At 36.9% G+C, this 129,938-nt stretch overlaps 3 protein-coding genes and 3 long non-coding RNA genes across 6 annotated transcripts; 5 read left to right on the top strand and 1 right to left on the bottom strand.

The window, feature by feature from the left end:
• Positions 1 to 32,971: 32,971 nt before the first annotated feature.
• On the top strand, positions 32,972 to 34,671 carry LOC110896736. Its single transcript, XR_002568126.2, has 3 exons — positions 32,972 to 33,295; positions 33,519 to 33,595; positions 34,479 to 34,671. It is a non-coding gene; the product is annotated as an uncharacterized LOC110896736 (long non-coding RNA).
• Positions 34,672 to 46,763: 12,092 nt separating this feature from the next.
• Positions 46,764 to 47,963, top strand: LOC110892930 (uncharacterized mitochondrial protein AtMg00810-like). Its single transcript, XM_022140062.1, has one exon. The coding sequence runs from the start codon at positions 46,764 to 46,766 to the stop codon at positions 47,961 to 47,963; it is 1,200 nt and encodes a 399-aa protein (XP_021995754.1).
• A 5,594-nt stretch (positions 47,964 to 53,557) lies between these two features.
• LOC118484716 lies at positions 53,558 to 54,888 on the bottom strand. Its single transcript, XM_035980580.1, has 3 exons — positions 54,643 to 54,888; positions 54,233 to 54,568; positions 53,558 to 54,158 (listed from the first exon to the last, which is right to left on the bottom strand). Exons 1-3 carry the CDS (start codon positions 54,815 to 54,817, stop codon positions 53,707 to 53,709), a joined length of 963 nt encoding a protein of 320 aa, XP_035836473.1. The 5' UTR covers positions 54,818 to 54,888; the 3' UTR covers positions 53,558 to 53,706.
• A 5,748-nt stretch (positions 54,889 to 60,636) lies between these two features.
• Positions 60,637 to 61,506, top strand: LOC110892929. The gene has a single exon (XM_022140061.1). It carries the CDS (start codon positions 60,637 to 60,639, stop codon positions 61,504 to 61,506), a length of 870 nt encoding a protein of 289 aa, XP_021995753.1.
• Positions 61,507 to 77,702: 16,196 nt separating this feature from the next.
• Positions 77,703 to 79,329, top strand: LOC118484715. Its single transcript, XR_004874141.1, has 2 exons — positions 77,703 to 78,709; positions 79,148 to 79,329. It is a non-coding gene; the product is annotated as an uncharacterized LOC118484715 (long non-coding RNA).
• Positions 79,330 to 83,519: 4,190 nt separating this feature from the next.
• LOC118484714 lies at positions 83,520 to 85,146 on the top strand. The gene is made up of 2 exons (XR_004874140.1): positions 83,520 to 84,526; positions 84,965 to 85,146. It is a non-coding gene; the product is annotated as an uncharacterized LOC118484714 (long non-coding RNA).
• The last annotated feature ends 44,792 nt before the right edge of the window (positions 85,147 to 129,938 follow it).

Genomic DNA, 129,938 nt, shown 5'->3' with positions numbered 1-129,938 from the left:
AATTCAACCACAACGAAGAGTGAATCCCAATGTTCAAGAAGTGGTTAAAAATGAAGTAATCAAGCTGCTTGACGCTGGACTAATCTACCCTATCTCCGATAGTCCGTGGATAAGTCCCGTCCAAGTAGTCCCAAAGAAAGGAGGTATGACGGTAATAACTAATGAGAAAAATGAATTAATACCAACGAGAACCGTCACAGGATGGAGAGTTTGTATAGATTATAGGCGATTAAATGAAGCGACAAGGAAAGACCACTTTCCTTTACCCTTCATTGATCAAATATTAGAACGACTATCCGGTCATAAATTTTATTGTTTCTTAGATGGTTTTTCAGGTTACTTTCAAATACCGATAGCACCAGAAGACCAAGAGAAAACAACTTTCACATGTCCCTACGGAACTTTCGCATATCGACGCATGCCATTCGGTCTACGTAATGCGCCTGCAACATTCCAACGTTGTATGGTGGCCATTTTCCATGATATGATAGAAAAGACAATGGAAGTCTTCATGGACGACTTTTCCATCTTTGGAGATTCATATGACCAATGCCTTGATAATCTTGAACGAATGCTATCCCGATGTGAGGAAACTAACCTCGCCCTTAACTGGGAAAAATGCCATTTCATGGTAACAGAGGGAATAGTACTCGGTCACAAAATCTCAAGCGAAGGAATGGAAGTTGATCGAGCAAAAATAGAAACTATTTCTCGATTACCTCCACCATCCTCCGTAAGAGCAATCAGAAGTTTCTTAGGGCATGCGGGATTTTATAGAAGGTTTATCAAGGACTTTTCAAAAATTTCAAGACCTCTAACAAAATTACTTGAAAAAGATGCACCCTTCATCTTTGACAAGGAATGCAATCAAGCATTTCTAACCCTCAAAGAAATGCTAGTCAATGCACCCATCATGATAGCACCCGATTGGAAATTTCCTTTCGAAATCATGTGTGATGCAAGTGACTTTGCTGTTGGAGCAGTCTTGGGACAAAGAAAAGAAAAGCATTTTCACCCAATCTATTATGCTAGTAAAACGCTTAATGATGCACAAGAAAATTATACAACTACAGAAAAAGAATTACTAGCAGTGGTGTTTGCTTTTGATAAATTCCGTTCTTACCTTGTTCTTTCTAAAACTGTAGTCTATACAGACCATGCAGCCATCAGGTACCTTTTCAAGAAACAAGACGCAAAACCCCGTTTGATCAGATGGATTCTACTCCTCCAAGAATTCGACATCGAAATCAAGGACAAAAGAGGAGCAGAAAACACTGCTGCAGATCATCTCTCACGCCTAGAAGACCCAGCTTTGGAAACGACCAGGGAGGAGCAAATCACTGAGAAATTTCTGACAGAATCCTTGGAGATGATGGAGTGTAGACAAGAGCCATGGTATGCCGACTATGCTAATTACCTAGCTAGCGGTATAGTCACCAAAGGATGGCCACATCATCAAAGAAAGAAATTCTTTGCTGATGTAAAGCATTACTTTTGGGAAGACCCCTATCATTTCAAAATGTGTGCCGACCAGCTCATCCAAAGGTGTGTCCATGGTAATGAAGCACGAAGAATTCTCCGTCATTGTCATGAAGGTCCATACGGAGGACATCATGGTGCCGCAAGTACCGCACGAAAGGTATTTGATTCAGGGTTTTATTGGCCAACCATTTACAAGGATGCACAAAACCTTGTAAAGACATGTGATGCCTGCCAAAGATCAGGTAATATTTCTACCAAAAACGAAATGCCTCAAAATGGCATTCTCGTTTGTGAAATCTTTGATGTGTGGGGACTCGATTTTATGGGACCTTTCCCGCCGTCAAAAGGAAACAAATATATACTTGTGGCAGTCGATTACTTGTCTAAATGGGCGGAGGCCGAGGCTCTCCCAACAAATGTTGGAAGAGTAGTGGTAAAATTTCTGAAAAAATTGTTTTCTCGCTTCGGGACACCAAAAGCTTTGATAAGTGATAGAGGTACCCATTTTTGCAATCATCAACTCGAAAAAATATTAACAAGGTATGGGGTCTATCACCGGGTCTCAACAGCATATCACCCTCAGACAAATGGGCAAGCCGAAGTGACTAATCGAGGTTTAAAACGAATACTTGAAAAAACCGTAGGATTAAATAAAAAGGAATGGGCCGACAAATTAGATGATGCTTTATGGGCCTTTCGAACCGCTTATAAAACCACTATAGGCACAACCCCATATAAGCTCGTCTATGGAAAAAGTTGTCACTTGCCAGTAGAAATAGCTCACAAAGCCTACTGGGCAATAAAAAATGTGAACTTAGATTTAGAAACTGCCGGTAAGAATCGATTTTGTCAAATAAATGAATTAGACGAATTAAGGAATTATGCATATTCTAACTCCGAAATTTATAAGGAAAGAATGAAAAATTTACATGATAAATATATTAAATTTAATGAATTTCGGGTAGGAGATCAGGTTCCATTGTTTAATTCACGATTGCGATTATTTCCTGGTAAGCTAAAATCTAGATGGTCAGGACCTTTTTCCGTCACCCATGTTTTTCCGCACGGTGCAGTAGAAATTAAAACTCGAAATGGGATACCATTTAAAGTCAATGGCCAACGGCTAAAACTCTACCAAGGATCCATTGAGGATGAGGAAGAGGAGATCTCACTTCAAACAGTTAACGAATAAACTCGTACCCGACATGTTGCGCACAGGAAAGTGTACGTCAAAAACCGGTAAGTCTTCTAACCATTTTCGGAAAAAGGGGCATGCACACGAGCACAAAAAAAAATTTCAAAAAACATTGCTCGGCACGGGGCCGTGTCGAGGCAACTGCCGGGATAAAACCCTCTTTTCATAACAGTTACCTCATTCCACACGCCCCGTATTGCCAAAAACGCTTTGGTTCCAGGCGATTTTCCGCAGATTTCCGACGTCACTACCACGTTTAACAACATCAAGGTATGATTCTTTCATCTTTAGTAGTTAGATTAGTTACTTGCATGTAGTTAAAACACCAAAAATTTGGGAAAAATCTAGGGTTCTTCGTGTTCATCCGGATCGAACTTCAAATTTTTGATGCAATCTGTTAGTAGTAGTTTAGATTAGTGTAGTAGAAAGTAAATAAACATGTATTGTTGATAGATTCGTTCGATTTCCCACAAAAACCCCAAACCCTTGTTTTTGAACCGAAAAAGACAAAACTGGAAGGGTAAATGGTTTGTTTTGGGAAAAACGACACTTAGGGTTTCATTTTCGGGGGAAACCGCTGCTATTGGGCTAAAAATTTTCAGGTTTTCGAAACCGGGACGAAAAATGAACTTTTTGGGTTACAGACGCCTGGACACGGGGTCGTGTCCGCTGAACACGGGGCCGTGTCCAGCCCACTGTTTGCAGTTTCGCTCCAAATATCCTATGTTCGTACTAACTTTTGGTGTATTCTTTCAGATGTCAAAGTTCACAAGGTTCAACGCAAGCGAACTCGACGCTAGGGCACGATATGAGACACTCCAAACAAGACCCGAGGAGTATCCTAGGCGAGCATGCATGGACCTGTTAACCATGGTGAACCAGCTAGACCGATTCAACAACATCGTGACAGGACCACTAGCAGTTGCATTGAACACTCGGCTTCGGTCGGTGCATCAATGCACCATGGAGTTCTACAGTACTTTCAATTTCACCTCGAGGTGCGACCCGTTTGACAATGAAGGGGTTGCATTTCGGTGTGGCGGGACAAGGTATTCGATCTCCATGGCACAGTTTGGAGCTATAATAGGACTGTACGGGGAAGAGGAATCGGGGAATGAGGATAATACCGGGGGATTACGAGACTTGGATGTAAATGAACGTCAAGCCGCATGGGCTCAGATCGGTGAAGGAATCTACAACCCTAGTAGCACCAAGAGTACCAAACTGAGGGACCCGCTTTATCGCTACATTCACAGGCTCCTCACCTACTCGCTAAACCAGCGTCACGACAGTAGTGGCATTGTAGGGTTGAAAGATTTGGTTGTCCTTCACTGCATCCACAACCAGAAGCCTCTCGATGTTCCATATCTCTTGTTACGAAACATGCACCTCAATCGCCTTGCTCACGCTCCAACGCCTATCTTCTTCGGGGGATGGGTGTACCGTCTTTTCAAGCATTTCACGAGAATTCCAAGGTCCTTTGAAAGGAGTCCATGGTCGGGACGAGTTGACTACCACATTTTCCGAGCCATGAACTTACTTTATGAGGCGGAAGACGGGACGGTCTGCTTCCAAAGGACACAAGGCTATGCATGGAACCCACAAGAGGCCCTAGTTCTCCACGCACCACCTCCCCACTACCAGTACCAACCCCATGGTGATCAGGGTCAATCCTTCTCACAAGGAGGCGGTTTTCCTAACTTTCAAAGCTTACATGATCTTTTGCAGGAAAACCTCATGTGTACCAGGAACACCTACAACCTCGCCAACAACACATACCACCGGGTTGGAGCTATTGAGCGCAACATCAACGATATACGAGATGATATCGGTAGCATCCGGGAGTACATGGCGGGGCATGGGGATGGAGGTGATGATAGCGGTGAAGACATGGACGTTTGAAGAGATAAGGGGCGGGTTGATGATGAGCCCACAGGTTTAAGTACCCTTTTCTACCGAACAATTTATGGCCTGCGTGCCACTTGTTGAACAATTTACTTTCCTTGACTACTTTTTATTTCTGTTTTATTTTTCTACTTTATGTTTGGAGACAATTAACTGTGGTAATGTAGGATGTTTTATGTTTGCTTGGTGTGGTATTAAGTAATGAAACAGGTACAATGCAAGGGTTAGAGTGCTAAACCTTAGCACTTACAGGCCCAAAATGGAGAAACCGGGAGACGAAACCTGTTTTTCAGGCTCACAGACTGTCCACACGGGGACGTGTCTAGCCGACACGCCCCCGTGTTCATCTCCCAGACCTGCTGTTTGGTTACTGACCTGCAATTATTTGCCAGACACGGGGCCGTGTCTAACCCACACGCCCCCATGTTCATGTTCTGTAAGTTTTCAACACTGGCAGTTCGCCACGGGGTCGTGTCCAGTGGACACGGGGCCGTGTCCAGACTGCCAGTAACATAATTCTTTGCTTTTTAACACCACATCACACATCCAATCAACCTAAAAATTTATTTTTGGGACACATTGAGGACAATGTGTAATTTAAGTGTGGGGGGGGGGGAGCTAACACTTTGAAATTTTGCAAGTCCTAACAACAAGCCTTACACAAAACTCTATTGGAACCGCTAAACACCCCAAATTTTTTCAAAAATCCTTTCATTTTTACTTGTCTAAAGTTTAAGTTGGGAATCACAAGATTAATAAGGTTATATTTTTAAAAAATTTTACAACCGAAAGCGTCGTGATAACAAGAACCAACATAAGAAAATTATGAAACGGCATAACAAGTCTAGTTAAAATTTAATTATATATACTTGATCACATTAAAAACCCATTCCCACAAAAGTGAGTTTTTGAGCCTTTATTGAGCATACAAATTTACATCTTTAGACTAAATGCTCATTTTTCGTTTCTTGTGTGAATAGCCACTTGGTTCTTACAACTCTAGAACTTGCCACGACGATTCATTCCCGGTCCTTACCAACTTAAACCCAAGTAAGTAAATGATGGAGGCATTAGGACTAACCATTTTTCTTTCTACGCTATTATTTTTTTTTTTCAATTTTTTTACCACCTACCCCCAAAAAAAAAAAAACATTCCCCCTAGTTAACCCCTTTGAGCCTAAACCTTTCATTTCATTACCCTAAAAACCTTTTTACCCACCAAAACCTTTTTATTTTTCACCCCTTATTTTAGTAACAAAGCTCGGTTTTTCGCAAGCTCGTTCTTTTATGTGACTAAAAAAAAAAGCTTGTTTGGAGAAATACTTCAAAATAAAAAGTCACTAAAAAAAAAGATTTCGAAAACCGACGCTTTTTACGCTTTTCGCCCTTTTACTAACCACTAACCCAACCACCCACCTTTAACCCAAGCCTAACCCTTCACCCAAAAAGTCCTCTTGATATTTACAAAGGTATAAAGTTAAAAAGGAGGAGGATTGATTGCTTGGCAAGCCTATGGAAGGCGTGAGTTCCATGCCGCTCTCGAGTGATTCACTAAAAATACACCTACGGCCGAGTGTTGAGTGATTTATCCCGTGAGGTATGTGAACTTGTATATAAATAAAATTTTAAAAAAGGCATGTTATGCCCAAATAAGTAATTTATCCTATGAGACGTTCTCAATAAATCATAACGAATAGGATTGTGAATAAATAAAAATAAAACCTAAAAAGATCTTTGGATTCCCGACACTCTATGACAAACCAAAAACATTCTCTTCTACCTATTCCATTTGGGAGTGTAAGCCACATTTAAAGAGTTTTGCTTGAGGACAAGCAAAAGTTCAAGTGTGGGGGTATTTGATGTGTGTAAAATGCAACATATAAATCTCATCAATTAAGGCATAAAACTAACCCTTTTTAAGTACTAATGTTGGAAAAAGAGTGTTTTTGTCTTCCTTTTGTATTTTCAGGATGAAATGAGCTCAAATTCACAAAAGAAGCAAAAAGACAACTAATTCTAGCATAAATACAAGGAAAGGAATAAAAGAAGACTGCCCGGACCCTCAACGGCATCCTCCAAAGCAAAGAAGAGAAAACAGAAGCCTGAACACGCCCCGTGCTCAGCCAGCACGGGGCCGTGCCCAAGAAGCAGCATAAAAGACAAACTGGTAGAAGCTTCCATTGCCCACCACGGGGCCGTGTCCAGCGAGCACGGGGGCGTGGTGAAAGTACAGCAGGCGCATTAATTGTAATTGCGAATTACAATTAATGAGGAGAGAGAGTGTCAGACGGGCACGGGGGCGTGTCCAGCGGACACGGGGCCGTGCCCAGCCTTCTGTTCAGCCTATAAATAGGGGTGCTTGGTTTCATTCCATCTCATCCCTTGGCACACCACCTCTCTCACACTTCATCCACCACCCACCACCACCATAACACCATCATCCACCACCATCATCCATTGTCCATCATAGAGTGTGTGAGTCGTCTCGGGATCCAAGATTGATCGTAAGAGTTCTTGACAATCAAGGCCATGTTTGCCTAAGTCTCTTACATCACTTGGTGAAGACAAGTGTTTAGTATAATACTTTTTATTTTTAATCTTTTGCACTTTTTATTTGGTTTTGTATTAATGACTTTAATAACTAGTTGCTTATGTTGAAGGTGATCTTTCCTTATCGTTTATCCGTGGTGTCTTGGCATTATTTTACTGTCTATATAAAATAAAAGATTTTCACCATTCATATCTCCACGGTCTATATGGAGGTATGTTGGCTACCTGGTCAGGGGTTAAGGGAACGGTTTGGTAAGGGTCTTGCCCTTGTTCAGCGTTTAGAGGTCCTGCTTGGGACCTGGGTCAAATTTAGTAGGATCTCCTTCAATGCCCATAGGTATTGGATGGCGGGGATCCAAACTCCTTGACCCCCTCATAAGTTAACTACTATTAATACTATAACCCGGCTATTTAGGACTGTATCCCTGCTGACTCAGACTACTTAGTCGAGGGTAACGTCACCGCCAAAAGCGGGGCCTACCATAATTTGCATTAATAACTTAATTCATTATCTTCCAATAATCCGACCCTTTAGGATTGTATCCTTGCTGACTCAAACTACTGGGTTGAGGGTAACGTCGCCTTCAAAAGAGGGGCCTACTACAATAACTAAGATAATCTCTTAAACAAGTGCAAAAGTGCGAAAATAATCAAAGGTTATACTAATACACGAGTCGGATCCAAGTGATTCATCTTGTCTATCTGCTTTTATTTTTATTTTATTTTTCAGCATTTAGTTAGATTTTATTTTCTTAGTTTAAAAACATTTTTCTCACTTTTTGATTTGATTAAACGTTGAGGATAAACCGGTATTAAAAGCTCTTGTGTCCTTGGACGACCTCGGTATCTTACCAACACTATACTACGTCCACGATGGGTGCACTTGCCCATATGTGTGTTTAGTGTTAGTGAATATCGTGTTTTATAAATTTAAAACTTGGCTAAAGGTGTAAAAAGGGCTTAATTATATATCTAAATTATATACACACCAACACACATCATCTATACATACTCTACATCCTGTGACGGTTCTCCTTGATATTAATTCATTCTTTTCATTAGTTACTACCGTCATACCTCCTTTCTTTGGAACTAGTTGGACGAGACTTACCCAAGGACTATCGGAGATAGGATAAATAAGTCTGGCGTCAAATAATTTGATGACTTCGTTTTTAACCACTTCTTGTACATTTGGATTTACTCTACGTTGTGGTTGTTTTACCGATTTGTAGTCATCATTCATTAAAATTTTGTGCGTGCACATGGAAGGACTTATTCCTTTAATATCTACAAGCTTCCAAGTGATCGCATTTTTGTGTTTTTTCAAAAGTATAATTAATTTTTCTTTTTCTACACTACTTAATTTAGAAGAAATAATTACAGGTGATTTACCATCTTTATCTTGAAAAGCATATTCCAAACCTTTCGGAAGTTCTTTGAGCTCAAGAGGTGGGTCTTTAGGAGACTTCTTATTTGGTTGCTCATTTTGATCAAGAACTTTAAAAGTTTGTTCTATGGCGACCTCTTCTTCAACAAAGTGGTCAATCTTTTCACTTGTATCAGGTGGTTCATCTTCATCTTCAATTAGGGGGTCACTATTGCCAAAAGGTATTTCATTGAACGCTCAAGATCTATGCTCCTTTTGAATGCCCCTAATTGAAGAGGTAGATTGTTGTACTTCCGGTTTTTCAAAGCTTCGTGAGTTTTTACAAAAGGTCGTCCCAACACTAGAGGAGCGTCATCGAGAATGACAAAGTCGGTTGGGATTACCATTTGATTTGTTTGAACCAAGACATCCTCAACTACACCGATTGATTTTATTACTTTCCGATTGGATAGAAAAAATGGGTATTTGAAGTGGAGAAAAATCACTAATGCTTAATTTTTCGAAATGTAATTAGGCATTACGTTAACGCAAACATCTTTATCAATCGTGACATTACTAATAAAGGAATTTTGAAAAAAACATGGAACAGGTGTAATGTTGATTTCGAATGGATCTTCTTTTATTAGCGAAGTTTGATCGTTAGTTAACTTAATACTTACTGTTTCGTTAATTTTAGCGTTAGTGTTTAACTCTTTTAAAAACTTAGCATGAGTGGGTACTAAACAATGATTTTCAAAAGAAGGTGACAAGAGATTAATTTCTTCAAAATTAGACTCTTCTTGGATCTTAACGTTGACGGACTCACCTTTTTCGTTGTTTAACTCATGTGTTGGTTTTTCACTTATTTGTTCTTCCATTTTTACCTTTTCAACTATCTCTTTTTTATTTAATTCATCTCTTGCGCGGGACTCCTCTTCCCTTGCGCGAGATTCTTTTATGTAGCGCTCGATAGTTTTAAGGTGTTCTATTATCCTATTGGTCACTTCGGTCATAGAGTAAGGATCGGGATTTTCAAAGCTTGAATCCGGTTGTTCGATCCTTGGTTCCTCATAGTACTTATATGAAGTAGATGGTTCATACCATTGTTCTTCACTGTAAGTGTATGATGGATAAGGGTCGTAATTTTGTTCTTCATAATACTCATATGAGGTGGGTTGGTCACGCCATGGTTCCTCATAATAAGCATATGAAGGTGGTGGCTCATATCTTGGTTCCTCAAAGTATGAGTATGAAGGCTCATACCTTGGTTCATCAAAATATGAGTATGAGGGAGAAGGTTCATACCTTTGGTCTTCATAGGATGTGTATGAAGTCGATGGCTCGTACCTGGGCTCCTCATAGTAGGTGTATGAAGTGGATGGTTGAAATAAGTTACAATATTGTACCGAGTGCGGGTTACCACAATTAGTGCAATAGTCTTCCCTATAATCATCCCCATCATAGGTGTAGTTGTAGCCTCCTGAGTATTGATCCATGAGAATCACTCAACAGACCACAACAGAGTCTCGAGACCAGAAAACAAAAACAAAAACAGAAACAGAGGCTGGACACGGCCCCGTGTTCAGTGGACACGGCCCGTGTTCAGGGTCTGTATCTGGGCGTTTTAATTAAAAGTTACTGGTTTTGTGCAGCACGGGGGCGTGTTCAGTGAGCACGACCCCATGTTCAGACTTTGTATCTGGGTGTTTTATGAAAAATATGCAGCACGGCCCCGTGTTCAGTGAACACGACCCCGTGTTCAGGCTACTGTAAATGCAAAACTAAACTAAAATGCAGAAAAATGTGCACGCGTTTTGAAAAGGTTTTGAAAAACTGATTAGGCCGTCGATTTTAAGCTTTCTTAAAATCCTTGTGTCCCCGGCAACGGCGCCAAAAACTTGATGTGCGTGAAGTGTAATATATTTTAGGTGTATATTTTAAGCCCTTTTACACTTTTTTTAGCCAAGTTTTAAATTTATAAAACACGATATTTACTAACACTAAACACACATATGGGCAAGTGCACCCATCGTGGACGTAGTATAGTGTTGGTAAGATACCGAGGTCGTCCAAGGACACAAGAGCTTTTAGTACCGATTTATCCTCAACGTCTAACCAAATCAAAAAATTAGAAAAAAAAGTTTTTAAACTAGAAAAATAAAACTAACTAAAATGCTGAAAAATAAAATGAAAATAAAAATAGATAGACAAGATGAATCACTTGGATCCGACTCGTGTGTAGTGTAACCTTTGATTATTTCCTTACTTTTTCACTTTTCAAGAGATTATCTTAGTTATTGTAGTAGGCCCCTCTTTTGAAGGTGACGTTACCCTCAACCCAGTAGTTTGAGTAAGCAAGGATACAATCCTAAAGGGTCGGATTATTGAAAGATAATTAATTAAGTTATTAATGCATAATGTGGTAGGCCCCTCTTTTGAAAGTGACGTTACCCTCGGCTAAGTAGTCTGAGTCAGCAGGGATACAGTCCTAAGTAGCCGGGTTAAAGTTTTAATAGTAGTGTTGGTGCATCCATCTGTCGACTTCGTCTTGTATCGAGTCTTGAATCGATCTAGATAGATTAGGGCTCGGAATCCAAGAAAATGACATTGTAAGTGATTCCGCTTGAAATGACCTTATGTCATTTCAAGCGAAATCTCATTCATTACTGATTCCGCTCGAAAGTGTTAGTCATGATTTCGCTTGAGATTGTTCATTGTAATTCCGCTTGAAACGTGTTCAAGCGGAATATGGTCGCCTATATATAGGTCAGTTTGGAGCGAAATCAGTAGCAGAGTCTTCCGTTTTGCTACGAAGTGCTGCCAAAGTGTCGTCAGGGTGTAAAACGCATTTTTTATCAATAAACTCGACAGTTTAAAGTGAATACGGCTGAAATAACACTAATACATTAGTTTCCGCCTCTTGTATTGGTGAATTACTCTTCTGATCGACTCGTTCGGGTCTGAAAACGATCCTACAAGTGGTATTAGAGCTCAGGAGGAAGAGTTCTTGCCATTTCAGCTGTATTTTCAGTTTTCTACATCTTCTTCTTCAAAATTGAAAATTTTTCACGATAAAATTGGCTCAAATTTTCACATGTCACGCGCAATCATGTTTTAACAAATCCTGGAAAGTTTTAGAATTAAAAACAATCTAAAACTTGATATTTTTGCTATTCCGCTTGAAATCTGGTTCGAAATGATGACGTCATTGTGATTTCGCTTGAGATTCATCCTGATTTCGCTTGAGAAAATAGAGTGATTTCGCTTGAAACCAAGGTTCCGCTTGAGATTGTGACCGATTCCGCTTGAATCAACTAGATTCCGCTTCAAAGGTTGATTCTGCTTGAACTTTCTTGGTGATTCCGCTTCAGTTGGTTATTCCGCTTCAAAGCTTCAAAGGAGATTTCGCTTGAAACAGAGTTGTTCTTGATTCCGCTTGAATTTAGTATCTCGCTTGAAAAAGGATATTTCGCTTGAAATTAAAAATTGTGGACCTTTGAAAATTGAATCATGGAGAACGAGTTTTATAATGCCTTTGCTGGTCCAATGAACATTACTCAGAGTACACTGCTTGTAAATGAAACGGGGACTTCACAAAAACCGCCTAAGCTTTTGGATATTGATGATTATAATGGTTGGTCCGAACGTTTTGGTAACTGGGTTGAAGCTTATCATTTGGATGCTTGGGAACATACTGAAGTTCCATATGAAAGGCCAACTAAGAATGGTAATCAAATAATGCCAATCAGAGAAATGAGTGCTGATGAGAAAAAGAAGTATAGAGATGAGAAATTGATGGTGAGTCTGTTACAGCAAGCGATTAAGGAGGACATCTTGGTTTTGCTTCAGCATGATGGAAGTGCATATTCGATCTGGAATGAATTGGAAGCAAAATTTCTGGGAAGTGATGATATGCTCAAGAACAAGATGTCACTTATGAAGAAAGAATTTGATCTATTTCGTGGTTTGAAATCAGAAAACACCAAGCAAATTATTGAAAGATATTGTAACTTGGTAAAAAATATGTCGAAATTAGGCATAAAAAAGGATACAGATGTGCTGATTGAGAAACTTGCGGATGCGTTACCACATGATATTTGGGGAACGTATCTGATGATGTTGAGAAATAATCGAAAAGAATATAAAAAGTTAACACTGGGTGAGTTCATTAAACATCTTGAAGCTCAAGAGATGGAGCAAAGAAAGATTGCTAGGATGAAGAACTATGATGGAGAACAAGACATCGGATTGTATTTCAAAAGTGGTGTTAGTGATAAGACCAATTTTTCTCCAAATGTTGAAACTGCTTTTAATGCAAAAGGTTCTTCTGAAAGTTCATCTCAGGGATCAAGCAGCAAATCAGGATTTTCTTCATTTCCAACATTTGATCCACATTTTTCTACAACAAAGAGTGGCAAAGTTCTTCAATGCAACATTGCATTAAATCTTGAAAATGATCAGAATTATACTGAGGAAGTTGCTAAAAGTCACATGTCTTTGTTGGTGACTGTGCTTGAATCCTATGGAGGTTTAGTTGCAGGGAGGATCGGGAATCCAATGCTCACGAAAGAGGATTACGATCAAATTGATGCTGAGGAGATGGAATTGATGGATATAAAATGGTGCATGGCTAATGTGTTGAGACGAGCTGAAAAGTTTAAACAATTTGCAGGCAGAGATGATTTTCGCGAGGCACTTGTTTCAACTTTAGGTTTTGATAAGTCTAAAGTTACTTGTTTTCGTTGTAGGGAAAGGGGGCATTTCAAAAGGGAGTGCACAAATCGCGAAGCAAGTGGAGCTCAAAATCCTTTCGGAAACAACGACTACTATAAAAAGGCGATTTATCATCAAGTTACACAACAGCCACATCATCAACAATAGGCACAAACTGCACATGGTAGAAAAGAAATGAAGATTCAAAAAGAGCATGTCTGGTTAATCAGGGCAAGGATAGTGATTTCAGTTGGGATAAATACATTCCAAAGGATTGTAAAGTGTGCTTGGCAGATCAAGAAGATGAAAAATTGCCAGAAGGTTTCAGTTGGGACAATTATTGCCCAGACAAAGAATTCATGGTCAAAGAGATGTTAAACGCTAAAGCTTTTGTTGCTAATGCATCTGATGAATATTGGGCAGAAAAATACAGAAAAATTAGGGAAGCTGAAGAAGAGAAATGGAAGAAATATGAAGAAGAAGAAGAACAGGAACAAGCTGAAGCTGAGAAAAAGAAAAGGACTAAAGAAGAAGTTCCAGAATTTAAAATCAAAATAGATGCTGAGGCAGTCAAAGTTTCTGAGAAGTGCATGAATTGTGATTCTCTGATCAAACAAAACAACGAGTTGCTCCACAACATAAAAAGGTTAAAGAATCATATGATACCTTGAACAGAGAAATGAACAAGTACAACGAGTCAAGTAGTGAACAAGCTGTAGCAATGAATACACTCAAAGGAGCATACATAAGACAACTTGACAATGTCAACTACTACACAGAGAAGTGTGTTGAGCTTGAATTGAAGTTGGCAACACAAAGAATTGAAACTGAAAGAGTTAACAATTTATTGAAAAGTTATTCATGTTCTACTTTTGTTGTTGACAGGTCAATTGTGGAAAGATTAAAGACATTTGAAGAAGAGAAGACTTCGGAAGAAAAGAAGTCCGAGATAAAAGAAGATGATGAAGTAGAAATTTCTGGTAAGAAACCAAGTGTTGTCTACAATAGATGTCCGCCCCCGGTCGAAAATGGATATTCTCCTTGAAATCCAAATTCCGAAAGAGTCAAAAAGGCAACTAACTTACAGTGGGAGTCAGGGTCGTCAGATAATTTGCCAGAAAATATTGATGTTACGTTCACATCATCCAACACTGATCATGAGTCAAAGTTGATAAAAAGTGTGGTCGATCAGGTGTTGGATAAAGATGACATAGAGGAGTCAAAAACGGAGGTCAAATCCGAGTCAAAGTCTGAGTCCAACACATCAAAATCAACAATAAAAAAGGACAAACGGGTTTATGATAAGGAGTTTTTGTTATCAAAATCTAATTTGAATGATGAACCGGTCAAAGTAGCATATACTTTGAAAGATTCTGACAAATTATATTCTGATGAAATTTTTCCAATAAGAAGTGTTAAAATCGAAATGATTAAAAAGGTTTTCAAAATCACATAAATTAATACTTCTGAAATAAAAGATTTAAATCTTTCTGGAAAACCTAAACAATACACTTCAAGAGATCAACAAAGAATAAACAAGAAAATGGGTTACAATTATGGTTCTAGTTTTTAAAAGAAACCAAACCATAATGGTAATTTCAAAAAGAAAGGTCTTGGATTTAATCAACCGAAAAATTATAAAAATGAAAAAGTTTATAAACCAAAAACTATGTTTGTTTCAGGAAAAACGACAGAGGCTGAAAAAGAGCAAGCGTTCAGAAAGCAGACAAACAAAGAATTCCTTGCAAAGAAGCAAGAGGACATGAAGAAAAGTGTCGTTCAGAAGAAGACAGAGATGAGAACCTGTTTACAATGTAAAACAGTCGGTCATATTGCCAGAAATTGTCCAAAGGCAATACAGATAAAACAGGGAGTCTCTGATAAACTGAAAGAAAAAGTTGTTGAAAAAACTGAACTTTCAACTAGAAAATTTACAGGCTTTGAAAATTCAACTTTTTAGGTTGGTGAATGTTCAAAGAATGTGGTGAAAAGAAAAGAAAATCTGAAAAACCAAAAATGGGTGGTTAAGGGTTCAGGAAACAGTTCTGGTGATGAATCTGATTTCACAAAATCAGAGGAGCCACGTGTTGAAGAAAAGGTTGAGAAATCAGTTCCGACTGTGGATGATGTAAATTTTCCACCTCTACGGGCTGAAAATTTTAAAAAGAAAGTTGGGAAAGTTGAAATTTCAAATCAATTTTATTCTGAAAAGAATAAGTTTGATGTTGAGAAAACTTTCAACGGAAATGTGAAACACATTTTTGGAAAAATAGTCAATGGTAAGGCCAAAGGAGTGAAAGAATTCTATGCTTCCAAAATGAATGTTCACAAGTCTGTTGAAAGTAATGGTGAAGAAGATGTTGTTACACCCAAGGACGGTCAGGCTTGGGTGGATATATTTTTCAAAGAGTAAAAACCTGAATTGCCGGAGCTCCCAAGTTGGTAATCGCGGAGCATGAATCGGCATCATTCTTAAAATGTTTTTGAAAAATTTAAAATTTCGGCAAGTTATACTGCTGGAATTGCCGGAGCTCCCAAGTTGGTAATTGCGGAGCATGAATCGGCATCATTCTTGAAAATGTTTTTGAAAAATTTAAAATTTCGGCAAGTCATACTGCTGGAATTGTCGGAACTCCCAGGTTGGTAAGTGTGGAGTAGGAATCGGCATCTTGAGAATTCAACCAACAAGTGGTAATTGGTTGAAAAGCATTGTTGCAAGTGATTGGTTTTTGATCTTATAAGTGGTTAATCAAGGTCATTAATTTGAACTTGATTTAACTATCATTAAAAAGATTGGTAAAACAATGTGATGATTTGATCCCCATTTACTACAAGTGGTAAAATCAACAAAACTTATTTTCCGGAAAAACCATTTTGATTAAAACAAACTTAAGTGTTTTGAAATCATAATGGGAAAATAGTTTGTTGTGAGGGGGAGTTCTGATTGTTTATGCCAAGTGGATGGAGAATTGAGGTGATTCACATCATGTTGTCATGTTCTTGTACAGTTTGTTTTTAAATTTTTTTAAATGTGTTTGAATTTTAGAGGGAGTAAAATCTTAAAAATTTCAGAAAAATCCAAAAACATTAGAAAATTTAAAAAGCCAAAAACATGATAAAATGAAAAAATGAGTTTTTGTTGCATAATAGAGGAAATGATAATACATCAGTGGACTATCACAACACGCTAAAGAAATGTAAAGTAAAAATGTGATAAACAATCTCACTGCGGATGTGCCAGTAGGTTTTTGCACATTTAGTAGATTGTGACGAGATATAAACCTAAATTCAAACTTTCTTATATCGTGGGAACATTTCTTGGATATATGGGTAACCCCCGAAATCTTGTTTGAAAGGTCTCTCTTTGTGAGATACTAGGTCTTTATACTTAGTGATATCTGGGGTATTATCCCGAGACTTCTGCTGATTGGAAATTCTGACCTAGTCCCCGTATAATACTTTGCAAATTGCTTGAAAAATAGCGCAGCCCTCAGCAAACATGATTAAACACTAAAATTGATAATCATTGCTGTTGAAGAAAAGATCCTCTAAAGGGGACACACCTAAAGTCGAACCGTCATCTCTCTGCTGAACGGAAGTTCTGACCTGAGCTCTCACGGTTTCGCATCTAACCCCTTTACAGATATCATCTGTGGTATATTCACCTGTAAGACTGAATATTGGGATCTGGATACGGGAGTATATTCAAGTGGTGGGACACGCGAATAAGTTTAAGTCCCAAAGACATTAATCTCGTATCTCGGAACAGTTGAAATTTGTGTGAAAATTTAAGAGGATTAGTATACTGACAATCTAGGTGAATTGTTTAGAACTTAAAATGAAATCAAGCTTAACGGTGTTAGTGATTTGTCTCAAAAAACTGATATGATCCTCTTGCACAAACTCACAATAAAATATTGTCTGTAAATATTTCTTTATTGCATTTTTTTAGTTCAAAAATCCAAAAAGATTTTCGGAGTGTTTTAGCATAAATTTCTGAAAAATCCAAAAAGATTTTCGACAACTGATGTTGAAAAGCTGATTTTTGAAATTCCAAGTCTAGGCTTGATGAACAGGTTTGGATAAAGAATGTGTGAAAATGATTGTATTTTACAAATGATTTTTAAAGAATAAATCATTTGTGAATATTTCCTGCAAATGTTTTCTAAGTTTTAAATCTTTAAACTTTGAGAAACATATGTGTTTGGTAGAGCTTGTGCAGGAAATTGACAGGTTCTGATACCTGAAGATGGTGATTTCCAGACTACGATCCCAGCAAATTGAGAGGGGGAGTCTGAAGACATCAAGAGGGAGTGAAAAATGTAGAAAGCCAGATCGAGATTCTGTAGATAGAAGAAAGAAGATAGAGATTGAGTAAGGATGCTTACAATGGAGAATACTTCGAAAAGAAGCACGAAGACTGATAAAGACTGAAGATTTGACAACCGAAGACTCGACACTGAAGACTCCGTCAACATCCGAGGGGGAGTTTGTTGGTGCATCCGTCTGTCGACTTCGTCTTGTATCGAGTCTTGAATAGATCTAGATAGATTAAGGCTCGGAATCCAAGAAAATGACATTGTAAGTGATTGCGCTTGAAATGACCTTATGTCATTTCAAGCGAAATCTCATTCATTACTGATTCCGCTCGAAAGTGTTAGTCCTGATTTTGCTTGAGATTGTTCATTGTAATTCCGCTTGAAACGTGTTCAAGCGGAATATGGTCGCCTATATATAGGTCAGTTTGGAGCGAAATCAGTAGCAGAGTCTTCCGGTTTGCAACGAAGTGCTGCCGAAGTGTCGTCAGGGTGTAAAACGCATTTTTTATCAATAAACTCGATAGTTTAAAGTGAATACGGCTGAAATAACACTAATACATTAGTTTTCGCCTCTTGTATTGGTGAATTACTCTTCTGATCGACTCGTTCGAGTCTGAAAACGATCCTACAAGTAGCTTGCTTATGAGGGGATCAAAGAGTTTGGACCCCTGCCATCCAATACCGGTGGGTATTGAAGGAGGTCCTACTAAATTTGACCCAGGTCCTTTGCAGGATCTATACACTGAACAATGGCAAGACTCTTACCAAAATGTTCCCTTAACCCCTTGACCAGGTAGCCAACATATCTCCATATAGACCGTGGAGATATAAATGGTGAAAATCTTTTATTTTATGTAGACAGTAAAATAATGCCAAGACACCACGGACAAACGATAAGGAAGAATCACCTTCAACATAAGAAACTAGTTATTAAAGTCATTAATACATAACCAAATACAAAGTGCGAAAAGATTAAAAATAAAAAGTATTACACTAAACACTTCTCTTCACCAAGTGATGTAAGAGACTTAGGCAAACATGGCCTTTGATTGTCAAGAACTCTTACGATCAATCTTGGATCCCGAGACGACTCACACACTCTATGATGGACAATGGATGATGGTGTTGTGATGGTGGTGTGTGGTGGGTGAAGTGTGAGAAAGGTGGTGTGCCAAGGGATGAGTTGCAAGTGATCCAAGCACCCCTATTTATAGGCAGAACAGAAGCTCGGGCACGGCCCCGTGTCCATCCTTCTCTATTTCTTCATTAATTGCAGTTTGTCTGCATTAGTTAACCACGCCCCCGTGTCCGATGGGCACGACCCCCTGTGCAGAAACGTATCTGTACTATCAAGATTTCCCTAGATCCTGCGAATCTTAGAGTTGACAACGGCCCCGTGTCCGCTGAGCACGGCCCCGTGGTGGGCGATAGAAGCTTCTACAACTTTGTCTTTTCTGCTGACACTTGGGCACGCCCCCGTGCTCATTGAGCACGGGGCGTGTTCAGTCTTTTGTTCTCTTGTTTTGCTTGGGAAGATGCTGTCGGGGAGGCCAGGCATGCCATGTTTGTTCCTTTTCTTGTATTTATGTTAGATTTAGCTGTCTTTTTGCTTCTTTTGTTTATTTGAGCTCATTTAATCCTGAAAATACAAAAGGAAGACAAAAACACACTTTTTCCAACATTAGTACTAAAAAAGGGTTAGTTTTATGCCACAATTGATGTAATTTATATGTTGCATTTTGTGCACATCAATTATACCTAAAAACAGAACTAATATGACACGAATGATTGAATGAAGCATTTCAGAAGCACATACATACCTTCTCATTCATAGAATTACACTTGGAGTTGACGAAGGCATCAGCGTCAAACTTATCGGACTTGAAGATATTGAGATTTTCTTCAAGCTTAGGGCCGGTTTCCTTGGAGCTACTCTTTGCTCTTCGTTTCCTTTGTATATATAATCTATAATTAGTGTGCATCAGCAAACGTTTGTAATACACAGAAATAAAGTCGTGATCATAGCTACTAATACAAATCAAATAACGAAATCACAAAGCACAACATCGTTATATCATGTATGTGATCGAGAATGGACCTGTTATTTTAGGGTTTTGAACGACGATGGCAAGATAAAGCCGTGAAAAACAAAGATTGATGGATGAAATAGTTGCAGAAATTAAGTAGAGGAGTAGTGAAGATAATAGTACAATAACAGCAGGAGGCAGAGATAGCACCAAGAAAACCTACTTGTGACGCCGCCACCGATTACACTCGTTGCAATTGACGATACACCTTCCCCATCTATTTTGGTGAAGCAATCAGCAGAGATCAGACGGTGAAGTAAGCGATGGTCTCTTTCTCCCACATCCTCTCTTTCACGCAACCACACGACCCTGGTCTTTCTACTCGGTTGTCTTCTCCGATTTGCATTCCAAAATAGAGAAAAGAGTTTGTGTAAAAGGCTGAAAAAAGAGTACTATTTGGGAAAATACACAAGACATGTGTAGACAAAAACGGAGAGGTGGTTCGGTGGCCAAAGCCACCGAATTTGTCTTTTAAGATGTAGTAGAATATCAAACTAGTGGTATCCCTCGATCTCGTGCTCTGCGCCTAACACACTTTTTATGTGGCAATAGTACCATGGTGTTCGACTAATATCGATTTGGTTTGTCATGGTACCATTATAGTTGTTGTATTAGCACACACTATAGCTTACTGTACCAAAAATATCACTCTATTGTGAATACGACTATCTTTTCAACGAGTTTTATACCGTCACGTCGAGAAATCCGTAAAACAAGTACGTACTGGTACTTGTATTGTTTGGACGATATCAGTTCGGTTCATCACAGTAAAAAAAACAAAAAAAATCAATAATATTTGACTTGTTCGATTTTGAACTTTTATCGAATCATAGATAAATATAAACACGTTCATGGAGATTTAATTTTCTTCCCCAAATTTGATTAAAACTCATAAATCACATGGATGGGCAATATAGGATTTGAAAAGAAAAAGAGGTTCTTAATCTAGGGTGGGAGTTGGCTACAAAGTCCATTTTTCCTACAAAGTGTAAAAGTCATGAAACACCATAATATCAACCATAAAACACACTCAAAACCCATAAATAACATTGTGAAGATTACTAAAACGTCATATTTGTGGATTTGTGTTGTGTTTTGGATGATAAGGCTTTGATTATCGAATGACTACCTTTATTATGTTTTATGTTGATTATCATGTTGTGTTTTATATTCATAGTTTTACGATGGTGTGCTTGAAGTTTTCATGAACTGTTAGGTTTTAGATATTGTGTTTTAGTGATCTTCGTTCTGTTATTTGTGGGTTTTGAGTGTGTTTTATGGCTGAAATTGTGGTGTTTTATGACTTTGTACACTTTATAGGAAAAATGAACTTTGTAGCCAAACTCCACCCCTTAATCTAATCTCATACTATCTTTCTCTCTCTAAAACACTCGTTATCTCTCTATGTTTCTCTCTGATTTGATTCTTGAATTAATGTATGCGTTTTCATGAGAATTATAGTAATTAAACAACAGGAACTTCGTTGTCATTAGAGTTTGGAAAAGGCCAAACAACTCCAGATTTTAGATCTGAAACCTTCGATTTCACCAGATCTGTTTAATCTATACGATTAGGAAATATAGTTAGTGAAGCATCCACTATCGGTGAATCAAGTTAGGGAAGTGAGAAAACATATCTGAATTTCAGATCTCAAACCTTCGTATTCATCAGATTCTTTAGATTTCATGTCACACCCTGTATTTCCTGGTGGGCCCGGACTTGGGGTAAGTGACGAGTTGATACAGATACACAAGTAACACATCGGAAGTCTTGGGATTTAAAATACTATTACAAATTATAAGTGTCTGAATGTTCAAAATGATATATAGACGGAATTGTATCAAAAGATCCACAGGCGGATCGAAACATCAAAATGACTATGTAAGCATACTACTAGGCTTTAATGCATTGAGTTGCAAATTCCACTTAACCATTTACCGGGCAGCTTCTAATGTATTTACGTATCCTTGCAACCTGTGCTTAGTCTTTTGAAAATACGTTAGTTTTTACTGGTAAACACAAATAACCGACACATTTTGAAAATATTTCAGAATCATTTTAAGTGCACTAGGCACATATATTTTCATAAATAACATGGGATAAAATATGTTTCTTGTATTCATTATTACATGCTTGTCAATACATATGGGGCCCGCTACTAAACATCGATAGCATGATTAACTGACATGCCACTTTAACCCATAAAGGGTATCCCCAATATGGGTAAGAAAAATATTTTATTGTAGCATTAGCATCTGTCAGGTGTATGCCTACAATCCGTGCTTAAGTCGTGGCCATTTGCAATAAAATGAGCCGAGTATATCCAGGACACGGTCGCATTAACCCCCAATGTTTAAGTTATCAAGCAAAACGAATTAAAACGGGTTATGTAGAATTTTTAGACACAATCCGTCATTGATTCCATACCCGACCAAGCGGTAATAATTTACCGTATCCCAAGCCCGTATAGGAAAAATAGGTTAAGAGTATTTACCTGGCTTAAAGTCTTACAATCCAAGACAAATATATAAGCACAGCCGATATAACAAATAACTTAGCAAGGTTACAATCTATTGGACGCCCTAGTCTGGAATGAATGGTATAATAACCAATTAGAATGTTAACGGGTCCTATTCAAGTCATAGACTTTGGACCGGTTAACTATATACAAAGAAAACGGTACGATACACTAGATTAAGCGGCGACTGGATAGAATGTAGTTTAAACCCTCACAAGTACTAAGACTTGTATAATATGGGTAAACAAATATACATTCTGGAATTTATAAGAATTTGAAGGAGTTTAACCTAATTCGGTTAACTTACGTAAACTAAGTTACATAAGTCAACCGTATGCGCATAGGCGATATCGGGTGATCGGATGAGTCATAAATAAGTTCATTATGCCAAAACATTATAATTATGTTACCAAGTCAGTAGGTAATCCATTTCATAAGTTCATTGTAGTTTAAAAACCATTTTATGCTCATAAGGGGATTTCTGTCAAAGTATGGCATAATACATGAACTTGTATAAAAACCTGACAACTGATTATGATCAAGTAGTATAATCACAGAGGGTTATTCTACACATAAATATGATCATAATGCAACTTCAAATCAGTAGCTAAGTTGGCTAATTCGGGTCAGAATCGAAAGGCAAAGCAGAAGTCAAACTGCTTGACTTTCGGTTGCGAACCGAGCTATAAACTTGAAATGACGGGCTAAACATGCTTAGACATGTTCTAATATTATCTGCCAACTGATTTGGTGTCAAAAAGGTATGTTTAAACGTTTACAAGTTCATTTTATAAGTTTTTCGAAAAACTGCCTTTTGACTTTCAATTAAACATAACTTTGACCTGTCATTTGACCAACTTAACGTGATGTCCAGGAGGTGCCCTTTTAAGGGATTATCACCTACCTTATTATGATCACATAGCCATGTTCGATTCGAACAATGGCTGGACCATAATGGTCTTAACCGAAAGTCAAAGCAAAAATTTTGCTTTGACTTTCGGCTAAATACTTAGCCTAAGAAATCAAATAGTTGAGAAGGAACACTTACTAGTGATCCAAGACGAAAGATGAACTCAGTATGGGGGGCTCTATAGATCAGAAGCCACTCCAAGAGTAGTAGAGAATGTTATGAGGAAATGAGCAAGCAATGAAATGAAAACGATGGGCTATTTATACCTGAACTTGAAGCACATGATCATGCCAAGTGTTAGGGGATATTCTAAGATCATCCCAGGTGTATTTGTCAAGAGCTGCATGTAACACCCCGTGTTTTGGAAAGTCAAAGTACAAGTCAAAGTCAAAGTCAAAGTCAAAGGAGGAAAAGATTGCTAATTGCAATCTGTCACTCCTTGCTTAATTACTGATTGTGCTTTTTGACTCGTAATCGAATCTTTTATTTTATCGACTTTAGTTGTATTATGTGGAGTATCTACTAATAATCGAGGTTTAATCTCATGTTTTGTCGCTTTATCGCTAATCGCATCGCAATCACATTCGCAACTCGAATAATGCGTTCTCGATATTGTTTTACATGTGTGTGATATTTATGTGTTACTTGTGCATGTTTACTTTATGTTTGTGGTGGTTAATCGAAACACAATCGCAACTCTATCGTAATCGCAATCTAATCGTAAACGCTAAACGCAAGTTAATTAGGACGATTGCACGTTAGATATAGTATTTGTGTGGTAATTATTAATCTATCGCATCGCATAATCGATACTCGCTTAAATGCATCGCAACGCTCTACACGCAAAACGAAACGCCGAAACTCAACTTGTCGGACCACCTCGATCGAATGTCCAATCGATCGAATGGTCGTCCGATCGGATTGCCATCCGATCGACACGCCATCCGATCGAAGTGCCATCCGATCGGCACGCCATCCGACACTTGCACCACTTTCCTCTTTTGGCAACCTATAAATACCCCCTGCCACATCACCAAAGTGATGTGACAGCTCTCTCTCGTTCAACCAGCGTTCCAAGCCCTCTTTTCTCTAGATTTCTCGCGATTCTTGTAAGTTTTCAACTCAAATATTATACTTCTATGATCTACACGCACTTCTTCACCATTTTCACCTTTGAATCTCAACTTTTAACCGTGAAATCAGCGGATTTGAGGTGTTCTAGGGTGATGTCATCATGGAGTTCTTATGAACTCAGATCTAAAGGATTTCCATATGATTTAACACTATTTTCACCTAGATCTACACATTTTCAAAGTTAAAAGGATTGAAAGATGGTTTTCTAACTTTCTTCCAACTCTTTTACACTCATTGCACTCAAAACCGATAGAATCGGAGCTCGTTCTGATCTTCTACTCGTTCTTAGTGATGGGTTGGTTCAGGATCTGATTTCTATCAAAGAGTCAACCGATTTACAGGTTAAACATGAACAGCCGTTACGAACCAGTAAACTGATCGGATTTGCGTGATTCCTGTTCGATCGGACGACTTGGGACTTGACGAGGTTCTGTTGTTTAGTACGTTGTCATACCGTCTCGAACAAACCGCAAAACTTTTCAAATAATCAAGTTCAAGACGATCCGACTGTTGGGACGGATTGCTGTCCGATTGGATTGCCATCCGGTCGGATTTCCATCCGTTCGGATTGCCATCCGATTGAACGAAAATCCGATCGGTTGACATTTGGGACTTCAACACTTAACACATTCATAATTTTCAAAGATCAACAGTTTCTAACGGATTGCCATCCGATCGGAAGACCATCCAATCGAATGACCATCCTGCTGTGAACTTGTTCTCACTAGAAATGTCTCGCCAATCGGATCGCTATCCAATCGAACGACCGTTTGATCGATCGACCTGAAGGGTAGAGATACTTCTCTATTTTCAAAATGCTACAACGAAAACTTCAAAGCCATCATACACAAACACATCCTTACCAAACAAAATGTCAATATGACCAAATGGCCATCTGATTGGATGACCATCCGAACGGATTGACATCCGATCGGATTGCCATTCGATCGGATTACCGTTCGACGCTTGGTTCACTTGCACCGTTTTACGCGTCGTTCTTTCGCTTATGCTATCGTTAACTGTTCAGGCTAATCTCTCAGCGCTCCCTTCAATCCAAGAGAGTGTTTACTTGTTAAACGCTATCTGTGAGTATACTCGATCCCTTTTGTTTTACACACTTTTGGGTGTTACATATGTTACTTATTCAAATCACCATCGACACACAATGCAAACACTATTTATATGCTGATCGTTATTGCATGTTACGTGTTAATCGATGAATGCTTGTATGTTATGTTTACACAGTGATTGTTGCCTGACACCTTAGCAACGATAGTACTATAGTTTGGACTCAGCACCTGTCGTGGACAGGGGTTGTTAAGGGCTTTATTTCATGTGTCCCAGTGGGGATATGTGTTGCGCATTCTACAACTCGCAGTCACGTCTGTGCATATTTCATTGTCGATAACCTACTAGCCTTCACTTTGCTACATGTTACATGCTGGTTATGCGTAAACGCTTTCGAAATCTATTATACTATTAAACTTGTATGCTCACCTTTACACTATGTGTATTGACCTCTATTTTAACGTATGTGACAGGTGTTTGAATGCTTAGGATGCTTGCTTGCTTTCATGGAATCGGGCTTAGGAGAGTCTAGAAACAAACGAACAATTTTATTTATTTTGAGTTGTTGGAACAATGATTTTCCTAGAGATATCTATGTTTGTAATAATTGATTTACTTGATGGGTTATGGTATGGGACATAATGTTAACTATCCGGTAATTTAGTTGTTATGGAATTTCTCTTGGACAATTTGTTTCGCTCAGTACCGCGCCCCGATGTTTCCGTCATCGGTTGGTGTGTGACACTACACAAGAGCTCAGGTTCGCGAGCAAGGTGGCACAAGGGCAGAAAGCCTTAGCCTCCAAACAAAAATGCCAGCTCTATGCCTTACGGACCGTAAGGGCCTTAGGCTTACGGTTCGTAAGCCCCTTTACCGCCCGCTGTTTTGAATCCCTTACGGACCGTAAGACACAAGGTCTTGCGGTCCGTAACCGCTTCTCAGCAATAACAATATCACATCCTTATGGTCCGTAAGCAATATAAGCTTACGGTCCGTAAGAGTCACTCAGAGGCCAATAAAATGGCATGTTGACATAAATGGTCCATCCACAACATTCTTCCATAAATTTACACATTTCTTCCCTCTCTCCAAACAACGTGGCATAATTGAGAGTTAATCGGACATGTGTCATCATATAATTTGACACAAATTTCCGAGGTGTTGCATCCTCACCCCTTTAAAAGAAATCTCAACCTCGAGATTTTATTCAAAAAGATGGGGGTACTTTTGTCGTATAGTGGACTCAACCTCCCATGTATACTCGGGGCCACGACGGACATCCCATTTAACTTTCACAATAGAAATCATTTTCCTTCGGAGCTTCTTAACGTGTCGATACTCGATCAAAATCGGTTTCTCAACGAACCTCAGGTTTTCATCAATTTGTACATCATGATGTGACATTGCTAGCGACTCACCGGCTAGACACTTCTTTAAATTACAAATGTGGAACACATCGTGAATTCCACTGAGCTCCTCAGACAGTTTAAGCTTAAGTGCTAACGACATTCATCTATGATTTTATTCATTTAGGCTAATTCTTGAAAGGGACCGATTTTGATTTGAATATTCAGATGTTAAAATTAACATAGGTTCGAATACTATGACTGAGGTCAAGGATGACATCAAAAGAGGTGATGATTGACCGTTATCTTCACAATTTGTTTTGCAGTAGGATGAAGACGATGAACCAGATCCATATCAAGGTTTATTTTATGACGAGCATGCTAAAATTCATAGACATCTCATGAACATATTTCATTTGCAAAATAATCCCGATTTGCTTCCTTTTTTGAAATATTTTGACTGATTATTGCTCTATGTAGTTGACATGAATTCAATTTTATTTATTTGTTGATTTGCTTTGTTCAGATTTAAAGGGCTAAGAGACAACTTAATTTGTCTGCTTGATTTTAAAGGTAGTTTTAATCTATCTAGATGTTGTTTGATAACTCACTAATTCCATTATCTTATATTTCATTAGAGGTTATTTATATACTTGCATAATCTAGATAAATGTATTTGTTTCCACAAGTTCTTGGTTTTGCAGATTACATAGAAGAAGTTTTTGTTGCATACGAACAACATAAAGTTGAAATTGCAATAATCGTTTATTTTGTCACTTCTACAAATAAACTAGATGCCACCAGAAAGGTACATCGAGGTTTTCATACTAAATTAGGGCTATTTAAGTTTTGTAGATCCTTTTGTTACCTTAATATTTTTTTGGATGCAGAGAAAAGTTTTAACATCTATTGTTTGTACCAGCATTTATAACCTAGTTGATGAGTTCATGTCTACAATCAAGGCGTTAAGAGAACCATGATGAAAAACTCTTTGTGCAGGTAATAATCCATGTGTCATTTAAAAGTTACAATCATAAAGGCATATTTTCATGAGACCATTTTCATGTCATAAAATTATAACCTCTGACTAGCGGACAGGTATAACAATGTTATTAGATCCTTTTTGTATTTTTCACGTGATTTATCTCAGTTCTTTTGGTTGATAATGGCCGGAACTCGGAATCGACATGTTGACACTGTTGCTTAGAGATTCTCATATTTGACCATGGCATATCGAGGACAAGTCAAAGCTGGTGTTACTATTGCCATTGTAAGTTCAAGTTGACTTTTAGAAGTCATGCCATAAAAAATCAGATCTGAACACTTTTCAAACATGAAGCTTACACTCTTTGTTTATCCTAAGCCCACAAATTAGCGTTTCATTTTTTATATCCTCTACTATAGTAGCTTGCAATTTATTTGATTCTTTTCATGTTTCTTCGGAATTTTAAGTTTTTTAATGATCCAAATCTATACCTTATAATAAAACAAAACAAACTTATGCCATTTGTCCTATTCTTAAAAAGCTTATTGCCACGTGTCATCTGATTGTATGTCTGAATTTTCTTTTGAGCGGCAATGTATTAGAGGTCTTTTGCATCCCGCTTTTCACTTTCATTTGACATACTAATATTTTCCTAAATCTATACACATATATCAGTTTCCATCCTTCTCTCATATCAGTTTTTCTAATCCTACCAGAGATCCGAATTCCATCTTTCTCTATGATCATCTTCCAAAATATGAATGGGTTTCAATATTTAAGGATCATTGGTTGCATAAACCCTAGATCTATAAATTCATACGTATTCAGTCGTTTCTTCACATCGATTCGGTTGTTAATCGATTTATCAATCATCCTCTGTTTCTTCACATCGATTTGGCTGTCAATCGATTTGTCAAGCATTATTTAAGTTACGATTCTTTAATCTGTTTGCATATTTCTCTGGTCGTTGACATCTATGTTGTTATCAATCATTTTTAGGGCTTTTTTTGAAGATGTTTTTGTATCAATCTCTGATTTTGTATCGATTTACACTGAATAACATAAGTAAACATATGAATCTTTTGTGAAGCTTCTGATTTGTATCAATTTTTAGGGCTCTTATATTAGGGCTTTCTTATCTTGACTTATTCTGATGTTGTATCAATTTTTAGGGCTTTTTTTGAATATGTTTTTGTATCAATCTCTGATTTTGTATCGATTTCAATGTTATTAGGATTTTTAGGGTTTTGAAGATATTAGTTGTTTTTGCGATTTCAATGTTATTAGGATTTAGGAATATATTAGGTGTATTTGTTTCCGGTTTTGCATCATTTATCATCATTTTTTGTAAGAAATTTGATTTTGTTTGTTTTGTTTTATAAGAAGTTGTTTGGATGATCTATTATTATATATCACTGTAATAGTAATTTTGTGTAATGTACCTTTTGAGTTTTGTCATATATGATTAAAACTTGAAATACTATTCTTATTATTTATATTTATACTTGCACTCGAATTACATCTTTCAATTGAACAATGATTTTAAATAAATTTCAATTATCTTTTAATGCATTATTATCATTGAATACTTTCCTTCTTAACAAGTCGTTTTCAATATACATTTTGACTCATTTTGAATTCCAAGAACACATATCTAAGAATTAGGAAAGTTGTATTAATTAGAATAGATAATTTAAAATTATATTCCACTTTCTAAATTCTGTTTATTTTCTTCAATTTAAATTACAACATCCTTTCCTTTAGTTATATAAATCAATCAACTTCAGTTATATATTAAAACACAATTCTACGTATTACTAGACACGAATTTCTTAATCAATTTTATATATTAAATTTATATAGTTTCTTTGATTAACTTTTTATCTTCTAATATATAGTTTTCATTCATACATTATATAAAGTGATAGAACTGCTATTCTTGCCTTATACTACTTTAATTGCATTTTTGGTATATTAGAGATGAAAAATCGGTATGCATGTAATTGTGAATATGTTTGTTATTCTTTTTGTAACGATTTTCTTAAATTTGTTTCTTATTGTTTATATTTTTGGATCTCTCCCATAAATCATACTTACGTATAAGTTTTGATTAAGATTCTCATAAAAAAATATGTTTTAACTGGACATGTTTTTAATTTTTATATATATTTTTTGTGGATTTGATGGGAGGACTTGATTCCTTGAATCTCAAAGAGATTTGGAGTTTAGAGCAGCAAACTGATACAAGTCGATAACACATAAGATTAAGAAAGGTATGTTGCATCTTCTTCATTTCTTTTCATGCACTTATATGCTAAGTAGTGAAACTATATATATAATATTGTTAAAATCGATGATACTGAGTGCTTATTTGACCCTATTGATTTGCCGATTTTTAAACGATTTCTCATTGTTATATCATGGGAGAATATGATACTAAGTGCGTATTTGAAGTTATATCATGGGAGAATATGATATACATTTTTTTACAATGCAGACCAACATGGTTACATGGTTGATGGATAGCAAGATATTGCAACAATGAGTACAAGTATCCGAGGCTTGCTAAAGGTATGGGTTCTAATAAGTCCATTTGTATTTTTTAATGTGTTTTTTTTTCAATTCCTTTTTAGAGTTATATTTCACACTTAAAACTATTTACATAAACAAATATGTATGTTTAGAATTTGATTAGTAAACTAAATATTGCTTGGATAAAGAAAAGTGTTTATGGTGAAATAAGTTGTTTTAGTAAGCAGTTTAAGAATGCTTGGTTGATTTAAAATGGCAACGTTACCCTTTAAGTTAAATTAACTGTTATTAGTAATAAGCGGATTTTTGCATCTGCTTATACACAAGTGGAAAAATTTTGACTTCTTTGACCCGTATAATTTTTAGCCAAAATTCTTAAATTTTACCCTTTTGACCCATTAGCTATTTTGATACAAACCAAACTGACCCATTTAAGAGAGCTTCTAACACCTACATCAAAGGGAGGTGGTGGTGCTGGTGAAGGTTTTGATGTTACAAAAAGTGGTGATGCAAGGGTTGGTCTTGTGGGATTCCCCTCTGTTGGAAAATCAACACTTTTACATAAGTTAACTGGCACTTTTTCAGAGGTACATATTTTATATATTTATTATTGGAAATTAAATATGGTTATACTTTAAAATTTGTTGTTGGCCCACCAAAAGTATCAAGAACATCTTACATTATTATTGTTAAGTTTATGGTTATTGTTCAAATTACATTTGACATTCTAAAGGCCTATGGTATTATGTTGTTGCCAGGTTGCTTCATATGAACACGAACAAAGCCATGTTCGCGTTTGTTCATTTAACTTTAACCGAACACAAACACGAACATATAATCGAACACATTTTTTTGTTCGTGTTCGTTTATTTTGAAAATGAGCATGTGCGTGTTCGTTTATGTTCGTTCGTTTAAAACCTAAACGAATAGTTCACGAACATAAACAATTTGAAGTTAGATGTTGGATAACTGGGTAGATGGGTGTATATTTGGATAGCAATTTGAAGTATTGAAGCCCTATTTTGTGTTTATACTGATATACTTGGTAATTTGGGAAAATGAGAATCTGAATTTTTATAATATGGTTAAAGCCTACGAATATGGCAGTTTGATTTGGACCAGAGACGAAAGGGGAATACTATGGGCCCGTTAAATAGGTAACCTGATGTTCTTCTCAACTTTTTTATTGAATGTACTTTTTAAGAATTACATTTGGTTGCTACGTCATCCAAATGTTAATAAAGATTAGAGGTGGCAAGATGGGCATGCTAGGCCAATTTTGTAATACGGGTCAGGTTATGTTAAATCAACCCGAAAACACTATTTAGTCTATCGTTTACAATAATTACTTTGTTTATCATTGCAATAATAATCTAAACTTTTTACACAGTTCTTCTAGGAGGTTCTATGCTTAAGAATGTAGCCTTTGGGAGACTTACAAGTTTAAATCCATTTGTTCCATTTTCTTTTCAGTCATTTTTTTAATTTGACCCGTTTGAGATAAAATAAAACCCAAATTGACCCATTTATAAGTAAAAGGGTAGTGGTTACCACTTTTATTACTAGAGATTAAACTTACAGCTTCGATGTTTGTGGGCTCGCAGATAAGGAAGTGGCTAAAATCACAGGACAATGTAGGAGTGGTGGATGGATCTCGGTTCTTTTTAATATTCATTTTGTTTCGGGGGGGGGGGTGAAATGATCTTATTACGGGATAATGCGCTTATAACGGATGCTTATGAAGTGATTATCAACTTTTTGTTTGTATGCTTTACAATTTAACTGTTGGTGTTCGTTATGGTTATAAATATATAACTTATTGGGTTTGTTTTATATTTTCATTCTTGGTTTTGTACATTATTATTGTTGCGAGCTGGTGTGGAGCTCAATCTTTCAGTAGACAAAATTACCATTTTTACTGTAGACAAAATTACCAATTTAATTGATTTTGTTTATCTTTCAATCTTGGAAAACGTCAACAATCATGATTATTTTAGCAAGCGGGCTATACTTGCACCTAAGAAATGACGTGCATGAGATTCATGACAGTTTCATGTATTTCAATTTGTCGTCGTAATATAATTTATTCGGTTGTCTTTTATCGTGTATAAAGTCATAATATTTAATCTCAGCAGTATTAAATCAATGTTTTATGTGTTTAGTTGGTGTTAAGCCACTCGCGAAACTCGCGGGTTCTTAGACTAGTGAGGTTTTATAATAATACAATCTCAAGTTTCACTAATCATTTTAACTACTCTAGTAAGAGGGGAAAAAACTTGAAAAGAAAACAAATTAACTCATTTTGATTTGTTTTAACCGGTTATTCTTAGCATGCTTTTTTATCCTCATTTCATCTAAATCTTGATTTAACTCTTACTAATTTTACTATTTCATATTGCTCATATATTTCCTTTATTGTTGTAATTTCATCAGAACATCAAGTGATTCTTCTATGCCCAATTGAAAATCAATTGGTGAATGTGAAGAAATACTCGATAATGAAGCACGTGACACCTTTGAAAAACTAGCAGTAGGTCAATTCCAAGGAGAATCAAAACCACCTGTTGTGCACTTTCTTATTTGGGTGAGGTTTTGACTTGGGGCTGCAATAAAGAAGGGTATCTCAGTTATTCAACTTCAAAGTTAGTTTGCAGTTATACCCCATACTTGTGAAATATTTGAAAGAAAGAATTTGTGGGTCTTACTAAGTCAGTGGTCATTTAATGGTGTGTGAATACCACTAATCATGCAGTTTGCCCTTTAGGCTAGTGGGCATGGAGAGCCTCATCCCCAAGGGGATAAGCCGTCACGTCAGCGCCACGTAGGCTCGGCTTGGAGGGGATGGACCTAAGGGGGTGGGGGATGAGCCCCTTTATGTATATATATGTATGTATGTATAGGTTATTGTGAGAGAAAGGAGGACCGGCGTATCCGGCTGTGGGGAGTCGGTCTTGCCGAGCCGAGCCCAGAGGGCGGTGTGGGGGACCAGCGCCGGTCCTAGCCGGGCCTCAGCCGGCCCTCATACCTACTAATCTTATAAGAGGTGCTTATTCGAATACTACCAAGGAAGAGAAGTCAGAAGAGGTGATTATTCGTCCTGATGTCAGCTTATTAGTTTTGAGTAACTAAGCAAATTAGAGCCACAATCAAATTCCAATAATTTACCCTTCATTATGCTTCAACAGGTACACATTTAAATTGACATGCTCACATTGATGTGTGTTGTTTGTGTAACCCATATATTACGCACCTTGAGGTTAAAGCAAATCTAGAAACCCCTGAAATTTAGGGAGAGACACACCTAAAGTAGCACAATAGTACCAAATTCTCCCTTGAATTATAATCTGCAATTTTGTTATCGTTTTAAGAGCAAACCCCTACTCATATTCTTCTTTCGTTCGGTTTCAGGTTACATCATTTCCTTACAAATAGATTTCCGCCGAACACTACCGTTGACAAAATCTCAGACCAATGATTGAATGGAGGTAACAGTTAAGTTAGTCACTCAGTTTGTTTGTTTGATTGAGGTGTTAATTAGTGCGATGAACACATCGCCTAAGAAAATAAGAATAAACCCTTATTAATATTTATCAAAAGAACATTTACAAAAACCTGGAACAATTACATCAGATGGTTTGCTGCAAGGTGAGACGTATAATCTACAATATTATAGTTGTTGTACCTGCTATACATCAAGAATGGTAACAATACCACATCATAAATCAAATAAGTTTAGCTATGTTATTAGTTATTTTAATCAAGAGGTTGTAACAAATAGTTAAGATAATTTGTGCGAAGATAAAGGTTGAGAAGCACATTAAGAATCCATTCTTATTAATATTTGACATTCAAGAGTTAAGGTATTTTTCCTGCTTTATGTTTTTTTTTTTTTTTTTTTTTGTTTCTTACAAATGTTATTTGACTGAATCTTATAGTTATATACTAATAGAAGGTTTTCTTTGGAAGGTTTAGTGGTGAGCGTTAGATTCTGATTACACTTGTAGACATTATCTAGCCTACAAATTGGAAAAACATATTAGCATGTTAATATAACGATATCTTTGAACAAAACAATTGGGCGGGGGGGGGGGGGGGGTGTTGTATGTATGGAAAACAAACTTTTGGACCATCATCTAACTTTCGACGGCTTTTAGATATGCTCGCTTTTATCATTTCTTTTTAAATCTGACCCGCTTAATTTATGTCTATTTTTATGCAACTCTTTAAGGTTGGTGTGTATGGGTTACTTTTAACTCGTCTATTGTTCTTGGTAGGTTACATAATTTAACCTGTTACTTTCCAAGTTACACAATTGCGACACATCCTATTTATGAGTTTCCGTGTTTAAATTATCATATACTTTTTTAGAGTATTCAAATGGGCTGCACTTTTCATGGAACATGAAGAAAAGAAGATGGAGATGCTTTTGGAACTTGGTTTAATAGAGGAGAGTGCACTTTCGTCCTTAATTTATATAAACATGACATGTTGAAGACCTGTTTTAAATTTTAAATTTGGCACTATCTTAACCAATAATTTGCGGCATCTACTTTAATACTAAAGACTTTCTATGCCAGTTAACTTATTATTGATTCTAGTTTGTCATAAAAGCATAATATTCTTTGTCAATACCTCAAACACATATTATTTTTTTAAAATCGCGAAATTCGCGAGTATTAGCACGAGTTAATCAATACTCATTTAAACTTAGTCATAGGCTATAGCTTGTCATGATGTATATTATTGAATTATTTAGCTTTTTAAGAAATCCAATTAATCTACTATAAATACATTTTTAAATAAACATCATAATGTTAAGTTATGACTCATAGTTTGTTGTAACATATAATTCATATTAAATATATGTAAAAAAAATAAATAATAGACAAGAAAGCTTCGGTGGGTTAACATGACAGTATGACACATATTGTTTTGACTAGTTACCAATTTCCTGAATTGCTTATTCTAGTTAAGAATCTATGTGGGTTGACATCATTACTCCCTTTTATAACAAAACTCATACTTTCATGGTGTAGATTAAATTACATTTAAAAAAAATAAAAATTGTGTTACTATTTTGTATCATCACAAAATCCTATCTATATATTTGAATATGGTATATTCAAAAGTTTTCTTTACTATTATGTTTTGTAAAAAAAAATTAATGGCATATTAAAAATTCACAACTATGATAAGAATATTAAACTCACAACATGAGTTACCTATGAATTTTGTAATTTTAGTGTTGCTTCAATTTGTAACTCTACTATATATATAATTTTTAAATTAATGTTGCTTCAATTTTAGTTACCAACTCTCCAAGCTTGTCATCGTCGCACGATTTCACTCATTTAGCATCAGCCGTCATCAATTCGATATCTTTCATCTTATTTCATATAAAGTATAAGTTCATAATCGATCAACATTATCATCGATTTTACGATTTACCATGTTAATGTGTTTTTTTAAATGGTTTATGTTAATTCATTTGTATAATATCGGTATAACGAATCATATTTATAATAAAAAAACAAAAAGTCTGAATTGCAATTGTATTGGGAGGAGTCAAGAGTTGATAGGAACTCAGAACTTGATGTGTTGGATTTTTGGAAAGCCAATGAGTATGAATATCCCGCACTTGAAACTTCAAATTATTTGGATGTTATGATTTGACTTTTAGTTTTAAGTTTGATAAGGATTATGACATTATTATGTATTTATGGATCATTTAAGACTTTTGTAAACCTTAGGCGACTTTTGTTTCATTAAGCAGGTTCCTTAATGGCTAAATATCAAATGTGTCTTAACAAATCATATAATACGCTGGTAATTTTTTCATGTCTTAACATGTCGTTTCATGTAATCTACTTATTATCAGTTCTTTTTGGAAAATCTGACACGATAACATTTCGTGTCGTGTTCGTGTTTACCTGTTTCGGGTTCGTGTGTCTTATCGTGTTCGGGTCTTAACAGATCAGGTTAACCTGATATGCCAGCCCTAAGAGTGAGTCTTTTTTATGAGTTGAGACCTGTAGGTTTTATTGAGAGTTGCAATGCATATTGGTCAAGCATTTCAGGACAGCCAGAGATCTATGTTAATATATTGGCGCTCCGTCTTTAGTGTTTACCTTTATGGTAATTAGTTTGAACGTTGTTATGAGAGGCCTTCTGATGATTGTATCGGTGCGATTGTCATTGGTGTGGATCCTATTTGTGGCAGATTTGATGTTATAATCCGTGAGAGGGACGATATTCCAAAGTGTATCAGCAGGTTGCATTCATTATATATGACTTTATAGTATCCATTGTTTATTCCCTTTGATGATAAAGATAAGATTGGTCACCTAGTTTGCTACTTCGCACTACGAATGGTTCATGGAAAAAGATGATGGTTAACAAGTATTATATGTGAGATTAAATATATTATTAATATAATATTTAATCTTGTAGCCTTTATAATCATTTATATTATATTAGATCAAAATATATTAATAACCTATTAATAATTAGTTGGTAATTGTTGATGGACCATATTACCCTTATTAACTAATTGGGTTTCCTCTTGGGTGTATAAATAAGGGGCTTATTAGAGAGTTAAAGGGTTACACACATTACACAATCAAAAACCCTCATAACATCAATATTTCGTCTCTCTCCCCATAACTGAAACTACCCTACTTTCGGTTTCATCACCATCATTAACTTACACCCTAAGGAGGAACCAGATCATCCTGACAATCATGTCGAACTCAATGGCTGCATCTCTGACTGGATTCTCTGCTGGCCTGTCTGCTGTAACAGGTATTATTCATGTTTTCCATTATGTTTAAACAGAACTGATCCAACATGTGGTATCAGAGCATATGTTGATAAATCAGTTCTGGTTTTGTATCCATTATTCTGGGATCAAAAATTTGGAAAACGGAATTTTGAAAGTTCATAAAAATCACGGCTGTTTCGAGTCTTGTTACCGAAATCTCTGTTTTCGGAAAATAATTGATTGATAAATTGACTCGAAATCTTAATGGGTAACCTAGTATCCGAAATCTGTTAACAAAATCTTAAAATCTAGATTTCGGAACCCAGAATTAGGATTTTATTTTTTAGGGTTCATCATGTTGTTCTAAGAAAACTCGAAAAATTCATTAAGTTTTGGAATATAATCCGGATTAATGGGTGTTTTACTGTCTTTGATCTAAATTCTATCTATTAAAAATTTCGAAAACTGTTAAAGAGATAATCAGTTATTATTACGAAATCTTTTGATAATTTAGATCAGCAATAAAACAGGAAACACTATCCCACAATCCCTAAAATTTCGAGTTTTCAGTTATCATCACAAAACAGCTGTTAACAGGGATTCGAGATCATCAGACTGCGAATCGAGACCATCAGATCTCGACTCGAGACCACAAGGTCTCGACTCGAGACCACAAGGTCTCGACTCAAAATCACAAGGGCTCTCAAATCTGTACAACTCGAGACCAAGGTTGCTACTTGAGACCATAAGGTTGCTACTCGAGACCATAAGGTTGCTACTCGAGACCAAGGTTGCTACTCGAGACCAAGGTTGCTACTCGAGACCATAAGGTCATAACTCGAGACCATAAGGTTCCGACTCGAGACCATAAGGCTACAACTCGAGACTAAGGTTGCGACTCGAGACCTCATAACTAACTCGAGATCTCAAAACTTAGTCGAAACCTAACTCGAGACCATGACTCGAGACCTCACTCGAGACCTCATTCGATCCGCGCTAACAGGTGGTTTGCTATTAAATACTTGGTTTTGTTAACACCTAATTAATTAATCAGAATCAGATAATTTTTACAAAACCAATATAGCTTTACTTGAATGAGCTTCTGATGTATTAATTCTGGCCAAAGCTGATTTAATACATCTATTTATTGTTCAAGTATTATGAAAGCTATGTTGAGTATGCATTACAAACGTGAAATGTCTTAATTCTGGCCAAAGCTGATTTAATTCATTTATGTTTAGCATGCTTGACAAGTGCATAACTAAAGTGATTGTCTCATTTCTGGCCAAAGCTGATTTGTCACGATTACTTTGCACACATGCTTAAATGATTACACTTCTGGCCAAAGCTGATTTGTCTTCGTTTAAGTAGAATTTTTACTAAGTCTATTATTTTGATGTTAGTAATAGACATTATCACAGCTTCATAATTAAAATGGTCATTATTTATGCCTGCCTTAGTATCACATGCCCATTAGATCACATTAGGACTTCTTCTTTTGTATCATAACTTGCTCATCTTATTTCCACTATCAGCACCCAATTGCGGGATTCCACCTTTGACTGGTGATAACTTTGCTGAATGGAAGGATGCCCTCATGCTTACACTAGGATTGCTAGACTTTGATTATGCTTTAAGAGAGACTAAGCCAGCGGACCTTACCGCTACAAGTACTGCTGCTAAGCAGATAGTCCATGATAAATGGACTAGGTGTAACCGCATGTCTCTCATGTTCATGAAGCAGTCCATTCATAACTCAATCAGAGGGGCCATTCCTGATTCTAAAGATGCTAAAACCTATTTGGCTTCTGTGGAGAATCAATTCAAGGGAACATCAAAGCACACGCTAGGACTCTTATCCTCAAGCTGGTGACAACTAAGTATGATGGGAGGAGCGGCATTCGCGAGCACATCATGATGATGCATGACATGGCCAATAAGCTGAAGGGCCTAGAGATGGAAATCAGTGATGGTTTTCTTGTTCACTTCATCATCACTTCGCTTCCTTCGTCCTATGAAGCATTCAAGATCAATTACAACACTCAGAAGGACAAATGGACGATGAGTGAGCTGATCGCTATGTGCGTGCAGGAGGAAGAGCGTATGAAGATGGATCGCACTACTGATGTTGCAAACTTCACCACCTCCAACTCAAAGAAAAGGAAGAACTCTTATCAAAGAAAGGATGCTTCTAAGGTTCAAAAGCCAAATCCAAATCCTAATACAAGTACACCTTCCAGCTCTAAGAACTCCTTAGGCAAACCCTATTGCAAGTTCTGTAAGAAGACAGGACATAAGCAAAAGGAATGCCCTGACTTCAAGGAGTGGCTGGCTAAGAAAGGTAACGATTTTTTCATGATACTTGAGTCCTTTAATTTAAATGTTCCTGCTAATTCTTGGTGGTTTGATTCTGGTTCTATGGTTCATGTTACAAATTCACTTCAGGGATTCCTTACAATCCGGAAGCTGGGAAGAAACCAAAGAACACTTAAAGTTGGGGATGATCGGGAATTAGAAGTGAAGGCCATAGGAACATTACAATTATTTTTGAAAACTGGTTTATGTATTAAACTTTATGATACCTTATATGTTCCTGAGGTAACTCAGAACCTTGTATCAGGACCAGATGATAATTTTTCCAAATCTTTGTTGTCATATAATATTAATGAATCACTCACAAAGATGGAAAAGAAACAAATTCGAGACTTAGAGACTTCATCTATGTTGTGGCATCAACGTTTAGGCCACATCTCAAGAGAACGATTAAATCGTCTCGTAAAGGATGAAGTCTTACCTCCTCTCGATTTCACTGATTTTGGAACATGTGTCAAATGTCTTAAAGGCAAAATGACATCAGCGAATAAGAAAGGTGCCACTAGGAGCTCTAATTTATTAGAACTCATTCACACTGACATTAGTGGTCCCTATCAAATCGCTGGCATCACAGGACATACTTCATTTATCACTTTCATTGATGATTAATCTCGTTACATGTACTTGTATCTTATTAAGGAAAAGTCTGAATCTCTTACAACCTTTAAAGATTATAAAGCTGAAGTTGAAAAGCAATTAGATCGTCAGATTAAAGTTGTGAGATCAGACAGAGGCGGCGAATATTATGGAAGACATACTGATGTGGGTCAAGCTCCTGGTCCATTTTATGAGTTTTGTAAGGGCCAGGGGATTGTGAACCAATACACCATGCCTGGTACACCTCAGCAGAATGGTGTCGCTGAACGAAGAAATCGTACCCTTATGAACATGGAGCGCAGTATGTTAGCCAACACTAATTTACCCTTATTCCTCTGGACTGAAGCGTTAAAAGCAGCTGTTCATATACTCAATAGAGTTCCTTCTAAGTCTGTCCCTAAAACTCCTTATGAACTTTGGACAGGAAGGAAACCGAGTCTTAAATATATGAAAGTATGGGGCTGCATTGCTGAAGCAAAACTCTATAATCCTTTCCTAAGGAAACTTGACCCTAAAACAGTTACCTGCTTCTTTATCGGGTATCCTGATCATTCAAAGGGTTATCGTTTCTATTGTCCTTCCCATGTCACCCGTATTATTGAAACCAAGCGTGCTGCGTTCCTGGAGGATTTCAAGGTCAGTGGGAGCAGTACCAACCCTTACGAAGAATTGCAAGAAGTACAAGACGCGGGGGGGAGAGACTCGTCGCTTACCATTACTCCGTTTACTCCTCTTGTACCCCATGCAACTGCACCTGAAGCCACTGCACAAACTCCATCTCCACAACCAGAACCCATCATACCTCATAACGAAGGCACATCAAACGCTCAAAACCAAGACAACGCTGAACCCGAAAATCAGCTCAGGAGGTCATCTAGGCAGAAACGGCCTACTAATTGGGATGACTATGTTACCTACCTGACTGAAATGGATGCTGGAAAGCTCAATGATCCTATCTCTTATAATGAAGCCATTAGCAGTGATCAGTCTTCTGAATGGAACAAAGCAATGATTGATGAGCTTGAATCCATGAAGAAAAATGACGTTTGGGATTTGGTAGAATTACCCAACGGTGTCAAACCTGTAGGTTGTAAATGGGTGTTCAAAACGAAACTGGATCCGAATGGGAACGTTGAACGCTATAAAGCGAGATTGGTTGCAAAGGGCTACACTCAGAAAGAGGGAATTGATTATCAAGAGACGTTTTCATCTGCCTCTCGTAAAGATTCATTAAGGATCGTTATGGCCCTAGTAGCTCATTTTGATTTAGAGCTACATCAGATGGACGTCAAAACTGCTTTCCTTAACGGAGACTTAGACGAAGATGTTTACATGAAACAACCTGAAGGTCAGGAGCATCTAGTCTGTAAGTTGAAGAAATCCATTTATGGGTTAAAACAAGCATCACGTCAATGGAACCTCAAGTTTGATGAAGTCATGAAGAGGCAAGGTTTTATGAAGAATCAAGTGGATCAATGCACCTACCTCAAGATGAGTGGGAGTAACTTTACTATACTTGTCCTTTATGTAGATGATATTCTATTGGCAAGTAATAGTTTAGACATGTTGCATGAGTCGAACCGGTTACTCTCGCATAACTTCGACATGAAGGATCTCGGAGATGCTTATTACGTCATTGGCATCGAAATTCACCGAGATAGACACAAAGGGATCTTAGGATTGTCTCAAAAGACTTACATAGATCGTGTCCTTACACGTTACAACATGCGACAGTGCAAACCCTCCGTCGCTCCAGTAGTTAAGGGAGATGTTTTCGGTTCATTCCAGTGTCCGACAACAGAGGTTGAAAAGGAGCAAATGATTCAGATACCTTACGCGTCAGTAGTCGGGAGCCTGATGTATGCTCAAGTCTGTACTCGCCCAGATATCGTTTATATTGCTGGAATGCTAGGCCGTTATCAGACTAATCCTGGCCTAGATCACTGGAAAGCAGCTAAGAAGGTCCTTAGATATCTGCAAGGGACGAAAGACTATAAACTGACTTATAGAAGAAGTGATCACTTAGAAGTGGTAGGTTATTCTGATTCTGACTTTGCCAAATGCAAAGATGACAAGAAATCCACTTCGGGCTATATCTTTATGTTAGCAGGCGGACCTATTTCATGGAAGAGTCATAAACAACAGTTAACTACAACTTCCACAATGATGGCAGAATACATTGCTGTTTACAACGCAACCTGTCATGGAATGTTGCTTAGAAATCTGATCACTGGACTCAAAATCGTTAATTCCATTTCTAGACCATTGAAGCTTTACTGTGATAACTCAGCTGCCGTTAGTTTCTCGAACAGTAACAGTTCGACTGGAGCTGGTTTATATCTCGATACAAAATATTTGTTCGTACGTGAACGAGTTGAGGAAAATAATCTTTGTATTGAGTATATTAGTACTAAAGATATGCTAGCGGATCCGATGACTAAAGGTCTCCCACCTAAAGTTTTCGAAGAACATGTATCGAATATGGGACTTACTAAAGACCTTATTTAATGGCATATTGTACTAGCTTATGTTTTAACTAAAATTTCCTCAGTTTGATTTTGTATGTCTCTAACATATGTTCTGCCGGTGTAATGACATATAGACAAATATAAATATAAATCAAACACTAAAGGGCTTATACATATTTTGATCGTAACTATTAGGTTTTAAATTGAGGCTATAGTATGATTAATGGGGGTCCTGAGTCGAATGATGATTCAACGGCTGTATTTCTCTGCTATAGTTCTTAGTTTAAAGCTAAAATGAGTGTTAACTCCTGGCCAGGCTTACCTAATACTCATGATAAATGATTACTCGGCTAAGTGGGAGAATGTGAGATTAAATATATTATTAATATAATATTTAATCTTGTAGCCTTTATAATCATTTATATTATATTAGATCAAATTATATTAATAACCTATTAATAATTAGTTGGTAATTGTTGATGGACCATATTACCCTTATTAACTAATTGGGTTTCCTCTTGGGTGTATAAATAAGGGGCTTATTAGAGAGTTAAAGGGTTACACACATTACACAATCAAAAACCCTGATAACATTAATATTTCGTCTCTCTCCCCATAACCGAAACTACCCTACTTTCGGTTTCAACACCATCATTAACTTACACCCTAAGGAGGAACCAGATCATCCTGACAATCATGTCGAACTCAATGGCTGCATCTCTGACTGGATTCTCTGCTGGCCTGTCTGCTGTAACAGGTATTATTCATGTTTTCCATTATGTTTAAACAGAACTGATCCAACATCATAGCTATGTATTACATGACTGTGCAAATCTGTACACTTTAATTTTGCGTGGAGGCCGACTTTTCCAGCAATATATTGTAGACACTTATGTCTGCATAGATAAGAGTCGACTAGAATATGTAAGGCAAAATCAAAATGTACTATGCTATGAGTTCTTGCAAGGGATTCACGATGCTATTGAGCATGGTGGCATTGAAGGGCGCGAGGTTGGTAAAGGAACGTTTCTACCATCTTCTTTTGTAGGTGGGCCTTGGTACATGTACAAGCGTTACGAAGATGCTTTGGCTATCTGTAGGGTTCCACAGTATTTCGTTACATTTACTTGCAATGTGCAGTAGCCGAAAATTCCGAGGTATATATGCAGCAATTTCCCAGTTTGAAAGTTCAAGATCGGCCATAAGGGTTTTTGAAATGAAAGTTAAGTCACTACTGTTAGCCGATAATTATGCTTGGCATAATTAGTGGATCATTTTGTATTCATTGTAATTTAATGTGTATAATTTCCTTTCCGTATTTATCCTTTCTGTTGTATTATATATTTGAATATTGCCTTTGTAATAGATCAAGGAATTATAGAAGTTCACATGGTATCATTCCTAGGTCTAGGTTTTCGAACCTAAAACCAGCCGCCATCCATATTTTTGCTGATCTCGATCAGCTCCTTCCTATCCCCCCTTTTTTTCCAATTCTTTCTTGCAACTGTTCCATTCATGACCGACGAAACCCAGCCTTCGGCTCCTACCCACGAAACCCAGCCTTCGGCTCCTACCGATACACCCACGAAACCGCTTCATCCCGTTTACACAGTTAGCAATATCCAACACAAGGTCCGTGTTCTGGATGGTACAAAAGTCTCGTACGCTAACTGGGTCAAATTCTTTACGCTTCATGCGAAAGGATATAATGTCTTATCCCACATCGACGGTTCGCCGCCACCGGACAAAGACTCTCCCGAATTCTCGTCTTGGGACAACATTGATTCCATTGTCCTACAATGGATCTACGGGACTTTATCAGATGATCTTGTCATCCGCGTGTTAGCCGATGAATCTACCGCCTTTGAGGCTTGGCAACGGGTTAAGCGGCTCTTTGTGAACAACAAAGGTCCCCGTTCTCAAGCCCTCCAACATGAGTTAGCAAACCTTACCCTTGCTTCTATGCCCAGTCTTGAAGCTTATTGCCAGAAAGTCCGAGAGTTGACAGATCAACTTCATGCCTTAGACTTCACCATGAACGACCAGCAACGCGTCCTTCACCTTGTCAAAGGTCTACCTCGAGAGTACGACACTATCGCCTCGATCCTAAACAACTCTCTACCCCCATGGGAGGATGCCATAGAGCAACTTCTTTCCGAAGCCGGACGTCTAAAAACACGGGATGCGGTCACTAATAACCATGCCCTTGCTGCTGCCATTCCTCCCTCAAACAACTCCAATCGCCAACCCTCCTCACCTACTGACCAAACCCAAACCCACCGAAACCCACCCCAACAAAACTCATATTCCACCTGCGGCCCACCTTCTAGACGTAACAACAACCGGCCCAACTACAATACCAACCGCTTCAACAATGTGGCCCAAACAACACCAACTACAACCGAAACCAATCTGCCCCACCACCAAACTCCTATAACCGTACCTTTCAACCACCCCCACCCTACCCGAATCAACCTTCCCAACAACCGTATTACCCACCCTTTTGGGCCCCACCGTATTGGACCCCTCCACCGTGTCCATATCCTACCCAAAGTTGGTCCCAACCATGGCAATCTCATCCCTCGTCTAACCACCGTTCCACTCAAAGATCCGCACAGGCAAATCTGGCGGAGGTAGACCCTTTGGAGCCGACACAGCTTGCTGACGCCGTTCATGCTCTTTCTGTAGATTCAAGCAATGGTGATGATCAGTGGAATTTCGATACAGGTGCATCCTCACATATATCCTTAGATAAAAATAATATTGACAATTTTTCTACGTTTGCACCAATAGCGTCAATAATTGTTGGTAATGGTAACAAACTTCCAGTTTTGGGCTCGGGAAATTCAACCCTTAATTTTGCCTCCAAGCCCCTATACCTTAAAAATATCCTTTTTAACCCCAACATTGTTAAAAACCTTATATCTGTCCGCCAATTCAATATTGATAATTATACTTCCATTGAATTTGACCCATTTGGATTTTCTGTGAAGGATTTCAAGGATGGCACGATCCTGAGTCGTCACAACAGTTCGGGTGATTTGTACCCACTTACACCAAATGCTTCCGCTACTACTTGCTTTGCTTCCACACAAGACTCTCCTTTTTGGCACCATCGGCTTGGTCATCCAGGTCAACCAGTGATGGAATTTCTTCGTTCACATCAATTTATTTCTTGTAATAAAAATAAAACGTCGTCTCTTTGTCATGCTTGCCAGTTGTCCAAGCATAAACGTTTTCCATTTTCTGATTCTGTTTCACATACTTTATGTCCTTTTTCCTTATTGCATTGTGATTTGTGGACCTCACCCGTCTTAAGCCATGCAGGATACAAATATTATTTGATAATTATTGATGATTTTACTCAATACACGTGGGCTTACCCACTTAAATTCAAGTCCAAAACTTTTTCAAAAATTACTCACTTTCATAAATTTGTAACCACCCAATTTCGCTTACCAATTCAAGCTATCCAATGTGACATGGGAGGCGAATTTGACAACCATAACCTTCAAACTTTTACTGCTACAAATGGCATTCAACTACGTTTTTTGTGCCCACACACATCCCAACAAAACGGCAAAGCTGAACGAATGATTCGTCGCTTAAATGAAATTATGTTCACTTTGCTCACCCACGCCTCTCTCCCATCAAACTATTGGGTCGAGGCACTTCACACCGCCTCTTATCTTCATAACATCCTTCCCACCAAGCTTCACCAAAATCGCACGCCAATGTCCCTTCTTTACCTACGGGAACCCTCCTATGACCATCTTCGTGTTTTCGGTTGTATCTGTTATCCCAACACATCTTCCACCCGACCCAATAAACTCTCCCATCGGTCTCTTCCTTGTTTATTTTTAGGGTACCCCGCAAACTTTCGAGGCTACCGTTGTCTTGATCTCGCCTCCGGCAAGACTATCTTTTCACGCCATGTCACTTTTGACGAAGAAGTCTTCCCATGTGCCAAACCATCTATCCCTCCCCCGTCTCACACCTTTCTTGACCCAAACCCTCTACTATTCGATAACACTTATTTCTCAAACCCATCCAACTCCCCAACCAACCACGCACCTCAATCACCCCTTGCCCCACATTCCCCCATCTCACCTCCTTCACCTCATAGCCCAAACCAAGGCCCAACCTCTCCCACATCTACTGGACCGACTAACCACTCATTCCCCCCCCCCCACAAGCCCACCTGGCCCATCACATGATCACCCTTCCACTGTTGACCCGGTCCAACCACAACCTACCTCCAACTTTGTGCCGACCCCTCTCCCACCACAAACCGACTCCACCACCCAATCTTCTCATCCAATGCAAACTCGCGCCCGCTCGGGAATCTTCAAACCTAAACTCCCCTACACTTTACACACTCAAACCACACCCACCATCTCCCCCTTACCAAAATCCCATCTCACCGCCCTCACCGACCCAAACTGGAAAGTTGCCATGACTGACGAATATAAAGCTCTATTGGCCAACAACACGTGGGAACTTGTCCCCCGACCACCCGATACACCTGTGATCCGATGCATGTGGCTCTTTAAACACAAATTTCATGCTGACGGCTCTTTGGAGCGACATAAGGCACGTTTGGTTGTTAATGGCAAAAGCCAAACTGTGGGTGTCGACTGTGATGAGACCTTTAGCCCTGTAGTAAAACCTACCACCATTCGCACCGTCCTTAGCCTGGCTGTCTCACGCGGTTGGTCTACACACCAATTGGATGTTAAAAATGCATTTTTAAACGGTCATTTAAAAGAAACTGTCTACATGTTTCAACCACCAGGCTTCACATCTTCTACTCACCCGAAACATGTATGCAAACTAAATAAATCTTTATATGGTCTAAAACAAGCCCCCAGGGCGTGGTATCAACGTTTTGCAGGTTATTTATTCAAATGTGGCTTTACTAGCAATGTGTGCGACACTTCTCTCTTTATATATCACCATGGAAATCACTTGGCTTATCTCTTACTGTACGTGGATGATATCATTTTAACTGCTTCTAGTAATGACCTGCTACAGCGTATCATACGGTCTCTCACAGCTGAATTTAAAATGACCGATTTGGGGAGTTTACATCATTTTTTGGGCATTGCTGTCACAAAACAGCATAACGGGTTATTTTTGTCACAATCCACTTATGCAGCTGATATCTTGTCTCGAGCGAATATGTCAAACTGCAACCACGTTAGTACTCCTGTCGAAGTTGGTTCTAAACTCAGCGCTGATAGTGGCGCCTCTTTCCCTGATGGTTCATTATATAGGAGCTTAGCCGGAGCACTTCAGTATCTAACTATTACCAGACCAGACATTGCCTATGCTGTTCAACAGGTCTGTCTGTTTATGCACGCTCCTCGGGAACCTCACTTTCAGTTCCTCAAACGGATCCTTCGTTACATCAAAGGCACCATCAACCAAGGTCTATTAATTTCACCATCTAAATCTACTACGTTGACTGCTTACTCAGACGCCGACTGGGGAGGCTGCCCCGACTCTCGCAGATCCACCTCCGGCTACTGTGTTTATTTGGGATCCAACTTGATCTCCTGGTCTTCTAAGCGCCAACCCACCATTTCCAGATCAAGTGCAGAGGCTGAATATCGTGGCGTGGCAAATACCGTCGCTGAAATCAGTTGGGTTTGAAATCTGTTGCTCGAGTTAAAGGTTCCCATACGCCACGCCACAATCGTTTACTGCGACAACATCTCGGCCGTTTATCTTGCTGAGAATCCAGTTCAACACCAGCGCACCAAACACATTGAACTGGATGTTCATTTTGTCCGAGAAAAAGTTCGCCTTGGCTCCATCAAAGTTCTACACGTCCCAGCTGACTATCAATACGCGGATATCTTCACTAAAGGCCTACCGAAGCACCTATTTCAGCGTTTTCGATCCAGTTTATGCCTTCGTCTTCCTACGGCTCAAACTGCGGGGGCGTGTTAGCCGATAATTATGCTTGGCATAATTAGTGGATCATTTTGTATTCATTGTAATTTAATGTGTATAATTTCCTTTCTGTATTTATCCTTTCTGTTGTATTATATATTTGAATATTGCCTTTGTAATAGATCAAGGAATTATAGAAGTTCACAACTACTAAAATTTCTTAGGAATTCACGAATGTTTGGTAGTGTTATTGCCAGTACGATATGATTTCTTCGTTATTCTAGATTTTTTGAGAAACTTTTGATTAATTAAAGATCGGATTTTAGATCTTTACGCGATCGAGTTTGAGATGTGATTTCTTCCTCATTGTCATGTATTGTTATGGGTCGCTCCTAATGACAAGATTCGTGAAACCTGTGAAATTGATGACTTCATTTCTATAGAGATTCCCAATCCACTGACTAAGCCTAATTTGTTTAAAGTGGTAACTGGCCTTAAGATATTGATGGGTCCATTAATTTTAAAAAGAGTAAAACGTGACCACAATAATAAATGAATCAACTCACATTACCTGGTATCCAGCTAAAGAGGCAGGAACATGTGAATTGTACTCATGTATGAAATTTCCAACCAACATTGTTGGGGTTTAGTGACAAAATTTGCAAAACGACATCTCCGCTGACATCAATCACTATTATTCATGAGTTGTTACCATCTTATGTTATTAAAAAAAATGCATACCAACATTATTTAATTATTATATTTGTTCGTTTTATATCATGGCATCATACATTTAATAATAAATAAATGTCTGCTTTATTAAAGGCCGTAAATGAACTATAGGTTTCTCAAATAATACATGAATAGTTGGGACAAGTTTGTGCAAGACAAACACAAGATGAATAAACAAACAAATACATTAATACATGTCTTGTTTATTTATTTGTTTACATTCTAAACACTCGGTGAGAGTCCGTTGATTGTATCTAATGAAGGGATATAGTCCCAAACGATTAGGAATACCATGTTCGAATCCGACCCACCATACACCAGTCTATGAGGCACACTGAGACTATGGGACACATGGCCAAATAGAACCCACCAACGTGGACACCAATTATAGGCCACTTGCGGTTATTTCGCAGGTCCAAGAAACATGTCGTGCCTTGAAAAACAGTATAAAAACCTGGAAATCATGAGGGAAAAAGGTTAGAACATCGACCATGTTGTTACTCACACTTTATCTCTTTAAAAACAAATACCTATCTCACGTTGAAGGCTCGTTACATGAAGAAATCCTCTTTCAATGTGACAAGTCTAACAATATATTGGTTTTAAGGACAACTTGGCTAAGGTGTCCCGGTTACATATATGTAGATAATTAGTTCACAATAAATACATACCGAGTTCTTCCTTAATTGTAATATAACTATAGTGTGTGTGTGTTTTTTCGTTTCTAGAACCCTAATAGTTGTCATGAGGATGTTCAAATAATAACCATCTCTTCGAATATAAATATTTAACATTAATTATACATCATTCATGTTGACAATAATAAATAATCAAGCAGAGTAAAATGTTTGTCAAACCTACTAGATGATATATGAGAAGTTGAAAAAAAAATATTTTTAGAAATATAGAAAATCCTACTAGAACATACAAGTCACACGTGTGCCTCACAAAAATGTTTTTAGAAATATAGAAAATCCTACTAGAACATACAAGTCACACGTGTGCCTCACTTTCATCTACCTTTCCACCTTTGTTTGCAAGACACAAATCATGACTTCTCGCATGACACCCGTGCCTCACTGCCAACCACCTTCCGCCTTTGTTTGCACTCACCACTTATGACAACGTCAAACTTTCTCATCTGTCCAAAACCACTCCTTTTAAGTTTAAATAACTTTCACTAGTTTCCTTAATGCAAATGATACACTATGTTCCCGAGTCTCATTTAATAGGGGGAGAGGAAAGAAGATATATGATTTTTTTCGTATTCCCGAGTTTAATGAAAAGTGAAGGAAAAGAGAAGAAATCAAGCATTTTATGTGTTCCGAGTTAAGAGAAAAAGAAAAGAAAGAAACAATTTTACCATTATACCCTTTAAACATAAAACATTTTAATTAGATATGAGAGCAATTTAGTAATTAATAATATTTTCTCTCCTAATTTCTCCAATTTGGGAGGATGAATATATGGACAAATTTTCTTCCTTTTCCTTCCCCTCCTATCCCTAAAAAAACTCGGGAACATAGTTTTTTTATATTTTCATCTCTTCTTTTACCTCCCCTTGTTAAATGAGACTCGAGAACAGAGTCTTAAGGTAGTAATACCAGGAGTTTATTCTTATTAAAGTTACACGAATTTTAGTATGGCTGACATAAAAGGTCAGACATGACATGATGAAACGCGATTACCAGTGTTGTTGGGCGTGAACACAATACTATAACCAATCATGTCAATTTTTTTAAACATGAACACGAACCTATTTAGAAACAGCGGACACAACATATATCACATATGTAGTGAATCAAAAGTGGCCAAAAATTAATAAAAGTCTTAACTAATAGTTTAATACATAATTCTTAACATATTTGAAACAAAAATCTTTTTATGGGTAAAGGGCGTAAGGCACTAAGAATATAAGACACATATTATATGGATTAGGATCAAATACAAAAGGATCCTAATTGTAAAAAGTGTAAAAAGGATATATAAATTAACAAGTGTTCAATAACCTAAAAAAACCCACTACACAAAAAAAAAACCTTAAACATCGACCACCACCAAAAATCTAACCCCCCCCCAAAAAAAAAAAAAAAAAAATTTGCCGAGTGGTGGGGGTTTAGGTTTTTGGGTGGTGGTGGGGGTGGGTGGGTGTAGTTTTTTTTTTAGATTTTTTTTTTAGGTTTTTGGGGTGTGTGTGTGTGTGTGGGGGGGGGGGGGTTAGGTTTTTTTAGGTTTTTGGGGGTGGGGGGAGTGTTAGGTTTTGGGGTTTTTTTATGAGGTATAGTTTTTTTTTGTTTTTCTTTGCCGCGCGGGTGGGGCGGTGGGGGGTTAGGTTTTGTTTTTAGGTTTTTGGGGGGTGGGTGTGTGGGGGGTTAGGTTTTTTGGGGGTTTTTTTGGTGAGGTGTGTGTATATATATATATATATATATATATATATATATATATATATATATATATAGATCGGGGGGGTTAGGTTTTTGGGTGGTGGGGAGGTTGGGGGGATTAGGTCTTTGGGTGGTGGTGGGTGGGGTGGGGTGGAGGTGGGTGTTTAGGTTTTGGGTGGTGGTGTAGTGGGCTTAATTTTATGTTATTGGACACTTGTCACTCTATAAATATTTCTTACACTTCTTACAATTAGAAGCCTTTGTAGAATAACTTGACCCAATATTTTATATATATATATGTGTGTGTGTGTGTGTGTGTGTGGTGGAGTTCTAGAGTGAACACTAGTATATTTGTGAATTGGGTCAGGGCGGGCCCTGAGAATTCATGTACCCTGTTCGAGTTCCAAAAAACATGCCCTTAGGCCTTAACGAAATTGGGTATTGGGCTCAATAAAGGTCTAAACTGTATATTTGTGAACTGAGTCAGGGCCCGCCCTGAGAATTTATGTACCCTGTTCGAGTTCCAAAAAACGTGGCCTTAGGCCTTAACGAAATTGGGTATTTGGCTCAATAAAGGTCTAAACCTAATGCCAATTGGCTAATAACTAATCTAAAGCATAAGAATAGTTTTGCACGTGGGCCTATGTTGGTGTTTGTATAGGTATACCCTATTAAAAAGGAAATTTTTACGTATACATATCGGGTTTTTTTCTAGAAATAGCGTGCCCTCCGAAATATCGGGTCCTGGCCGGTGGTCCTCCCCGCCCACCTTTAGGGCCGACCCTGAACTGAGTGAGCAAATCTTGACCATTGATTTAAATCATTATATTGTAAAATACACTTGTGTATTTCCATCATCAAATAATGGCCATTGATTTTACACTTGTGTATTAATAATTAAGGGCTAGAATTAGTTCTCTAGTATTCACAATCAAGTGGATTTTTTACATATGAACCCAACCCTATATATGTATATGATTAAGATCAAGGGAAAACCCTTCCGAGTTGTGAGAACTTAGAGAACTCGGTCTTCCCGTGCGAGTTTTGCCCGCATTTTTTTTACACCCCTAAATTAAAATGTTAGAAAAGAATGCCATAAAAAAATCGAAGTGGTGTTTTTCGGCCTCTTACAGCAGTAGTAAAAAGCTGATAACATAAGTATGATATCACTTTTTACAGCATTTACGACTCTTATAAATGAAAAAAAACTAGTTTTTTTTTGGAAAAATTATAAGTTTTGTCCTTTATCTTTATAGTACTTTACAGGCGGTATCCTTTTTTTTCAAATGTTGACAGGCAGTGTCCTTTAGTAGGTATTTTGTTACAAGTTTTGTCCTTTCCACCCAACCTGGTTAAAAAACTCAGTTAATTTGTGGCACATGATAAGCACATGAGGGTAATTATGTCTTTTCCATCCCACCACTTCATTTCCCCCCTTTTATAACCCCCACAAACCCTAATTTCCAATGTGCAGCAAAAAGTCTTCAACTTTTAGGGTTTTCTGAATGTGATCTTGGGCGATTAAGCATGGTTATCTGCCAATGTGGGAAAGAGGCTGTGATCGTAACATCATGGACTAGCAAGAACCCTGGTTGTCGATTTTATGCATGCCTTGAACCGGTAAGTACTCTGGATTTGAATTGATTGTGATGTAGATCGTTAATACATGTTATGGTGTGTAATATAGGGGAGAAATTGTCGATTTATTGGCTGGTACGATCAGGAAAGGTGTCAAAGATGCATCGATATCATACCTGGTTTGCTAAGGAAGAAGAACGCATTGGAAGAATCTAACAAGTTGCTTAATCAGGCCAACATAGTTGTTGAAGGCAAACTTAAAGAAAGTGAAGCAAAAGCTATAAAATTGAAGAAGATTTTGGTTCTAAGTTGGGTCTTGTTCATAGTTATGTGTTGTTTGTTTAAGTGCAGTAGTTTTTAATCCTGATGTAAGGACATTATGTAATGTATGTTGTTTTTTTGTGTTAATAAAATACAAAGGTATTATGTACTGATGTAAGGACATGATGAATGTCGAAAACTTTACGACCATGTCGAAAACATACATAACCAATGTCGAAAACATTACGACGAATGTCAAAAACATTACGACCAACTTCATTACCAAAGTGCAATGACCAAAACTAAACGACCAATTACCAAAACATAACGACCACTTGAAAATACCATAAACCACATCAATAAGCATTACAATTACAGTTATAAGGAGTTATAATCCTAAACATAATGCTGCATCAGTTTGCATACATAACCATACCACCAAAACATAACGACCATTACATGTTCAAATTACATAACGTGTAACCTTGCAAACATGTTCAAAAACACCCAAAACATGTAACCTTGCAAACATAAAGCCTAGTCTATCAAGCCTTTCCATCCTTTGCAGCCTTCACACCCTTGCCAGCCTTCGAACTTGTTCCACTTCCAGCCTTGACACTTGTTCCAGCTGTCGTACTTTTCCCCTTGCAGGTCCTGGAGTTGTGGCCTATCTGCTTACACTTGTTACATGCTCCTTGAGTGTGCTTTTTTGTCAAACTTCCAGACTGTGTCATGTCTTCAATTTCAGCCTCAGACCTCTTCCTTAACTTCTTCAGTCTTCCCACCTGATTATGATGCTTAGGCGGTGTGATAATTGTCGGAAGTTCAATTTTTGTCCACAAAGCCCTGCCATTCAATGGGTTTATCTTGTGAGAATACACCAGCCTCCATCTTTCCATTGTGTGCACTGGATGAGCCCAACTCTCTATAGCACCAACCCTTCCTCGATTTTCAGCCATACACCAAAGTGCAGCCACAACATGTCTGCAAGGTAACCCTGTGAAAAGGCATATACATTATACCATACACCATATAGTTTGACCCATGAAACTATAGCAAACAGTTTCTTACCTGTTATTTCCCAACCCCTGCAACTACATGTTCTTGTATCCAAGTTCACCACACGAGCATGATTGGGTTTCCCACTAACCTCATAATACTCCCCTCCGTTCCACTGAACATGATAGTGACTTGCATCTTTCTTGATCTCCTCTAACAGTTCTGTGGCTCTTGGTGTTAGCAATCCATCACACTTTTCTATTACTTTCAAAACCGTCACAATCCTTCTCATAAGATATTCCCTGATGTACTCAAGTGCAGATATTATGGGCCTGTCCATGCCTTCAATCACCTTGCCATTATAACACTCACACATATTGTTTAACAAAACATCAGACACTGCCCTACCTGTTATATTCGAAAAAATTACTTCAATATACTTGAATATAACATACCAGAATATATATGAATAAGTAACATACCAGAAAAGTGTGATCTTGTCCGGTGTAAAGGTGGGATCTTAGACAACCACAAGTGTGCTTTCTTGTTAAAGGCCTTCAACTCATCCATGGCCGTTTGAAATTCAGGAATAGTAGTAGCAGTAGCACACTTCCAGAGCATGTTTTTGTACAAATCTCCTTTAAAGGTTCCCCTCATATTCTCATAGATGTGTCTAAGGCAATATCTGTGCTCAGCACAGGGAAACAACCTTGTCACTGCTTGCAGTATTCCCTGTTTCATAACATACAACCAACATAATCAATAAACTTGAAAGTAATACGAACAGTTTTAAGTAAAATAAATCCCTGCCAAGTGCCTTAAAACCCTCTTTTAAAGCTGCCAAACATATATAGATTCTTCTAAACTGTCTTTCTTGGTCACTAGGATTTTTACCCAACTCAAGCTCTATCTTCACAGTGGTACCTGGGTTTTTGCTTATTAATTCATTGGCATGGTCCCTTAGTAAAGAATATTGACTTGCATGATCTCCTTCAACATTTTTCTTGGCTATTACCTTAGCTCTGTAAGCTTTCATCCTAGAAATCCCCACAGAATACTTTCTTTGAAATTGTTCTTGAACTGCCCTCACAGGGATGTCTAGGTTTTCTTCAAGCTGATCTACCATTTCTTGTGATAGAAACTTTGAGGTACAAGCATAATGTTTTCTGGTTGGTACAGAAGTGTGGTTGGTATTAAGTGTTTTCACCAACCAAGTCTCCGATTCTCTTTCTTTTGAAATAAATATGACAAAAGGGCATTGATATTGATGTGGGTTTGTCTTTTTCCCTCTACCACCCACATTTACAGATTCTTTTTCTTGGGCCCCGGATTCTTTTAATTTTTCCAAAACAACCCCTTTAACTTTTTTTCCTTTGATTTTGCCCTGGTTTCTCTGTTTGTTCCTAAAGCAGCCTCTTTTCCCTTATTTTTGCATGCAGATGTCTGTGCTTGGCTGGAAACATGCACACCACTATCATCAACCTCAAAGTCTGGCTTTGAAACATGACAATAAGCCCTTACCCTCCTGTTATCATCCTTGGTTATTCTAATTACTCTTCTGGTCTCTACATCAAGTTTTTTTTATCAGTTTCTTTGCTTCTTCTTTGGTTCCAAATGCTTATCCAATATAGAAGTTTGCCAAGTTTTCATTTGATCTCCTAAGTTGGTGCAAAAGGTGTTTCCTTTTGGCAGCCTTATCACCATCAGAATCAGACGCACTGTCAAACCTATCATTATCTAGCACATCCCCATCTTCAGTTGGTTGGTGTAGCTCATCTAAAACATCCTCTACTTCAGTGTCAATATGCATCCTATAATCACTCATGTCTACTTCATGATTAGACATGGTATTATCCTTATCTAAAATAAAATCACTATCACTATCATCAGTTGCATCCTCTCTTTCACCCTCATCTAAACCATCAACCTCTGTTTCATCTAAACCTTCACCCTCTGTTTCATCTAAACCATCACCCCCCTCATTTTCATCTAAACCATCACCCTCAGTCCCACCATCAACTAGTGTCTCAACCCACTTTGCATTTTCTACAACACTACTAGATGACCCAACACCACTAGATGACCCAACATTCTGATTAACTTGAATACTTATGTTCTGCCCAACATCAAAATTCAGTTTACTAGGGACAATAGCATATGGCCTAGCTTCATCTATTTCTTCAATAGTAATAGCAGGTTTAGGTTTACTTGGTGAAGAAAACAGTTCTTTCATATTTTTTAAACCATGTGTAGTATAAACATTGATGATCTTATGTTCTCCCACATATTTAGCCAAGTGAAGACAATCCTGATCACTGCTTAGGTGTTCAAGACCATTGTCTAAGTCTTTTTCAGGGTTTAAAAACATATAATACATGGGATTAGTGATGTTATATCCTAACTGGTCCAACATAAGATCAAGCTCAATCATAGAAAACTTATCTATGTCGATCAAGTCCACAAAATCTACCTTGCGTCCTACATACTCACGTCCTGGAGGTACCGTCAGCCTACCACCATGATGAATCCGAAAACTGAAGATATGGGGAAAACCATCTGCAAATAATCAAACATTCACAGCATTTATCAACTAATACACCACTACATTGCAAAATGCACAATTTTTAGCTCAAAAAATTAAACTAGGGTTTCAAATTTAAGTTGAAGAACTCACCATATAGATCAACAACCTGTTCGTTGTCAAGATGGTCTCGAATGTACCATCCTTGATCGTCCTGCGACATCTTCTTCTTTGATTAGCGATTTTGTGTGGTAGAAACCCTAAGACTGAAACCTGAGGGACGAATTGGGGGTGAATGTTGTTACCAGGAGGGTTTCTGAGGGATAATAAATGGGGTAGGTGTAAAGGGATATGGGAAAGACATAATTACCCTCATGTGCTTATCATGTGCCACAAATTAACTGAGTTTTTTAACCAGGATGGGTGGAAAGGAAAAAACTTGTAACAAAATACCTGCTAAAGGACACCGCTTGTCAACATTTGAAAAAAGGACACCGCTTGTAAAGTACTATAAAGATAAAGGACAAAACTTGTAATTTTTCCTTTTTTTTCTGAAAAGTTGATTTTTTTAGGATTTTTGTTAATTTTTTTTTTTTGAAAAAACCTTTCGTAAGGCTGATTTCTCTAAGTTCTCACAACTCATATAAGTTTTCATTTTACCCTAACCCTATATATATGGCATTACAGCATAGTGGCATTTTAGGGTGAGATAAGGCTTAAGAACTATCAGGTCCCGGGTTCCATTCCCATAAGGGGGTCGGGTTGTTTCATTGGTGATACGATGATACTCTATTGGTCCGTCATAAATATATATATATATATATATATATAAAGTATATCGTACAATTGCCCTTAACGTACATTATGTACGCGATGGCAAAATCGCATGTGTGTATATATCAAAGTCGCATGTTATGTATATGAAGTGGTTGTATATTAAATGAAATCGCATGGGTATAGATATTAATGAAATCGCATGTGGATATATATGAAACCGGATGTGTATATACTTATGAAATCGCATCTGCATATATATGTAAACCCAATTTCGCGTTTTGATAATGCCTAGCGTACGCAATATGCGTTAAGGCATTTTGTACGTTCAACTTGTGTGTGTGTGTATATATATATATATATATATATATATATATATATATATATATATATATATATATATATATATAAACGGGATCAGTAGAAAACGCTCAAAAGTGTGAGAACGGTGAGAACGCATCCTGGCCCAACACGTGTCACGCAGCATAGGGAAGAGCCGAGGGGATTTTTTGTCCTTTCATCTTCTGTTTTTCCAGTTCCGTTTTTTCGAATATTGTTTTAATTTTTGGGTTTAAGATTTTTGGCATTAACCAAATTCAATAATTAATGGCGTTCATTTTGGCGTTTATGGCGTTTATTCAAATCGTATGCCATTGGAACCCAGGGTGGTCAGGAAATCTATCTGAATGGCGTTTTTCAAGGCGTTTTAAAAAGATGGCCCATTGTTCTATTATTTTTTATAAACATTTTGGCGTTTGTGGTATCTTGGCGTTTTACAATTGTTAGATTATATTTCAGCCACAGTAAAAAAATACAAGCGAATAAATTAAATTAAAAATCCTAATCGGATCTCTCTTCACAATTTTCACTGTCATCAGTCTCTCTGTTCTTTAATAGTACAAGAACTGTCACCAAAAATATGGCGTTTTATGTAAAACTTAACAAACCCATCGGTTTTGATTATTTTGCCTGCTCGTCTGTTGAAGTGGCTTTTTTGTGGATGTTTGGGGACATAGATCTATGACGTGTGGGTGGGTTTTTCGCTTTTTCTTCATGTTGATCTTCATCTTTATAATCATCCCACTCATTAGTGTCATTTATCTCTTCTTCTCATCCAATCCTTCTTCAAGAACAAAAAATACAAAATGCCATATGACTGGCATCAGCATCTTTTTCTTGAATTTTTGTCCATCTCATGCAGCAAAATCTTACTGAGTTACTCGCCTCCGCTAACAATTAATTCAGTGAAACTTCATGAATAACAATACTGAATATCCAAAGTCTTTTCAGTTACTGTTTGTAATTATTGTTTTTGATAATCTTTATCTCTGAAGTCTGTAACATGTCCCATCTTTCAAGTTTGGCGTTTTAGATTCTAATATAATAAATTTTCCCTATCTTCAGTATTACTGATTTGCAGTTACTGTTTCTAGTTACATTTTCAAGTTTGTTTTTTTATTTATTTTATTATTATTTTTTTGGTTTTTTATAATACTTTTCCAAAGTAATTTTATGATGGTTTGATAAACGCCAAAGGTGTAAGACATTTGGGTTTTTGGCGTTTTTATTATTTATGGCGTTGTTATTATATAACAGTCAACTAAAAAAGAAAATTAAACAAAATAAATATTGATCTTCCAAATCTTCACTGTCACCAGTCTCTTTCTTCTTTTGAAGCATCTTTACTGGCCGTTTCGACTTTCGTATGATTTTTTTTTTATTTTTGTTTTTTGAAGTAGTTTTTTTGTCGTCGTTTGGAAACACAAAGTCTGAAATCAGCCTCTTTTTCTATAATTTTTGTCCATCTCATGCAGCAAAATGTTATTGAGTTTACACCCTTTCAGCCAAAATGTTATCTTTTTTGGTGTTTTACCGAGAAAAAGAACGCCACAAAATAAACCATCTTAAAACTGTAAATTTGATCATGCTAAAATCAATAAAGTGTTGTTGTATGGTGATGGATAACATTGTTAATCCTCAGTTGTCCACCCCATACAGCTACAGTTTATTGACAACAATATATTTGATGTTTGGGTTTTCTGGCGTTTATCAAACGAATGGTATATATTAAATATGGCATTTGGGGTTTTTGTGTGTGTTTTTAATTGAAGGTCTGAGTTGTTGTATATATAGGATTTTTTGGCCTTTTTTTTAGGCGGGATTTTACTATAATTAAGTTTGACGTTTTATATTTAATGGCGTTTTTAGTTAGAATGGTGTTTGATTTTTGTTTTGGCGTTTTATTTTCATGAGATGGCGTTTTGTTTGGAGTAGTCAAAAGACGCTTTTACCCTTAATGAAGCGCGTCCACGTAATAAAATTGATGTTATTTACGAAAACGCCACCGCGCCAATCTAGTCCATAGATTGTTTTGATCGGACGACCCATAAGCGTTCTCACCGTTCTCACACTTTCCACCGTTTTCTCTAAATCCTAACCCTATATATATATATATATATATATATATAGGTCATTAGTAGGGCTGTTTGGCAACATCTGAATGGTTAAGTGCTGAACAAGTAAGAGGTCTGAACCATTAAGTGTTGAACCAGTAAGATGTCTGAACCATTAAGAGTCTGTATAATGCTTAACCGTTCAGATACAAATGTTTGACCAATTCAGATTAGAGGTTTTAACTATTCAGACTCCGTATAAATCTTAGTCATTCAGAGGCAAATGTCTGAACCATTCAGACATCTGATCGTGAAACAAACAGTCTAAAGCATTAAATGCTGAACCAGTAATAGGTCTAATAATTTAAGACATAAAACTTGTTAAGCTCAAATCCATTTAAATCATAAAACTTGTTAAGCTAAAATCCAAACTTGTTTAATTCCTTAATCTCACACCACATGAACGACGGCCACTCAACGCTTCCTTCTAGAACACGTAACAGCATCTTTGTATTACACTTGCCACCCCTACACTTATACTTTAATCCCAAAAACACCCTCCAGAAAAGTCAATTCAAATATTTGGGCAACCACCATGAAAATAATTTAGGAACCAAAGTTTGACCTGTAGAACCTTTCTATATAATCCACCCAGATCCATGGATAACATATTTTCAACACCTCTCTCTCTCCTAACGAACTTCAGGCGGTTAAATCTGTTCCAACAAACTTTACCAGGCTTTAGATCTCACACCTATTCTCAATTGACTAATTTCTAGATCTAGAATATGGATTCATCTACTTCAGATCATAATCCTCACAGTACCAATCCAGATGAAGATGTAGATCGATCGATTGACTCGATTAGCAATGGATTCAACAAGCAAATTGACCTTGATTCGGATCATGCAGAAGAAGCTCATGATAATGATGATGAAGATGATGATGATTTTACGTTTATGTTGATAGGTAACGATGATGATGAAGATAATTACGATGAAAAAGTGTTTGAAAACAGTAAGATCCGGCCGGTTTTTCCGTTATTTGATCAGAATTTGTTGTTAGATGGTGAGTATCATATTGAAGAGATAGACCGGTTACCGGTTCTGCCACCGGTGGATAAGATTTTCATCGAATCGCCACGTGGATTTCCGTCATCTAAACCGTCGGAACACGAGGACGACAACGACAACGCCACCGGACCGTACTGTGCGTGGTCTAAAGACACAGCCACCGCCGCCGCTACGGCGGAGCTGAGTAAAAAGAGTAACTCCACCGGATTCTCGAAGCTCTGGAGATTACGGGAGATAGTTGGCCGGAGTAATAGTGACGGCCGTGATGCGTTTGTGTTTCTCAAAAGTTCTGATAGGACGACGGCGACAGTAGCAGCAGCGGCCGCGCCAGCAACAACCTCTTCGGCGTCGAAACCGGTCACCGGTGAAGGAACTTTTGTTAAAGTGAATGTAGCCGGAGGTAAGGCTAGGGTTGTTAAGCAAGGAACGAAAGCGAAAAAACCGGTATCGGCACACGAGGCTTACATGAGGAGTAAGGGACATACGGAGGAAGAACGCCGGCGGTCGTACCTACCTTACCGGCCGGAGCTGATGGGGTTATTTACTAATGTACATGGTTTAAGCAAGAATGTTCATCCTTATTAATCATTTTGTAAACATTGTTTTATTTGTTTCTTATATGATTTGGTTTTTTGATTTTTTTGATATGTTTGAGTTCATTTTGGCTTAGATGTTTTGATTGCTAGTGTAAGAGCATTCAGATCCATTCCACTATATTTTCACCCTAAATTACACTAAAAAACACTACATTTTCTCTCTCCCTTTCAATTAAATAACATTTTTTTATACCTTTATCATTACGTTTTCTCTCTCCTCCACTCACAACCACTTTCAAAATATATTAAAAAATTATAGGGGGTGAATAGTGTCCCCCCAAATATACAGATGAACAGTAACATTTTCTCTCTCCTCCACTCATAACCACTTTTTATACTTTTTATATTTTAAAAACACCCCACACAGAATTTGGTTCTTTGGATGTGAATGCTTTAAATAAGACAAATGTTAAGGAAACAAAGTTGTTTTGATCAAGTATAAAGTAATTTGATTAAGTATATTACAAGTAAAGTAAGATTAATAATCTAATGTTTAAAATGAATAAAGTTGCTTTTTGTCGATTTTATTTTCATTTAGGCGAAAGTGGCAAATCTAGGATCTCCTATGTTTATTTTCATTTAGGCGAAAGTGGCAAATCTAGGATCTCCTATGTCTCCAATACTTTTGAGGTAAGCTATGAAATGAGATTTATGAAGTAAATATAAATAAGATTATAATATTGGGGAATATAAATATATACTTCTATTTTTTTTTCTTATGAAATGAGATTTATGAAGTAAAATCAAAACCTATATGAAATATGTGAATAAACAGAAAAGGTTAAAAATGAAATATGTGAATACCCCTAGGGCTTTGCCTGATGCCCTGATCCAAACACATATCAGTTCCTCTTTCCTATTCCAAACACCCCTACATTTTCATCACAACAGTGATGTATACCGCCTCTCGTCACCTCATTCTCGTTGGCGTCCTATAACGCCCTTCCCCTATTTCCTAGCCGCGAAAGGGGGGGTGCTATCGATAGTCCGTTGGCATACTGACAAGCAGGGGAGTAGCTTAGTGGATACCGGGGAATCCCCCCCCCCCCCCGATTTTATTTTCATTTAGGCGAAAGTGGCAAATCTAGGATCTCCTATGTTTATTTTCATTTAGGCGAAAGTGGCAAATCTAAGATCTCCTATGTCTCCAATACTTTTGAGGTAAGCTATGAAATGAGATTTATGAAGTAAATATAAATAAGATTATAATATTGGGGAATATAAATATATACTTTTATTTTTTTTTTTTCCTATGAAATGAGATTATGAAGTAAAATTAAAACCTATATGAAATATGTGAATAAACAGAAAAGGTTAAAAATGAAATATGTGAATACCCCAAGGGCTTTGCCTGATGCCCTGATCCAAACAAATATCAGTTCCTCTTTCCTATTCCAAACACCCCTGCATTTTCATCACAACAGTGATGTATACCGCCTCTCGTCACCTCATTCTCGTTGGCATCCTATAACGCCCTTCCCCTATTTCCTAGCCGCGAAAGGGGGGCACACTGACAAGCAGGGGAGGAGCTTAGTGGATACCGGGAAATCCCCCCCCCCCCCCCCCGAATGTTTTTTGAGAAGTGTAAAATTTCTGATTTTTCGTCTGAAAAATTTAAAATTATAAAGGATCCCCGCCCAAATTATTTTGCCTAAATATTTATACAGTATATAAATTGGGTCCAATGACTTTCCGCCCCTTAGAACTTTTGCTCAAGCTCCGCCACTGCTGACGAGTGCTAACGGCTCTTTTTGGTGGGCCCTTTGCATTTCAACCGTTTGACAACAATTATATTAAAAAAATACTTTTATTTTTAAATATTTACAGTATATATTTCATATGGGTTAGTGCTAAAAATTGGTGTGCGAGTGATGTCATTACGTAACATTAACCAACAAAATAGTTTGTGTAACACTATTAAACGAGTTTTAGGACCTACCGCGTTGCGACGGGACCGTTAAACTAAAAAACAAACAACCGTTAAGCATTGAATCACATCCACACATTACGCCATATTAACACGCAAAATGTACCGAACACTTTTCTTTGTACAGGACTATGGGAGTGGCGGAACCTAAAGAAAACAATCAAAAATAAATAAATACTAAACAATATTACTCGTGAATAATGTTTACCCGTAAATACTCATTTTGTTTCATGAGCAGGTTTTAAACTTCTATTTGTGACATAAGTTTTTTAAAATTTTAATTGCTAAATGTGTTATGAAAAGAGAATGAAAAGGCTAAAATGAGTTGTCTGCACAATTCATTTCATTTTGCAGACATTTTTCTCTTTTTGAGGGTGTTTCCCAGGTAAGGTAAGGAGAGATCAATTTTTCTCGATTATCATCATTTCCTTTTTAACTTTCAAGGTATTCTTCACAAACTCCTCTTAACCAGCTTATGTAAAAATCTGGTGAGCAACCCTTTTTCTTCTTCTCTTATATCGTTCATTTTCGATGTCGTTCAGATTGTTGAAAATTTTGTGAAAATAGCATTTTTCACAAATATAGGAAAATGATTTTTTCCTATTTTGGACTAGAAATAGATATAATAAAATGAGCGGGTTTTATATATTTATTTGTGGGTTTGTGTTCTATGTTGGAAGGGCTTCGCAACGAACTTAACCACGTCCAAAACGGAGCTAAGATGTATGAGATATCGATGCTCAAAGTTTGGTGTTTGAAACTTGAATGCTGAAATAAGTGGGAAAGTGGCACCTTGTCCCACATCGGATGAGAGATGGAACTTAAAGGGGTATTTAAGTAGGATCTCTCCATCCTTATTGTTTCATGGAAGCACTCGCGAAGGGTGCGGACCTAACTCGCACACGCACACGCACTCACACACGCACACGCGAAGGGTAAGGAGCACCCTAACTCGCACTCGCACACGGCTTGAAGCAAGCTCCAAAACAATGGCACCAAAAGTTTGATCATGTCATGATTGACAATGGTTTCAAAATAAATGAGTGCGACAAGTGTCTTTATTTTAAAGACACACCAAGAGGTTATGTGATTTTATGTCTTTATGTAGATGATATGCTTATCATTGGGAGTAATGATAACATGGTCAACTCAACGAAAGACATGTTGAAAGCGAGGTTTGACATGAAAGACATGGGTCTCGCGGATGTGATTCTTGGAGTTAAAATCACTAGAACCCAAAATGGTCTTGTGTTGAGTCAATCTCACTACGTGGACAAGATCCTTGGGAAATTCAATTCGGACGATACGAGTATAGCTCGAAGTCCAATTGATAATACCCAACGCCTAAGGAAGAAAAGAGGCGAGAGTGTTTCTCAGTTAGAGTACTCAAGGATCATTGGCAGTCTAATGTATCTAATGACATGTACTAGACCCGACTTAGCGTATGCTGTGAGCAGGCTAAGTAGATACACCAGTAATCCGAGCGAGGATCATTGGAAAGCTATCACGAGGGTGCTCATATACATAAGATACACAAGAGACTATGGATTGCATTATACCCGTGATCCAGCAGTGATCGAAGGATACACTGACGCGAACTGGATATCGGATATAAAGGATCACAGATCCACAAGTGGTTACATGTTTACACTTGCGGGCGCGGCTATAGCTTGGAAGTCTTCCAAGCAAACGGTTATAGCGAGATCCACGATGGAATCCGAATTCGTCGCTTTAGATAAAAGCGGGGAAGAGGCGGAGTGGCTACATCAATTTGTGGAAGATATTCCAAGATGGTCCAAGCCATTGACGGCGATCTGCATACATTGTGACAATCAGTCTGCTCTTGCTAGAGCACAAAGCATGATGTACAATGGCAGATCAAGGCACATTCGACGTAGACACAACACGGAACGGCAACTTATCTCAAGGGGGTGTTATCTCAGTTGACTATGTAAGGTTAAATGAGAACATTGCGGACCCGTTAACAGAAGGCTTAAGCACATATAAGGTTTATAGGTTGTCAAGAGGAATGGGACTAAAGCCCATAGATGAAGGGAATATGAGGGAAACCTAACCTAGTTGACTGGAGATCCCAAGATCTAGGTTCAATAGGCAAACTTAATCATAAACCCAAAGGGAGTCACTATGGGGGGTGGCCCAAAATCAATAAAGGGAGTTGTATACTTCCTAGTCCATTCCAATCAGTGACATGAAGGAAAGGTTAAGCATGTTGAGGTTAAGGATTTTGAGGAAATCCAAATTAACCATGATGCTTTTAATGATTCAGAGGAATCACCTATGTTAGAGAGAAGTGGGGTCGCTTCGAATGGATTTGTGGGGAGGCGCAAATCCTAGAGCTCTCGCAGAACCAGGAATGTGTTCCATGACCATGAACAGACACAACCATGAGGTCTTGACTCGACTAGGGAGAGTATTGTGTGAATGTATATTGTCGCCTACATAAATGGGCGATTGTTCAAAGACCCCGCGTCTACAAGACCCTAGGAGGCTAAGTATGCTTCACAAAAGAAGGTTCAAAGGTTACACCTACCTATCTTGCAATGCTCAACTGTTGAACGTGTATCGTTGAAACTTGATAGATCGATTTCTATTGTTGGAAATTTTGTGAAAATAGCATTTTTTCACAAATATAGGAAAATGATTTTTTCCTATTTTGGACTAGAAATATATATAATAAAATGAGCAGGTTTTATATATTTATTTGTGGGTTTGTGTTCTACGTTGGAAGGGCTTCGCAACGAACTTAACCACGTCCAAAACGGAGCTAAGATGAATGAGATATCGATGCTCAAAGTTTGGTGTTTGAAACCTGAATGCTGAAATAAGTGGGAAAGTGGCACCTTGTCCCACATCGGATGAGAGATGGAACTTAAAAGGGTATTTAAGTAGGATCTCTCCATCCTTATTGTTTCATGGAAGCACTCACTAGTGTACTCGCGAAGGGTGCGGAGCACCCTAACTCGCACTCGCCCTCGCGCGCGCGCGCGCGTGTGGCGTGGGCGATGAGGCGCAATGTGGCGCTTTGATGGCGCACTTTGCACTTCGCACGCTCGCATCGCCGCGAGCCGCCTTTGTATTTTTGACCGCGCGCGTGGTGAAGCACAAGGGTTGCAAGGACCAAGTAGTTGGTGATGTGGGATGCATGCGCATGACCCTGATGGGTCCTCGCGCAGTGGCGCATGACGTGCCAGTCATGCGCGCGAGTACACATGGCGCGCATGGTGCATGCGCACTGAGGTGACGTGCGCGACGCACCTAAGTGAGCCAAAACGGCGCTACTGTGTGGCGTGCTCGTAAAGGCTCACAGGTGACGTGGCACACGCGCATGGACCTGAGTGAGTATGGCGCACGCGCGCATGGCAGTGAGCCAAGTGGACGCACCGCGTGAGGGTGCAGACCTGCGCGCGCACTAGCGTGTCTTGCGCCCGCGCGCGCAGTAGCTTCCAGCAGCAGTTAATGCCGGTGCAGTTACACTGGCAGTTACGTTTCAGCATTCGAAACTGACGAAGTTAATGCGTTTGACTGAGAATTAAGTGACGAATTAAAGTGCATTAAAGACGTCTAATGCAGTTTAATTCTCCATTTAATTCGTTTTTCAGTTTCACCTAGACCTGCAACTATAAATAGGGTGCTACCCTATCGCAGAAAGAGACACCGAAACACAGAAGTAATCTTCTTCCTCTCTCACAGATATCTTCATCTTCTTCAAGTGTTCGAGGTACACCTTCGGGTTGGGGTCAAGACCGGCAGTGCAACTGCTTGCGGCTGTTGTATCCTGGAAACAAACGTGTTCTCCTGGGAGACACGAAATTTTTTTAAGGGACCCATGTCTAACACGATCCTCAGCCAAGAACAGTTTCGTCTGTTCGAGTTTTTAGTTCTTGTATTTTCTTTTTCAGTTGTAATTGTATTGCACTTCTATTTCATTCTGTAATTGTTTCAGTAATTCAAGTTAATAAAAGATTTTTATTTACTTTACACGAACGGATTCCTACATAGATCGGCCTTTTCAAGTCTTATTTGGTTGTTTAAACATTGACGTCCGGTCACAAAACAGTGCAAATCGAGCGGTTGTTTTGGAGTCTCCGGTAAGGTGACTGTCGTCTCTAAGCACTGGTGTCGTCACCATCTGGTTGTGGTGACTGTGGTTAGTCTCTGACAACGCTGTGTCAGTCTGCAAACCACCAACCGCCATGTGATTTTAACACCACCAGAGCCAGTGGCGAACTTTATGCATGTACGATGATTCGTTTCGTGGCCGATAGGGTTAATCTACTGACGATATGATGGTTGGAGTGCTGGTAACAACACTCAGCATAGAGAGAGGAAGAAAGTGAGGATGGTGAAGTGGCATGGGTCCAATGTGTATCAACTTTAACCAATAAAAAAAAACAAAATTGAACAGTGATGATGTGAGTAGGAGAAAAGTTGTAAATTAATATATGGAAAATAACATAATTTACTTTGAGAACAACCATATTACTCACACATACTTAAACTAGTCATCTATATTAAATCCAAACAAATATCAGTTTCGCTTTCCTATTCTAAACACCCCTATACTTTATTAGTGAGAAAGCATAACTTTTTTTCCTTTAAACAATTTTCCATCAAACAATCATGCTTTTAAATCATATCTCATACATTATCCATAATGAAATTTACCCTTTTCTTTCATTTCTTCAATTTGCATCCGCAGTTAGCTTAGCCTACTGTAACATCCCGCATATTTGTATCAATTATAATGCGACACGTGTCTAAACTCTCCGTTTAATTCCGATCTGTGGAAGGAGATAGACCAAGTACGTCAAAAAGGGGAAAGATATAAATTCTGAGGATTAAAACGACAAAAATCCCAAACATTCACTTCTAGAGGTCCCTTACGGACCATAAGGTATACCCCTTATAGGACCGTAAGGGGTTCAAAATCTGTAAGGCGGTTTAAAAACCCCTTACGAACCGTAAGCCACGTAAGAGGTGCCTAACGACAGAAAGATGGCATGGCCTGCCAAGATTGCCATGCTGCCACCTAGCTCCAGTTTGTACCACTCTAACTCTCCTTCCTCCATGTGTTATGACACTAATCAGTTCCTAATGATCTTTTGCAATACTTGTCATGATTTAGGACCATTTGGAGTAGTATAAATAGGTGATCACAGTGTTCTTTACACTCACACCTTCACAATCACTTTAAAACACTTCTTTGGAGCTTCTCTAGAGATTAGAAGCAACTCTCAAGTATCCTGAGTAGTTCCTCAATCATAGTAAGTGATTTCCCTTGGTCAATTTCAATTATTTAGTTAGAATTCAACTAAAAGTCAAACAATTTGACTTTTCGTTTGACTTTTAGTTCTGACCACTATGGTTAAGTCAAAGTTCGAATCGAACTTTAATACGTGATCATAATAACGAAGGTATGAATCCTCTGCGATCATACCCTCCGACAATCATGTTAAGTAGGCGAAATGATGAGTCAGACATGTTATATCTAAAAGTCAAAACTAATAAATATGTGTTTTGCGATAATTGAAATTTTAATTATCAAAACCAACTTTTTTGACATCATATATGTTTATATAGACTAATAAAACATATTTTGATATGCTCAACTTATCATACTCAGTTTAGATTTCAATTCTGTATCAAAAGTCAAGCAGTTTGGCTTTTGCTTTGACTTTCGATTCTGACCAGTTTGGTCTACTTTGAAACCCAATCAATGCATGTTTTGTTACCTTAATATTATAGGGAATAACCCTCTGAGGTTATACTTTATAGTCATACCATTTGAAGGATAAATCGACAAGTCCACTATATATACTTTTAAAATGTCAAAAATGCCCATACGGCATAAAAATGGTTTTAAAACCTATGAGGCACATAATCTGACCTTGAAACTGATTATACAATATTTTGAAATATGTTTTGACATAACGGACTTGTCATAGACCCATTCGACCATCCGATGCCGCGTTTACGAAAATGACTAGTTTAATACATATAAAATATATAAACTAGTCAAATTGGGTTTAAACCTTTCAAAATCATTCTAAATCAGAATGTTTGGTTAAATAACTCATATCCAACGAGGCTTCGCACTCGAAAGGGTATAAACCACATTCTACCTAGTCAACGGTTAATCTAGCTAAACCGGACAATATTCTAAGTAGCGAGTCAAGTAATATAACTTACAAAATGACTCATGAACATTCTAACGGATATATAAATCTGTTTCATTTTGGACTATAGAGCCTACCAGATAATAGTGCCTATGATATACAACTTGAATAACGGTTTTGCTTCAAAGACTTATTTAACAGTTTGTTTAAGCAAAGGTAAATACTCTTAGTCTATTTTTATTTGCAAACTTGGGATATGACATTAGCCACTTGGAGCGGGTATTATATAAATGGGCAAATGCTTTCATAAATATAAGAATCCGGTTTAATCCGTGTTGCTTGAATAACATTAAACACTGAGGGTAATGGTACCGTGTCCGGGCGTCTCGACTCATCAACTAGGAATGGCCATATAAAATATGCACAGGGTAGTAGGCGCACTCCTAGAAGACGTTATATTAAAGGTGGCGTTTACCATAATCACATACCGGCATAGATTTATGGTACCCAACTGTATTGACAAACATTTATAACTGGTGACAAGAAATCTAACCCAAGAAATACTAAAGGAGCAACCTACGGGTTATCATAATATGTATCAAATGATTTATGAAAATGATTTTTAAAAATGAGTCAGTTAATTATAGTTACCAGTGAAAACTGACGTATTTTTAAAAGATTAAACCGCAGGTATTGAACCCTGAATATATGCTGGAATGGTTCGGTCAAAGGAAACGGCTTTGGAATTTACGACTCCACTGCTTAAAGGCCTATGATGTCCTAAGCTCACTTTTAGATCGGATCCTACTTGTGGGATATTGTATTGAACACTTATAATTTTATTTAATAAATTTCGAACTTTTATATTATTACTTTAACATTCTATCTTCCGCTGCATATTTGTGAAACTGTTATCAATCCTCACTTATAAACCCACCGACGGGCCCATCGAAAATCGGTGTGTGACACCTACAACGAAACCTGATTTGGCGTTTTGCTCCTTTCTTTCAATCCTTTAATCTGCATCCAAATGCATCTCACATGCATCTTTAACACGTTTAGAACATTTAACTACACATTAAACTCCATAATTTTACCCAACGATCAGTTAATCCCCCATACAACTTGATTATAGTTGATCAATTACTTTTGATGGATCGATATGCTAATGATCGGTTTCTACCAATGGATCAATCAACCATCTAGATCAGAGGCAAAGTCCAAGAGGTTTTCAATTATGGTAATCCGAGTTTTGCTACCCTGTGAGGGGCTTAGTCCTGTGGACCTCGCCTGGGGCACTAACCCCTTCAAACGAGTGTGGACTCCGTGTCTTGTAACTTATAATGATGTTTATTTGGATTTCCACTTATCATAAATAAATACCAATCGACTAAAATAAATTTATTACACTAAAATTAACAAGAATATTGTTTTCTATAAAATTTATGAAGTAAAATTGTTTTCTAGAAAATTTATGAAGTAAAAGTAAGAGACTTACCAATAATGTTATTTTTGGTTGAACACGACCTGTATTCAGAAAGACAAAAAAAAATGTAACAAGGTGGTTGTTATGGATGGCCCTAAGGGATTACAAAAATAGAATTCCAAATCCATATTATTTATGTGTGGGAAATGCTAATTATAATGACTAACAACTAAAATACATTTATTTTTGTCCAATATATTAGAATATATAGCTATCAACTTATGGGCTCCTTTAGGTTAAACATATTGTTCAAAAGAATCTCTAGCTATGAACTTATGGGTATGGTTGGCAAGCAACTAATGAACAATTAAAGTCGAATGGGCTCCTTTGGGTTAAACATAGAGCCCAAATTCCCAACTTAGATTGAGAGATGGTGTAGCTTTTATTTTTAGTTCTTGCTACTAATGGACAGTTGACATAATTGGCCACTTAGTTCAACACTCAAGCAATTGCCACGAGTGATCACAACTCATAATGTTACTATTTATGTAATGATCGGTTATGATTTTATGCGAAATTCAACAAATTTTGTTGTATTTTCTAATACAATTCCAAAAAAAAGTAGATCGAACAGTGGCTTGAACTGATGAAGTCTTACTACCGTTACTTAATATGGGTACAATATTACACAACAAACAAAATTCCATTTCAAACTTCAACCAAAACCAACCCAAAAATGTCATAAACCTGCGAGAACGGAAAATCGTATAAAACAAAGTGATTATATTCGAATTACGAAAGGTATGGTAACTTTTATATTATGGAAACAAAATTCTTCGTATTTTATAATTGTAAAAATTTGATTTTTTATATCATTTATTTTCGTGGATATCTTGTCAATCCCGGTTTCTAGTGTTGATTAAGAGTCCACTTTTAGGGGTTGTTTGGCAACTTCTGAATGGTTAAGTACTGAACCAGTAAAAGGTTTGAACCATTAAGTGCAGAACCAGTAAGATGTCTGAACCATTAAGAGACAGTATAATGATTAACCCTTCAGAGGCAAATGTCTGACCAATTCAGATTAGAGGTCTTAACCATTCAGGCTCTGTATAAAACTTAATCATTCAGAGGTAAATGTCTGAACCATTCAGACATCTGCTCACAAAATAAACAGTCTGAACCATTAAGTGCTGAACCAGTAAGAGGTCTGAACCAGTAAAAGGTCTGAACCATTAAGAGATTCATTAAGAGATAAACAAACAACCCGTTAGTTTAGTATGATGGAAGAGTTTTGGATCCGCATAGACGACTTTTGAAGCATTAATATCCACACAACGCCGAATTCGGAAATTAGGAAAAGAAATAAACGCTAACAAAATTTTGACAAACTTTGACTATGTAATTAAATTCAGATACATGTCTTTATGGATTAGGATCAAATACAAAGGATCCTTATTGTAAGAAATGTAAGAAGGATTTATAAAGTGACAAGTGTCCAATAACCTAAAAAAACCCACTACACAAAAAAAAAAAAAAATTAACATCCACCACTACCAAAAACCTAAACCCCCACCCCCCATCACCCACAAAAAAAAAAAAACATTTTTTTTACCGGGGGTGGGGGTTTAGGTTTTTGGGTGGGGGTGGGGGTGGGTGTTTAGTTTTTTTTTTTAGATTTTTTTTAGGTTTTTGGGGGGTGGAGGGGGGGTGGGGTTAGGTTTTTTTAGGTTTTTGAGGGGTGGGGGGGGGGTTATCAAACTTATAATTATATTTATACGTTTCATGCTTACACGTATACTCATACTACTCGTACGTTCGATACCCATACTTACGTGTATATTCATACTTAAACTTATACTTATGCTCATAATTTTGCTTATACTCATGATTCATACATTCATACCTATACGCGAGCGTAATCCGAGGGATTCGCTTGCGTGGGTCCCATACATACTTAAGCATGGAATTGCTTACATACTATATTCTTATACGTACACATTCTTATTCTTTTTATGTATACCCTGATTCATACACAACTAGTACAAGCTATGCAGATCATGCGAGGATCAAAATAATCGCGGGTGCACACGGGATTATAGTAATAGGCGTATGAGAACCATAGAGTGTATTACAGTGTATGGTAAGACACGGAACGTAACCTGACACCGAATACGAGACAGACGTGACATGGTCAAAACATGGTGGATACGCCGCTGGTACTTCCTATATATAAGCGTTTCACCATGTTACCAAACCGTCGTAAAACGTGCCATGAGAAATTCAGTGTTTTGCAGACCCTTTGACCTAATACAAACTTTAAATAACTCACAAACGCATTATATCCGATTATCCATGACGAGACTTCATCTTTAACACGCTACTTTCGTCTATCTAATACTTATATCATTCATATACTTACATTCATTTAGTGTCAATTGTTCACCCCATACTCCTATTATTCTCCATTATCCTTTCTTTCATATGAACCCCGTTCGCAATCAAGCTTGTTTAAACATTCAAATCCTAACTTATCTCATTATCTTTAAAACCGTCTTCCTATTCTTTATTCTTATGTAAATGTACTTAGTATACCTTTAACGCGTTATTCAAAGTACCAAATCTTTTCATTACTCTCAATAAACAATTTTTACGAAAATGTGATTTTTATACTATCCTTTAGACACCCCATGCAAACTACCACACTTTTCATCAAAATACTAAACGCATTATACGAAAGTTATACTTCTTGGATATCATATTTTAAAGATACCTCTCCATTCTGGGACATTCAAACTTATTTAAACTCCTTTGCCTATGCGCACGCATACACGTTTTACCTATGCTTAAACGCCTCAACTCATTTTAGTCAAACAAATTCCTATCCTATCGTTCTTCAAAATTTCGTACTTTTCTAAACGTTTCAAAACTCCCAAGTCTCAATTCTTTTAGCCAAAATGCTTTTTCTCCAAGGTCTTCCTCTTGAATAAATTTCGGGATGAAATTTCCTAAAGGAGGGGAGACTGTAACGCCCTGCTTTTTCATACTTTCCATAATTAGAAAGTTTGCCTTGTAATGCTATTTTTGGAAATCTTGTATTATTGTAGTCGTCTTTTCGTTGTAAAATCCGAGACTTGGATCATAAATAAAATTCGTATTTCTTTAAATTCACCATCTACATATTCATACATGTTCATACGTTCGAATTCATTGTACATCGAATCCTTATTTGTAATTCATACTTATACGATACTTATTCACGATGCATGTGCATGCTTGTCCTTAAATTGTTGATACCTAAAAACCCCTAATAATATGCTTATTTATACAACGGTTAATCATCTAATATGTGACATATACTTGTGACTTACAAACATGTTACATACTTGTACATTACACTTTTTACCTAGTTAAATCATGTTTTATTTCATATTTCACCTTGTTACAAGTTAGGGGAAACATTGTTGCATATTATTACACAACTTAATTAACAAAATTATTCATTATAATGTTTTAAAAAAATAAAAAAATAAAGAAATATGGCAGCCCCAATTCAGCAAAATTCAGCCCCATATAGTTGGGTTTTGTGGGCTAGTTTCAAGGTGTAACCCCTTCTAAACACTTCCAAAGCCCAACCCATTGAAACCCTAATCCTTCCCCCTATAAATACCACTTATAACCAGCCTCCCTACCACTTTTGCAACACTAAAAACTCTCAAAACATCCTCCAAACCGTAGCTGAAAGCAAGGGTTCGAGCAGATTGACACCCCTTCACGAAAATGAGCATAACTCACTCAATTCTTATCCGATTCACTCGATTCTTTTTCCTACTACTTTGTATTGACCTTATTTACGTTTCCATGGGTTTTTCACAGTAAATAAGTCCTTGGAACTCCGGCAAAAAGGCTCCAAAGTCCACTGATTGTTTTTGTTTTCATGAAATCCTTGTTATTTTTTTACCAAACTTGAGTCTATCTCATCTCAAACCTATGTTCTAATGCTTACAACACTTTAGTGGTTGGTTAGGATTAAAAACAAGGTTGAGACACTTAAAAATCAGAGGATTAAACCTCATAAACTTGGTGTTTTGTTTAGGGTTTTTAACCCACAAGTCATGTCAAACTTTGTCTTTGATACATGAGTGATTATGGAACAACTTGGGTTGTCCAAACATATAATCCTCACATGATTTGATGATTTCTCTTAGTTAGTGTGTATGTTTCTTATTCTTTATTGTATGTTCATGACCCTCCTTGGTTGTTTTTTTTACATCAAGTGTAGTGGTGAACACATAGAGGTGCCTAAATGGAAGATTTGATCTTCCTACCTCCTACATGATTTCTATGACATTCAGAGGTACCAAAATGAAGATTTTAATCTTCTACCTCATGCTTGAACTATTGGACATATATTATATAACCTAAACATATTATTCGAATAATCGAATCTTTGATGATGAACTAGTGTTCATATGTCGGGGTACTAGATTACATCATCCTAGACTATGATAACTTGTCACGATTCTAATGGAACCTTGTTCCATGAAAATATCTAAACTCCTTCGAGTTTCCTAGTGTCAAGAACAAGCATCATATGTACTAAATGATTATTTTCCATGTTATTCTCATATCTTATTTTTATGTTGTTTTAAACACCGAATCTCGACTCTAAACATACTTGAACTTTAACCCTTATACATTCGGACTCTAAATCTCTACTCGTCAACAATTGGATAATCGGAAAGCATATGCAAGCCTTGTGAGTATACTTGACCCCTTTTTCGTTTACCACTTTTTGGGGTGTAACATGTTATTTATAAACTTACACACAAACTTTATCATAATACATAAGCATTCCTATTACACGCATGCTTATTTGATTACTTGATACTTTAAACTTGGGTGATACTTATGTGTTGAACTTATCATTAACTTCGTACGAGCCTAACCGTGACATATGTAGCACTATAGGATTAACGACCCGCCCGTAAACTTGTGGTTATGTCATGAGCATCTTCCGTTTCATTATTGGTTTGATATGTGTCACACCCCCAAAAACCACATACGGAACACCACCGCTTGGAGGCGTGACCGACCAGGATCCAGCCACTAATTATACTGAGCATTGATTTATAGTAGAAATATTTGCTACCCGAAGTAGTTAGCAACATCGTAGTTTAAGTTCGATAATTAGTTAAACAAAACAGCGGAAGCATAAACCAAATAGTTTTAAAGATAGTTCTTAGTTCAAGATAATTAAACCCAACACACGGGTTTTGACGAACACTACACATCCCCAAGCAGCAGCTCCTAAGTCACTGGTTACCTGCAAAGCATGCAGTAAGGGGGGTCAACAATAATGCTGAGTGAGTTCACTAGTTGTCCAGTTTTAGTTTACTAAAAACTTAAGTTGTTTAGATAAAGCATTTATAATCACGTTGTGGGGAGCTACCCCATCTGTAAGCTCACTAAACTGTAGATACCGAAACTGTTGACGGAAAGTTGTTGTGCCCCGAGTCAATGTCTATCGTCATTGACCATGTTGCAAGGTCTACTAGTTCACGCCCGATCTCCCCCGGTCACGGTGTGAGGTTGTCAAACCTAATAGCGCTATCAACTAATAACCCGTTCGCCCCCGGCGATTAATCGGTACTGTAAGCAGGGACTTAAAGTGATAGAGTTTCGTTTAGCATGGCTAGTTGTGATTTATAAATAATATCCAAACGTATCTCCCCCGGAGATAGTAATTACCCATTCTGGTTTCCCCCGGAGTAATGGGTTAAAGTGTTTTCCCAAAGTTGGTAGTTTGTTCGTGTCCCTCCGCGGGACGCATGCTTTTAGTGTGTGAACTCACCTTGGGTTGCTCGGCAGATTAGGTTACTTTGTCAAACACGTTGGTCACCACGTCCTAACATGGTTACCAGTATAGGTCAGGTTTGGTGTCTAACGCCCTGCGTTTTCAAACTTTCCATATTTAGAAACCATTGTGTGAAACTCTATTTTTGGGAAGCTTGTATTTCTTGTAATCGTATTTCGTTTCCAGCCATTGTAAAATCCGAGACTTTGATCGTAATGAAATACTATTTTTTATACGTGTTACAATACTTGGGTTTTACATCACCAATCTCGAATACATACGCGCAACCGATACTCGACATACTGGTACTCATAACTTATACGTGCTTGTTAACTATTAAATACGTAGTTAAATTCTGATAATAAAATAATAATAATCCTACTAATAAAATAATAAATCTAGTAATATAATAATAATAGAATATTAATAATACATAATATTATTCTAAACTTACGATTTCAAAAAAAAAGAAGGAAAAGGTAAAGGCTTTGGCCGATTACACTCTACAGCCATGTTTTGGCTGGACAACCTTTATTGGACCATTTTTTTATTATTTTTTCTACTAAATGTTTTTTTAGACACTAAATATCTAATAATAGATTAATATGAGTGGCCAATCAAATAAACATATCAACTGAATAAGGCCAATATTACGGCCAGCATGATCCGAAGTGTAGCATTCTTGCCGCCTTATTGGCTAATTATTTTTGGCTCATTTTTTTTTTTATTGTTCAACTCCCACCAACTTATATTAATTACCCTCTTAACACTAACCCTAATCCTTTCCTTTATAAACCACACTTTCCTCATTTTTTTTCCACTTTACAAACCTTCTAAACACTCTTAAAATAGACTCTAATTCACTCAAAAATATTCAGCTTTGAGCAGAAAGTTTAAGGGATTCAAAGTGAGTTCTAACTCACTTCATCATCTATTTTCTTCTTGTTTCTTTCTTCTTAACACTTGGATAACCTCTAGGAAGGTTTTCACAAGTTTGCTTGGGCAAACTAAGGTGAAACCTCACCATTTTTGAGGTCCAAAGTGCACATAAAATTCTGCTCGTTTTTATTTATTTTTATGATCACGTTTTGATAGAAAACTTAGTGGAATCTTGTTCCCACCAAGCTCACAACTTAGTCCATGGTTGTGGGTTTGTGTTTAGGGGATTTCCATCAAAGTTTTGGGTTCAAACACCCATTTAATTTCTGTTTAAACTTGATAATCGAATGATGAAAACAAGCACAAGTCATCATCTTCTATATGATGAACTTGTGACTTGTGAAGTGTGAACAAATGGAGGCTTTGGCCTTCCAAACTAAGTTCCACTCCTTCATTTGAACACTTTTATGACTTGATTAGATTAGATTTACTTTCTTGTTGTTCATGACCCTCCCACCATCTTCATGACGGTGTGTGTAGTGGTGAATCATATAATGAGGTTTCTACCTCCATGCTTGACAATACATGATACTACATGACATTCTTTGATTGGACATAGTTTAGGTCATATTATTACCTTATAAATATACATATAATTATACAATACATGGCTGAATTTGTGATGGTAATCAAGTTGTGATTATTCGTCATAAACCTAGGCTAACATATCTAAGATTCTAAGTTATTTGTTATGATTCCAATGGGCAATTTGGGACCCATGAAACCACTTAATATGGTGTCATAAACGAGCTCTTAGAACTAGATAATATTTTCATATACATACTTTTGATACTTTAATTTCTAAATCCCGAATCTCACCACTTCCTAAATATCAAGAAACCTTGCCAATAAATCCTTATTCTCTAACAACTCGCCACTCATGGATAATCGGAAAGCATATGCAATTTTGTGAGTATACTCGTACTTTTCCCCTTTTACTTTTACCACTTTTGGGGTGTAACATGTTTACCTATTGAAACTTACACATGAACTTTTGTCTAAACACACGAACATTCCTATAACAATGCTTGTATATGTGATGGCTTGATACTTTAAATTTGGGTGATTCTTATGTGTTGAACTTATCATTAACTTCGTACGAGCCAAACCTTGACATATGTAGCGCTATAGGATTAACGACCCGCCTCTACTGAAACTTTGGTTATGTCATGAGCAAGTTGCGTTTTCTTGGTTTGATATGTTATACACATGCCATATTTAATGTTTATCTTGAATCGCATGCTTGCTATGAGGAATTGTTCACACTATTATCTTATGCTATGTATGCACCAAACTTGTATACTCGCCTTTGCTTTTGCATTGAACTTTATTTTAAACATGTTACAGGTTGAGGATGATGATGCTATGAAAAGAAGTAGCGTTGATGCCTAGATACGCATATAGACGTTTAGGTTTAATATGTTGTATCAATTTTGATTATGTTGTTATGTATTTCCTATGAACTTGTTGTTATTCGTATTTCTTGTATTGTTGACAATTTACTTATGAAATGAAATCGGTTTATTAAATATTGTCACAAATAGCGTTATGAAGTCTCTTGCAATCTTCACACTTCGTCTCATCCCGATGTTTCCGCCATTGGTTGGGGTGTGACAGATTGGTATCAGAGCCATAACTATAGGGAATTAGGAAAAGTAGGAATGCTTTAACCTAGTCTATAGTTCTAGAGCTTTATTCGTATGTTTTACTTGAAATTACTAGCATGCTATCTTATTTGCTTTTATTTATTCTCTTTTGATCTTGTAAGCATATGTGTCACTTGTGGGTTAACACTTAACATGCTATACTTGATTTTATTATGTGTTAATACTTGTTTCTTCATTTTATCCTTTATGTGTGTTCTTGACATACTTTTTATGCGTTAATATTCGTTTCATCATTTCACTTTTATTGTGATGTTCTTGACATGTTATACTTGTTTGTTTAATCTTTAATATACACTTTTCCTCACGCGTTTTACTCGATTATTCTAAATCCGACAACACACATATTACACAAACGAGACGAGTTCACCAAAATAGGCGTGAAACCCATAATTTGGTGAACAACTCTCAATCCATCCACTTTTCTTTTCTTTTTACACGAAATTCACCATCAAGTTAGGAGTGAAATCCTCACCTTGATGGAGAAGTTCAAATTTCAAATTCTAGTGGACCCTCGTCAAAGTGTTGAAATTAAATTTTGACCCGACGAGTATCAACCACACTTAGGATACGAAACCGTCAAGTTAGGGGTGAAACCCGCACCTTGGCGACTAGTTCCACTCCTTGATTTTTTTCATAAATCCCGCCAAGTCTCGAAATTTCGATTGATTTGGGACATGTAGTAACCGGAAGGGTAAATACCGTTAACCGACTTGTCGGCGAGAGTATTTTACCTATTAGGCCAAAGCATGCTCCTCAAATTCAAAAGACTTTTCGACCACTTTGGTTAGTCAAAGTTCCGTTTAGAACACTCCAAACTTTGGTCAAACATGTGTTTCTATTATTTATTTATACGATGCAATCTTTCAAACTCGAGTTTACTTTCGATTTCTCTTTTCACACACACAACATATTGAACCTTTTCCATACATTTATACATATGCATGATTTCATATAATTTAAATTCGTTTTCCTTGTAACGACAATTGGAGAAATATCATCGAGATGGGAGTGACTTCCTTACCTGGACGATTAGCTCCACTCCCTTTTCCTTAAAACGACCTCACCAACGAGTTAGGGGTGATTCCCTAACTTAGGTGACCGTTACCAAAACTTCTCTTTCGAAACATCTTATTAGGCAAACTCGATCATACTTTATACCCAAATTGTTTAATGTTATTTAAAAATACCCACTCATACAGATTTCGAAATACATTGTTTTATCAAACGTACTTTTTATTCTACAATCTATTTTCACTCAACTCATATACGCGAAATTCATAATCATGTCTTAAAACGTTTTATTGCTCGAACTTCAAAACCTTACGAAATGCTACCTATCAATTTAATCGGTTCAATGAAACTCTTGTCCATGAACTTCATATTCGACTTAATCACTAAAACACGCCCACCTTCTACATTTAATCAAAATCCAACCAACCTTTCCCGAATACTTATAAGATCTTATAGAAGTTATATGATTGTTTTACCAAATACCCTTTTCCAACACCAACAAATCAATTGTTATTTTATTTTTATTTCTAAGTCCTTTTGCTAAATTTCCCTTCTAAAGATCCTAGTTTTCACAAGGACCTCCTAAATTCATAATTTCTTATTTGATGAAACGAACTTACTTTTTAACGAAAACCTTTTTCCTACACCAATTTACAAAACACGCGGGCAAGAAGTCTTCATGGGAACCGACAATCTTTGACTTACATGAATTTTTTTTTTTTTTTTACAAAAGTAGCATTTCAATCATTACAAAAATACATTATGCTTAACCAATTAGTACTTTATATCCTCTTACATACACAACTATATTCTACCCTTTCAACCAAGGTCAACCTAATTTTGATTCGATAAACTCAATGTTTCATTTAAACAACTATACATGCATATCATCGTACACATTTTGGTCGATACCTCGCGATAACATCATTTATATCATTCGTATTTACATACTCGACCTTTTGATGTTTTATACACTTAGATCCGTGGTGTCCCAACAAACACTATTTACGCAATATTTATTTTTCATACCTACACCTATGTTCATACGTCTTGTGCTTGTACTTATACGCATACTACTTATACGTTTTACGCTTCTACTTGTACACATGCTACTTACACGTTTTATGTTTATGCTCATACATACATGCGTATTCATACTTAAACTTATGCTCATACTTTCATCCTTACTCATGATTCATACTTTCGTACCTATACGCGAGCGCAACCCGAGGGATTCGCTTGCGTGTGTCCCACACATACTTAAACATGGACTTGCTTATATACTACATTCTTGTACGTACACATTCTAAATTTTTTTTATGTATACCCCGATTCATACACAACTAGTACAAGCTATGCGGATCATGCGACGATCAAAATAATCACGGGTGCACACGGGATTATAGTGATAGGCGTATGAGAACCATAGAGTGTACTACTGTGTATGGTAAGACACGGAACGTAACATGACCCCGAGTAACGAAACGGACGTAATGTGGTTAAAACATGGTGGATACGCCGCTGGTACTTCCTATATATAAGTGTTTTCACCATGTTACCAAACTTTCGTAAAACGTGCCATGAGAAATTCAGTGTGTTGCAGACCTTTTTGACCTAATACAACTTCACGCAACTCACAAACGCATTATATCCGATTATTCATGACGAGACTTCATCCTTAACACACTATGTTCATCTATCCAACACTTATGCTATTCACATACTTGTACTCTTTAAGAGCCATTCGTTCATTCTATACTCGTATTATTTTATACAAAACTCGTTCGCAGTCAAGCTTGTTTAAACATTCGAATCCTAACTTATCCTATTACCTTTGGGATCGTCTTTCTATTCTTTATTCTGGTGTAAACGTATTTAGTAGGTCGCTAACACTTTATTTTACCAAACTTTCTCGTTCCACTCGAGAAGCAATTTTTACGAATATGTGGTTTTATACTACCCACGAAACTTCCTATACAACCTACCTCACTTGTATTGATTTCAAACTGTTTTATAAAGGCCTCCTTCATAAATACAGCACGTTGGTAAAGCAACTCCAAATTTATATATTCAAAATCATTTTACTTATGCACGTTTCACTCGTGCTTATGCCTCTAAACCATTTTAGCCAAACAAATCAGTTTACAAAACTATTAGGACTATTCTCCCAAGATTTCGTACCTTTCAAAACGTTTCAAAAATTCCAAGTCTCAAATTTTTACCAAAACTCTTCAAGTCTACCTCTTGAATAAATTTCGGGACGAAATTTGCTAAAGGAGTGGAGACTCTAACGCCCTGCGTTTTCAAACTTTCCATATTTAGAAACCATTGTGTGAAACTCTATTTTTGGGAAGCTTGTATTTCTTGTAATCGTATTTCGTTTCCAGCCATTGTAAAATCCGAGACTTTGATCGTAATGAAATACTATTTTTTATACGTGTTACAATACTTGGGTTTTACATCACCAATCTCGAATACATACGCGCAACCGATACTCGACATACTGGTACTCATAACTTATACGTGCTTGTTAACTATTAAATACGTAGTTAAATTCTGATAATAAAATAATAATAATCCTACTAATAAAATAATAAATCTAGTAATATAATAATAATAGAATATTAATAATACATAATATTATTCTAAACTTACGATTTCAAAAAAAAAGAAGGAAAAGGTAAAGGCTTTTGGCCGATTACACTCTACAGCCATGTTTTGGCTGGACAACCTTTATTGGACCATTTTTTTATTATTTTTTCTACTAAATGTTTTTTTAGACACTAAATATCTAATAATAGATTAATATGAGTGGCCAATCAAATAAACATATCAACTGAATAAGGCCAATATTACGGCCAGCATGATCCGAAGTGTAGCATTCTTGCCGCCTTATTGGCTAATTATTTTTGGCTCATTTTTTTTTATTGTTCAACTCCCACCAACTTATATTAATTACCCTCTTAACACTAACCCTAATCCTTTCCTTTATAAACCACACTTCCCTCATTTTTTTTCCACTTTACAAACCTTCTAAACACTCTTAAAATAGACTCTAATTCACTCAAAAATATTCAGCTTTGAGCAGAAAGTTTAAGGGATTCAAAGTGAGTTCTAACTCACTTCATCATCTATTTTCTTCTTGTTTCTTTCTTCTTAACACTTGGATAACCTCTAGGAAGGTTTTCACAAGTTTGCTTGGGCAAACTAAGGTGAAACCTCACCATTTTTGAGGTCCAAAGTGCACATAAAATTCTGCTCGTTTTTATTTATTTTTATGATCACGTTTTGATAGAAAACTTAGTGGAATCTTGTTCCCACCAAGCTCACAACTTAGTCCATGGTTGTGGGTTTGTGTTTAGGGGATTTCCATCAAAGTTTTGGGTTCAAACACCCATTTAATTTCTGTTTAAACTTGATAATCGAATGATGAAAACAAGCACAAGTCATCATTTTCTATATGATGAACTTGTGACTTGTGAAGTGTGAACAAATGGAGGCTTTGGCCTTCCAAACTAAGTTCCACTCCTTCATTTGAACACTTTTATGACTTGATTAGATTAGATTTACTTTCTTGTTGTTCATGACCCTCCCACCATCTTCATGACGGTGTGTGTAGTGGTGAATCATATAATGAGGTTTCAACCTCCATGCTTGACAATACATGATACTACATGACATTCTTTGATTGGACATAGTTTAGGTCATATTATTACCTTATAAATATACATATAATTATACAATACATGGCTGAATTTGTGATGGTAATCAAGTTGTGATTATTCGTCATAAACCTAGGCTAACATATCTAAGATTCTAAGTTATTTGTTATGATTCCAATGGGCAATTTGGGACCCATGAAACCACTTAATATGGTGTCATAAACGAGCTCTTAGAACTAGATAATATTTTCATATACATACTTTTGATACTTTAATTTCTAAATCCCGAATCTCACCACTTCCTAAATATCAAGAAACCTTGCCAATAAATCCTTATTCTCTAACAACTCGCCACTCATGGATAATCGGAAAGCATATGCAATTTTGTGAGTATACTCGTACTTTTCCCCTTTTACTTTTACCACTTTTGGGGTGTAACATGTTTACCTATTGAAACTTACACATGAACTTTTGTCTAAACACACGAACATTCCTATAACAATGCTTGTATATGTGATGGCTTGATACTTTAAATTTGGGTGATTCTTATGTGTTGAACTTATCATTAACTTCGTACGAGCCAAACCTTGACATATGTAGCGCTATAGGATTAACGACCCGCCTCTACTGAAACTTTGGTTATGTCATGAGCAAGTTGCGTTTTCTTGGTTTGATATGTTATACACATGCCATATTTAATGTTTATCTTGAATCGCATGCTTGCTATGAGGAATTGTTCACACTATTATCTTATGCTATGTATGCACCAAACTTGTATACTCGCCTTTGCTTTTGCATTGAACTTTATTTTAAACATGTTACAGGTTGAGGATGATGATGCTATGAAAAGAAGTAGCGTTGATGCCTAGATACGCATATAGACGTTTAGGTTTAATATGTTGTATCAATTTTGATTATGTTGTTATGTATTTCCTATGAACTTGTTGTTATTCGTATTTCTTGTATTGTTGACAATTTACTTATGAAATGAAATCGGTTTATTAAATATTGTCACAAATAGCGTTATGAAGTCTCTTGCAATCTTCACACTTCGTCTCATCCCGATGTTTCCGCCATTGGTTGGGGTGTGACATGGTGTACGAGCAATCACGTATAATCTACTCATAACTAACACGTAACATGCATACAACATACAGTGGGTTATTGGGCCGGCCCTAACATTCACACATTCAAACAGAACTTCAGCAACAGATAGTCCAGTTAACAGGTAGCCCATATTAACACATTCTGGCCCAATAACCAAAGTGGACAGCCCAGTCGCAACAAGGTGGTCTCGAGTCGCAATCAGGAGGTCTCGGCTTGTCACGCTGTGGTTGCGAGTCGCAACCGTTGCGGTCTCGAGTTGTCACGCTGTGGTTACGAGTCGCAACCGTCGTAGTCTCGAGTCGCAACCGTTGCGGTTTCGAGTTGTCATGCTGTGGTTACGAGTCGCAACTGTGTGGTCTCGAGTCGCAATGCTGTCCTTTTCTTGTTCACGTGTTGATTCAGACTTAGTCAGGCTAATGGTACAAGGCATCAGGCCCAAATCAGGAAACAACCAATGAGGTTTAACAAACAAGTTTTCCTAATCTGTCTATTAGTAAAAATGGATCAAATCATAAGGGTTTTCACATCTTCAACTATCATTCAATCATGTTCATAACAAGTTCATTATTTTAGGGTTTTCACTTTAACATGATCATACATTTTTATGAACCAAAATCATATGTTTTATCAAGACCATTTTGCAAGAAACAATGAAGCATAGTTTGGTTGGCCACAATCATTCTTAAACTACCATTTGTTAGTCATTTATAAACATGTTATCAAGCATTCAAACATAATGGTTTACACATAATGTCAAACTCACAAATCATCCTAAAAATCATGCATAACACTTCTAACCGAGCACTTTTTAGTTCATTCAACACACATAAATCCTACACACATAATAGAACACTAACCGGTTGTGAAGAAGGTGCCGAAATGAAGGAAGAAAAATGAGAGAATGAAATGTCCGACTTGTGGTGATGATCTTGACCGAGTTTCTTGACCGAGATCCTTTGTTGTTACCGATTTGCTCCAAGCTTGAACCGAAAATTTAGAGAAGGAAAGTGGTGTTGTTGAGGGTTTTCTAGTGAGAGGGAAAGGAGTGTTTGTGTGTTTGTGTAACAAATGAAGGAGTGGGGAAAGGTTTGGGGTTTTTATATGAGGTTTCGAAGTAGGCTAAGGGGTTTCGGCCCAAACCGGTTACGACCCAAGAGGCCCACTCGAGACCGAGTGGTCTCGAGTCGTGGTCTCGACTCACATACATATATATATATAATACATACATACAACACATGTCATGCAAAAGGTCACGTTTCCATTTAATAACATATATATACACAAAGATATTACAAGATGTTCGTTCGGAAAAACCTAGAGTGTCACAATATGTTAGACACATGCCAAATTTATTGTTTATCTTGAATCGAATGCTTGCTATGAGGAATTGTTTAAAACTTATCTTTTGTTATGTACGTATCAAACTTGTATACTCGCCTTTGCTTTTGCATTGAATTGTATTTTAAACATGTTACAGGTTGATGATGATGGTGCTATGAAAAGAAGTAGCGTTGATGCCTAGATACACACATAGACGTTTAGGTTTAATATGTTGTACCAATTTTGCTTATGTTGTTATGTACTTCTTTGAACTTGTTGTATTTGAATTTCTTGTAATGTTGACAATTTACTTTATGAAATGAAATCGGTTTATTAAATATTGTCACAAATAGCGTTATGATGTCTCTAGCAATCTTCACACTTCGTCTCATCCCGATGTTTCCGCCATTGGTTGGGGTGTGACAGGGGGGGGTTAGGTTTTTTGGTGGTGGGTAGGGGGGTTAGGTTTTTGGGTGGTGGTGGGGTGGGGTGGGGTGGGGTGGGGTGGGGGTGGGTGTTTAGGTTTTGGGTGGTGATGTAGTGGGTTTAATTTAGGTTATTGGACACTTGTCACTCTATAAATCCTTCTTACACTTCTTACAATTAGAAGTCTTTGTAGAATAACTTAACCCATGTCTTTATATTATTCGTTAAAGCTACCAAACCTTTTTTAGATATTTCTAATAAGGCCATCCGTAGTCATAGCCCCTTTGTGGGCGTTATGCGACACGTGTCGTGCCATGTCACACAAAAGCTTTATGGGGCGTTATATCACTAGAGCCCGTAGTCATAAAGTCCGTACCCATCATTACCTAATTATTAATTTTCAATTTTTTTAATTAATTATAAAAACCCTATGCTCTTTCTTGATTGGCCAAAGGTAGAAAACCAAACACATATAGCGCCGGTATATGCATGGTGCCACCCACCAAAAAAGCCCCTATAACGCCGTCCGTCGTGGTGTTTGGAGCGTTATGAGGCGCCATAGGAGAAAAAAAACATTTATCACGTCCCACTACAGAGGGTCTAAGCTACAATCATCTCAAATTAAATTACGAGGTAGATTTAGTCTTTGGTTGGGAGTAAAAATGAAAAAGATTTAGACATATTTTTAATTGGAAAAGTAACATCAATTCAGAGCTGTCCCCGAAAACTCTTGAAAAAATTTAGGCCTCGGGCGACGAAAAGAATTGAGCCCAAAATTATGGTTAAAGGTAAATGAATTACAAAAATAAAAACTTAGTGATGGAGCAAAAACTCGAACTTGAGACCTTTATATTATTTTGAGATGGTTTTTGCCACTACAGTACTACATCACCAATATTTTTTTTTTTGTATAATAAATGGATGAATAATTGAATATACTAAATATATAATTTAATAAAAATATACAAGCTTATAAAGAATTTCGGGCCCTTTGAAATTTTAGGCTTCGGACGTTGGCACGGGTTTGCCAGGCCCAGAGCCGGCCCTGCATCAATTGATTCTTATTCTAATTGTATTCGGGTAATAACTTAGTTTCATTCCTGTGTAATAAGTGAATTATTGTTGCTCGTTGTTTTTTGAATGGGATATTTAATTTAAATAACTTCAAATTTCAACAATTGGTCGACAGTACTCTTAATTTTCGATTTGTACTACACTACTCTCAACTTTCAACTTATTGGCCGATAGCCCTCTAAACTAATTGAACCCTAACATAGTTAGTTTTTTACTTATGTGTGGCACTTGTGTGGTGATGTGCCATCTGACGTGGAATTTTTTGCTGACGTGGCGTTTGAATTGGCTTTTGATGACGTGGCAGATTATGTGACATCTTACTTGGCTTTTTGATGATGTGGCAACTGGCGTGATACTGGTTTGGTGACGTGGCAACTGACATTAGCAAACTGGGTTAGTGTTGGGTTAGTTTGAGAGTTCTATCGGCCAATAAATTGAAAGTTGAGAGTAGTGTGGCATAAATTGAAAGTTGGGACTGCTATCGACCAATTGATGAAAGTTGAGCTTATTTAAATTCAATATCCTTTTTTAATTGAAAAACCATATTAAACCCGTTACCCGACCCAACAGATAGGGAAAATATGCTATTTACAATTATAATACGAAGCATAACTGGGCCTAAATACAAACCTTTTTAGGCCCATTTACGGAGCATTGGAGCATTGGACCAGAGCATCATCATTGAGCTCCGACTAAAATATGCATCCACGAATCCATGATGGCAGACAATATATAATCAATCATCAAATAGATATTTTTTTTTCTTTTTTGAGATAATAATTTATTTTTGCTCTGTAAAGAAAAACTTAATAAATGAAAATCAATTCACTGAGATAGTACTTTATTTTTGCTCTTTAAAGTTGTTTGGAGTGGAGCACTATTTTGCCAATTTGCCTTCTTTAAGTGGGCCTATACCCAAAAAATTATAAAGTTCAATGGGCCTTTATATCCTTCTCACAGTCTCACAGTCACCGACACCACACCACCTACTCGTAAAATATTTCTGTTTTTGAAAAATTATAATATTAGGTTTAGCAGATTATTATTATTATTAGGCATTTTGAAGAAAAAAATACACAGATTTCCACTTAATAAAGAAAATTATGGGTGACCGAGTGGTTAAAACACATGGAAATTAAAAAACTTAAAAGACTAGACCATGTTTGATTTTTACTTGTTTAATTCTTGGTGCTTTGTTTTTAAAATAAAAAAACAAGATCTTGAAACAAATTCAAAACTTTGTCGTGATTTTAAGAGACCCTAATGCTTAATATATTTTTTAACAGGCGATACTCATGCCATTAGTTTTTTATAAGAAAATCATTACATTGTTATTATTGTTATTCTTAGTGTTTTATAACACTAATAGCTTTTTGTTAGAAGAATAATATGATTGATAACTTAAACAAAAGTGGTTAATTTTAGAAGATGTGACATTAATGCTACTTTCACATGGCTATTGTTACTGATGATTACCATATAATTTTGTCACCACAATTAGGACACATTTCCATTGATAGAAATTCATACTTTGAATACACTATTTTCATATTAGTGAGCATGGTGTATTATAAGCGTAGAGGTTAGGTTCGTAAACAATGTATCCGAAAATGATAAATTGTGTGTGTATTGTATATATAAATAAACATGAACAATAACGAATAGGAAATAAATGCTATATAACAGTTTCTATTACGATAATCTACGTCATGCTACGTACGTATACCATGGGGTTCACCTAGGTTTCATCATCGAAGGTTGATTTTATTCGTACAACTCAAATTATTTTCTCTTTATTTTATCCTGAATCAATTATTTATGTTAGTTAGTTCGATTAAAGTAATTGAGACAACATAATTTAGAGAGCATAAAGTTATTATACAAATGAGTTTTATATATTAAACGTGAGAAATGAAGAAGAGAAATTCTTTTTTTTAAATCTTTTCCCCATCTTTTCAAGCACGTATTTCAGTCTTAGAATCTAATTTTTTTTCCGTATATTTACAATAGTAGAGTAATTATGTAATCACTCCAGAGTAATTATGTAATTACTTAAGAGTAACATGATTACTCTAATAGAGTAAATACATGAACTTTTGTTTTACATTTTTCAACTAAACATCATGTTTAAGTGGACGGAAAAAAAAAATTAAAACGAGAAAATGTTTCTTCATTTCTCATGGTAAAAACTCATTTGTATTTGATATTTAGTAATGTGTTGGTGCAACCAAAAAATAAACAGGACCGTGCGTTTGTGTGCATTAAAGACTCATGCAAGAATGCAATAGATGCCACAATTTTTCGAAGCTCTTATCAAGTAGTTTTACGTCATTGGTGGCAGTGGCGGACCCAAACGGAGAAACAGGTATCGAACCCATGACCTTTTGTGTGCAAACAAGGGGTTTTACCACTGCACTAGGCTTACGTTCATTGTTATGGGGTCCAACTAAATTATTTTATGGGGTCCATAGACAATTTTATATACCGTTTCTACTACTTTTTAAAAAAAGATTGGGGTCCGGGGACCCCGTTTCTCGTAACGTAGGTCCGCCCCTGATTGGTGGTGCAACCATTATTGCCGTAAATTATATCCCCGTTTATAGTTGTGAGTTTTTCTTATTATTTGAGTTTATATTTACATTCAAGAACACTACTTTTATGCTTGTGTTTCCATTATTAAGGGCTCCAATCTAGACGTCTGATATCATTCCACTCCGACTATGTGAAGTATCAGATAATATAGAAAACACTATTGTAGTATATTATATCACTAATGGGAGGCATTATCTAATATAACTTTAATTTCAGTTGTACATTTGGATCCTATAGATGATTGTCGACAAAAATAATAGATAATACTTATGAGATGTTTTATATTCTTTAATTCAATATGAAATATCATAACGTTTATCTTCCATGTTAGTAGCTGTCAACAATATTGTCAAATACCATCAAACTAAACTACATGTTGGTATAAAGTTGTCATGTCTCTACGTACGTTATGTCATTCGTCAAAAAGATATATACAAAAATGAAAGATCAACATGGATTTTGACATATCGTTTGATAAATAAACCACTACGTTTGGAGATTTTGATATAACAAAACTAGGTTAAAACCCCGTGTATTACACGGGTTGCATAAATATAATTTTATATAATAAATAATAAGAATATATATCTTAAAAAAAACTCGTATACTGCACGTGTTGAAAAAATATAATGTCATATGTTAATAAAAACATTCATCAGATTTATCTTTTAAAAAGAGTAAACTTCTGTTTTGCTTCCTGTGGTTTGGTCGTTTTAACGATTTTGCCCCAATCATTTAAAAATACTCATTTTCCTCCTATAGTTTGCTATGTTTTTTTTTTTTCATTTTGCTCTCTGACATTAACTCCATCTGAAATGTTTGTTAGCTGGAAGGGTATTTAGGTAACTTCAAATATAAAACTAAGGGTATTTTAGTAAAATTACAAATAAAGATTATATTATTATACATATAATATAAGAATATAAGAATAACAAAACCATGCACTATCTTTCTCTTTCTATGCCCTCTCTCTTCTCTTCTTTCTCTACACTCTTTCTCTCTTTCTACATTCTCCCTCTTCTCCACCACTACCAACAACCGCCCCCACCCACCACCACCTTGCACCGGCTCCGTTGGACCACCAACACCACCACCCCTACCCGACCATCAACACCTTGCCACCACCTCCCCACCACCGCCAAACAACCAACCGCCACCACCTCACCACCACGAAACCACCTCAAATCGATGGTTGTCGTCCTCTACAACCCACCTGCCACCATCACACCGCCCAACCCACTTGTTTTGAAAAAGCATCCCCTCATCATCATCCCTAGATCTCAGATCCAAACATTCACCACCATCAGACACCCCCTACCCACCTGTTTTGCTCAGATGCAAACCTTGCTCAAATCTCAGATCTTCAGATTTAATGATTGTGATGATTTTGAAGGTGAAGTGGTGATTGGTTTCAGCTTTCTATTTTATGAAGATCGGTTTGGGGGAAAAGAGATGGATTTGGGTGAATTTGGGTATTTTTTGTTGGATTTTGTGGTTCAAGGTTCTTGGTTATTTTTTGGTTTGATTTTGAGGTTCAAATTTTGGGGTTATTTTTCTTCGAGGGTGAACACTGAATAATTTTAAAGTAATGGCTAAGAACATCAAATTGGATTTAAGTTTAGCAGATTTGAACAGATTTGGGGCGTAATTTAAGCTTAGCATATTCAAACAGATTTGGGGGTATTTTTTTTATGAGAAAACGGTGGTGGCGGCTGGAAGGTGATGGTGGTGGTGGCAGTGCTCGGCAGGTGGTGGTGGAGAGAGAGAGAGATAGAGAGAGATGGGTTTTAATTATGTATAGAGAGATAGGTTTTGTATTTTTTCTTAATTCCGTATCAATAAATAAAAAGACAAAACATATTTAAGTAACTAATAATAAATAATTTAGTACATATATATATCATTACCGAAATACCATTCCTTTAAGTGTATGATTTAACTGAGCTGATTGGAAAAAACACAACAAACTATTGGAGGATAATGACTATTTTTAAATAATTGAGGCAAAATCGTTAAAACGACCAAACCACAAGGAGCAAAACGAAAGTTTACTCTTTTTTTTCCAAAAAAAGATTTTCATTTATTAGTATAGAAAGATATGATGTTTAAAATTTTCAAGATTTTAACTAAAAAATCAACAAAATAAAAGGTGCTTTTAAAGAAAATAAGGAAACTCAATTTAATATTTGAAAACAATAAATAATTTTAAATTAAAGGGATAATAAAATTAAATCAACGTATATTTTAAAATAAAAAATAAGAAACCTGAAAGTTTTCCAAATCTTAAAAGATAAGTCACGACTTTAATTAATAAATTAATTCGAAACGGTGAACGATAAAACTAATATTTTAAAATTAAATAAATAAATATATAACTTTTATTTTAAATTAAATAAATACATATATTAAATAATGGGTTTAGGTGAGGACTCACCATATAATGACATGTGTCCTTAATTAAGTTTCTTTTATTATATAGTATAGATATATAATTTGTATAATAAAACATTAATTTTTTGGATAAAATTGTTACAACCCAATTGGTAGAACTTGTCCCAAAAGACTAGCCTAGTGGGAAAGGGTGCCATTTGGGTTATAAACCCCACATTAGTTGCCCATACAACCGATGTGGGACAAGTCCCATACCTTGCAATGGTATTAGTCCATAACAATCGACCCTTCTTAAGGACCAACGTCCTCGTTGGGAAGGTCAACGTTCTCGTTGGTTGTGACGGCTTCCTCCGTGGGCAACAAACGAGTCTGGCTCTGATACCATTGTTACAACCCAATTGGTAGAACTTGTCCCAAAAGACTAGCCTAGTGGGAAAGGGTGCCATTTGGGTTATAAACCCCACATTAGTTGCCCATACAACCGATGTGGGACAAGTCCCATACCTTGCAATGGTATTAGTCCATAACAAAAATGTTATCATCATGCATGACCATTGTTCATCAACATGCGACAACTCCTTAGTAATGTCTTGGTGCAACCAAAAGATAAAAAGAACCGTAAATCGTGTGTTTATGTGCATTCATGCAAGGACACAATAGATGCCACCGATCTTTCCTCTTCTTGTTCATGTGATGTTTTTCTGTCCATATATGCATTTCCTACTCTTGAACTTAGTTTTCGGTAAAATCAAGCAACCCTGGTCTAAACTAAGCTCCGTCTATGTTGTTATGCTTGCTTTAGCTTTATGATTGTTTACTACATCACTACTTACCTCATGGCTGAGCTTGGTGTTTTGGTGTGCTTTAATTATATCAATAATTTAAGAACATTAAAAGTGTATGACATAAGGACGGTCAAATCAAGGTCGAACCATGTTGCGACAGTCTAGTACTATGGTTTGAAAATCTATGTTGAACTTCTAGTTTCAGAAGTTAAACTCGGGCATGGATGTGTTTAAGCATTGCAAAATACATTCGAGGAAAGGTTAAAAGAGATGGTTAAGGGTGCAGGGAGTGGTTACCTAATGGAATAGGTAAACTCCCAATTCATCCAGTTACATAGCGCCATGTCAATTGTTTACTTAATGGTCAAAAACGTTGGCGAAGGTTTACCTAATAGGGTTTAGGTGAACTATTTAAAAAAAGGAAAAATGTGTGATTGGTTGAGAAGGAATGGACCCACCACATACTCATCTCTCTCCCCCTTCCCCCCTCTCATCGAATCGGTGAACCTTCACCGAAAACACCCCCCAATTCGGTAACATTGATCGGTAAAAATGGTTGGCGGTGGTCACCGATCGGTGTCGAACATGTTTACCGACTCCACTCCGTATAGCCTAAGACTTTTACAATATGTTTTCTAAAAGAGTTAACTGTCATTTTCGTTCTTATAATTTGTCCAATTATATTAGTTCGGGGCAAATTTCAAATATGTACCGTTTTCGTCCCTCACATTCTTAAAATATGCCAATTTCATCCAAAAAGCTAAGGTTGAATAGAATATTTGGACAAACCACATGGGTGAAAATGACTATTAACTCATTTTTTATGGAACTGACATGTTTCAAAAATGTCAAGCAATGAAATGATGCAAATTTAAAATTTGGTCTGAACAGCCATAATTGGATAAACCACGGGGCGAAAATGAGTATTAACTTTTTCTAAAACTAAACACATTAATTACCATTCAATGTTCTTTTAGTTCGAAGTCTTTTATAAATTTCAAATTTGATCTAGGTTGGATATTCTTCGTTAGGGGGTAGGGGTGGTGATCACTCATCACTCACAACATCCAATTAAGTTCCGCCATGTTATCAACCATTATTTCATTACTCACAACTTTTTTAGTAGAAATGGTCATCACTTGTGATGGAATTCCATCACTCAACCCTTTTTTAATTATAAATTAAAAATAAAACACTAAAATTATAAATTCTAAATTCTAAATTTCATTTAAATTAAAACCTACTAGTTCAATTACAAATACTAGAAATATTTTAGACTACAATTAAATAAAACATACATAAAGAAACTCTACTCCTCGTTCGAATCAGAAAATTCCAAACCTAAAGAACCTACTAGTTCAATTAAATCGTATCTCAACCGAAAGTGCATTTCTTCATCACGCAAGTCTTGTTGGATATTTTCAGGAATGTGAACTTGTGTAGGAGGATCTGGCACCCAATCTGGAGATATTGCACGTCCGTCTTCCTTTTATTAGCATATTGTGCAATATGATACATGCATATACTATGCTATGTGTTGATTTCTTATTCATCGCACGAACCGGTCGGCTTAGTATACCTCATCTACCCTTTAAAACACCAAAAGCCCTCTCAACATCTTTTCTTGCCGATTCTTACAACTTTTTGAACGCCTTTTCTTTAGCCTCGACATGAAATGAGGGAGCTTTCACAAAAACAAACCATGATGGGTAGATACCATCGACAAGAAGAAAGCCTCGTTTGTAATATCGTCCGTTAACATAGAATGGACAGAAGGGTGCGGTACCATCTGTTACGGTTTGGAACAACGTCGACGTGTGCAAAACATTGATGTCGTTGTTCGAACCTGGAACACCAAAATATGAATGCCAAAACCATAAATCATTCGACGTTTTCAAGTACGATGGTTGGTTTTTTGACGTCACCCCTAACATACGCCCCTCGCAACTCTCTTGGACAATTTCTCGACTCGATATGTGTACAATCGATGCTACAGAGCATCCCTAGAAAATGCCATCTAGCCTCATGTACGGCGTAAATACGTGAGATGTCGTGTCTCGTCGGTTTACGTAAAAACTATTTACCATACAATTTAATGACCGCGTTACAAAAAAATTGCAGACATTCACGCGAAGTTTTGTCCGACATAGCTAGGTATTCATCAAATTGATCGGGAGGGTTACCTATCGCTAGTTGGCGAATGGCGGACGTACATTTTTGTATCGGCGTGAAACTTGGTTTGCCCCTCGCGTCGTAACCTCCTTGAAACCATTCTTGAGTTGCTTCGATGTCTCCACTAATCTTTAAAAATAATTATTTTAGTAAACGGAACCGATCTCTAAACTTTTTGTCATTGTAGACCAGTTCTCCACAAAATAATCGTTCCCTAACACTTCATTGGCATGTATACGATCACGATCCACCATTTTCTTCTTTGGGCGGTTCGAACTTAATTCAAGTTCGTTATATATCGACACGAAAAATTCAAGTGTCTCATTGTCGGAAGACGATTAGCTATCGCTATCGCTGTCCATCGGAAACGTCGAATCCGTAAGAAAATCCTTTTGTGAAATATGTAGAATGTGTGATATGTGTTTGCGTTTTGGTGTGGGTGAAATGGTATAAAAATTGTGAAGTATATATAGATTGTTTAAATGTTTTTTTTATTAAACATTAATGTTAAAAAAAAACGGTCGGATTTTTCAAACAGTTGGATTTTTCAAGCGTGAAGTTTATCACGGGTTTTATATTTAACGCGTGGAACTTGAGGGGTGGCGGTGGTGTGTTCTAGTTTATCACGCGTGGTGGGAGTTTATCACTCACCACCCCGGGTCCCCTTATAGAGATATTCTACAAGGTCAAGCAGAAATTCCCATTTGTTGCATTAATTTCAAATTTGGATAAAGTTCCAACATAAGAAAATTACATAACAATGGTAAATAAACGGCCAACAAATTGTGCCATGTGGCAGTTTAGTCAGCAGAGGCATTATAGGGCGTTTTTCTAAAATGGGTGTGGGGGGAGGGGGGTGGTGGACATTGTAGGGCTTTATGTAATAGAATTAAATAAAAAAACCATCAAAAATGTCATTATCATAATTTGAAAAGGGACAAGATTGGAGCGTATTTTAAAGCACGCCGGGGGGGAATTTGTTTTGAAAAAAAGGCCCAATGGGGCGGGTGTGAGGCGTGAGGGGGCGTTTTTTTGGAGGAAAAACGCCAAAAAAACCCGTGGTCTAAGTGTTAAAAGCATTCTTGGCATATCTCCAACGATCCCTTAATTACACTGGTCAATAAACTTTCACAATATTGCTAAACTTCTTGGTTGATTAGAAAATATGAAATCTGATTTCGAATTAATATAACGATTAGTCGACTAAAACAAAAGCCAAAAGGTACTTTTTTTAAAATATGACTGAACTAAAATTAATATACTCACCCCTCTAATATCTTTTAGATCTATGAAATGGTAATAGAAGTAAAATTTGTTATACTATTTTTGAATTTATGCCCTTTCATGTTTTTTTTTTTCATGTATTTGGCATGAAAAAAGGTTTTAGTCAGACATTATGTGTACCTACCCGAGATAGAGCAAAATGTTATAAATGACCGGTCTCGACATAATTTGCATCTATTATGATCGAATTAATATAAAATACCTATTACACATGCGATGGTTTTATCAACTTCATTAAAGATAGAATTAATATAGAATACCTATTACACATGCAATGGTTTTATCAATTACATTAAAATTGGACCAGATGGATACCTAATAGAACTCCATAATGTTATAACTGGTGTAATACATAAATTCTATGATTATAATAAATAAAAAAACAAAGTAAATGTTATAATAAGTAAATAGTACATCATTCATAATTTTCTTCAAAAACATTTCTTGATGATTATATGTGTTATTTATTCAACCTGTATAATGCACGTTTATATTCAACCCGTGTAATAAATGAGATTTTTAAAGATATAATATTTTTATTATCTGACATATAGAATTATATTTATTCAACTTGTGTAATACACGAGATTTTAACCTAGTTTATTTTATATATTAATATTAGTCCAGTTCGGCCGTTAGTGTGGCGATTCTATGAGGGATTTGGTTTTAAAAATATTGTTATGTTAGATAAGATTAAACAATATAAGCTATTTACTAATTATTGTTCTTGCATTTAGTTCGGTTTATTTCAGTACTAAGGTTTACACGATACAGAAAAAATAGTTCAGATCTTATTTTTACAACCACAGACTATAAAACCTCACTATTTGGAAAGACAAAATCTTATTAACTCTAGGTACCCCTAAATAAAGGTCCTTGGTAAAACCTTACATAGTGGGAACTTTTTTTTTTTGGGTGTACGAGATACTTTGCGCAACTAGTGTAGTGGACTACTTGCTAAATTTGATATATCTTGTGTTATGAACTTTGGGATATCTAACATGAATCGTGTAAATGTTTTCGAAACAAAATCTTTTGAATAATATTCACTAATGATTTAAGAGTGACAAGTTATCAAATTTAACATGTAATCAATATCATTTCAAGATTTGTGTGATTTCAAAATCAAATTGTCATAATATATACGAATGATTTAAGAGTGACAAGTTGTCAAATTTAACATGTAATCAATATCATTTCAAGATTTGTGTGATTTCAAAATCAAATTGTCACAATATATACTAATGATTTAAGAATGACATGTTATCAAATTTAACATTAATCAAAATATCATTTCAAGATTTGTGTGAATTCAAAACGAAATTGTCGGTGGCAGGGGCAGCTTCAGCACAGTAGTGCAATCCTAGTCACGGTTATGGTGTTGAAACTTGATAGTTAATGAGAGAAAGTCAAATAAAGGTTAGTCAAATATCAACCTTGATTTTGAGTTACTATGATAATTTTTTTATTTAAATTTATATCTGCAATCTTAAAACAAGGAAAATGATTCATTGTTTAACTCTTGTTCAAGAAGATATTATTTTAAGTTATTATATAAGAGGATTCTGTACATTAATCCAGAAGTGTGAGAAGTGTATTATAACACTATATATAACACTATATAACACCATATAAACACCATATAACAATATGTAACACCATATAACACTATGTAACACTATATAACAAATATAACACTATAGTTTGTCTGATAGCATGTCTATGATAGATGTATAGTGTTATATAGTGTCATATAGTGTTACATAGTCTTATATGGTGTTATATGGTGTTATATAGTGTTATACGGTGTTTATATGGTGTTATATAGTGTTATATGGTGTTTATATGGTGTTATATAGTGTTATAATACACTTCTCACACTTCTTACAAATCTGGATTAATATACAGGATCCCTACCCTATATATATATTTTACTAAACATTAAAGAAAACAAAGAACAAAATGGCCATAATACCTATAAAAAGTGAGAGAAAACTATGATTGTTTTAATTTAATATTAGGTTGGTGTGGTGGGGTGTAGGTATCATTATCAAAACTAATGTATGTACTTGTATAAGATACAATAAAAGTTATTGGTATCACTACTATCTAGAGTGTATATAGCATTAGTTATTTTCAAATTAATTAAAATCATTACGTAGAAGCTAAATGTTGAATCCAAATGAATGAAGTGGAGGGACATTGATAAGATCTTAATGTAGTGATATCTTTCACATGATATAATATGTAGTATCTTATAATAAATCACTAACGACATCATTTATATGGAAGTTTGACCAGTAGGAAGTCATACATGATACATATGTGTGTGGGCATATTTAATTCCAAAGATAAATTAATGTGAGTAAGTGAGAAGAAGATAAATAATTGTTTTTTTAATCTTATTTTTTTTTAAAATAAAAGAATACATATATAGTTTATAAAGATTTATTTTAAAAAGAAAAAGAAAGATTGAAAAGGACTCGCACTTTCATGATTCATCCATGTGCTCATCCGTTAGCCAAATATTTTCGCTCTTCCTTCAACAACGACGATGAATCCGCACAATGCTAATATTTGTTGTTTCACCCATCCTTCGCCACCCTTATGTCATCTATAATCATCCATAGCCCCCACATTATAGATGCTATAACAGTAACATGCAAAGCTTCTTAGCACATATTACACAAACAAAATCATAAGCATAACAAAAAGAAAAGTAATGAAAATATTATTCCAAAGCTATACTTCATACTGGATACACCCTGAATAATTCTCATATGGTTTGTAAGTATTCTCTCAAAAAGTATTTCCATGTAGATTGTACTTCTAATTATTTATCCTATAATTATGTAATATTTTGATTTTTACTCTAGAAAAGAAAAGGAAACAATTCAAAAACATTCTCCTGTCTTTTCCTACTAAATTACCTGTTTCTAGTTATCATCAAAGATATAAAGCGTTTAAAAAATCATTTGTACACAATCAAACCAACTTTGTCACATTAAAGCGAAATAATGTATATGGATACAAAGATCACTTCGTTCTACTTAAAAAACCAAAAACTTGATCCATAAGACATATACAATATTGTAAAAGGAACAATTACACTTTCGTATCATATACTCTCACTTTTGACTTTATTCTTTATCAATAAATATATATTTTTCAATTAAGTAAGGCACATAAACAAGATATTCAAGTCTTAGGATTCCTCCAGGCTTCCATCTTAATAATGAGTTTCAGATTAATCTTTTTATGTCGTGATGCAATCATATATTAAACCTTTCTTTGTGTCCGCATATAAAAATGAAATATGCAAACATGAAGAATGATGTCATATATACGTGTTATCTAATTACTATTCTTAAAGATAATACCTTCCCCACCCCCACCCCCATCACCCACCCCACCAAGTAAGTCATTGATGGGTTTTTTAGGTAAGTTCTTTTCATGATCATCTTGTTTTTAAGAGCTGTAAACAACGATATATCATATGTCTCTAATAACATTACCAAAATTGATAAAAGCACGTAGATAATGAAGATGAATTCTAAAGATATACAAGATTATTTTTAGAGAGTTGTATTTACTAACATTCAGGGTTGACCAGTTTTACCAATTTACGCATTCTTTTTAATCTGTAAAAATGTATTTCTCTTTAAACTAAATTGTCAAACAATTAACTTAAAATATGTTTTCCCGTTTTGTCTAACTCTATCATATAGATAATCAACATATATCTCTATTATATAAATAATCAATATATAGCTAATCTTTAAGTTATTTTGTGTGCTCTCTTAACACCTTTTAACAAAATGATGACGACTTTTCTTTTTAAAAGGAAAAGAAAAGAACACCAATAACAAAGGAAGGTTTAGGCTTTGTACATTTTCAATTTGTGATTCGATTCTTTCGTTTATGTATTTGTTTTATGACTAAGTTAGGCAAATATGAGTCATGAGTTACTATATAATCTTGATCTGTTATGTGTTTTGATGTGATATGTTTTATAGTTTGTGATATGATTTTGACATTTCACCAAAAAATCTTGAATGTACTTGTAATATTTGCATTTCTCGAATGCTCCAATTTTGCTTTCGTTAATTTTATTGTCAATATAGCATATTTGATCCATGTGCAACCAGAAAATAATTGTTTTCATCATATAGTAAAACAAAGTTACTGAATATATCAACTAACTATATACATTCCCTTTTTATGTTATATGATTTTTTTTCATTACTAATGTAACCTATTAAAAGATGTTATATCACATGGATTTATAGCTTAGTGGCATTTTAGTGGTAGGATAAGACTTTGGGATCAATAGGGTAGTGTTTGGTATGTAAGAATAGGAGGTGGAATGGAATGAACTATTGAGAGGGAATGAAAAAAAGTTTGTTTGTTTGGTCAACGTAATGGAATCACTCATTATATAAGTCATTAAATTCCTTCAAATTCATTCCATCCACTCCCCATGTTTTTTTTTCCATTCCATTCCCTCTGTCAACCTATGTCATAAAAACCGCCGATCACCTCCACCATATGCCACCACCACCACCTTCCGTCATCACCACCCGCCACCAACCTCCGCCGACCACCACCACCGTCCTCCGCCGCCACCGCCACCCGCCGCCATCGACTACCATCGCTGCCACCCGCTATCGCAAACCACCCCGCCACCTCGACCACTACCACCACCCTCTGCCGACCACCACCATCATCCTCTGCTGCCACTACCCGCTTTCGTCGACCACCACCACCCACCATCGTCGCCGCCACCACCACCCGTCGCCACCACCATCGACTACCATCGCCGCCACCCGCCACCACCGCCACCCCGGACTACTACCGCCACCCTCCGCTGACCATCACGACCATCCTCCGCGGCCACCTCCCGCTACCGTCGACCACCACCACCCACCGTCGTCGTCACTACCACCATCGACCACCATCGCCGCCACCCGCCATCGCCACCCTCCGCCGACCACCACCACCATCCTCCGCGGCCACCACCCCCTACCGTCGACCACCACCACCCACCGTCGTCGTCGCCACCATCACCGTCACTTGCCATCGCAGACCACCGCCAACCCCGACCATCGTTGCCGTCACCGCTAACAACCGTCACCCACCGACCACCGCCACCCACACCGCTACTACCGACCACCGCCACCCACACCGCTACTACCGACCACCGCCACCCAACGCTGCCACTGCCAGTAGCCGCCACCGATCAACGCCACCACCCATAGCCGATTTAATTCATTCCTCTTTTCTTACCTACCAAACAACACAAGGTAATGATTTATCCCTTTCCTGTTTGGTAACCAAACAAGACTATGGAATGTAATGATCCATTTCATTCCTTTGTCCATTCCATTACCTCGTCCATTCCATTCCCTCATCTATTCCATTACGCCATACCAAACAGACCCTAGGTCCCGCGTTTGGTTCCTACAAGGTGGGTTTTGCATATTTATTGGGTTTTCTCCTGAATTAGTGTATAAACATTATGCCTAGTGGAGATGGATATGATCGGATGGTTATGCTGTTGGCACGATGATATTCAAGTGATCCGTCAGTGATCCAAATTTGCCGTTCAAAAAAAAAAGATGTTATAAACTAAAGAGTAAACTGCCATTTTGGTCCCTGTGGTTTGGCCAGTTTTGCCACTTTAGTCCAAATTTCAAACTTTTTACATCCAGGGCCCTGTGGTTTGGTTTTTGTTGCCATATTGGTCCAAATTTCAAATTTGACCAGATTTCCCATTAATGGCCTGCTATTTTGTCTTTACACTTAGGGGCATTTTAGTCATTTTAGATTGATTATCTCTTTATTATAACTCAATTATAATAAATCTCTCTCTCTCTTTCAACATACAGACATCTCTCTCTCTCTCTCAACATACAACTCTGCTCTCTCTCTCTAAAATACCACCACACCACCACCACCACCACCACCACCACCACCACCACCATCGCATCATCCCCACCACCATCCCACCGCCGCCAACACCACGAATGGCATCTTGTGCAATGAGCAGGGCACGAATGGCATCTTCTGCTAGTGCTCAAATCGAAGCTCAAACGCTCGAAAACCCTAACCCTAAGAACACACAGATCTCCGCCTCAAGATTTTGAAGACGATGATGATGAATCCGGAATGAGACACACAGATCTCCGCCTCAAGAACACATGGTAAACCGATTAGGGTTTTTAAGGTGGGATAAGGCGACAGTGGTGGAGAATAGTGGAAGATTAGGGCGAATTTTGGGTGGAGGTGCTCACCGGATTGAGTTACAGGTTCATCGGAAAGCCATTTTGGTCACTGGATTGGTGTGGCAGTTGTGGAGGTGGAGGTGATGGTGTTGTGATGTAAGAGAGAGAGAGGGGGCGGTGGTTGCAGGGGGGTGCGAGAGGGTGGTGGCAGGTGGTGGTGCTTCTCAGTTCCAAATGTCAACAGCGGCTTTGAATTTCTCAGTCTGTAGACAGTACACCAAAGCATCATCGGTTCAAATTAGGTCACGTTTTAGACCTAATTCGGTGATTAACTGTAAGCTGCCATGTAATTCAAGGCTTTTTTCTCAGGTACTTCAATGTACTAATTAATTTGCTATGAAATGTATCTTTGTTTGCGATTTAATCGTAACGAATTTACCTCAACAATTTCAGTTTTAGTGAAGTTATATGCACTGAAATTTCTATTTTTTTGTGAGTTATTGTAGAATTTTGTTGTTTCAATTGCTGATTCGGATTACTTTTATGTGATTCAGTGGAATTTGTGACGAATTTACCTCGATATCTTCAGATTCAATGAAGTTAATATGCACTGAAATGTCTGTCTGTTTGTTTGTTTGAAAAAGGGTTGAAGATGATGATGTAATTAGGAAGGGGGTATTTATTATGTGGGTTTTTTAATAAAGAAAATGGTTTAATGAAGGAGGTGTGGGTGTGACTGTTGGATGGGACGACGCCGAGTGGCGGTGGTGAGAAGGGGGAGGAGGTGGCGGTGGTGCTATAGAGAGAGAGAAGAGAGAGAGAGAGGGAGGAGGTGGCGGTGGTGGTGGTGCTATAGAGAGAGAGAGAGAGAGAGAGCTGATTATTTTGATCTGGGTTTTATTGCTAAAAAAATGATCAAAATGCCCCTGCACTAAAGGACAAAATAATCAGTTTTCAACAGTCAAAATAGAGGATTTTTGGATTTTGGACTAAAATGGCAACAAAATGCAAACCACATGACCCAGATGTAAAAAGTTTGAGATTTGGACTAAAATGGCAAAAGTGCCCAAACCACAGGGACCAAAATGACTGTTTACTCTAAAGTAAATATATCTAAACTTCACCCTATTTAATAAAAGGGGTGATTGGTAACACACTAACACCATTACCTTCTTGATTTTATTTTTGACATGAACTATTAAAAACAATTAGACCATTTCTACCAAAACATGTCCGATGATTTGAGATCGAAAGATTTCGGTTTAGGGGTTTCCAATTTATTGGTTCGTCCTAAATTGTAAGCTGGAATCGGCTACTTAACTTTTATTATTGAAATAATATTATTTAAATTTTTGGGATATATACTTATAACTTGATATGCGTTATATCATGAACATGTTTATTATTTTTAAACCATAAATTAATAATGTTGAAATAATCAATTTAAATAATCCCGAGTTGTTAAACTGCCAAAGCAGTTTGATTAGTCATCCTACGGGACTTAGGATTTGAGAACACTCAGGCTGAGTGGACGAAGGCGGGCAGGGATGGTTCGACAGATGAACGAGTGATTAATATTGCAAGAGATATCAACTGTATTTAGCAGTTCAGTCGAAAGTTTTCAACAAAAAAAATTAAACAAAATATAAAAACTAATAAGTTTTTTTTTGAAAGTTTCAACAAAAAAGTTAAAACAAAATATAAAAACAAATAAGTTTTTTTTTGAAATGTGTGAATTATTCGCGAATGTCGGGAGGTCTAGCATACGTTGTCTTAACCAGGTCCGCGTTAAAGAGCCCCCTCGCACAATAGATCCCCAATTTAAACCTCTCAATAAGAAACCCCTATCACCCAGACTCGAACTTGAGACCTGGAGAGAAAAACTCACCCGGACCCATCATAGATGGAACTTAAATACCCGTGGCCACCACTAGAGCACTGGTTATGGTTAGGGTGAAGGGAGTGGTTACCTATTTGGAATAGGCAAACTCCTCATTCACCCAACCAAACAGTGTCACGTCAATTCACCTAAATTGTTTACCTAATATTCAAAAACGTTGGTGGTGGTTTACCTAATGCGGTTTAGGTAAATTATTTAAAAAAAAATGTGTGATTGATTACCTAATGTCGTTTTAAACATGGCTCAGTAAAACGTTGGTGGTGGAAGAGGGGTCGGTACCGAATGGGTTTACCGCCCCACTCTACTCACCCTTATAAAAACTAATAAGTTGACTTTTTTCAAACAGGCTTATAATATAATTTACAAAAACATCTCCCTTCTATCCTTCGTTAAAGGGCATTGAATGAGATGGAAGAAATTAGAGGCTACTAAGAGTTTCAGAAGTAGGGTATGTAAAGTGGTCAGTCTTCTTCAATGTTTCATTAATGACAAGAACCAAATAATGATGAAAAATATAGCATATAGGTACAACTCTAAGGGTGAGCTGAGTGGGGCGATAAATCCACTCGGTACCAAACCCTCATCTACCGCCAACCTTTTTACTGAGCAAAGTTTACCGAAATGGGGGGCAAAATCGGTGAGTGGTCACCGAGTCGGTGAGAGGGAGGGAAGGGGGAGAGAGATGTGTGTGTGGCGGGGTCCATTCCTTCTCAACCAATCACACATTTTTTTCGTTTTTTTAATAGTTTACCTAAACCCTATTAGGTAAACCACCGCCAACGTTTTTGAGTATCAGGTAAACAAATTAGATGACTTGACATGACGCTATGTGATTGGATGAATTGAGAGTTTACTTATTTGGAATACGTAACCACTCCCCTCACCCTAATTAAATAATAAAGTTACGAAATTTTTGTATATTCAATTATAATATTATAGTTCTTATGTATTTAAAAAGTCAATATAAGATGTGGAAAAACTAGTAATTATATACCCTTGATGGCTTGATACAATTATAATCCAAAATAATAATAATCATACAATTAGCAAAAGTTCCATTGTGTATAATACAGCTGTTCAGTGAATAGAACCATACACCATTTTGATTGCATCTTAAAATTTTATTTCAACATATAATGCAACAATGTTCATGACTTGTACTACACTCATATGAATTATATCATTTATATTATGTAATCAAATTCAATAATATGTGTTGTGAAATTCAACAGTGAAATAGTAATTTGGTTGAAATTTAGTAGCGTCTCAAGTGTGGATAAAACCCTACTTCTCATTCTAATATATGATTATAAGCATATAAATGAATATAATGATCATATACATGTTTGTTTTGCTTGTGTTTATCTTCGTCAAAGTAGCGGTGGCGGATTTAGAAAATCCTTATAGGCCACGTTTTAAAGAAAAGGGGTAACAAAATCAAAAAAAACATCAAATTTTTAAAAAATTTACACTACAGCCGAAGCGTTAAGGGGCAACAGAGGTTACCCCTTCTAACAAGGTAGATCCACCCTGCAAAGTAGTAGGGGTTCAAGTCCATAAAGTGGGTAATGGATGGTTAGGAGGTGTGTGCTTGCATGCAGTTAAAAAGAATAAAAAGATTACGTGTTTACTTTGCAAAAAGAAATACAAATTGAACAATGGACTTCCTTTAAACAGGAAAGAAACAAAGACCACTACTTGGGGCAGTGAGCACGGTTTCTTAATAATCGGGTACCCAGTACCCACGCAACAACCAACCACCCAACCAGGACTGTTTTATAACACCCAACTGGTTCATGGTCAACAATCCACTAAAAAAGTGGTGCACACACGACTTAAGCCACATGATGCATAACTATTATAATGTTCTTGATCATCATACAAGTATACAACCATCATCATGATGGATACGTGACATATATATTGGTAGGGTTCTTTCTTTTATAACCCGAAAACCCATATTTGGGTCCATTTCAAACATGCTTTGTTCTCGTGCTTAAAGAAGCCTGGCATGTGCTGGTTTCACATGTCTCATAATTTAGAAAAAGAGAAAACTTCCGACCAAATTATAATACAAAAGACTAGAAAGCGATATAGAATAAATATCGATGGTGTGCAACACCTAACCATCGATTACTTCTTTTATTATTTAATCAATTGTAAAGATAGGAAAAAATTGTAAAACGTTACTTATTTTTTAAATGTGTTAAGCATCTAGGAAATATGTTGGCAGAAATAAGATGTTAATTTAATTAAGATTATGAGGGTAACTAACCAATATTTATTTGAGTGGTTTGACTAAAGGAAAGAAACTTTTGGTTCATGGTATTATATTTATTATTTGGTGGGTAATTTGAAGATTTCATGACAATACGATGTTTGATAGTAAGGATCATTGGAAATGAAACATTTATTATTTTGTTCTTAACTTTTCCTTCTTGTGATAGCGAATATAAGTAGAAAAAATTAACGTTAGCTAGACAAGTTGGTTACAAAATCCGGACCTCTTTGCTCTTAACTAATTTCTTTCACTGTATTTAAAATTTAATCCGTTTACCTATACATATATATGACCTACATGTGCCTACAAATAAATTTGTCTCATGATTAATGCAGACTATCTTTATTATGTTTGTTTGTAAGTACAACCTAATTAAGTTGGTATATCAGAAAATATCTTTGTTGGATCCATTCATTAATTAGATTAAATGCAGGGAAAAACATACAATATTCAATATAAACTGAAAAAAAACATTAAACTTTAGAAAAAAGATGAGTGATGATCATGTGGTGTACAACATGGAGTCAATAACATTGAGCATCTTTTTATTGACTTTGGTAGAAGAAATCCAATGTCACATGGAAAATGATTGTATACGATAAATATTAATATGTTTTGTGAAAAATAATGATGGGTAACCCTTTTACCTATTAAGTTTATAAATTTCAACTTTTTTTACAAAAAAGTCTTAGAAAATGTTCTTCTAGATTTTAACTTTCTATCATGTTAGAATGGCCCTTATTCACGAGAACTTTGATAAGAGTAATGCAATGTTTATGTTTAATATCTGTAAGAACATATGTACCAAAACTCGAGAATGATGTAACACGTGGTGCAAACCATAGTTGTCAAAGGCGGAAGGTGCAAAGGGTGAGTCGTGAGTCTCAATGCAAAGCACTTAAAAAGCAAGGGCTTTTTAGGTGAGTCCTTTAGTAAAAAATACAGTTTGTAGGGATTTTAGACATGTTTTAGTCTTAGGACTAGTTTAAGTTGTTTTAGGTTGTTTCCAGACTTGTTTAGGGTTCTTATAATTGTTTCAAACATGTTCAAATGATTTTAACCGGAATTACGTTGGAATTTAGCCTGAAAATGCGTTTGAGAGACTGAAAGTGGGGCTTTTGAAGCGAATTGAGAAGGCTGGGCTGAGCCTAGGCGCACACCTGGATGACCCTTGACAACAAAGGTGCAAACCATCTCCAAGCAAGATATCAATATGATGTACATTTTTATATAAAAGGAGTATTTTTATACAAAAAAAAACAAGTGTATGAAGAAATCTGAATATAATATGGGACTAAAAAGGAATAACAACAACGTGGGTGTTTGGGTTAGCTTATTTTGGAGCAACTTATAACTTATTGACTTATAAAAGTTAATAAGTTGTTTTTAGAGTGTTTGGATTAACTTATATAAGCTATTGTTGTGTGTGGAGAAGTTATTTTTGAGAAGTTAGAAATTCTAACTTATAACTTATGACTTATATAAGTTAATAAGTTGTTTTTAAGAATGAATCCCAAACACCCCCAACAACACCCAATAACAATAACAATAAGTGTAAAGAATAGGGCAAATGTTATCTTTTATTTCATTCTTGTACTTTTCGTCCAAATTTATTTGAGTTAATTACATAGTTAGTCCCTGTGGTTTGCACAAAATAATATACATAGGTAAAAATAGTTTAAAATCACCTTCTAGGGTATTAACTTTTCATTTTGTAACGTTTAGAGGTATTAACTTCTAGGGTATTAACATAGTTAGTCCCTGTAGTTTGCACAAAATAACATACTTAGGTACTAATAAAATGTGATTTTAAACCTTCAAATAACGTTAATACCTCCAAACGTTACAAAATGAAAAGTTAATACCCTAGAATGTGATTCTAAACTATTAATACCTAAGTATGTTACTTTGTACAAACCACAGGGACTAACTATGTAATTAACTCAAATTTATTTCTAGCATTTTTTATCGGGTTGGTTATGGGAGCGATCAAAATCTCCTAGCTATTTTCTTTTCTCTTTAATATTCATGAACTAAAATGTCAAAAGACTTTTAAGTGATTGTTAAAAGTTTGATTCTTATGGTTATCTAACACATTTTTGTCCTTCAATCCTATACACATATTTAGGTGATGTTTGTTTTTTAAGAGGTAAAAGGTTTGTAGTCTATGGACCATATCTGCAGGTATCTGCAGGAGAAGATGTGGACTAAAGGTCTGCAGTCTGCAAGGAGAAGAGTGTTTGTTTTTTTTACTTATACAAAAACCTCTTCTCACAACACACAACACTCCTCTCTCTCTCTCTCTCTCTCTCTCTCTCTCTCCTCTCTCTCTGCCTTCACCCACCACCGCACACACACACACACACATGAAACAACACCCTGCTACTCTTGTCCTCTCTCCCTCTCGATGACAATCTGGCAGCCACAAGAGGAGCCGGTATTCCGGTTACACACACCACGGCATCTCAAACCCCCCACCCTCCGACAACAACACCCCCAAAACTCCTTGATTTTGTCGGCGACGGCAGTGCATCGGCGACTAGACAGAGAGACAGCGATGGCGGAGGTCACCGGTCGGCCACAACTACCCATAGCAGACCTAAGTTTTCTGTAAAAATCTCACTGCGGCGGCGACTCTGTTTCTCCGGCTACCGACGTCCTGGCGATGGTGGTTCTGCAGCGGCGGCAGTGTCTCGGTGATAGTTGTTTTGATGATGCTGATGTGATGGTGGTGAGGATTGACGGTGACCGTGATATGGTGGATCTGGGTGGTGGAGGTTGAAGAGGAGAGGAGAGAAGAGGTTTGAAGACATGGGTATAAGTCTGCTTGGGGAAGAGGTGAAGCAGAGGTAAAAGGTCTGCGGATCTTCAAGAAAACAAACAAGCTGCAGGACCCTTATGTCTGCGCGACGCAGACATAAGTGCTCAGAAGAGCTTTTACCCAAAAAAACAAACACCACCTTAATATTTATATAATAAACTAGGTTATAGACCCATGTATTACATTGGTCGGATAAATGAAATATCTAACCTAAGTTAAAGATGATAAATATCATACAAAAATTGCTTAAAATCACCCATAATCAAGAAAATGTCAAAAGTTTTTTCTTTGAAATTTAGAGAAATATCTAATAATTTTGAAATAAATTTATACATATTAAGAGGCCAATATATAACAGATAATTATTGCTAATTATTACTAAATACATAAGTTAAAACTTACAATTTGGACACCTTGAATTAAAATAATTTAAAATGTAGCACTTACATGAATATATGCTAGTACTTCTAAATATTAATCATCAGCTTGAACATAAATTTCATTAACGGTTTTCACTTTAATATAATATTTTCTTTTCTTTTGTGTTTTTGTGACAAGAACATTGAAATTAAAATATTTTTTAAAATGACCAAAAAATATTTTATACTCTAAAGTTTAACGACTTTATTTCTTTAGTTTTTTTCTTTCGATGTTATACAGAGTCTCATTATTGTAGTGAACCAAAACGATTGTAACACCCCGAAAATATAAAACCTTATGTTAAAATTATAAATTATAAATAAACGGAAATTTACTAACTAGAAACTTCTAACCTAGTTAGTTGATAGACTAGAAATAGCTCATGAAGGGGTTAAAGCCTACTAAACAATGTGTAGAACAAAGTAGAGGGGCCTGAATTGTCAAAAACTAAAACTTAAGTCACAATTAGTAACCAAACAAAACCAAACACCCAAAAACCTGGTGTTTGGTCGATCAAGAGAGAAGGGGGCGACCAGGGGATATCTTCAAAACCCTAACTTGTCACAAAAAGCTCAAATTGAAAGCCCAAATCAAGTCCAAATCGAAATCTAAACATAGATTTGTGATCCTCATCACAAGAGGATTCCAAGGTATGTAAAAATTCGTGTTAATTCTTCGTTTGAAATTCTCATGATTTTAGAAAATCAGAGAATTTATGTTGCATGTGTGTTATTAGGTTTGATTAGAAGTGATGAGGTGTTTAGAAGTGAAACCTAACTGATTTCATGCTAAACATGACCAATTTAAGGAAAATTCCATGAACACCTTGAAGGTGGGTTGTGGGTTTTACATGATGATGATGAACTCTAGGATTTTGAGTGGTTATTTTAGTGTAAATTGACCTTAGAAGATAGCTCCAGAAAGATATGATGTTTACATGATATATGATGGCTTAATTGAAGTTAAGTTAACTAATTAGCAATCCATAAACATGAATACGAATGATATAGAAATTCTGCCCTCATGATGTTTGTTGAAATGCCTCAAAGAAGGCTTGAAAACTGAATTGTTAAGTTTTAAACGCATAAATACGAAGTATGACGAATGTGCGTTATGTGTGTAAAACATGGAGTTCTAAACATAAAGTGCTTGAACTCTTTAGGGAAGGAAGCCGGGGCATCTAGCGGACAAACCGGTGTGGATGCACGTTGAAGGGTTTACTTTAAAGGTATGTAACATGACCCGTTACATTAAGTGAAATTAGATCATTGTAGTTGAATATCAAATTACTAGTTGTTATGAATTAAAGCGATGGTATTGTTATATTGAATACTTGGCTGAATGATGAATTAAACTCGTTGGTAGTTGTCATAAAGGAAGGAATTCCATAGACAAGCCAAACGGGTCAAATAATCAAGTAAAACATGATTTACATTCCGGAATATGATAGATTGTTGAATGTAGTTGGTTATAACATGACGTGCTAGAAATATCAGACTTTTATTACATTGATACTGCAGAATACTGAAATCTGAGGGTTGGGATTTTGGACGTAATGCTTAAACCAAACAAAAGCATGAATTTCCAGGTGCTACCGTAAATTACGGTGTCACCGTAATTTACGGTAGAGATTAAGGATTTACGGTAGATTTCTACTGATTTACGGTGGATCCAGGGATTTCCAGCACTCACCGTAACTTACGGTGGCACCGTAAGTTACGGTGGAGCCTGGAAAACTTTTATATTTCTGTTATTTTCAATGTGATGTTAAACCTTGAAATCCTATTATTTATTAACGTCAAAGCTAATGATTTAATGGTTGATCATAGGTATTTTAGGTGGGTCTCATGGATGGCGATCAAGTGATTTAATGAAGAACCGAACACTCCATTTTGAAGCTTCCGCTATGTTTTTAACTTGTTAATTAGTTGTTCTTGGGTTGTAAACAAATTCTTAAACGACTTAGTACGTTCTGCCTTAGTCATTAGTTGACTAAGGCGTATAATATTTTTGAAACTTATATTAAGCTATCATCTTTTGGTATAAATTAGCGATTAATTCTAGTAAAAATTTAAGGGTGTTGCAAGTTGGTAATCAGAGCCACAGGTTGTCAATAAGTGTTCGGTTCAAGCTTGATCGACCATCCGGTAAGAACTAACTTTTGTTAATAAATTTTATATTACGTAAAGAATGAGTAATGAACAAATATGCATGAAAAGAGCAAGTAAGCTCATTTAAATACAAGAAATCAAAAGCAAGAATGATCAAATCAAGTTGTGAACTTGATTGAATCAAAAGCAAGAACGATCAAATCAAGTTGTGAACTTGATTGAATCAAAAGCAAGAACGATCAAATCAAGTTGTGAACTTGATTGAATTAAAGCAAGAGCGATTAAATCAAGTTATGAACTTGATTGAATCAAATAAGAACATCATGTGTTATAAATGGAATGTTTTAACAACTTGTGTAAACATTTCAGAAATAGAGATGGCTGATAAAGGTAACGATGATGCGGTGCCAAGAGTCACCGAACAAGTGAGGGAAGTGATTGCCGAAGAAGTTGGAAAGGCAATCGAAAACAGTCTGACAGGCTTCATTGATAGAATTCAAAACACAGTTCTATCAATGGTAGAAGATAGAATCAAGAAATTAGAAGATGACTCAAAACTTGAAAAGGAAAAACATGGAGGACGGAAACCTTGTTCATACAAGGAATTCATGGCTTGTAAACCACCGATATATAATGGGGAGGTTGACCCAATAGTGTGACAAAGATGGCTAAGTGATATCGAAGGGGTATTCGAGAGGACCCATTGTGATGTAGATGACTATGTAGCCTATGGTACGGGTCAACTAAGAAATCAAGCAAAAGATTGGTGGGATAACAAGAAGAGAGAGATCGGTATTGAAGCTGTTAAGGTCATGACTTGGGATGAATTCAAGACGCCATTTCTGAAGCATCATAGCCCCAAAGCGGTTATGAATAAAATCAAGGAAGAGTTCATGCAGCTCAGGCACAAAAACGAGACCATAGACAAGATCACGGCAACGTTTATGGACAAAATGAAGTTTTGTGACGATCTAGTGACAAACGAAGAACAAAAGATATACTACTATCATAACATGTTGAGTGCCGAGTATAGGGAGTTTATCACCCCTTCCAAATACGAGACCCTTACCGAGATTATAAATGCTGCTCGGGAGAGGGAAATCGAGATGAAAAAGAGTATCGAAAGGGGTGAACGGAGAGCACATGATGTAAATCCAAGCCCTACTAAGAAGGCACGAACAAATGAGAGCGCAAGGAAATCTGATACGAAAGGCGGGTCACCAAGTTGCAGAATTTGCGGGAAGGGTCATAAAGGCGAATGTCGTTACAAGGATAAGCCTTGTCCTATATGCAAGAAAACGGGACATATAGCCATATCGTGCCCGGAGAAGGTGACGGTTTGTTATAATTGTTATCGAACGGGTCATAAGAAGTCTGAATGCCCGGAATTGGTTGAAAAGAAGGATGGGCCGGAACCGAAGGGTGAAGCCCCTAAAGCGAAGGCAAGATCTTTTCAACTAACCGCCGCAGAAGCAAAGATTGAACCTGACGTGGTCTCAGGTATATTTACTGTAAACTCGATTCCTGCACGTGTGTTATTTGATACGGGTGCGAATAAATCCTTTGTTTCATATGGATTTATTCGACATCCTTCATTTGTTCTAACTAAATTACCTGTGCCCTTAGAAGTAGAGACAGGTAATAATAAAAGCTTTATTGTTTGCGATGTATGTGAAAATTGCAAACTGAGCATTGACGATGAAGAATATCTGATAAATCTAATCCCGATGTCGATGGGAGAATTTCAAGTCGTCGTTGGGATGGATTGGCTATCTCGACACCATGCAAAGGTCGTGTGCTTCCGTAAAGAGATAAAACTGGCATCTCCGAGCGGGAAACAAGTCACCATCTATGGCGAAAAAGGAGGCAATCCCATAGTATGCTCAATGTTGAAAGCTCACAAGCTAATGAAGCAAGGATGCAAGGCATTTATGATATACGCTAATGAACCCGAAAAAGAATCACGAAAGATTGGAGATGTACCGGTAGTACGAGATTATGAAGATGTTTTTCCGGAAGATTTACCGGGGATACCGCCCGAACGGGAAGTAGAGTTCGGGATCGAATTGATTCCGGGCGCGAAACCCGTAGCAAAAGCCCCGTACCGACTTGCGCCGTCAGAATTACAAGAATTGATGTCCCAAATCCAAGACCTGCTCGACAAGGGATTCATAAGGCCGAGTGTGTCTCCTTGGGGCGCACCGGTATTGTTCGTGAGAAAGAAAGATGGGAGTATGCGTATGTGTATCGATTACCGGGAGTTAAACAAACTCACGGTAAAGAACCGATACCCGCTCCCGAGGATAGACGATTTATTCGACCAACTACAAGGTGCGAGCTGGTTTTCCAAAATTGACCTTAGATCGGGGTATCATCAATTAAAGGTCAAAGAAGAAGATGTGCCGAAGACGGCTTTCCGCACGAGATACGGACATTACGAATTCCTCGTGATGTCATTCGGGCTAACAAATGCACCCGCGGCTTTCATGGACCTCATGAACCGGGTTTGCAAACCAATGCTGGATAAGTCGGTCATCGTGTTTATCGATGATATATTGGTATATTCGAAAAGTGAAGCTGAACACGCACATCACTTACGAGAAGTGTTAGAAACCCTTAGACGAGAGAAGTTTTACGCAAAATTCTCTAAATGTGCCTTTTGGTTACGAGAGGTACAATTTCTTGGCCATGTTATAAGTGCCGACGGAGTACTGGTGGATCCGTCAAAGATAGAGGTCGTGTCGAAATGGAATCCCCCGAAGAACCCTTCAGAAATTAGAAGTTTCTTGGGGCTTGCGGGGTATTACAGGAGATTCATTCAAGATTTCTCCAAGATTGCGTCACCACTAACAAAGCTAACACGAAAGAAAGAGAGGTTCATTTGGGGTGTTGACCAAGAGAAAGCGTTTCAAACGCTAAAAGAAAAGTTAACTCAAGCTCCGGTACTAACATTGCCGGACGGAGTCGAAGACATGGAGGTTTATTCGGATGCTTCACTATCAGGACTCGGTTACGTGTTGATGCAACGGGGCAAGGTAATAGCCTATGCCTCGAGGCAATTGAAGATACACGAGAAGAAATATCTCACACACGATCTCGAGTTGGCGGCGGTAGTGTTTGCATTAAAAATACGGAGGCACTACTTGTATGGGGTAAAGTGCACCATATTCACCGACCACAAGAGTTTGAAATACTTCTTCGATCAGAAGGAGTTAAACATGCGACAAACAAGATGGCTGGAAACGGTGAAAGACTACGATTGTGAAATACGTTATCACCCAGGAAAGGCTAATGTAGTGGCCGATGCGCTGAGCCGCAAAACAGATTATACCCCGATACGGGTACGATCAATGCAACTGGTTGTGACTTCAAGCTTGCTAGAACGAATTCGAGAAGCACAAGATGAAGCTGTAAAGGCAGAAAACTGGAAAAAGGAAAGAATTATCGGCCAAGTTAAAGACCTAGAGGTAGGCAGTCACGGCCTAAAGACTCGTTTTAATAGAATCTGGGTCCCTAACACATGCGAGGTTAAGAAGCTTCTACTTGATGAAGCTCATAAATCCCGCTATTCCATTCACCCGGGAGCGACCAAGATGTATCATGATTTGAAGCAAAACTATTGGTGGCCCGGAATGAAGCGGGACACCGTGAAATACGTGGAAAGGTGTTTGACGTGCCTACAAGTCAAGGCGGAACACCAAAGGCCATATGGTAAACTTCAACCGTTAGAAATTCCGGTTTGGAAATGGGAGCAAATTACGATGGACCTATTGACCAAACTGCCTAAGACAAGTCGTGGTTTTGATGCTATTTGGGTAGTCGTGGATAGGTTAACTAAAAGCGCTCACTTTATTCCGATTCGTGAGACTTATACATCTGAGAAAATGTCGGAGGTTTACACCAATGAAATCATAGCAAGGCATGGGGTACCGATATCCATTGTGTCAGACAGAGATACTCAGTTTACTTCGAAATTCTGGCGTGAATTCCAAGAACAGATGGGAACTAAATTGTTCCTTAGCACTGCTTACCATCCACAGACGGATGGGCAGAGTGAAAGAACAATACAAACGTTGGGAGATATGCTGCGGGCTTGCATTATTGACTTTGGAGGTAGTTGGGATGTCCATTTACCCTTGGTCGAATTCGCATATAACAATAGCTATCACGCGAACATTAAAATGGCCCCGTATGAACTATTATATGGCAGAAAATTTCGGACTCCGGTTTGCTGGGGAGAAGTGGGTCCGCGAGGACTAGCACCTGCTGATATAATCCGAGCTACAAATGCGAAAATCGACATAGTCCGGGCACACTTGAAAGCGGCTCAAGACCGGCAAAAGGCATACGCAGATAAAAGAAATAGGCCAATTGAATTTCAGGTTGGCGATATGGTCATGTGTCACAGCCCCCGATCCCTATCTCCCGGGAACGGGCGGCCGTGGGTCAGTTTCGGTGGTATCACATTTATTTATCCAAATTTGGCAGCGGAAATTTTCATCAGGACCGTAGTTAGGAAATATTTAATCAGAGTAAACCACCATGTTTTATAATATTAAACATGTGGGTAAAACCCAAGTTTTCAATACACACGTTTCATAGGAATAAATCCTATTTATTTATTAAAAAGCATCTCTTTTATTCTTAGGTAACTTTATTGCCACTTTTCCAAGCCTTCAGTGCTGTCCAGCTGGCTTCTATTTGGCTTTCACATATTGTTACATGAAACGCGTTTTAAAAACATTTTGTCAGTGGGAAATACTGGTGAGTGAATCCCAGTTTAATCAAGTTTAATTAAAAATTCACAGTGAACAGTATTGAGGGCGCATCCGCAATTACATTTGTTTCCAAGTTATATCAATTACCACCACACGGTAATGTCGTTCCGACTTATGGTCATGTTACTCCTTTACCAGGTGGTAACAAATTTTGTATACAAAACCCCAAATTTACCGACTGTAATTGTATTCTTACAAATACTCAATAACTGCTATTCGCATGGAAAATATTTAAGGTTTTGTAAAACAGTTAACAAAAAGGTTTACAAAAAGTGGATCAACTCACATTGCTGTCTTAGGTGATTCTTTAGGGTTTCCTGGTGAATATCTATAATTTACACAAATGCACGTGTGTTAGTATAATAACCCATTTTAACATTAGTAATACCCTCCCCGAGACGGCATTCCAACGACTAAGTCGGGCAGAACCACGACAGCCGTTACGGAACCCTAGATCAATCGGGCAGCGTATCTAATACGTCTCCAGGGGTTATAATACTTACATCGTAGCAGAACCTCGCTATTTTAGGGGGTATAATGCCCGGGTATAGTAACGCCACTACAGAAATTGTGATTAAAGAAAGAAAATTGAACGATTGGAAGTGAAAGCCCGAGGCTTCCTTTTATAGGGCCTGATCTGGGTTTGCTCGCGGCCCGCGTCAAAGACAAGCAGGGCCTACGCGGCCCGCGTCAAAGCTGGTCAACGGACTAGCTTAGCTGAGTCGTTGAGTAGCTCCGCCACGATGTTGACACGTGTCGGCATCTGGTGTATCTGCGTTTCACGAGCTCTCGCGGCCCGCATTAACTTAAGTGAACTTATATGCGGCCCGCCTAAGCTAAAGAACTAAGGAATCCAGGTTCACCTTCTCGCGGCCCGCGTTTAGAGATTGGGGTGGTCCTATGCGGCCCGCCTCAACTTAATAATTGTTGTTTTTAATTTATTTTATATATTATATTCTAATTTGGGCTCGGTTTTCACATACGGGGTGCATATAAAGACATATTGATATATTTAAAGATATATTAGGGTGTCAGAAATATTATGAGGGTGTCGGTTTTACCGAGGGTTGTTATATCCTCCCCACCTTGTTTTAGAGCTCGTCCTCGAGATCTACTGGAACAAGTGTGGATATTTCTTTTGCATTTCTGATTCAAGTTCCCATGTGTATTCAGGTCCTCTTTTAGAGTTCCATTTCACTTTGACCAGAACTAATCTCTTATGCTTGAGATTTTTAATTTTTCTATCTTCAATCTGTAGAGGCCTCTCTACAAATTTGAGTTGTTCATTAACCTCTATATCTTTGAGAGGTACTACGAGTGATTCATCAGCTAGGCACTTTTTGAGATTAGATACATGAAATACATCATGTATTCCTACCATTTCCTCTGGCAGTTGTAGCTGATAGGCTACAGGTCCTATTCTTTTAAGAATTTTGAAAGGTCCAATATACCTGGGACTTAGCTTTCCTCTTTTGATGAATCTTACCACTCCTTTCCAGGGAGAGACTTTCAATAATACTTTATCTCCCACTTGAAATTCTAATGGTTTGCGTCTGTTATCGGCATAACTCTTTTGTCGATCACGTGCTGTTTTCAGTCGTTCCTTGACTTGAATGATTTTATCAGTTGTTTCTTGTACTATCTCGGGTCCAGATAATTGTTTTCCCCCAATTTCTGCCCAACAGACTGGGGTTCTGCACTTTCATCCATAAAGTGCTTCGAATGGTGCAGCATTGATACTTGTGTGATAACTGTTATTATAAGAAAATTCTATTAAAGGTAAGTGTTCGTCCCAATTACCTCCAAAATCAATTACACAAGCTCTAAGCATGTCCTCCATTGTCTGAATTGTCCTTTCGCTTTGTCCGTCCGTTTGAGGATGATAAGTTGTGCTTAGATTTATCCTGGTTCCCATTGCTTTTTGGAAACTTGACCAAAAATGAGAAGTAAAGCGGCTATCTCTATCGGAAACAATTGATAAAGGAATGCCATGTAATGAAACAATTTCATTTACATATAATTTGGGTAATTGTTCCATACTAAAGGTTTCTTTTATTGGTAAGAAATGAGCTGACTTGGTTAACCTATCTACAATCACCCAAATTGTATCATTACCTTTCCTTGTTTTAGGTAATTCGGTAACAAAATCCATTGTTATCAATTCCCATTTCCAAACTGGTATTTCTAATTGTTGTAACAAACCTGAGGGTTTCTGATGTTCAGCTTTAACTTGTGAGCAAGTTAAACATTTAGAAACATAAGCTGCTACATCCTTTTTCATTCCTATCCACCAGAAATTTTTCCTTAAATCCTGATACATTTTATCACTTCCTGGATGCATCGTATATTTAGACTTATGAGCTTCTTCTAATATAAGGTGACGTAAATTTCCTAATTTAGGTATCCACATTCTCTTTTTATGGAACCTCCAAATTCCATCTGTTCCTTGTTCTAATTCCTTAATCATTCCCTTTAATTTTTCAGTATCCTCCTTGATTACCTGATTCTTGTGCTTTTCTAATCTGATTGTTTAAATCTACTTGTAGATTTAATTTAAGAGAACGTACCCTTTTTGGCTTTTCATGATACTTTCGACTTAAAGCATCAGCCACCACATTGGCTTTTCCTGCATGATACTGGATATCACAATCATAATCACTAAGTAACTCCATCCAGCGTCTCTGTCTCATATTCAACTCTTTTTGCCCGAAGACATATCTTAAACTCTTATGATCCGTGAATATGGTAAACTTACTACCATAAAGATAATGTCTCCAAATCTTAAGGGCAAAAATTATGGCTCCTAATTCCAAATCATGGGTCGAATAATTTTCTTCATGACTCTTAAGCTGTCTAGATGCATAAGCTATAACCTTTTGGCGTTGCATTAATACGCATCCATAACCTAACTTAGAAGCGTCACAAAAGACTACAAAGTCTTTAGTTCCTTCTGGTAACGCTAGTATCGGTGTATGGGTTAATCTTTGCTTAAGAATTCTAAAGGCTTCTTCTTGTTTTGGTCCCCATTCAAACTTAACAGATTTACAGGTTAACCTAGTTAAAGGGATGGCTATTCTAGAAAAATCTCGGATAAATCATCTATAATAACCGGCCAATCCTAAGAAACTTCTAACCTCAGTTGGTGACTATGGGGTTTTCCATTTGGTAATTGCCTCGATTTTTGTTGGGTCTACATGAATTCCTTCATGGTTAACTAAATGTCTGAGAAATTGTACTTGTTCTATCCAAAACTCACATTTTGAAAATTTAGCATAAAGCTTTTCCTTTCTCAATAAACTTAAAAGTAAGTGCAAGTGTTTTGCATGCTCTTCTTTACTTTTAGAGTAAATTAGAATATCATCTATGAAAACAAGTATGAATTTATCCAAATATGGTTTACATATTCGGTTCATCATGTCCATAAATGCGGCTGGGGCATTGGTTAAACCAAATGGCATGACAGTAAATTCATAATGACCATACCTTGTTCTGAATGCGGTTTTAGGAATGTCCTCTTCCTGTACCTTTAATTGATGATATCCTGATCTTAAATCGATTTTAGAGAAAAATCGAGCTCCTTGAAGTTGATCAAACAAATCATCGATCCTCGGTAATGGGTACCGATTCTTAATCGTGACTTTGTTCAATTCACGGTAGTCAATGCACATACGCATTGATCCGTCCTTCTTCTTGACAAATAAAATCGGCGCTCCCCATGGCGATGAGCTTGGCTGTATGAATCCTTTCTCCAACAATTCGTCTAGTTGTCTCTTTAGTTCTTGCATTTCAGCGGGTGCCAAACGATAAGGTGCTTTGGCAATCGGTGTTGTCCCTAGTAATAAGTGAATTCTGAATTCAACTTCCCTGTCTGGTGGTAGTCCTGGCAATTCTTCTGGAAAGACATCTGAAAATTGGGACACTACTGGAATGTCTTTTAACTCTTTTCCTTTAGTGTTAGTGATTATAGAAATCAAATACACTATAGATCCTTTCCTTATACAACTTGCAGTTTTCATCACAGAGATGAATTTAGTGGGTCTAGATGGCTTATCTCCTTTAATTGTGATCTTTTCACCTCTTGGTGATTTTATCTGTATTGACTTTTGATCACATAAGATATTTGCTTTATTGGCTATTAACCAATCCATTCCTAATACGACATCAAATCCTACTAGATTCATTGGGTAAAGGTTTGTAATAAATTTTTGATTAAAATTTCTATTCTTGCTTCTTGCAAGACTTCAGAAATTCTAACGGTTTCTCCATTTGCGGTTTCTACTAGACATTCTTGTGGTAGTTTAGTTAATGATTGGTTTAGGAGTTTGCAAAATGAAGTATTAATAAAACTTTGGTTGGCACCAGAGTCAGATAATACTTTAGCAAAAATATCATTAACTAAAAACGTACCAACAATTACATCTGGAATCATCCTGGCTTCATCTGCAGTTAAAACGAATGCTCTAGCGTTTTTAGTGTTCTTTTTGTTTGCAGCTGGGGCTAACTTTGGACAGTTTGGCTTGATATGACCTTTTTCTCCACAATTGAAGCACATTCCATTAGTTGGTTTTCTTCTGCATGTCTCCTCCTTATGTCCTGGTGCTTTGCAGAAATTGCAGTAAGTAGAGCATCTTCCAGAATGCTTCTTTTTGCAGGCTTTGCAGTATGGTGCAGAGGTAGAACCTATATTCCTACGGTTGGAATTCCCCGAACGGAACTCTTGGGTAAGCCTTTGGGTTAGGTTTCTCCTCTGGTCTTCTTCTCTAGTACGGATTAACTCATCTGTCAATGTATTGGCTAGTTCTACAGCTTCTTCTATAGTTTGGGGTCTAGCTGCCTTGACTACATGTCTAATCTCTCCAATTAATCCCCAGATATAACGGGAGATTAATACCGGTTCAGGTGATGCAAGGGTTGGTACTATCCTAGCATATTCAAAGAATGTGGTAGTGTAACCCTTACTGTCTACCCCGGTCATTCTAAGATTCAGAAACTTATTTGCTATCTGTTCCTTTTCATTGGGAGGGCAGAATTTCCTTTCTACCATGTTCTTAAATTCCTCCCATTCCATGTTATAAATCCTATCACTTCCTCTTGACTGGAGGATAGTGTTCCACCATTCTAAGGCTGCGTTTTTAAACAGATTTGAAGCAAACATTATCTTATCTTCTTCAGCACATTTGCTTATTTTTAGAACAGCCTCAGTTTTCTCTATCCAGCGTAGGGCTGCAATGGGTCCTTCATTGCCCGAGAATTCTATTGGTTTACAGGACCAGAATTCTTTGTAAGAACAACCATATGGCATGGTTCTTCTTCTTTTGGGAATGGGCGCTTGAAGTACGGGTCCATTGTTCACGCTGTTTTCCAGTTCACTGGGTCGTTTACTGCTATGCTTACTTTTATTATTCGCTTCTTGAACTGTTTGAATAATAAATGGCATTGCATCTATAATTCCTTGTGCCACTATATGTTGAACGGCACTGTTATCCATTTGGTTTCCATTGTTATTGTTGTCCGGATTCTCATTAACCACGTTAATGTTACTCTGTTATCGTTATTCAGATTATCCTGATTTTCCTCGTCGGCCATCTGAATTTTAAACAATTTACCAAATATTAATATCACAATTAATATTTGAATATAGCCAATCAAATGACACGCACTTTTAACCAAAAGCGTCGAGCATTGCGACTTTTACTCTATTTATATAGTATGCATCATTACACACTAGTACTGAAATTTAAATTACAATACTGACTGAAATGTAAAGCTACAATACTAATAGTAGGCATCCGTATTGTTTTTTTTTTCTAACACATACACACATATATTTTATTTTATTATTATTATTATTACTACTACCGTTTCTGCCATCACCTTCACTGATATGGATTCATCCAAAAATCCATATTACGCTCATCGTATTTCCATACGAGGCGTTCTCCCACCTGTCGCATTCGATCACTGCTTTCTAAAATTTCTTCCCCAAAAGTCCTAAGTTCTTGGATATTTTCTGCACTCATTGGGGGTGCAGGTTCTAGGACTGGGTTTTGAAACTGAGGTACGGGTTCCTGATACGGAGGCATAGGGGCTTGGTACGGGTATGGATTCTCTAAAATTTCCCTAACATATGCATCACTAATGTTGTAGGGATCTTGAGGATCTAACCCTGGGTAAGCTCCTAAGTTGGGTATTGGCACATTTTCCTGTATTGGGTTTTGTTGCACGTAGTCCCTAACATCGTCCCACCAGGGGTCGTAATTGTTTGGGTCTAGGGGATCTGGTGCAGGTACCCTAGGTATCTCCTCCGGGTTGTAATCAGGCATTTCTATCTGGTTTTCTACTTCCATGGGTTGGTCAGGATTTTGTGGTTGTGGTGCTAGCATTTGTTCCAGGTTTGGGTCAGCAGCAGTGGTTGCTAAAATATGGATATTAGCGATACCCCTATTGAGCATATCCTGATTATAAGCATCAGTCTCTCTTTTTGCTGCGGCTAACACTCGTTGTTCCTGCAACTTTTTCATTCTTTTTCTACGCTCGTGCGCTCCCCTACTGAACCATCCCCTCTTTTTCTGAGGAAATGGCTCTTCAGACTGAGCCTTAAACACAAAGATCCCTTCTTCTGTGTCAGCAGAATACCCTGAGAGGGCAGGCTGAGAAGAGGAGGTGCCTTCGCTCCTAGGCGAACCAGACAGTTGACGATAAGCGTCAGAAGGTCCTTGGTCGCTCATACTGTAAACTAACAAATAGTCAGATAACATATAGCAAAAAAATACAATTATACACGTATTTTCATAATTTATTTCCTAACACTTTTGAATTTCGATGTCAGCAGAACACTTCTGTGGCTGAATCAGTGGCATAGCTCTGATACCACCTTCTGTCACAGCCCCCGATCCCTATCTCCCGGGAACGGGCGGCCGTGGGCCAGTTTCGGTGGTATCACATTTATTTATCCAAATTTGGCAGCGGAAATTTTCATCAGGACCGTAGTTAGGAAATATTTAATCAGAGTAAACCACCATGTTTTATAATATTAAACATATGGGTAAAACCCAAGTTTTCAATACACACGTTTCATAGGAATAAATCCTATTTATTTATTAAAAAGCATCTCTTTTATTCTTAGGTAACTTTATTGCCACTTTTCCAAGCCTTCAGTGCTGTCCAGCTGGCTTCTATTTGGCTTTGACATATTGTTACCTGAAACGCGTTTTAAAAACATTTTGTCAGTGGGAAATACTGGTGAGTGAATCCCAGTTTAATCAAGTTTAATTAAAAATTCACAGTGAACAGTATTGAGGGCGCATCCGCAATTACATTTGTTTCCAAGTTATATCAATTACCACCACACGGTAATGTCGTTCCGACTTATGGTCATGTTACTCCTTTACCAGGTGGTAACAAATTTTGTATACAAAACCCCAAATTTACCGACTGTAATTGTATTCTTACAAATACTCAATAACTGCTATTCGCATGGAAAATATTTAAGGTTTTGTAAAACAGTTAACAAAAAGGTTTACAAAAAGTGGATCAACTCACATTGCTGTCTTAGGTGATTCTTTAGGGTTTCCTGGTGAATATCAATAATTTACACAAATGCACGTGTGTTAGTATAATAACCCATTTTAACATTAGTAATACCCTCCCCGAGACGGCATTCCAACGACTACGTCGGGCAGAACCACGACAGCCGTTACGGAACCCTAGATCAATCGGGCAGCGTATCTAATACGTCTCCAGGGGTTATAATACTTACATCGTAGCAGAACCTAGCTATTTTAGGGGGTATAATGCCCGGGTATAGTAACGCCACTACAGAAATTGTGATTAAAGAAAGAAAATTGAACGATCGGAAGTGAAAGCCCGAGGCTTCCTTTTATAGGGCCTGATCTGGGTTTGCTCGCGGCCCGCGTCAAAGACAAGCAGGGCCTACACGGCCCGCGTCAAAGCTGGTCAACGGACTAGCTTAGCTGAGTCGTTGAGTAGCTTCGCCACGATGTTGACACGTTTCGGCATCTGGTGTATCCGCGTTTCACGAGCTCTCGCGGCCCGCATTAACTTAAGTGAACTTATATGCGGCCCGCCTAAGCTAAAGAACTAAGGAATCCAGGTTCACCTTCTCGCGGCCCGCGTTTAGAGATTGGGGTGGTCCTATGCGGCCCGCCTCAACTTAATAATTATTGTTTTTAATTTATTTTATATATTATATTCTAATTTGGGCTCGGTTTTCACATACGGGGTGCATATAAAGACATATTGATATATTTAAAGATATATTAGGGTGTCAGAAATATTATGAGGGTGTCGGTTTTACCGAGGGTTGTTATATCCTCCCCACCTTGTTTTAGAGCTCGTCCTCGAGATCTACTGGAACAAGTGTGGATATTTCTTTTGCATTTCTGATTCAAGTTCCCATGTGTATTCAGGTCCTCTTTTAGAGTTCCATTTCACTTTGACCAGAACTAATCTCTTATGCTTGAGATTTTTAATTTTTCTATCTTCAATCTGTAGAGGCCTCTCTACAAATTTGAGTTGTTCATTAACCTCTATATCTTTGAGAGGTACTACGAGTGATTCATCAGCTAGGCACTTTTTGAGATTAGATACATGAAATACATCATGAATTATGCGGTAAGACCGGTGGAGGTTTTGCATCGAAAGGTCAAATACTTACGAAATAGACAAATCAAACAAGTCAAGGTCAGATGGGAGCATAGAAAAGGCTCGGACACTACATGGGAGTCCGAGGAAGAAATGCAACGACTCTACCCTACATTAATTGGTACGTAATTCGGTTTCGGGGACGAAACCCTTTTAAAGGGGGTGGACTTGTAACACCCCGAAAATATAAAACCTTATGTTAAAATTATAAATTATAAATAAACGGAAATTTACTAACTAGAAACTTCTAACCTAGTTAGTTGATAGACTAGAAATAGCTCATGAAGGGGTTAAAGCCTACTAAACAATGTGTAGAACAAAGTAGAGGGGCCTGAATTGTCAAAAACTAAAACTTAAGTCACAATTAGTAACCAAACAAAACCAAACACCCAAAAACCTGGTGTTTGGTCGATCAAGAGAGAAGGGGGCGACCAGGGGATATCTTCAAAACCCTAACTTGTCACAAAAAGCTCAAATTGAAAGCCCAAATCAAGTCCAAATCGAAATCTAAACATAGATTTGTGATCCTCATCACAAGAGGATTCCAAGGTATGTAAAAATTCGTGTTAATTCTTCGTTTGAAATTCTCATGATTTTAGAAAATCAGAGAATTTATGTTGCATGTGTGTTATTAGGTTTGATTAGAAGTGATGAGGTGTTTAGAAGTGAAACCTAACTGATTTCATGCTAAACATGACCAAATTAAGGAAAATTCCATGAACACCTTGAAGGTGGGTTGTGGGTTTTACATGATGATGATGAACTCTAGGATTTTGAGTGGTTATTTTAGTGTAAATTGACCTTAGAAGATAGCTCCAGAAAGATATGATGTTTACATGATATATGATGGCTTAATTGAAGTTAAGTTAACTAATTAGCAATCCATAAACATGAATACGACTGATATAGAAATTCTGCCCTCATGATGTTTGTTGAAATGCCTCAAAGAAGGCTTGAAAACTGAATTGTTAAGTTTTAAACGCATAAATACGAAGTATGACGAATGTGCGTTATGTGTGTAAAACATGGAGTTCTAAACATAAAGTGCTTGAACTCTTTAGGGAAGGAAGCCGGGGCATCTAGCGGACAAACCGGTGTGGATGCACGTTGAAGGGTTTACTTTAAAGGTATGTAACATGACCCGTTACATTAAGTGAAATTAGATCATTGTAGTTGAATATCAAATTACTAGTTGTTATGAATTAAAGCGATGGTATTGTTATATTGAATACTTGGCTGAATGATGAATTAAACTCGTTGGTAGTTGTCATAAAGGAAGGAATTCCATAGACAAGCCAAACGGGTCAAATAATCAAGTAAAACATGATTTACATTCCGGAATATGATAGATTGTTGAATGTAGTTGGTTATAACATGACGTGCTAGAAATATCAGACTTTTATTACATTGATACTGCAGAATACTGAAATCTGAGGGTTGGGATTTTGGACGTAATGCTTAAACCAAACAAAAGCATGAATTTCCAGGTGCTACCGTAAATTACGGTGTCACCGTAATTTACGGTAGAGATTAAGGATTTACGGTAGATTTCTACTGATTTACGGTGGATCCAGGGATTTCCAGCACTCACCGTAACTTACAGTGGCACTGTAAGTTACGGTGGAGCCTGGAAAACTTTTATATTTCTGTTATTTTCAATGTGATGTTAAACCTTGAAATCCTATTATTTATTAACGTCAAAGCTAATGATTTAATGGTTGATCATAGGTATTTTAGGTGGGTCTCATGGATGACGATCAAGTGATTTAATGAAGAACCGAACACTCCATTTTGAAGCTTCCGCTATGTTTTTAACTTGTTAATTAGTTGTTCTTGGGTTGTAAACAAATTCTTAAACGACTTAGTACGTTCTACCTTAGTCATTAGTTGACTAAGGCGTATAATATTTTTGAAACTTATATTAAGCTATCATCTTTTGGTATAAATTAGCGATTAATTCTAGTAAAAATTTAAGGGTGTTGCACCGATATTGATCGAAATTGAATTCCAGCCAAATCGTACAGGGAATTAAGTAATTATTACTTCAAATTATATATTTGTCATTGTTAATAAATAAAGCAAATCAAATTCGTTCCATTAGTTTATCCCACTAATCAAATGTAAACTCAAAATGCTATATAAATATCCTCTACAATAATTTGAAATAACCTAATTATTATTGATCATGAATTAAAATATAAAATTTAATTTAAATTCTCATTTAATTATTTATATGTTTTAGAATTTAAATATTTTAATAAAAAAAAGAAAACAAAGACAAAATCCATATAATCTTTAAAAAATAAAGTTTAAGAAATTGACGGGAAGATAAATCGACATAATGTATAACAATTATTTATAATTATATATTATTAGATATATCAATACTATTTATATATTATTAGATATATCCATAATTAATAATATTATAGATTAACCTAATATATTAATATAGTATTAATTTAATATAACTTTTAATATAATACCTCATTTTATTTTTTTAATTTAAAAATTTAAATTTATTAATAAAAAAGAAAACAAAGACAAAATCCACATAATCATTAAAAAATAAAGTTTATAAAATTGACACAAAGTTAAATTTGGATAAAGTACAATCATTTATATCTATATATTATATTATATGTTAATAATATTAGAGATTAAATTAATAAATTAATAGTATTAATTTAATATATAAATGAATTAACTAAGAGAGTGCCACATGACATTGTATGGAAATAAATGAAATGAAATGAGAGAATGTCGTATGACATTATATGTATTTCTTTATTAGTATTAGATACAGTTTATTCTATTGTGGAGAACTATAAAATATTAAAAATAATTTTAATCACATGTACTATTAGACAGTATAAGCATTTATTCCCTTTTGTTTTCCTAATCACATGTACATGTGTATTTAAATCATGCACACAAAGAACATAGAACCTCAAAGTGTCAACGACATATTTTTCTTTGTATTTTCTTGTGTGCGTTTTCTAAAGCAAGTGTTTGACATGACTAAGCCTAAAAGTGAAAACTTTAATAAATATTCAATATCTTTGGAAGTGTGATGCGTAGGTTAAATTCAAAGAGTCAAGCTAAGTTTCTAAAATATAAATTATAATGTTAAATACATATATTAACAATAAATGTAAATTTGAATAACCTTATACATTCAACCCAAAGTACTTTTTTGTTCATACACATTGATGAAAGAGTATGATCATAAATGAAACTAAAATTAAATTCCTTAGGGGAGGTGATTTATGAGCATGTTACTTTTTAAGTAGTACAATTATTTTAGTACTACACTTTGAAATTGTTATTTGTAGCCGAGCAAAGAGAAAGTAGATGAAAATGAGATGGTTGCAAAGACTTAAATAACTTTGGTTACAATTTGTATACTAAGTATGTATGATTGTGCTTTAATTAGTTTGATAATCGA

Source organism: Helianthus annuus, chromosome 12 (genome assembly GCF_002127325.2).
Source record: "Helianthus annuus cultivar XRQ/B chromosome 12, HanXRQr2.0-SUNRISE, whole genome shotgun sequence".
NCBI lineage: Eukaryota > Viridiplantae > Streptophyta > Magnoliopsida > Asterales > Asteraceae > Helianthus > Helianthus annuus.
The sequence above is the reverse complement of the archived record's forward strand: the minus strand, read 5'-3'. Positions and strand labels throughout refer to the sequence as shown.

Coding starts and splice junctions, on each gene's coding strand:
- LOC110892930 (XM_022140062.1), top strand. CDS start 46,764: ATGACTGACGAATATAAAGCTCTATTGGCCAACAACACGTGGGAACTT.
- LOC118484716 (XM_035980580.1), bottom strand. CDS start 54,817: ATGAGGGGAACCTTTAAAGGAGATTTGTACAAAAACATGCTCTGGAAG. Junction 54,569..54,642: donor GACAAGATCACACTTTTCTG/GTATGTTACTTA, acceptor CGAATATAACAG/GTAGGGCAGTGTCTGATGTT. Junction 54,159..54,232: donor CAGGGGTTGGGAAATAACAG/GTAAGAAACTGT, acceptor GCCTTTTCACAG/GGTTACCTTGCAGACATGTT.
- LOC110892929 (XM_022140061.1), top strand. CDS start 60,637: ATGGATTCATCTACTTCAGATCATAATCCTCACAGTACCAATCCAGAT.